This window comes from Gopherus flavomarginatus, chromosome 5 (genome assembly GCF_025201925.1).
Source record: "Gopherus flavomarginatus isolate rGopFla2 chromosome 5, rGopFla2.mat.asm, whole genome shotgun sequence".
NCBI lineage: Eukaryota > Metazoa > Chordata > Testudines > Testudinidae > Gopherus > Gopherus flavomarginatus.
This window is the reverse complement of record NC_066621.1, coordinates 153,691,982-153,829,785: the sequence shown is the minus strand read 5'-3', so window position 1 is coordinate 153,829,785 and position 137,804 is coordinate 153,691,982. Positions and strand designations below refer to the sequence as shown.

At 48.9% G+C, this 137,804-nt stretch overlaps 2 protein-coding genes across 3 annotated transcripts; one reads left to right on the top strand and one right to left on the bottom strand.

Annotated features, from left to right (window-relative positions):
* Positions 1-16,336: 16,336 nt before the first annotated feature.
* On the top strand, positions 16,337-38,282 carry RTRAF (RNA transcription, translation and transport factor). Of its 2 annotated transcripts, XM_050954740.1 has the most exons (8): positions 16,338-16,494; positions 21,591-21,715; positions 23,590-23,689; positions 24,747-24,833; positions 26,083-26,171; positions 29,264-29,332; positions 36,580-36,628; positions 37,950-38,282. In XM_050954740.1, exons 1-8 carry the CDS (start codon positions 16,434-16,436, stop codon positions 38,102-38,104), a joined length of 735 nt encoding a protein of 244 aa, XP_050810697.1. In that variant the 5' UTR covers positions 16,338-16,433; the 3' UTR covers positions 38,105-38,282. The 2 variants fall into 2 exon arrangements, with proteins under 2 accessions (XP_050810698.1, XP_050810697.1); XM_050954741.1 differs by lacking the exon at positions 24,747-24,833 and having other exon boundaries at positions 16,337-16,494.
* A 720-nt stretch (positions 38,283-39,002) lies between these two features.
* Positions 39,003-88,871, bottom strand: NID2 (nidogen 2). The gene is made up of 21 exons (XM_050954591.1): positions 88,686-88,871; positions 87,220-87,531; positions 73,172-73,404; positions 69,308-70,023; positions 66,911-67,060; positions 66,575-66,820; positions 64,974-65,174; positions 63,170-63,400; positions 57,556-57,699; positions 55,570-55,698; positions 54,038-54,181; positions 51,276-51,395; positions 48,442-48,684; positions 46,519-46,740; positions 45,869-46,038; positions 44,056-44,185; positions 43,225-43,396; positions 42,127-42,284; positions 40,312-40,435; positions 39,316-39,428; positions 39,003-39,217 (listed from the first exon to the last, which is right to left on the bottom strand). Exons 1-21 carry the CDS (start codon positions 88,869-88,871, stop codon positions 39,207-39,209), a joined length of 4,155 nt encoding a protein of 1,384 aa, XP_050810548.1. The 3' UTR covers positions 39,003-39,206.
* Between the last annotated feature and the right edge of the window lie 48,933 nt (positions 88,872-137,804).

The following is a 137,804-nucleotide window of genomic DNA, read 5'->3' as shown; positions in this document are numbered from 1 at the left end:
ACTTCTCAAAGGTTGCTGACCCCTGGTTTAGACTGAATGCTTCTATTTTATTTTTCTTTTGGTAAGTAACTCTGACATTTTGCCTATCACTTAAAATCTATCTTTTGTAGTCAATAAATGTGTTTAACTCCTTATCTTTACCAGTGAGTTTGCCTGAAGTGTTTGGTAAGGGTGTTTGCTCAGGTTTGCAAAGGCTGGTGTATATCCACATTCCATCAATGAAGCGGTGAACCAATTAATAAATTTGCATTGCTCATTTTGAGCAGTGCAAGATGGGCTATTCCTGAGGTACAAGGCTGGGAGCTGGGGGGATTAGGCTGGCGCCTTTCTCTGTGTGATTCCTGAGTGGCTCTGCGAGCATGTATGCACTCTAGCTGGGTGTGGGGCCCCACATGCGGCTGTGCTGGACCATAACAGCACCTGGAGAGGCTTGCTGCTTGTCACTAGCAAAGCATTGGGAGAGACAGCCCAGGTTGGAGAGTTAAGGGGGCACAGTGGTCTCATGGCCCCAGGTTGCACCCCGGGGATCCCATCACACTCTAAAAACTTACAGAATTCAATAGAGAAGGATACCCTTTCATTGGTGCTTTGACCATCCTATAGAATGCTATAGCAGAGATATAATTCTCTTTTAAATTCTATGCCAGTACCAAAAACCTCTAGAAAAGCTAACAGGATCAAGAAGGTTCCAGAATCCCAACTGAATTCTATAAAGATCATGACTTTTCACTGTTTTGCTGAATGCATTTATTGGAAATTACTTGGTGAACGATTTTATGAAGAACTCTTAGAAGTGACCCAGGAAGGTTTTAGGCTGCAGTGTGTAGTCAGCATTTGAAATACAAGTTGGGTTGGTTAATTTTGATTGGATATACAATATGGTTCAGTTTCCTGAATGGATGAGCTTGAAGAAGGCGCTTTCATTTTCCAAGTCTCTTGTTTACAAATTGTACTGGCACCATTCTGAGAACTACATCGCTGTCATTTGGTGCTGCTGCTAACAGAGTGGCATGGAATGCAAACAGAGCAGTAATGTTGATGGTATGATGTAAAATACACAGTAGGAGCTGTTATCTTCAGCAGTCACCAGGCAGCAAATATAGGCATTTCCAAAGCTGTATGGGCCATTTCTGAACTCCATGCCCTGGAGCTACCTTCTAAGTCAGGAGCCATACGAGCTAAACAATTTTTGTAATACAGTTTGGTGCAGAGACTTTAACTCAGCTGGAGTTACTTTAAATTCACTCTGGTGCAACAACAGACAAATAAAAAGGAAATTTTTGCTCACAGTGAAAACTTGGTTAGGAGCCACATTTTCCTTATCTGGTAGCTTAGCTTCCATGCACCTTAATCTGCCCAGCTGGAAAACTAGGACTTCCCTGAACAGTGGATGCTGAACTGGAGTTGAACTATCTTAGGAAAATAAATGTAAAGAAAAAGATGGTCAAAGCTAAAGGATAAAAGGAAAATTCTTATTTCATATCCACGAGCTTTGCGAGTTTATTATAGGAACAAGACTGCAGTCGGTGAGTGTCTTAACAGAACTGCTCAATGGCCATATTTCTCCTAAAAGATAGAGACAGTGAGAGTAGGAAGTGGATTGTCGCAATAACAGGAAAGGTATGAGAAGAAAAAGGTGTGCAAAATTATACCGTGTGTAGCCCTTTTAATGTTTATTTTTTAAATGCCAAGTAGAAATCTAACTTTCATCCTCATCCTCCCTTCTTTAATTTTGGCCATAAAACTCCTTAATTAGACAGAAAGCATTGTTTAAGTTCAGCTTTATGAATGGATGTTTGCATTTGCTCCTAAAAGCTGCTTATCGTATCTAATCAAAAGGCTATGAAAAATGTTACTATAAATGCATCACACTTTTCTTACAAATGCACTGTAAAGAATCAGGAATTATTACATTTCTCATAAGCCCTCTGCCGGCCAGTTTGGCCTTCTGCAGGCAAATTCTAACTTCATCCACCTAAAGTGGGTGGATAAGGGAAACTCAATTCTTTCTCTTGTTCCCTGGCACAACAGCCTCATTGCCCGTCTATCTCTATGGGTACGTCTACACTACAGGATAATTCCGATTTTACATAAACCGGTTTTATAAAACAGATTGTATAAAGTCGAGTGCATGCGGCCACACTAAGCACATTAATTCGGCGGTGTGCGTCCATGGTCTGAGGCTAGCGTCGCTTTCCAGAGCATTGCATTGTGGGTAGCTATTCCGTAGCTATCCCATAGTTCCCATAGTGTCCCCCGCCCCTTAGAATTCTGGGTTGAGAGCCCAGTGGCTGATGGGGCAAAAATCATTGTCTCGGGTAGTTCTGGGTAAATGTTTCAGTCATTCCTTCCTCCAGGAAAGCAACGGCAGACAATCATTTTGCGCCCTTTTCCCCTGTATTGCCCTGGCAGACGCCATAGCACGGCAACCATGGACCATTCAGCTTTTTTTTTTTTACAGTCACCGTATGTGTACTGGATGCCGTGGACAGAGGCGAGACTCCAGCGCTACACAACAGCATTCATTTGCTTTTGCATAATAGCAGAGATGGTTACCAGTTGTTCTGTACTGTCTGCTGCTAGTGTAATTTGGCAATGAGATGACAGTTATCTGTCCTTCTGTGCTGTCTGCTGCTATCATGGGTGCTCCTGGCTGAGATTGGCCAGGGGCGCAAAGGCAAAACTGAGAATGACTCCCCGAGTCAATCCCTCCTTTATGGTTTCTAAAAATAGAGTCAGTCCTGCCCAGAATATGGGGCAAGTGTACTAGAGAAGCAGTGTATCAGAGAGTACAGCTGCTCCATGTCAGATCCCACAGAAATGATGAGCTACATGCCATTCATGGGAGGTGCCCCTGCAACAACCCCACCGTTGCTTCCCTCCTCCCCCAACCTTCCTGGGCTACTGTGGGGCAGTGTCCCCCCCCCCCCATTTGTGTCATGAAGTTATAAAGAATGCAGTAATAAGAAACAGTGACTTGTTAGTGAGATAAAATGAGGGGGAGGCAGCCTCCCCATGCTATGACAGTCCAGGCAGGACATTAAGCGGTGTGGGGGAGAGGAGCCCAGCATACCACTGGTATGATAGTCCAGGCAGGACAGAATCATTTCTTTACACATGAAAGGGAGAGAGCTGATGGAGCTCAGCCCCCAGTGGCTATGATGAAGACGGTTACCAGCTGTTCTGTACCATCTACTGGGAATGACTGAGAATCATTCCAATTTTCACCCAGGCACCCCCAGCCAGCCTCACCTGAAGCCAGCCAGGAGCACTCACGGGTTGATAAGGAGGACGGATACCAGTCCTACTGCACCATCTGCCACCGGGGAAGGGAGAGGAGCAGATACTGCTCTTCACTGCTGCAGCATCTCGTCTACCTGCAGCATTCAGTAGACATAGGGTGACATTGAAAGAAGTAAAGAAACTATTTCTTTCCCTTTTCTTTCATGTGGGGGGGGGGGGGTAGTAACTTGACAAGCTATTCCCTGAACCACGCCGGACAATGTGTTTGAACCTACAGGCATTGGGAGCTCAGCCAAGAATGCAAATACTTTTCAGAGACTGCTGGGGACTGTGGGCTAGCTGGAGTCCTCAGTACCCCCTCCCTCCCTCCATGAGCATCCATTTGAGTCTCTGACTTCCCGTTACGCTTATCACGCAGCACTGTGTAGCCTGTAGATTTTTTTTTCAAACGCTTTGGCATTTCATCTTCTGTAACGGAGCTTTGATAGAACAGATTTGTCTCCCCATACAGCGATTAGATTCAGTATCTCCCGTACAGTCCATGCTGGAGCCTTTTTGGATTTGGGACTGCATTGCCACCCGTGCTGATCAGAGCTCCACGCTGGGCAAACAGGAAATGAAAATCAAAATTTTGCGGGGCTTTTCCTGTTTACCTGGCCACTGCATCCGAGTTGAGATTGCTGTCCAGAGCGGTCACAATGGTGCACTGTGGGATACCGCCCGGAGGCCAATACCGTCAATTTGCAGCCACACTAACCCTAATCCGATATGGTAATACCGATTTTAGCACTACTCCTCTCGTTGGGGAGGAGTACAGAAACCAGTTTAAAGAGCCCTTTATATCGATATAAAGAGCCTTGTAGTGTGGATGGGTACAGCGTTAAGTTGGTTTAAAGCTATTAAAATTGGTTTAAACAAGTAGTGTAGACCAGGCCTATGACTCCTACGTACACAGCCTAACTTCTGCAGTACTTACCAAGTTCTGTGGAGAATGCCATAGCCTTTGAAATATGAAAGATAACACGTTCTATTCTTATTTGAACTCAAATTCAAAAGGTGATGAAAGCCAGAGATCCATGAATGTACATATTTCTTATTTATAAGATACTTGATACTGTCTATATAACTGGAGGTTTCACAGTCTAAACAGCCAGTGACCAGACAAGGGACAACAAATAGTATGTACCAAAAGCAGATGAATGAATAGTGGTGTTAAGCATGCATCTTTTTCTCCCAGGATTTATTAAAGTATTTATAATTTGTAAATACTTTGAGAGGATAATTCGGGCATGTAGACCTCTCTGAAGAAGGTGTTTGCAAGGAGAATGTGCAGGCAGACCGGCTTGGGAAAGGGCTCAACAAAAGTCTCGCTCAACTTTTCTAGACAACTCTAGCCTTTTCGGGAGTCTGAGTTGTCTTGTGTACTCCAACTTTTACCTCATTTAAAAACGACTTGCTTACAAAATCACACACAAAAATACAGAAGTGTCACAGCACACTAGTACTGAAAAATTGTTGACTTTCTTATTTTTACCATATAATTCTTAAATCAAGCAATTGGAATATAAATACTGCACCTACATTTCAGGATATAGTTTATAGAGCGGGATAAACAAGTCATTGTCTGTAAGACATTTTAGTTTGTACTAACTTCGTTAGTGCTTTTTATGTAGCCTGTTGTAAAACAAGGCAAATATCTACATGAGTTGTTGATGTACCTCCTGGAAGACCCCTGCATACCCCAGGGGTATGTGTACCCTTGGCTGAGAACCGCTACTCTAAATCCACAGGACCTCATGGAAGAAAGCAGGGAAAAGAGAATAAGAAAGGGCACAAGAGAGGCAGTTAGACATGGAGTTTCGACAGAACAAAATGAGCACAAGCAAAACTATGAGATCAGAAATGTAGGAAGGAGCTAAGTCAAGCAGGACCTTGAAGACAGGGAGAAAGACCTTGAATGCAAGGGTTTGGGGGCGTCCGTAATGGAAGATCAAGAGAAGCTGGATATGAACCATGGAGGTGGGCAAGCTGTGTTTTGCAGCAGCATGTGGATGGATTACAGAGAGGTCGAGGCTGAGAATGAGGGTGGCCAGCAAGAAGGAGGTTATAGAGTTCAAGTGGAGAGACTACTAGGGTGGCATAGTTGGGAATGGATGGGAAGTGACCGAACTCATCTTTATGATGAGCGTGGGAAGTTCTTCGACTAATTTCCCACCTTGTCAACTGAGCGTTAGAATTTTGCCTTCCACACCTCACAGTTCCTCTGAGTCCTAAGCAACTATACGTTGTAGTTCCCCTCCTTCTCATGCTTGAGGTACTGATGCTCAACCACCATGCTGCTAACAGTGAGTATTTGGAGGCCACTCTAGAAGTGACCCAGGAAGGGTGATATAGAGCACAAGAAGGTGTTTACAAGGTTGGGTGCATTTGTCTCTGCAGCTTTTCCTTCCCTGATAGTCATTTCCTCCCTCACTAAATTTGGGGCCATGCATGTAATGCTGTCAGCAGACTTCTGGGTTGATCCATTCATGTTTTTTCTCTATATATTGTTTCTTTTTTAACACAGATAGTGTTAGTTGGTGCTCATCATGCTATAGTAGAAAGAGTGCCTGAAACATAAGACCTTGTATCAGAGGCCTGAGCTAAAGTAGTGGTCAGAGCTTTGGCGATATAAAGCAAAGTTAGGTTGTGAGCAAGAGGAAGGCCCTACTCACAATCTGGCAAGAATAGGGCTAATATTGCAGAAATACTCATTCCATCCTAAGAAGTGCTAGGCACAGAATACACCTGCAAACACATTCCAGGAGCGTGGCACCAGAACACCTCAATACCAAAGCATTCCGTATAGAGAACAGGAACACACTGACCATCTTAAAGATAAGGTCAGGATAACAGCATAATGAACACAAATGTTTTGATTAAAGCAACATGTACAAGATAATGAGTGGCATTTAGCCACATCAGAAGGACGATATGTAACTTGTTTGTAACAGGGTATAAAAACATCTCTCAGAGGGAGTGTCTTTGGCCAGCCAAGGGGGGAATAGAAAGTCCCGCCATTCACTGAGCTGCATCCATTGTCACAGGCACACATGTGCTAGTATAACTGTAGATGTTGATCCAGGGAGCTAAGACCGTGCTTTGCCGACAATAAACCTGGCCAGGTGCCTTCGTACCTTAATGGATCTTGTGGTCATTGGGCGGTTCGCTCAAGGTCTGCTGGGCCAGCTGTCTGCACAGAACTGGGACGGCACACAGGGAGAACACACACACATGCCACCAAACATCTGACACATGCACGTAAGTTCTTGTTTGGTTTTACTCTTGAGAGCTGATAAACATAAACATGAAATTCTTATTGATTTATTGTAGATGCCCGTTTAAGTATTGCTAAACTGCTCTATTTATTAGTTGTATTGTGGTGTTGCCTAGAGACTCCAGCCCCATCACGTTGGGCACTGTAGAATCACGTAACAAAAAATGGTCTTGTGACACAGGCCCAGTGGTGGTTCACTATGCTGAGTCAGCAGCTTTTGTCAGGCCAGACATACTCACTACACCTAACACACTGTTGTCATAATCTGTAACCAAAACGTGGCATGTAATGTATCATTGGAAAACTAAGAACTCACTGATCATTATTATTCTTGCATGATGTATGCATGGCAAACCCACAACGGACTCTATAGATATATGCCGGAAATAGATGATTAAATTATGTTTAAACGAGGCATGTCAGGAAGAGTTGATAATCAGGTTTTCTCCAAAGGAAAGAGGCCAACACCTGAAACCAAGTGTGGCCAAATTCAGTGGGCTGTTCCTTTGTATTGGAAATTGCAGGAAGAGATCATTTGCATTGTGAAAATCACCAGTGGGAAGAAGACAGCAAGGAACTTTATCCGGGGATACATTTCAGAAGAATACATTTCAAAGAGAAAGGGAGCGAACCCCTACATTATCCTTCACCTAAGGACACAAAGAAAAGCAGCACCTTGGACACTGTGGAGAGACTATGAGCTAGTCAGCCACTGCTGGAAAAGGAAAATTGGGGAGGAAACCACCTTGAACAAAGACAACAGCCTACGTTAGGTCATAGCCATGAGCAAGAGTAGTTCTACTTTTGTTAGTTTGTAACCCTTTCTATCTCTATCCCTTACACTTGAACTCCCTTCAAACCTGTTTTACTTTTTATCTGAACCAAGCCAATGCTTCGACTGAATTGATTTTTTAGCTCCAGTCAAGGTGACAAGTGCTCTTCTGGCCTCTTTAAAGGCACAGGGTATTTCATTACTTCTGTGAGCATCCGAGGGCTGGATGCTGCAGGGAAACAATTTTAGGGAAATTCAGGACTGGGTGGTGTTGGAGTCACTCTGAAAATAGTAACTGGACAGTGGAAGCCAGGATGTGATCTGCATGCATGTATGCCAGCTGCTGGTGTCTGGGTCGTGAGCACCTAGGGCTGCAGGGTAAGTGGAGACACAACCCCTCCCGAGTCTGTGATGAACCCCAAAACATCACAGGTCCCACCTCAACCAGTTTACAATCTAAGTACAAAATGATAGACAACAGGTGATGGGGGAGCACAAGGAAACAAACAAAACTCATATAGTTACTTGGCTTCTGCTCTGTAAAGGCAGTGGGAGACACGCACATCTTTTCTAAATGCGAGGGGGCTGGGGACTGAAGATCTGAAGGGATTATCTTTACATGACTGTTTTAATGCCGGCCATATGCACGGTATGCTTACAGAAATGAGTTTCCCTGGACATTTTAGTTATCCTACAATCATAACTACAGTTTTATCTTAAATCCAAAGTGTGAGTGTAAATATCAGACTAGGTAACTTTCTTAATATTAAATGAGTGATATTTGACTCCTACACAGCTGCTGCCTTGAATGTTAAATTACTGTCACTTAGACTTCATAGGAAGTCCATCAGTCTCTGATGGAAGCTGTCATAAACAGATAGCTAAGGGTTAATGTACTTTTACCTGTAAAGGGGTAACACCAGTAACCTGAAACACCTGACCAGAGGACCAATCAGGAAACAAGACTTTTTTCAAATCTGGGTGGAGGGAAGTTTTGGGTGTGAGTTTTTTTTTTCTTTGTCTTGTGTCTGACCCTCTCGGCTCTGAGAGTGATCTTTCTGCCTCCTGGCTTTCTAATCTTCTGTTTCCAAGTTGTAAGTACAAAGATAGGAAGACCATAGGTTTATATTGTTTTCTTTTGTATTTACATTTGTGTAGTTCCTGGAATGTTTTGAATTGTATTCTTTTTTGGATAAGGCTGTTTATTCATTTTTTTCTTTTAAGCAAATGACACTGTATTTGTCACCTTAATACAGAGAGACCATTTTTATGTCCTTTTCTTTCTTTTTTATATAAAGCTTTCTTTTTAAGACTTGTTGGAGTTTTTCTTTAGTGGGGACTCCAGGGAATTGAGTCTGCAGCTCACCAGGGAATTGGTGGGAGGAAGGAATCAGGGGGAAAATCTCTTTGTGTTAGATTTACTAACCTGACTTTGCATACCCTCTGGGTGAGGGGGGAAGTACTTGTGTTTTCCAGGACTGGAAACAGGGAGGGTGGAGTCCCTCTGTTTAGATTCACGGAGCTTGCTTCTGTATATCTCTCCAGGAACCCAGGGAGGGAACACCTGGAGGGGAGGAAGGGAAATGGTTTATTCCCCTTTGTTGTGAGACTCAAGGAATCTGAGTCTGGGGGTCCCCCAGGGAAGGTTCTGTGGAGACCACAGTGAGCTAGGCACTGTAAATCCCTGGCTGGTGGCAGCTTTACTAGGTCCAAGCTGGTAACTAAGCTTGGAGGTTTTCATGCTAACACCCATATTTTGGACGCTAAGGTCCAGATCTGGGAAAAATGTTATGACAGAAGCAGTCCTCCTAAAATGAATATTTACAATAAGGTCAAGTCTTGTCTTAAAGACAGTGGGCTAAATAAGACTTCAGTGTTGCAGTGGAATAAGCTGCAACAAACCCTGCATTGTGCCAGGTTCCATTAACTTCAGTAGCACAGAGGTGATCCCGAGGAGCCTAAAATGGGAAGTGAAATCTGACTTTATAAAATTATACGTCATCTTAAGGTGACATTGGGGTTGGTTACTCAGTTGCCATCCATGGGAAAGCTCTGCCATTGCCTTCTAGTTCACGAAATGGATTTTTCTACAACTATGTAAAAAACAGAGGCTTGGCTGTCTTTTTGTTTTAAAAGGAGTCTTAATTTTGCCTCTTTAACTTTTCATGCATATTTCATCGACTGCGTATGCATGCCTAGCAGTCTTCTGGCCTTCCACCACATTAGAAGCAAATGGACTTGGGCCAATTATGGCAGGAGAAAAAGCAGATGGGCTGGCTTGAAGCCTGTATACTCACTGACAGGGTGTGGAGAAGTTGCTGGTAGATTAAATGAAGAAGAGAGTAATAGGGTGTACACAAGATCTGTAGAGCCATTTGGTGGATGGGATGACTAGGCCCAGGCAGATGGAGAACAAGGGACTACCCAGATGGAGACAAACACACAGCAGAAAGGCAGGGTCCTGTTGACAAATCCTCAGATGACTGTGACTTTTAGTTCACTGTTTTCCTTTCTGTTTTGGAATCTAACACTGCAGAAGGAGTAGGACTCTAGTGTGGCACTAGATTGGTGGGGTGCATGTGACCATGCGGTTCTGGCGGGACCCAACTGCGAGTGCCAATTAAGGACAAATCGCTTCAAACAGGGCAGTTACAGCCCAAGGCTGGGGTTTTTCTACCTCTAAGGCAAACCAAACCAGCCAGACAGAAAGGACTTTGGTTTCACCCCACCGGCTAACCACAAGTCACATAAGCAATTCCCTTAGACATTCCAGTCTCCCAATATCACAACCAGTGCCAGTCATCCTGGGGATGAATGGTTAAGAAAACCAACACGCCAATAAAAGAAAACGGTTCTCTCGATCCCAAAGAATCAAGCCCCACACCCAGGTCAATATACACATCAGATCTTACCCACAAATCACGCTTTTGCCAATCCTTTAGAATCTAAAGGTTTATTCATAAAAGGAAAAAGGTAGAGATGAGAGCTAGAATTGGTTAAATGGAATCAATTACATACAGTAATGGCAAAGTTCTTGGTTCAGGCTTGTAGCGGTGATGGAACAAACTGCAGGTTCAAATTAAGTCTCTGGAGTACATCCCCAGCTGGGATGGGTCACCAGTCCTTTGTGTACAGCTCAGTCTGTAGCAAAGACCCTCCAGAGGTAAAAAGCAGGACTGAAGACAAGATGGAGATGAGGCATCAGCCTTTTATAGGCTTTTTCCAGGTTTAAGAACACTTCTTTGTTCTTACTGTGGAAAATTACAGCAAAATGGAGTCTGGAGTCACATGGGCAAGTTCCTGCATACTTTGCTGAGTTACAAGGCATATTTGCCTTCTCTCGATGGGTCAATTGTGTAGCTGATGGTCCTTAATGGGCCATCAAGCAGGTGAGGCAGAACTAACACCAACTTGTCTGGGATGTTTCCCAGAAACACAGCACAAATTTGAAACACAGATAGTATAGAGCCAATATTCATAACTTCAACTACAAAATGACACATACATATAGATAGCATAATCATAACCAGCAATCTCTAACCTGGTTTTAGACACCTTATATGACCCCCTTTACATAACATTTGGTGCCAGATTGTATCAATAACGTCACAGGGTAACACCCAACTGTTGGGGATCTGCAGTGGGGCAGCTGTGCCCTGGTGGGCCAGAAGGGGCTGCCACCTCGACATTTCCATCCTCTCTTTGGAGGCCCCATTTGATAACCAGCCCTTGCACTAATAGGCTTAAAAGAAATATTTTGCATCTGTCCTCTCTTCCAGTTGAAATGGTCCAAATCTAGATTGGTCAGACTCTCCCGTGACCGAATGCTAAGATTTCATGACCTTGTGTGTCCACATGGCTAAGACTTTCTCTGACACCCCATTCCAAAACAGGAGCTGGGACCAGCTGAGAGGCGGCTGGGGAGTGTTCAAGCTGTTGGTGCTGGGGGCAACATGGGGCTCCTCCTGTATCCCTCATCCACCTCTTCCCCAACCCCCTGCTCTGTGACCCTCACACATCCTCCTTCCCCTCCCTAAATCTTCCCCACAGCAGCCAGCCCCCACCCTATATCTCTTCCCTAACTCCCTCTCCTCCCCATCTGTGACTCTCACACAACCCCCCTTCTCCCTCCCCCTCTATCTGTGCCCCTCCTCCAACTCCCTCCCCTCCCCATCTGTGACTCTCACACAACCCCCCTTCTCCCTCCCCCTCTATCTGTGCCCCTCCTCCAACTCCCTCCCCTCCCCATCTGTGCCTCTCACACAACCCCCTTCTCCCTCCCCCTCTATCTGTGCCCCTTCCCCAACTCCCTCCCCCCCATCTGTGCCTCTCACACAACCCCCTTCTCCTTCCCCCTCTATCTGTGCCCCTTCCCCAACTCCCTCCCCCCCATCTGTGCCTTCACACAACCCCCTTCTCCCTCCCCCTCTATCTGTGCCCCTTCCCCAACTCCCTCCCCCCCCATCTGTGCCTCTCACACAACCCCCTTCTCCCTCCCCCTCTATCTGTGGCCCTTCTCCAACTCCCTCCCCCCCATCTGTGCCTCTCACACAACCCTCTTCTCCCTCCCCCTCTATCTGTGCCCCTCCTCCAACTTCCTCCCCTCCCCATTTCTGCCTCTCACACAACCCCCTTCTCCCTCCCCCTCTATCTGTGCCCCTTCTCCAACTCCCTCCCCTCCCCATCTGTGCCTCTCACACAACCCCCTTCCCCCTCCCCCTCTATCTGTGCCCCTTCCCCAACTCCCTCCCCCCCATCTGTGCCTCTCACACAACCCCCTTCTACCTCCCCCTCTATCTGTGCCCCTCCTCCAACTCCCTCCCCTCCCCATCTGTGCCGCTCACACAACCCCCTTCTCCCTCCCCCTCTATCTGTGGCCCTTTTCCAACTCCCTCCCCTCCCCATCTCTGCCTCTCACACAACCCTTCTCCCTCCCCCTCTATCTGTGCCCCTCCTCCAACTCCCTCCCCTCCCCATCTGTGCCTCTCACACAACCCCCTTCTCCCTCCCCCTCTATCTGTGGCCCTTTTCCAACTCCCTCCCCTCCCCATCTCTGCCTCTCACACAACCCCCTTCTCCCTCCCCCTCTATCTGTGCCCCTTCTCCAACTCCCTCCCCCCATCTGTGCCTCTCACACAACCCCCTTCTCCCTCCCCCTCTATCTGTGGCCCTTTTCCAACTCCCTCCCCTCCCCATCTCTGCCTCTCACACAACCCTTCTCCCTCCCCCTCTATCTGTGCCCCTCCTCCAACTCCCTCCCCTCCCCATCTGTGCCTCTCACACAACCCCCTTCTCTCTCCCCCTCTATCTGTGGCCCTTCTCCAACTCCCTCCCCCCATCTGTGCCTCTCACACAACCCCCTTCTCCCTCCCCCTCTATCTGTGCCCCTTCCCCAACTCCCTCCCCCCCATCTGTGCCTCTCACACAACCCCCTTCTCCCTCCCCCTCTATCTGTGCCCCTCCTCCAACTCCCTCCCCCCCATCTGTGCCTCTCACACAACCCCCTTCTCCCTCCCCCTCTATCTGTGCCCCTCCTCCAACTCCCTCCCCCCCATCTGTGCCTCTCACACAACCCCCTTCTCCCTCCCCCTCTATCTGTGCCCCTTCCCCAACTCCCTCCCCCCCATCTGTGCCTCTCACACAACCCCCTTCTCCCTCCCCCTCTATCTGTGCCCCTTCCCCAACTCCCTCCCCTCCCCATCTCTGCCTCTCACACAACCCCCTTCTCCCTCCCCCTCTATCTGTGCCCCTTCCCCAACTCCCTCCCCCCATCTGTGCCTCTCACACAACCCCCTTCTCCCTCCCCCTCTATCTGTGCCCCTTCCCCAACTCCCTCCCCCCCATCTGTGCCTTCACACAACCCCCTTCTCCCTCCCCCTCTATCTGTGCCCCTCCTCCAACTCCCTCCCCTCCCCATCTCTGCCTCTCACACAACCCCCTTCTCCCTCCCCCTCTATCTGTGCCCCTTCCCCAACTCCCTCCCCCCATCTGTGCCTCTCACACAACCCCCTTCGCCCTCCCCCTCTATCTGTGCCCCTTCCCCAACTCCCTCCCCTCCCCATCTCTGCCTCTCACACAACCCCCTTCTCCCTCCCCCTCTATCTGTGCCCCTTCCCCAACTCCCTCCCCCCATCTGTGCCTCTCACACAACCCCCTTCTCCCTCCCCCTCTATCTGTGCCCCTTCCCCAACTCCCTCCCCCCCATCTGTGCCTCTCACACAACCCCCTTCGCCCTCCCCCTCTATCTGTGCCCCTCCTCCAACTCCCTCCCCTCCCCATCTCTGCCTCTCACACAACCCCCTTCTCCCTCCCCCTCTATCTGTGCCCCTTCCCCAACTCCCTCCCCCCATCTGTGCCTCTCACACAACCCCCTTCTCCCTCCCCCTCTATCTGTGCCCCTTCCCCAACTCCCTCCCCCCCATCTGTGCCTCTCACACAACCCCCTTCTCCCTCCCCCTCTATCTGTGCCCCTTCCCCAACTCCCTCCCCCCCATCTGTGCCTCTCACACAACCCCCTTCTCCCTCCCCCTCTATCTGTGCCCCTTCCCCAACTCCCTCCCCCCCATCTGTGCCTCTCACACAACCCCCTTCTCTCTCCCCCTCTATCTGTGCCCCTTCTCCAACCCCCTCCCCTCCCCATCTCTGCCTCTCACACAACCCCCTTCTCCCTCCCCCTCTATCTGTGCCCCTTCCCCAACTCCCTCCCCCCATCTGTGCCTCTCACACAACCCCCTTCTCCCTCCCCCTCTATCTGTGCCCCTTCCCCAACTCCCTCCCCTCCCCATCTCTGCCTCTCACACAACCCCCTTCTCCCTCCCCCTCTATCTGTGCCCCTCCTCCAACTCCCTCCCCCCCATCTGTGCCTTCACACAAACCCCCTTCTCCCTCCCCCTCTATATGTGCCCCTCCTCCAACTCCCTCCCCCCCATCTGTGCCTCTCACACAACCCCCCTTCTCCCTCCCCCTCTATCTGTGCCCCTTCCCCAACTCCCTCCCCCCCATCTGTGCCTCTCACACAACCCCCTTCTCCCTCCCCCTCTATCTGTGCCCCTCCTCCAACTCCCTCCCCCCCATCTGTGCCTCTCACACAACCCCCTTCTCCCTCCCCCTCTATCTGTGCCCCTTCCCCAACCCCCTCCCCTCCCCATCTGTGCCTCTCACACAACCCCCTTCTCCCTCCCCCTCTATCTGTGCCCCTTCCCCAACTCCCTCCCCCCCATCTGTGCCTCTCACACAACCCCCTTCTCCCTCCCCCTCTATCTGTGCCCCTTCCCCAACTCCCTCCCCCCCATCTGTGCCTCTCACACAACCCCCTTCTCTCTCCCCCTCTATCTGTGCCCCTTCTCCAACCCCCTCCCCTCCCCATCTGTGCCTCTCACACAACCCCCTTCTCCCTCCCCCTCTATCTGTGCCCCTCCTCCAACTCCCTCCCCCCCATCTGTGCCTCTCACACAACCCCCTTCTCCCTCCCCCTCTATCTGTGCCCCTTCTCCAACTCCCTCCCCCCCATCTGTGCCTCTCACACAACCCCCTTCGCCCTCCCCCTCTATCTGTGCCCCTCCTCCAACTCCCTCCCCCCATCTGTGCCTCTCGCACAACCCCCTTCTCCCTCCCCCTCTATCTGTGCCCCTCCTCCAACTCCCTCCCCCCATCTGTGCCTCTCACACAACCCCCTTCTCCCTCCCCCTCTATCTGTGCCCCTTCCCCAACTCCCTCCCCCCCATCTGTGCCTCTCACACAACCCCCTTCTCCCTCCCCCTCTATCTGTGCCCCTCCTCCAACTCCCTCCCCTCCCCATCTCTGCCGCTCACACAACCCCCTTCTCCCTCCCCCTCTATCTGTGCCCCTTCCCCAACTCCCTCCCCCCCATCTGTGCCTCTCACACAACCCCCTTCTCCCTCCCCCTCTATCTGTGCCCCTCCTCCAACTCCCTCCCCTCCCCATCTCTGCCGCTCACACAACCCCCCTTCTCCCTCCCCCTCTATCTGTGCCCCTCCTCCAACTCCCTCCCCCCATCTGTGCCTCTCACACAACCCCCTTCTCCCTCCCCCTCTATCTGTGGCCCTTCTCCAACTCCCTCCCCCCCATCTGTGCCTCTCACACAACCCCCTTCTCCCTCCCCCTCTATCTGTGCCCCTCCTCCAACTCCCTCCCCTCCCCATCTGTGCCTCTCACACAACCCCCTTCTCCCTCCCCCTCTATCTGTGCCCCTCCTCCAACTCCCTCCCCCCCATCTGTGCCTCTCACACAACCCCCTTCTCCCTCCCCCTCTATCTGTGCCCCTTCCCCAACTCCCTCCCCCCCATCTGTGCCTCTCACACAACCCCCTTCTCCCTCCCCCTCTATCTGTGCCCCTCCTCCAACTCCCTCCCCTCCATCTGTGCCTTCACACAACCCCCCTTCTCCCTCCCCCTCTATCTGTGCCCCTCCTCCAACTCCCTCCCCTCCATCTGTGCCTTCACACAACCCCCCTTCTCTCTCCCCCTCTATCTGTGCCCCTTCCCCAACTCCCTCCCCCCCATCTGTGCCTCTCACACAACCCCCTTCTCCCTCCCCCTCTATCTGTGCCCCTCCTCCAACTCCCTCCCCCCCATCTGTGCCTCTCACACAACCCCCTTCTCCCTCCCCCTCTATCTGTGCCCCTTCCCCAACTCCCTCCCCCCCATCTGTGCCGCTCACACAACCCCCTTCTCCCTCCCCCTCTATCTGTGCCCCTCCTCCAACTCCCTCCCCCCCATCTGTGCCTCTCACACAACCCCCTTCTCCCTCCCCCTCTATCTGTGCCTCTCCCTAGGACCCAATTGCCCTTCTCCCTCCCTAAGCCCCGCCCACATCCCTCCGCCCCTCCTCTCCGCTGCCTGCCCGTGTCCGCCTGTGGCGCTGTCAATAAAGTTGGTTGAACGCGAGGCCTCTCTCCCGGCGGCCTCGCTGGCTTCGTCCCTCGCGCTCGCTCTGCGGGCAGCCGATTGGTCGCGGCAGCTGCCGCTCTGGGGCTTGGGCCAATGGGCGGCCTAGGTCGCCCTTTTCTCCCCGCCCTTGTCCCGCTGTCTGGCGCTGCGAGCGAGCGGCTGTTGCGCCGAAGCTGAGGCCCGCGGAAGGACCATGTTCCGCCGAAAGCTGACGGCGCTGGATTACCACAACCCGGCCGGCTTCAACTGCCGAGGTGCGGGGCCGGGCGCCGCGAGCCCCTCTCCCTGGACGGGCTCCACCTCCCCCAAGCTGCTCTAGGCCCCTTCTCGCTGTCCCCGGGCCGCCCTGAGCCGTGCGCCGGGAGAGCTGACCCGCCCCGCCCCCCCCCTGCTCGGGTAGCCCCCCCCCCGGGGTGCCCCGCCCCCCCCCTGCTCGGGTAGCCCCCCCCCCGGGGTGCCCCGCCCCCCCCCTGCTCGGGTAGCCCCCCCCCGGGGTGCCCCGCCCCCCCCCTGCTCGGGTAGCCCCCCCCCGGGGTGCCCCGCCCCCCCCCTGCTCGGGTAGCCCCCCCGCTGTGCCCCGCGCCCCCTCTGCTCTGGTAGCTCCCCCCGGGGCGCCCCGCCCCCCTCTGCCTTAGTAGCCTCCGTCGCCATCCCTAGTTCTGGCCTTAGGGCGCCCCTCCCCTGCAGCTCCTGCAGGGCTCTAGGGCTGCTCCCAAATGCTCTGCGGACCCTTCATCCCTCCCCCCTCTGCTTTTGGCCCCATGGGCCTAGCTGGTAGGCAGCTGCTCCGGCCTTTATCGCAGGCTTCACGCACACGGGGTTGTGTGGCCTGGCGTCCTCCTCTCCCCCTAGGAGCAGAAAAGCGTGCGTGTTTGGCGTGGGTGGATTCCCTAGCAAGGGCTGGGCTGGGGAAAGGCGGCCTCAGGAAAGGTTAATTACCAATGCTTTGTGCTTTCTGGCAATCAGGCGATGAAAGAAATGTTCTTGGGCAATGTACGATAAGGCTGTTTCTGGAGCAAATAGCTGTGTTTTTATTTTTTTAATTCATTCATGAAGGTTGTGAAGTTACACTGTCACTAGTTAGCACATGCCAGAATTCAAGTTTCCTGTGCAACCTTACTTCAGCTGGGTGTTGCATTGTTCTATGATGTGCAGTTACTTGATTATATTCAATTTCTCCCCCCGCCCCCCACTGCTATCTCAGTGCACAGGATCTGCTCAGTTAATGAACAGCTATGCAGTATTTTGTTATCTTTGTTTTTAAGGATGTGGCCCTAGACCTACCTTACTGCACACTATTCAAACCCTTCCCAGATCACAGAATTATTTCCTCACAAGCTTTTCCATGGTGCTCATCACAACAGTACCTGAGTGCTTCCCAAACAGTAATGAAATTATTTTCTCAAGACTTCTGTGGGCTAAGGTGATATTATTATATACCCATTTTGCAGTTATGGATCTGAGGCACAGATGTCCAGTTTCAGATGCCTAGTAACTGATTTTTCAGAGTACTTCCCATTATATATTGCTTTACGTGTTCAAACACCGCTTGGATTGACTTTGGTTGCAGCTGTGTGCTCAGCACTTCTGTAGTTCAGATCCCAGGGTCTCAAGTTGGGCACCTAAAAAAATGAACACGCAATTTAGGTGCCACCTGTGAAAAGTCTGGTTTTAAGTAACCTACTTAGCATGATCTAGGAGCTCTGTGCCAGAGATAGGGATAAAATCCAGTTCTCCAGGGCAACATTCTGCTGACTTTTTACCGTGAGACCATCCTTTCTCTTCCTGCAATCCCTGTCTTGTTCAGGACGCGCCTTCCAACTTCTACAACCAATGAGGCACAGTTGTCCTACAGACTGGTCTCATTCACTCCTACCCCTGATTCATCCCCCAGAGCAGGTCCAATCTCCACTGAATGAGGAAAATGGTATGTGATCATGTAATTACAGACTATCATAATGCATATGCACATGCAACCCTAATTCTGGCATTTCCTAACTTTTCAGTGCTTGATTTTTGCAACCTTAATGTTCTTTTACTGCAGTCTTTTGGGTGATGTGGGTAGATATATAGATAAATTAAATAGATGTGTAGTTTGCCCTGTGTGTTCAGTTTTAAGCTTCAGGTGGTTTGTTGTCTTTTTTTCCCTGGCGCCTCCTTCAGCGAGTGGAAAAGATGTTCTTGCATTTGCCAGCGTTGCTGATATAAAGTGCTTTGTGGTGCACTTTGATCACTGTTGAGACTATTTTATCGTGTCAGGCAGTTCCCTTTCATTTATGTTGGGAGCACTACCCTCCCCCCCCTTCTGCTTTCAACAGGTTTAGGGTACATTATTCCGTCAAAACATTTTTGGGGCATTGGGAACATCGATCTCCACCCCTGCTGAAAGAATGGCTCACTGCAAGGATTGAAAATTACCCTGGTCTCAAGTCCAGGAGTAGAATTTACTGCAGGATATTAAGGACCGAACCTATGCAAAATAGCACTGCTGCTTTGAGGGGCCAATGCAAGATACCATAGCTTAAAAACATCAATCAATCGTGTATAGAAAATAATGTTGTATATCACTGAAGAGCAAGTTATTTTTGTTTTCCAGACCTGGTGGCCAATGAGATTGCATTCATGTCACTTTGATAACCATCTTCCACCTCTCCCTCCATCCCCGGCCTCAATTCCAGTCTAATATAGTGATTGTTCTGTAGGACCTATTAGATTTGAAATAAGCATTTTACATTGAATGAGAGCCAGGAAACCCAGGTCTACATTCACAAAGGGGCTTAGGTGCTTAATTTCCATGTTAGGTGCCAGAATCCCCACTGGGATTCACAAACCCCCTGCTCAGCTGCTCTGAATCCTGTAGGTGCCTGAACTCACTCAATGCCTAAGCTTTTGCAATAAATGTTTTCTAGGCGCCTGTATTTCTGCCTCTGAGCATGCGTAGTGCTTCCTCACTAGAGACATCCAGATGTCTAAGCTCTAGTGTGATGTACAAACTAAGGGGAAGATAGATTTTCTTCTGCCTAACTTATTTGTGGGGCCTGATCTGGTAGGCATGTTCAAAGGCTGTTTACTGGAACAGGCCCTGCACACAAGCTCGTGTAAAATGGTTGGAGAGGAAGGAGCATCTGCCTCATGACTTTTAGTCCAGTTATTAGGGTACTTACCTGGGATATGCAAAACCCCAGGTTTGAGCCCCCACCTCCATCTGGGAGAGAAGGGATTTGAACGGGGATCTGCCACCTCTTTGAGTTTCTGAGCCATGGGCTGTTGAATATTCTGATGCGGGTCTCCCCCAGTCTCTCCTGTTGAAGCTGTTTGACCGTGGATAGATAAATAGTAATTGGAGCAGTAGGACTAGATTCTGGGGCTTCCACCTTCTGAATGAATGCTCTAACCACCAGGCTATAGAATCATTCCCATGTTTGCTCTCCCAGTCTTCTTCCTACTCTGTCTTCTTGCAAAAAATAGAATAGACCCTGAACCCCTAGAGAGGGTTTGCAGCTGACAGTCCCAGGCAGGAAGTGGAACTGGGCATGGGGGAGCACGAGGCTTAGAGACACCACTCTCTCCCCTGTATCTCCCATTGACTAGCTTAGGCTGGGAGCTGCCTTGCCTGCTGGCTTTTGTGAATTCTATTCTGAGGCACATATCTCCCTCCATTTGTTGTATAGGGGACCTGAGCACCTAACTCAGGCTTTGTGCATCCCAGTGGTTCTTAAGGCACCTAAAAGTTAGATGTGGCAAAACTGGCCACACCCAACTTCCTTTGTGAATCTAGGCCCCACGCTTCTAATATTATAAATCAGTAATCTCTAACTCCAAGTGGCCTGGAAAATATTTGTTGCTGAAATATAGTGGAATTGAATAGGGAAACAGGATGATAATGAGAAGAATTTCATTTAATATACATCACTCACCTAATCTGCTAAAATATTTTTCTGTGTTTTTGATACTTTAATACTGTGTAAATTTTAATAGTTCTTGAAGGATACTTAATATATATATATGTCTAGATAATACTCAGTCCTGCCAGGAGTGCAGGGGATTGGATGAGATGACCTCTAGAGCAGTGGCTGTCAAACTTTTGTACTGGTGACCTCTTTCACAGAGCAAGTCTCTGAGTGCGACCTCCCTCCCCTTATAAATTAAAAACACTTGTTTATGTATTTAACACCATTATAAATCCTGGAGGCAAAGCAGGGTTTGGGGTGGAGGCTGACAGCTCACGACCCCCCCATATATTAACCTGACGACTCCCTGAGGGGTCCCGACCCCGAGTTTGAGACCTCTTGCTCTAGGTGTCCCTTCCAGTCCTATGACACTATGATCTCTCTCTGCTGTGGTTCACTTTCCTATCAGAATTTGAGAAACTATTTATAACCGGTGGTCCTACTGCTATAAGCAGTTACTTTCTCCACAGCAGAAGGTTATGAAAACAGTATCAAACTGTTGCCCTTTTTAAAAGCCTTGTATTTTCTCTACTTGGATAGTTGTATTTTCTTTACTTGGATAGTTGTGTATCTTGAATGTGGAAGCAAGAGCTACTTATAAAATTGGTAGCATGGGACTCTAAAAGCCTCCCAGATCCCTGTCTGACAGGATATTTTGAAAAGTGAGAACACCCATACGCTAAGCGCTGAAATTTTGCATTCTGACTAAGAATGCTTTGGCAGATTGATAGAGATACTGCTAGGGCCATTATATGTTTTGTATTTAATGTAATTTAGCACAGTATCTTAATTATTTCACCCTAAGAAACTGCATGGATAGTTTTTAATATTTTAAGTCTGTTCTTGTAGATCCTAGATCACTAATCAGGAATAAAAAATGTTATGCTGTCTCATGAGGGAGTAGAGAGGTGTGTGCGTGTATAATATATATGAATGTTGTCTTTACAAGACAGCATTGCTGCACATTGCAAAATGTGGCGTCCTTGTTTGGTTAGCAGGTCATTAAATCTCTGTCTTGTAACCTGTGACTTGATAGACCATTGAATTGCAGTTTTTTCCTATTATTGCTCTGTTCTCCTTTCCCTTCATACTTCACTTAGTAGTAATTCTAACTAAATTTTCTAACAAAAATCTGTTTTTGTTGACTGACTAGAAGTTTTCAAGCCTATTTTTTAACATGATTAAAACATTCAAATAAATTAAGGTGTATTTTTGGAATCACTGGACCATAGTATTTGAAAAGAAAAAGAATTGATTGGGGACACAGGTATTCAAATTATCTTCATATGGTGGATCAGAATTTAAGGGCCTGCTTCTGCCCTCATTGACTTCTGTTTCTAAGAAAACATGACTTTATTCTGATTTATTATGTAGCTTATTGTTTTTATTTCTGGCTATAGATGAAACAGAATTTAGAAACTTTATTGTGTGGCTCGAAGACCAGAAGATCAGACACTACAAGATTGAAGACCGAGGAAGTCTAAGAAACATACACAATGACGAATGGCCTAAAGCCTTTGAAAAGGTAACTTTGTACCTGAAACAGTAGAGCACATTATAACCTATGTATGGTGGTAGTTTTTGGTGATAAATCATCTCTTTTTACTCAATGTATATGTTCAACAAATATATTTGAGACACAAGATGAGTGAGGGAATATTTTTATTGGACCAACTTTTTATGCTGTGAGACAAGTTTTTATGCTTGCACAAAGCTGAAGAAGGGACCAACAGAAGTTGGTCCAGTCAAAGATATTCCCTCATCCATATTGTCTAATATCCTGGGACCAAGGTGGCTCCAATAACACCGCATACAACAAATATATATGAAAGGGAGAAAATGATGAATTCTTTATTCGCTAGAGTTCTGAATATTTTACAGAATACAGGGGTAATTGAACGCTGTAATTTGTTGTGCGTAATTTTCACTTATTGCAAAAACTGATCGTGTTTAGATTTAATTGGTATCCTTACCTCTTTCCTTACTGGTTAAGGTATTTCTGCCTTTGATGCAGAAGGAAATGGACTAACTTCCCCCCCCCCACCCCCCCGCTTGAAACTACACACCAAGGTGGAAACTGACTAGGATCAGATAATCTTAGTCTTAGCAGTGTATAAATGTCTGCTATTTCTGATAGATGGTTGTCCGCTGCCTGCAGAAAGCATGGCAGATAGCCATCAATTTATGGCAGACCTGCTGTGCATGAACACTCTTGACACTCTCCACTCTGTCTGTGTGACATCTGCATTCCTTTCTGTCTAAGGGCTCCATCCTGCAAGGTGCTGAACACTCTCTGGATCTGATGCTGCAAAGCAGTTAGTCTTTCAGCACATTTATTTCAGTGGGACTGCTTGCATGCTTCAGTGTCTTGAGGGATGAGGCTGTAGTGCTGAGGACTTCGTAGGACTGAGCCCTAAAGCACTGGAAGTGTAGTTTCGTTTTTCTGGCCTGTCCTCTATTTTCCCTGCTTGTGGTGTTGGAGGAAATGGGGGGGGGGGCGACAAGGTGATGGCATAAGTATAAATTTAATTAGAATGTTTTGGAGTGTTTTAAATCTCTTGTGGCTTATATTACAAGGAAAACATCAATTATTCACTAGTTCAGAAGCAGATATGACTGCAGTAAAAGCTGTGTTATCCAGCCCTGTACCAGCCCGAAGCTCGATAAACTGGCATTTCTAATCTTCATAGAAAGTCCAGTTTATAGTCTGGTGGCGTGGGGCCGGCAGGCTCCCTACCTGGCTTCACATGGCTCCCCGGAAGCTGCTCCTAGGCAGAGGAACAGGCCATGAGGGGCTTGGAGTGCAGGATAGGGTGCAGGGCTGGGGGTTGGGGTACGGCAGAGGGCTCTGTGCGCTGCCTCCGCCTGCAGGTGCCATCCCCACAGCTTCCATTGCACATGGTGAGTGCCCTACCCGCATCCAGCACCCTGAAACCCCTCCCGCACCCAAGCTGCTGCCCCGAGCCCTCTCCTGCCCCCAAATCCCCTCCCAGAGCATGCACCCCCTTCTGCGACCCAGTCTCCAGCCCTGTGCCCCCTCCCACACTCAAACTCCCTCCCTCTTAGTTAACCAGCGTTTTTCACTTCTCGGCACCCCCCATTCCCTCAACGTGCTGGATAAAAATGCTTTTACTATACTAAGATGAGAGACATGGATGAATTGTGGCATGAGAAGCACTGAAATGCTTCAGAGGAACCACAGTGGGAATATAACATATTTCAGGATGACATCATTCATTAATACTAGCCTTCTGACAAAACTGAGCTTGATAGAAGAGGGGATTGTAGAACTATTCTGATAGATAAGCATTATTGACAATGTTGACTAATTCATGGATATGTTTCCTCCCAACCAATCATGATGATGGATGTGTTTTCCCATTTTTTTCTCCTCTGCAGTATCTGAAAGATGTTAACTGTCCCTTCAAGATACAAGAACGACAAGAAACAATTGATTGGCTTCTTGGGTTAGCTGTTAGGCTTGAGTATGGAGATAATGGTATGGCTGATTTTTAAATACCTTTACTTAAAGGTGGTAGGGAAACTGTTATGAATGATTTTGTTGTTAATATACAGGATTGTTCAACCTAAGGCAATGAGAGCACATAGAAAGTATGTTTATTAAAAACGTGCAATTTACTTCCATCATTTTTATGAATTCTTATTTTTATTTTATAACATTTGAATAAGAGTGTTCTCCTTTCCAGAGCAACTTCTCTGCACTGATTTTAAACAGTAAACTCATAATGTGTTTCCTAGTTTGACAACAGAGGAAGAATTGAAATCATACACAAGCTTGACTTCACTATGGGATCAGTGTGAGGCACAGAGGTGCAGAAAAGACATTTTGTCTCTTCAGCATATATTTGACCTTCAGCAGAAATAACAAGTCAAATATTCTTAGCAAGATATACTTAATATTTTCCCCATATGAAAGCAAGTGGTAATATTCCTATCCTGTTATCTAATAGGAATGGTGTCAGTTGTATAGTAAAGTGTCATATTCTGTCCATCTCATGTCCAAGGATCAGGGTCAACTGAAATGTGTGACTAATGTCCCTTCTAGAGTGATTACTGACTGTCCCCTCCATTAATATTGAAGGGGCTCTAGCTTAGAAATCTAGTTGACGGCCTTTTTTATAGTAGTCCTTCGTGCTACAAGAATCAGTTGAATTGTTCCTTCTTGCTTAGCTAGGATGAAGACTGCCAGTTAAGAGTCTGTCAAGCTTTTATCCCCTCCCTATGATGTAGCACATCTCTGCAGTTCTGCTTTGACTTTGAGCTAGTGCATAGGCAGTCATAACAATTCCTACCTGAGCAGGGTTTATTAGAATCTTACTCTTCTGGAGTTTCAGTAGTGGGAAACAACTGAAACACCTACAAACTGATTTGGCTGCGTCTTCCACCATGTGCTGAAAATACAGTTGGCCCAATTGCAGCTAACAACGTGCATTAGTAATGCTTTTTTCTATGCTTTGAGCTCCATTAATTTTAACTAATTAGCTCTCACCTGAATTTTACATTCATGAAGCAAAACTGTTTTTTTGTTTTGGCAGCTGATAAATATAAGGACTCCACACCTGACAGTGCTAAAATTACTGATAATGCAGCAAAAAATGCAGAGCCACTGATAAACTTGGATGGTAAGTATGCAGTAACTTTTTGATCGCTAGAAAAATACTTTTGTTGATGCATCTTACTTCAGTCTGTTCCACTTAAATGTACAGCCTCTGTCTATATTTTAAGGAAGAACCCGAAAGTCATATTTTAGCATTTTGGATACCAGAGAGATTCAGAAAATCATCTTCAGAGCTTTTGAAAAGTGTGGGTTCTGATATTCTAATGCTGTACTGAAAGTATCTATCTCAAGGCATGTTATGTCTTTTGATGTTCGTTTTGAAAGCTTTATTTCCCAAGACTCTCTGCATTTATAGTGAAGGAGAGACAAGTGCTAGTGGTTTGCTCCGTAGTAGCTGCTCCATATTAATTCCAGTCCTTTTGAATTGGGTTGATGAAGAGCTTGTTTTGGTGAGAGAATCTTTTTTCTGTACAGGAAAATACCTAGAGTTTTATTTGGGCACGAGGAGGAAGGAATGCAAGCCAGAAGAAGGGCAACGGGAAGGGGTGGGGGGGGGGGGAATATTCTGAAGAATAGTTAGTCTAGTCTAGTCGGCAGGGCCTGATGAAATGCACCCTAGGTACTTAAGGAACTAGCTGAAGCAATCTCAGAATGATTAGTGATCTCTGAGAACTCAAGGAGAATGGGTTAGGTCCCAGAGGACTGGAGAAGGGAAACAATAGTACCTATCTGTAAAAAGATGGCCTGGGTAATTATAGTGTAATTTTGATCCCTGGAAAGGTACCGGAGCAAATAAAGTAACCACCAAACACGTTCTCTACCCATCAACTCCTAGAAAAGTCAGGCTCTGGCTCAGACGTCAGTCAACAAGTATAATCCTGCTCTGCAGCCAAAAAGTGGTGTGGAGATCTTCAAAAGAGACCATACGTTAATGGATTTACATTTTTTTAAAGACTGAGACTGACCTTCTGCTTATTAAGACGTTTCCATGCATTTAACGTGCATACTAGGTTGAAAATAATGCTAATTACGCTTCATTGCCATTTTTATATAATCAGTTTTCAGAAGACAGCTGCACTTTAATTGCTCAGCCGTTCTCAGGGTTGCATGCTTTATGAAATGAAATGTAGATTAAACAAACACATTGTCAGATTGTGAATCCCTTACTCACCCTATGTAGTCTCATGGGATTACTCATGAAAGTAACTGTGAACCCCTTATTCAAATTTGTTATCAGTCGAATGCATGCAGAGCGAGAAATCTAACCTGCATTTTGGAACCAAATATGACAACAATATGTATTTATCTTGCAGTGAATAATCCTGACTTTAAGGCTGGAGTGATGGCTTTGGCTAACCTTCTTCAAATCCAGCGACATGACGACTATTTGGTAATGCTTAAGGTGAGGTTCACATCTTTAGTTTTTCATGTTTTGGGAATCTGGTCTGAGCAACTAGTATCTACCAGGAAAAAAAACCCACTCATAACAGTGTGTGAAGTCAGTAAATTTTGATTTTTGGGTGCAGATAAGTCTGCTGATACATTTTGTACTTAATTTCTGGTTGGTGTAAAAGAAAAATGATCTTCTGAATTGAAGATATGGGCATTTATATTTCAGATTTTCAGCAAATGGTGGTAGAATTCCTGAAGGTGTTAACTGAGAATTCATGTTCAGTACTTGGAATGCTTCTGAGCCGTCTAAAGCTGCTGCTTGGCATTTATTTCATGCCTTTTATTTCAGCATCTCTGAATGCTTTAAAAATGTTAATGAATGTAAACCTCACAGCACACCTGTGAGGTAAGTAATGGTGTTCCAGTTCTAGAGGTGGGAGAAACTTAAGGACAGAGGCTAGGTGATGTGTCCAGAGTCTCTCAAAAAACCTGCAGCAGAACCAGAATTAGAACCTGTATCTTTTGACTTCCAGTCCTGTACTTCTTCCACATGAGTGTCCTTCCACTTTGCCGTAACTAAAGCAGATTTAAATTTTATCCTGTAAATTAGTCAGACTTTCTAGTGGCCAGATAAAGTAAACTGGCTGGCTGATTTTCTAATTTATGCTCTTATCCCATGTACTAATTGGAACGCACAGAAGATCTGTGGTTCAGTGATGGAACTCTGTAGTCTTCTATGAATCTTGGATCAAAACTGTATTCTTGCATCATTGTACTGGATTGGAGCAAACTAACCCCTCAATCTTGATAGCAAAATGTGGAAATAAGCTTTATCTTGTTCAGCAGCCAAAAATATGTGAGGTATTTCAGACAAATAAAAGAATAAGGTCCCTGCCCTGCAGGGCCTACAACAGGGATCGGCAGCCTTTGGCACGCGGCTCGCCAGGGTAAGGACCCTGGTGGGCAGGGCCAGTTTGTTTCCTGCCATGTCCGCCGGTTTGGCCGATTGTGGCTCCCACTGGCTGCGGTTTGCTGTCCCAGGCCAATGGGAGTTGCGGGAAGCGGCGCAGGCCGAGGGATGTGCTGACATATAATTCTTCCCCAAGAAATTCAGTCACATTTAATTAATGCTTTATTTTTTTAGTGACTGTCATCAGCATTGAAGCATGTGCTCTGGAATGGTGGCCAAAGCATGAATGGACATCCTAATGTTTAGCATATCTGGCACATAAATGCCTTGCAGTGCCAGCTACAAAAGTGCCATGCAAATGCCTGTTCTCACTTTCAGGTGACACTGTAAATAAGAAGAGGGCAGTAAATGTAAACAAACTTGTTTGTCTTAGTGATTGGCTGGACAAGAAATAGGACTGAGTGGACTTGTAGGCTCTAAAGTTTTACATTGTTTTATTTTTGAGAGCAGTTTTATAACACAAAAAATTACATTTATAAGTTGCACTCACAATAAAGAGATTTCACTACAGTACTTGTATGAGGTGAATTGAAAAATATTTTTGTTTATGATTTTTACCGTGCAGATATTTGTAATTAATAATATAAAGTGAGCACTGTACACTTTGTATTCTGTTATAATTGAAATCAAGATATTTGAAAATGTACAAAATATCCAAAATATTTAACAAATTTCAGTTGGTATTCTATTGTTTAACAGTGCGATTAAAACTGCAATTAACTCAAAAAAGAAATCTTGATTTAAAATTAATCACAATTCATTGCGAGTTAACTGATTGATCGACAGCCCTCCTATATTTGTATTATGTTTTTCTATGTAAATGTATTGAAACTTCAGAATTTGAGAGAGAAGCAGTGAATAGGACCAGAAATGTGGAGAGGACGACAAAACACAACAGGCAAAGAACATCCTGAGAGAGCTCTTTTTTGCTTTTAACTGGTTAAGACTAAAACTCCATGTTGGCAGTTCTGGCTATATAAACTGCCCTAATTTTGTTCTTGTGGCTTGATATTGCTAGAATGTGTCAGTGGAATTGCTGTTTTGTACACTATTTTGTGATACATAATTTCTATATGTGAACAATGTGATAATCTAAATTAATACTTGGATATTATACAATGGCTGCTTTAGAAAAGCCTGAGAGAGAACAAGAGTTCCAGCTAAAATTTACTAAACCTTAGTAGCTAGTAAAGCAAAAATTCCTTGATGTTCTCTTTGTCCAACTGACATTTTGAGAAGTTGGCCGGGAAGAACATCTTCTTCACAGGTACCAACAGAGCTAAAATTTTTCTTTCTGGTAAGTCTCAGTATTTTGATAGTCATCGCCGCTGTAATGATTTAATGATGAGACATCCTAAACAAATTCATATTCTTAGTCAAATTAATCTCTTAATGCCAGTTCCCCTGGTTTGAAAGAAAATTCTATATTGCGTATATCAATGTTGTAATGTCACATGTCAACTTTAATCGTATGTCTGGCAACAGGAGAAATAGAAAGTGAAGTGATGCATGAAATAATTTAAGTGCTTTTGTCATCCTTGGATAACTCAGCAAGGAAATGGTGAGAGAAGCAGCTGAAATGAGCAGGCTTTTTGCTTTGTTATGGTCTAATTCTGGCTTTCCCGTATCTCTCGAATTATTTTTAGAAGCCTTCATACAGACATGTATCGGTATGAATAGTCCTGGAGTGGTGCAAGTTGCCAAGTACAGGAGCTAGTAAATTAACCAGATGGGCAGAAGGACTGTAAAATATCCAAGATCAAGGCTGTACTCCCCCCACCTCATTTTTAAATATTACAAGACCTTTTGACTTCATGTTTTGTAAACAACTCAATAGCCAAATTTACTTCAGATTCTGTGTGGGTGGATGAGGGCTCAGACCATGGCAAAGGGCTCCCAGCTGCAGAAAGCACCTTCATTGGGAAGTTTCCAGTGGTGCAAAATTTTGTGGGCCTTGCAGCTGGCACCAAAGCCTCAAAAGTAGGTACTGCTGACTTGAGAGGGGACCATGGCTAGCTCATCCTAGGGATGAGCCAGCCTCTGGTTGAGGTTAAAGCTGACTTCCTTGGAGTACGGGAGAGACATGCATCAACATGGAATTCTTACTTTGGTTTTCCAACTTTGTTTCCTAGGCAATTCGCATTTTGGTTCAAGAGCGCTTGACTCAGGATGCCATAGGAAAGGCAAATCAATCGAAGGAGGTAAGTGAGTGAATGTAACGCAAGTCCACTTGATGTAATGAGTTTTTACAGCATTCAATCAAGTACATTTAAATATAGAAATAGATGTTTTTTCTGGCTAGAATTTGTATGTGGTAGTGCTCAGGTAGGAGAGGTAGAAGAAGATTTATCCACTTCATACAGCAAACCTGAATCTGAAAGACCAAAGGAAAAGTCACCCACAATACTCAAATGCACGTGATTTTTTTCATATTACAATTATAGTTATATTTGTAAATGATAGTTATTTAAACAAGTTTACTGCTTAATGGGGTGTAACCACAATCCTCTAACATTACTGTAATGTACACAACCACAGGTTTCAGTATCATCATTTCAGTGGAATAGGAAGAGGTGTCCTGGTCTGACTCTTGTTTCCAAGTAATAGTGATGGCTAAATAAACAAACAAGTGGAAGTATTTTATTTTCTTCCCTGTAGTGTAGAATATGCTGTTTCTAGCTTGTCATGTGACTTTTGTGGGAGTTGGGGAATTTTTCCCCTACCCATTCAAAAGAGAAATGACTGAGATATATTATTCATGGAATTATACATCTGTGAAAATATGGCTACGGAGCAATTTTGAATACTGATAGGTTTGTAAGACATTCAGAATGCGTTTGTCCAAACATTGCAAAAGGAATGTTCAGAGAGAACAATTCTGGTTTATCAGAGTCCTTTCTTAAACATTCTGGCCATTCAGTCCATTACTTGCACTACAAGCTGCTGGTGTGGTGTACTGAGTTCAGATAGTAAAGGCAACTTGTACACCTTTAGGGAAAAGCATTGTTCAGAACTGTTCCTAAAGAGCAGCTATATATGCTCAAGAGTTGCAGGTCCCTTCACCCCTCATGACATCTACATCATAGCAGCACCTACTGTATGATAGATAATCAGTAGATGCCACTTCCTGTATTGGTTAATTGGTGAGTACAAATGAGTCTTGAGTTGTAACCCACGCTGACTAAGCACTGGTGCAATAAACAAAGGCCTTAGATGCACGTGTGATGGGTTCCACCCGGAACTGGGGCTGCACTGAGAGCCCTCTGACCCACCAGCCTGGGCTCCCCCTCTTACTGTGCTGCTAGGACAAGCTGTAGCCTGCTCCCAGTCCTACACTCCCACATTCATACAGACAAGGACACACACTGAGCATGCAGGCTGACTAGCCACTGCATGAACCAACAATAGAGAGACTACAGCCAAGATACCCCCAGCTTCCCAACCTAGGACCCCAGAGCTGTACTGCTCTGCCCTGGTCAAAACTCCAACCAGTGTGTATGTATTATCCAGTTCACCTCTCCCTCAATGTGGAGAGGAATATGCAACCAAGTTGTGTTAACCAAGTTGAGATTTTTCCTCAGACACTTCACTTAAAGGCATGCTGGTTTAGATCAAAACATAAAACAGGTTTATAAACTACAAAAAGATAGCTTTTAAGTGATATCAAACAGATCAAAGCAGATTACCTAGTAAATACACAACCACAAACTAAACCTAAGATGCTAGAAAGACTGGATATGAATTAGCGATTTCTCACCCTGACTGATGATACAAGCAGGCTGACAGATTCTCAAGGCACAAGCTGTACTTGCTTTACAGCTGGGCTCCCCGCCCTCATTCCAAATCCTTTTCTTTCAGAGCTTCTTTCAGCTGTTGAGTTGTGGGGGAGTGAAGAACAACAGATGACGTCACTCCCTGCCTTGTATAGCTTTTCCATATAGTGAGAACCCTTTGTTTCAAACTTGGTTCCCAGACCAGTTTGTGGAAAAAATACAGGTACCCAAAATGGAATCTAGAGTTATGTGGTCTGGTCACATGCCCTTGCGTCATAGCAGCCATTACTTACAGGGGGTCTGGAGTTCTCAGGACGGCTCAGTAGGGTGGGGGGATAAGCTTTTCCTAAGGCTTATTGTCTTTCCTAATGGCCCATTACCCTGAATAGGCCCTTCACCACCAGCTGACTAGGCTGGAAACATGTTGCCTAGTGGGTGTTACCCAGGTGTGACCACACGTGAAATACAGATATAGTCAATATTCATAACTTCAAATACAAAAACAACACGATAATCATATTTAGTAAATCGTAACTTTTCCAGTGACACCTTACATGACCCATCTTGTATGAAATGCATCATTCTTATGCCATAATCATATCCTAATAATACTACTATGACGAATATTGGGTGTAGTGTCACAATACATTAGTGGTTGAATTAGAGTTTAAAACTATTACAAGAGAATGTGAACAGCTGAGATTACTATATCAATGTCAGTTTTAGGATGTTAAGCATGTAAAATTGAAAGCTAACCCTGTGCTGCTGTTGCTTACATCCCTATAGTGTTGGAGTAGAAAAACAGAAGTTTGATATTCTCCCCCCCCCCCCCCCCCCCGACACCCACACACACACCCACCAATAACTGCTATAAGGAAACATAATCCTCTCCTTTGTTTGGGAGAGGGTAGAATTCCATTTTCTTCTCTATTTTCAGCAATCAAGGTTACCTGTTAATATTGTTTAGTTCCCAAAGGTGTCTCTAGCCCTTCATGGAAGGCATAGAACGAGCTAGTAACTAGCCCAGGATGCTTATGGACTAAATGTTAGAGTGATGCAAGTGACAGAGACAAACAGGAGGAAATCGTTTTGTGAGAGGATGAGCATTTCGGTACTCAGATACTCAGTTAATGCATGTACACAACTTGGGAAATGATGTTAGCAGAATAAATGGATTATATAATGATCCTTCCACAACACACGTTTTAGGAAGAAGAAGAAAGACCGAAGGTTGCAATTCACATTGTACTGTGCCAAATTGATCAAAATGTCTCTTAAGAAGTTGAATCATTAGGAACTTAATGGGATAGAGAGGATAACAAACTTTTCAGAGTTAGCTCAGATTGGTTGTGTCCAAAGTTGGGCAATTTGATGGCTGTTGAATAACTGCTTTCGGTGAAACTATGGTCTGATCCTGTGCCCTGGGGACAAGACTCTGCATAAAAATTGTCGTTCTGACATTCTTGGCAACCTCAACACAATGGCTAAGGATTAAATGGATGTAGAAGTGGAAGTCCTAGAGATCATTTCTCCAACTGAAGGATGAGGCATGCTGCCAGGACTGCGTGGGGAGACTTGCACAACCCACTTGTTTTTCCCGGCTCTGTGAATAAACTGAAAACTTCACTTGGTTAGGACTGTCAAAAAATAAATCTTTTAAGATCAGTAGATTTCCTTATTTAAATATGGAAAAGATTTTTCTTTTTTAACCGACACTTTATAGCTCTAGGTCAATATTTAATCAGAGTCTAGACTAGGATTCTGATTATACTGCTAGCGGAAGAGAAACTTTTATCACTGACTTTGGAGTCCGAATACTTCCCAATTCCTGTAATGTACCTCAAGTATATTTTAAATATGAAAACAAATTCCATCTATAAACATAAACTTTCAGTACAAGATAATTCGCAAACCTTTAAATACTGTCATACGAATCGATCAGTATCCGTACTGTAAAGTCTTTACAGTAGACACAAGGGAGAGGAAGTAGTTACATTAATTATTTTGGTGTCTTGCCACAAGACCACATTCTCATCCCTTCATAAATCCTCTTTATGGCACAAAGGGGATATAAAACTGCCTTAAGACAGCATCTGATTCCTGGGGGTTTTCTGACTTGGGGAGTGTGTCAGAGGTAGGAAGGGGTAGGCTAAGCCAACGTGCTGCAGTGAACCTGGCCAGCAGAGTGGCTGTTTGAGAGGGCCATTAACGGTCAGCACAAGTTAATTAGCACCCCAGGGGCTGGTTCAGGAGCACAAGTTTAAAACACACAGGCATTTTTACCACCATATTGTCTAGACCAGAGGTGGGCAAACTACAGCCTGTGGGCCACATCCGGCCTGTGGGACTGTCCTGTCCAGCCCCCAAGCTCCTGGCCTGGGAGGCTCGCCCCCAGCCTCTCCCCTGCTGTCCCCTCTCCCCTGCAGCCTCAGCTCACTTGCTCCGCCTCCAGTGCAGTGCTCTGGGCGGTGGGGCTGTGACCTTCTGGGGCAACGCAGCTGCAGAGCCCGGCCTGACCTGGTCTCTGTGCTGCGTGGTGGTGGCAGTGGCATGGCCCGGCTGCAGCCGGGCGGTGCAGCTGTAGCGCTGCTAGCCACCAGTGCTCCAGGCAGCATGGTAAGGGGCAGGGAGGTTGGATAGAGGGCAGGGGAGTTCGGGGGGGGGGGTGGGAGTGTGAATGGGGTTGGGGCAGTCAGATTACAGGTTGGAGGAGAGAGGAGATGGAGAGAACATTGCATATAAAAGACCATTTACTTTCCCCATGCTCTAGGAGCCTCTCTGTAGCTGGACTGAGGGTGTTGTGCTGGATTTAACTTAATATGCTTGGTTCAGCTATGACCTTTCAATCTTACATAAGTTGAACTGCCTTAGTAATTGGATTGTTCCCTCTTGTATTATCATTGTCCATGGACTTCTGTCTCCCAGCCAGTAAAATCTCAGCTGAAATGATTAGGCCTGGTCTGCACCTAAATCTAGCCACGTCACTCAGGGCATGAACATTTTTCATAGCCCTAGATGCGTGTAGGCCTACAGAAGTCTTCTTCCACTGATGTACCTACCACTTTTCGGCGATGTAGATTATATGCATCTAGGGAAAAACCCCTTTTTGTCAATATAGGAAGTGTCTAGACTATGGCTCTGTAGTGGCATAGCTGCAGGACTGTAGCTGCACCACTGTAGTGTAGACAATTTTACAGTGGTGCCACTGTAAGATTATCTTGGCATTTCTATTAGCAACACTGTAGAAATAGGACTTAGAAACTTGGCTACAGAAATCTACTCCCAAGCTGAAAGCTGGCAGAGCACTTAAGACATCTTTGAACAAACGGATGGATATTTTTAAGTGGATCAGTGTTGCCTGCTTAAGATGAGTTTACAACATGATTGATTTGCTTTTGGTATTTTGAAATTAAAACACTAAAATATGGCAGTTGCTCATTAGCAATGATTATTTGAGAAGGCCTAGATTTTGAGTGCTAAGTGTGCATTTGAATGGCTAGAGATGTTATCTATTGGGTAAAACCGAATTTTGGATGTTCCCAATTCTTGGACTGTGGCATGGTCAGCTTCGAAGGTAAAATGCAAGAAATTTGCATTAAAATCAGATTAACTGGGCAAGTTAAGAATTCCTGGTTAAGAATACCAACACCTCAATGCCTTGTGTAACACAGGTTTAAAGCAAGACTTTGTGATGTTTTGGGTAAATAAAATCAATTGATGGAAACTGTATCAGCCAGCAATGATTATGGTCTATAAAGAATTGCACACCTGAAAAGCTGGTCCACAGAATAAACCTTTGCTCATCAAAGATGGATGGCGTAACATATTGAACATGGAGGCAGAACGTCTGAGTGAATCGAAAAAACGCTTTCAGGAGCTTCTGAACTGCCCCATCAGAGCTGCAGTTCCAGGAGGATGCGAAGAGTCCAGTGACCACCCCTCTGTGTAATGTAGACTCTGTCACCCTCAAGGAGGTTTGAAGCTCAGCATGGAAGCTCAAGAATGGCTGTGCTGCTTGTATTTGTCATATAACTGCCGAGCTGTTCAAGCATGGCAGGGATTTCATCGTGGGAGTGGCTGGTCCATATTATTAACCAAGTCTGGAGTCATGAGAAACTACTCATGACTGGCGCCAGTCTCCTCTTTTGGAAAGGAAAAGGCGATTCTCTGGTGTGTTCCAAACATTGTGCAGTGCTTTTGGCTTTCCCTTCCAAACAAACTGTTCATGCTGATAGTTCTTGAGCGTGTTCAGCGTGCCATAAGGAATCTATGCCATTTACATCTAGTTGGGTTTATACCTGGCCAATCAATCACTGAGCAGAGTTTTATCATTAGATCAATTTATTAAAAAGGCCCAAGAGTTTCAGCAGAGGAAAGATGAAGTGCCTACAGCCTTTATAGGTTTAAAAGCTGCCTTTGACTTTGTTGATCGTTGCTCCCTTTGGCTGCTGGTGTGCCTCACAAGCTCCTCAATCGTCTCGTAGAAATACTGTGCCAAAGTGACAGCTGTGTCCGCATAGGTGCTAGGATGTCCAGCTGGTTTGAGTACAACTACGGCATCCACCAAGGGTGCATGACTGCCCCAGATCTGTTCAACACCATTATTGACTGACTAATGGAAGCCGTCATTAGCTGCATACTGAGAGTTGTACTGTCAGACTTCTGCATAGCAAGCTTGGAATATGCGGATGATGTGGCTGTATTCGCATCCTCCCAAACTAACCATATCAATGCTCTGAAAGTCTGCTTTCAACTGACTTGAAGCCCAAACTGATTAAAGTGGCTAATGGATCTCTACCTCCTCCCATCGTAATCGAGGGACAAGAAGTTGAATTCGTCAGCCTATTTGAGTATCTTGCCTCTGTGTCATCAAGAAGAGAGGTTACCTGGCTGAGACAAAACATCAAATCAGCAAGCTACTGGGTGTTATGCATGCTCTTTGGAAACCTCTGGCCACATATCAACTCTTAAGATTCCAATCTATCAAGCAGAAGGGGCTTTTGTCCTTTCCTGTGGCTCTGACACCTGAGCCACCACAGACACACATGCCCCAGCTGAATACTTTTGGACATGAAACTACTGCGATGTATTGAAGGCGTATGGTGATTTAATCACATTACGAATGAGTATGTCAGGCAACAGACCAGCCACCTGCCGATATCTTCCCAAATGACTCAGCATTGGCTCATGTGGCTTGGCCATCTGATCTGTATGCCAGAGTCCATACCAGCCTGCCGGGCGTATGCATTTAATCCAATAAAAGCTGGATGTAGAAGACCTCGTGCCTCACGCTGGAGGGCTGTTGTAGCTTCCAACCATGTCTGCCTCAGTATAGAGCAGGCCACGATGATGGCAAACCAGGCGATCCAAAGTGTGCACTCTGTGCTCCACGATCAGGCGAGATAACGAATGAATGTAGGGAATGGTGTTAAGGATGAAACTCTCTCTCCCTTTTATGTTCAGCTAGATTACACATTGCACTACACTGGGTCAAATGCTGTCCTTGTGGGGAACACGGTACTCAGGTGGGTTCAATCAGAATGATCACATTTGTGTTGTAGTTGGGCAAAATTATGGTCCGTTTTTTACTCCAAAGTTATTTAGTCAATCTGATTCTCCCTCCCCCCACTCCCCCAAGCATTTAAATGGCATTTTATTTTATTTTTTTCTTCAAGGGTTTGCCTGTTGCTTTAGAAAAGCACATTCTTGGTTTTGACACAGGAGGTAAGATTTTATTTTTTATATACTGTTTTAAACAGTGATGCTGCATTGGACTAAGTACATAGTTAATCTTTAGAAGTATATGATATGTACAATAAAAAGGCATAATTTTTCCAGAAGCCAAAAGGGATGTCTTTCTTACTTTACAGGAACTTATTTACAAAAGTTCTCTTCCATCTTCTGCTGGAGCATAAAAGTAGATGACTATATTGATGGAGTAGAACAGGGGTGGGCAAACTTTTTGGGCCGAGGGCCACATCTGGGTGGGGAAATTGCATGCAGGGCCTGGGCAGGGGGTTGGAGTGTGGGAGGGGGTATGGTGTGCAGGAATGGGCTCAGGGCAAGGGATTGGGGTGCAGGAGGGGTGCAAGGTGCAGGCAGGGGGCTTAGGACAGTGAGTTGGGGGGTGGGGTGCAGGAGGTGTTCAGGGTCTGGCCCAACGCCGCTTATTTAAAGCCACTCCAGGGTGGCAGCAGTGCTTATTGGGGCCAGGGCAGGCTCCCTGCATGCCTGCCCTGTCCCCGGCCCCGTGTTATTCCAGGAAGCGCTGTGGCCCCTAGGGGAGGGAGGGCAGAGGACTCAGCATGTGCTGCCCTTGCAATGCCTCCAGATACCTCCCCCGAAACTCCCACTGGCCACTGTTCCTGGCCAATGGGACTGTGGGGGGCAATGCGTGGAGCCTCCTGCCCCCCCAACCTGGACGCTGCAGGGATGTGGTGCTGGCCGCTTCTGAGAGTGGCATGGGACCTATAGCGCCACGAGGGACAATCCTGCGGCTGGATCCAAAGCCTTGAGGGGCTGGATCTGGCCCACAGGCCATAGTTTGCCCACCCCTGGAGTAGAAAAATATATCTCAGGATAATGTTTACATGTTGCTGCTCTGTAAAGACTGACATTTTATTGTAGGAGGGATTTATCCTTTTAACAAGACACTGTCAAAACCTTGTTTCTCCTGGCAGAGCACTTCTGTTGATTTAATGGTTGCCAAAGGGACTAGTGTTGATCTGCTGTGTTTTTGATTATTGGCCTGCAGGTGGCATGCTTCAGCCAGATGTAATAGTACAAACTGATGTGCTCTGTTTTAGTGAATAATGGTCAACTGTCTGTCTAGTCTAATCTGACTGGCACAGATATCCCTTTTCCCATTAAACTCCTACTCAAACTAATTCATTTTCAGGTCTGCTGCAGTTCCGTTGTTCACTTAGTTTGTGCTCTGAGCTTTTCATACAGCTGTGAATTGTTTTAGAAATTGTCTGTTTCCATGTTTTTAAAGGGAAGGTACTTATTAACCATTAATCCGTATCTCCTTTTGCCAATGAACTAGATGCTGTCCTTAATGAAGCTGCCCAAATTCTTCGATTGCTGCATATAGAGGAACTCAGAGAGCTGCAAACAAAAATTAATGAAGCCATTGTAGCAGTTCAGGCAATTATTGCTGATCCAAAGACAGACCACAGACTGGGGAAAGTTGGAAGATGAGCAAATTAAGACTGTAGTCTCCTGTGTACTTAGTACCGTTAGGAACTATGTACAACTCTGGCATGCAGTTTGAAATGGATAGTCCACTGCTTTGAAAGAAAGCAAAGAGGAAATGGAATTCTGACTGGTCTAGTGAATTATCACCATTTTTCTTTAAATAAAGTTGGGGAAATAGATACAAATTGTTCTGTTGAGCTATAAGTTGCTAAGTGTAGTAGTCACTTATTCCTTATCTTTTGTTTTTGTGTTTAGAAGGGTGTGTGTTGCAGAATTCTGTGTTGCTATACTCCTGCATTATGAAATCCTGGTTTTGGCACAATTACTACTACGCCAAACTCTGCTGTGCAACAAAAACATTTTAAAAACTAGGTCATATGGAAAATTCAAAACAAACACTTTATTACTGAAGTAACCTAGAAAAAGTGAGACATTTCAGTTTAACAGGTATTCACGAACATGTACTGGTCAATAATGGGTAGGTCTCTGGAGGCACTTAAGGACCATCAAGTTAGCATATTCTAATATAAATACTAAGACATGCATTGAGGCAGAGGGAAAGATATCTAGAACCGTATGTTGGAAAATCTTTAATGCATTTGCCATTTCCCATGACAGTTTGGCATAGTTTCCTAAATTCACATAAGATCAGGGCTGTAAATTAACTGACCCAGATAAGATGCTACATTAAAATCTTTCCATACACTTAACTTTTTGGCTAAAAAGAACCTATTGGTCAGATTGTCGACTTGTGTTTTAATTCCTTCCCATAAAGTAAAACAATGGATTAAGAAAGTTACACTAAGACTCTTTAAAAAATTGCTTACATAAGCAAAAATTAGAGTAATGGCATAGTATTCCCAAAGCCATTATGTTTTCTTGCAATATATCAATGTCTTTAAAAAAATACAGTAGTAAAGATTGAGGTATAACTTAAAAAATACTGGATAATCTTTTGCACTAAAATAGTCACTTTGTCTTCAGTAAATATCAATGGCCTCTTCTTTGCAGACTTTCTTCCCCTCAACTGTATGTATAACTTCCTGGGGCTGGAATTCTTCCTCCTGGTGTAAAGACTGAACTCTTTTTTACTTGAAGTAGCTGATTATTTTCTTGCTGCAGAGAGCGAGAGGAAATAGATTAAAGTTCCTGTTAATACAGTGAAATTTACATATTGACAACAGCTGGTCTATACTGAACAAGATGGTCTTTACCTCCTGGGCAGTAGGGGTAAACTGCAGTTATTCCATAGAGATGTGATCTCTGCTCTGGAAGATACTCATCAGTAAGGAAGCCATTGTCTTTATTCACAGCTATAACACCATCCCTATTAACAAAAGTGAGAAATACTTTAGTCTCCCACAGAAATAAATCCTCTTCCAGGAGTAGTTCTATGCTCATAGAATTTAAGACACAAGGTAACTGCATCAAGCTGATTCCTTGTGCTAGTTTTATTATTTTAATCAGCACAGGACAGAATCATTAAGGGAACTTTCCAAGGAGGTGGTACTGCCTCCCAAATTTCTGTGCCCTGGAACATTTGGAAAGGCTGTACAGGTTTAAATTGAAAATAATGTAACTGGATTGCATTAATGCCTGCAATGAGGTCAGGAATGTACCTTGGTGCCAGCACTGTCACTATAAGGTTTTTTTTGGAGTGGGTAGAAGAAACAGGAAGAGGGCCTTCATTATGGGGCATGTTTGGAAAAGGGAGTCAAGTTTTTATTTTTTTAAACACCAAGAGTAATAGCACTAGAGTTTTATAAAAATATAGCTATAGCACCATTCATAATTGTGAAAGCTGGGGGTAGGTTCTTAAAATAATTATACACTTTTGTACACTGCTTTTAATGCAAAGCGCATATTACATTTGGGCCTCCATTGTCAGGACTACTAAACAGAGCTGGCTTGAGGAATATAGGGTTGATTGTGTCAAATACACTACAAAGACGGTTTCTGTGAAAGTGACTAACTTGTATATTAGAGTCACTTGGGGGTTTTCAACTGAATTTTAGCTGGTTGTAGTATCAAGGAAACTTGGAAAACGAGAACTTGATATTCTTGTGAGTTAACTTTCAGTGTAAAACTGCTATGGAACAGAAAACTCCCAAACCACCCCATAACTGTCAATAATACAATAGGCTGGATTGCTGCTTAAAGATGACATGCTAGTTAGGTGACTATCTAGGGCGTACTAGTTACTAGCCTACCTTCTCCAGTCAGTGTGATAAAAGTGATTGGCGTAACTAACAATGCTGAAGGGGTAGTTGAGGTTATTCTGAATGACACGCCTTCCTGTTCCATCTGGTAACGTGCACTCCAGCTTCTTGGTACCTTTTACAAATAAAACATTTAATCAGGCAAGAAATAGTGTATTTTCCATGGAATTGTACTCAGGCTAGAAGGCCACAGCATACTGTGGCCTAATGATGATCATCAGAACAGTCGTGATCAGTAAATTTGTATCCTAGGTCCCTTCCTTCTAAAGAATGTGAAAATCCACATAACCGAGGATAACTAGAATTTTAGTTTTCTAGGGTGTTTTCTTTACCCTAGAGGGATTGAGTCTATAGTGGGAGTATAGAGACTGAAATGGAATTCCCAGTTTGAGGGCATGTATGCATCTACCTCTACTCAATCCACTACAGGGGCATAAAGGAAAGTACTTTCCATATATACTTGTTCATAAGCCAAATTTTTTTTGGTTAAAAAGTGAAGTATTAAGGGGGGCAGGGGTCAGCTTATCAATGGATCTTCACCAAAATTTGATTAAGCTCTATTCAATTGAATAATACTTTGTCATTTTGTTTACCTGGAGCGTTCACAGGCCTGGAGCCCCTCAGCTCCCAGTGGCTGCACTTAGCTGTTCCTAGCCCATGGAAGCTGCGGGACATGGGGGCCAGCATGTCCCTTGGCCCATGCCACTTCCTGCAGCTCCCATGGCCTGGGAATGGCAAACCACGGCCCCTGGGAGCTGAGGGGCTCCCTGCCTGGGAACACTCCAGGTAAATAAAATGTCCTGGCCCGCTAGCAACTTACCCTGATGGGCCGGGAGCCAAAGTTTGCCAACCCCTGTAATACAAGGTCAGCTTATGAAAGAATGATACCGTTTTTGCCACTTATACCTATCCATCTTGTAGGGGGGCGGGGGGCGGCTTATAAACAAATGAGCTAATGAATGAGTACATAAGTATGTTATTTTTGTCTATGTGCCTCTGTCAGAGGCTCAGTTCTTCAAGCTGTGTCACATATACAGTAGTTACTGAAAGACCCATGTGGATTCTAAACTCAGCCCTAAACAAATCTTAATACAAACTGCAGCTACACGTGTTCTCCTTGGTGCTGCATAGGTACAGGAAGTGTCCGTCTGTGTATAGCAGCCACTATGTTCTTGTGATGAAGTGTTAAATGCTGTGGTGTGTTAAATGCTACAATTCCATGTTACTATTCATGACAGGCAAAACAGCAGGCAAAAGAATTGCGGAGAAATCCAAACAAGGAATGCTTCTGTAGAAACTATAAACAGGCATCCCAATTTTAGAAGTTAAATTATTTCACCTTTCCTTTAAAAACAAAAAATCTATCCTAGGGAGTTAGTCACTTCTACTGCTTGGAGTTGGAAGCCTTTGTTCTGAATACTGTCCTCTGCTGGTGGCTCTAAAGCTGGTCTGCCCAACACCCACTTAACCTCTGAAGACATCCACACTTCATTCCCATACATAAACCTAACGTGTGGTAGAGGAAAATCATCCACAATGTTTTAGCTGATAGAGGCCAGCTAACACACTTAATGGAAAACAACATTACACAGCTTCACCAAGACCACCTTATTCAGTCGCATATTTTCAGAAGTCAATAACGTATTTTTTGCCTTTCAATCTAAAATTTGTCATGTTTAGACAGGCAGTGTGTGGAAAAAGTCCACTTCCTGTTCATTTTTTATAAGGGGGATGATGGGAGGTGAGGAAGTGAATGGAGAATTTTTATAGATGGGCTATGTTTCAATCTGTATTAGCTTAAGTTACCTGCGTCTGCCCAGCAAATCAGTTTGGAGAAAGGGTCAAAAGTCAAGCCATTTGGTAAGCCGATGTCTTTATTCACCAGAATCCTTCTGTTAGCCCCATCTACGGTTGAGGTTTCAATTTTAGGTGCTTCACGATTCCAGTCAGTCCAGTAAAGGTTGCTGTGGGGGAACCAATTAAACCACAGGAAGGATTCACAGTGAGTGAACCAATTTAAAAAAACAAAACCAAACAGAATTGGAAGAACAGTCAGAAAAGTCCCAGACCTCTCAGTCTGCTGTCCGGACCAGATCGTTAGTGGATGTGAAATTCCCTAAAAGGAAAGCTGACCAAGCTCCAGAATGTGTTTTTACAGCCAATCATTTGCAAGAATTAGACTGAAGCTATTCTTCTGTAATTAGGGCCAGTCCCATTAACTTTCTAGATAGCAAAGGTATGTACATGAGGTGTTGTAAGCCATCTTCATTAAAAAATGTGTTCCAAATTTGTACAAGATTCAAACCTTTCAGTGATATTTTAAATCTGAACTCTGAATATAACTGGCAAATTTAGCCAAATATTAAATTAGCAAATAGAAGAGTAAAAGTGTTTCACGCTCCGCTCTTGAGTGCTTCCTTCCTACACACTCTTAAGGAAATAACTAGCTGGAGCGTGTGCACACGAGAGAGAAATGTCTATCACACCAGACATTACCACTAGTCCTTGCTTTGCAGCCAGGTAGCATTTACTCAGATTATTTAGAGCACAAAGAGTTTTGTCTCAGGCCAGTGACTGACTGTAGGGGGCAGCATGCACCACAAGGAAAATTCAGCTCACTTATTCACCAGTGCTTTTCCAGTGGGGTAGCCAAAGTACTAGCAGGTTTGTCTAACCCTGTTGTGAGACCTGTTTACACTACAGCTTCCACTTTTGGACTGGTGCTAGTGGTGAATTATGGGTCTGACTTTTAACACTGAAAATGCAGCTCCCAGGTGCAGCATTGTAGTCAGTTGCCCTGTGGCTGAATCTCATTTCATTCCAACCCACCATATGAACATAATGACACAAAGGTCTGTAAGAATACAGCCCTTTACAAAGCATGGGTGCTGTGCTGCCATTTACCCTCTAATTGCATCCACAGCGATTGCACGAGGATTCACAAGGTCTGCATCAAACAGAACTCGCCGCTCAGAACCATCCAACCTTGCACGCTCAATTTTGTCCAGGCCGCTATCTGTCCAAAACATGGTTCTGCGGAAATAGTCAATGGTGAGTCCTTCGGGACTCATCAGGCCTGGAAGGAAGTGAAAAGAGAAACACTGTCAGTATATGTGCAAGGAAGGATTTTGTGATATTTACGTACAGTAGAACCTCAGGGTTATGACCACCTGGAGAATGGAGGTTGTTCGTAACTCTGAAATGTTTGTAACTCTGAACAAAAGGTTCTGGTTGGTCTTTCAAAAATTTACAACTGAACACTGTCTTAATACAGCTTTGAAACTACTATGCAGAAAAAATGCTGCTTTCCCCTTGATTTTTGTTAGTAGTTTACATTTAACACAGTACTGTACTGTATTTGCTCGCCCCCGTCTCTGCTGCTGGCTGATTGCATGCTTCTGCTGCCAACTGAGGTGTGTGGTTGATTGGTCAGTTTGTAACTCTGAGGTTCTACTGTAGTACTTTAAATTTTGTAAGATCATGTACTTAATCCTCCCTGTACCCCTACTGGTCCATCTAGCGCTCCTCCCCCAAATCTATCATAATTTGTGATGCCTCATTGGGAAAGCCAGGCAGATAATGGCTTGCCAAAGGTTATAAAGCACGACCACATCAAAGCTGGGATTAAAACTCAAAAATTCCTCCTTCCCAGCCCCACTGTGATTCTGCTATGTGGACACTTCAATGTCTCTATTCAAACCAGCCATAGTCAATCCAAAGGAAATGGTGATTTACCTGAGTTAATAATGGTTTCAGGTTCAGCCCCTGGTTCTAAACTTGCTCGGTTAACTGTCCGGCCAGCAACGTCTGTCCAATAGACCATTTTTTCCCGACAATCATAATCTAGTCCAACCACTATGGAACCCTGTAGAGATTTAAAATAGATATCCTTTTTTTTAACGTATTGTGGGTAGCCGTGTTAGTCTGTATCCAGAAAAGCAACAAGGAGTCTGGTGGCACCTTAAAGACTAACAGATTTATTTGAGCATAAGCTCCTGTGGGTTAAAAAAAAAAAAAACGCACTTCTTCAGATGCAGCTTATTCTCCTCTGCTGCAAAGGTCTTTACGTGGCTGCAGCTGATAGGAGGAAGAGTGGACTCAGGCAATCCTGCATGCCTGGCTCAGTGTTCTAGCCATAGTTTGAGGGTTGTCACTTTGGGTACCATTTGGTTAAAACGATCAACCTTTCTGTGTGCGGGAATAAGCTTGTGAGACATCAAAGTTCCAAACGGGTGGTTTATTTTAATTCAACCAGCTGGGCCCAAGTCTGTGCTGCTGTAAGTGGCTGCCAACTTGAGTTGCGTTTCAGCCAGCAGCGAATTTGAACCACTCCATCCATCTGACTTTTGTTTGGTATGAGATACTCAGGCTGGAAAAATGGAGAAGCACTTCCGTCTATTCTGAAGCACTGGTGTGTTACTGTCCAGATTTTGTTAGCTGCACGGCCTAGGAGTTTGTACTGAAATCTTTGGGCATTCTTATTTAAGACTGATGTCTCAGGCATATCTCCGTCTCCAGCTGGGCTTTAAAAAAACCTCTGGGATCAAGCAGAGACTTGTACAAGATTGTAGCTAAGACATGTAATGACCTTCAAGCTTTCAGGAGGGAATATTTCACAATTTAAGTATATTCCCTGCCCCTCCTCCCCCCTCAGATATAGAGTTGATGGTCATACCCCAATTCTTAGTGTCTCTCGATCTGTTTGGCCCCTTTTGAGATGTGTGAATAAGTGGCTTGTCTCTAATGGAGCGGGGGGAGTGGGGGAGGAGGAGGGAGAAAAGAAAGATACAAAAGGAGAAGGGGCTGTGGAAAGGTTCAAAGGTTCAAATACTTTCTCAACGAAGTATCTGAAGCAAAAGCTGGAATGGACGTTACCCTCTGCTCTCAATTATGCAATCTCCTACTTAGCCTGAAAACCACACCACCTTCGAGTCCGATTTTATTTTATCAGCTGGAGAAAGAGAAGAGAAACGACAAAACTGAAAATATGATCCTGATCCGCAAGCTGCGCCCAGTGGGTGAGGTGCTTTGTCCCCTTCTAGTGGGGGCTGTGTCACATCAAGGTCAATGAGTCTACTACAGCCTTGTCTACAAGGCCTGGGTCTTTCAACTCAGGAAGGAGCAGCACATACATTCAGAGCCAGAGGTTCAGTCCTAGCTCTGACAACGCAGCCGGGGCACGTTAAGACCAGTGGTGGTCTGTACAGGGAGCTGAACTGGGAAACCTCAAACTCAAGATATGCTTCCCTGGCCAGGTGGCGTGTGTAAGCCATGTCCGCCTGGTGTAGTGCTCTGTCTCCCTTTGCTGGGGGCTAGGTGCATAGCGATTGATTAGCCTGCTACAGTTTTGGCAAGAGAGCGGGATCTGGTTTTAACTGTCAGTCAATCCCCCCTCTGCCCAAGGCACTGGTGTTACATACAGATACGTTCCTTATACAGGCAGCTCATCTCCCAAGGCAAAGATTCTGTATAGACTTGTCACCACATAAGGTGCATCCTTTAAAGCCTGAGTTGCTAGACGCAATGCATTCTGGAGAAGATACTTTACATGCAGTGAGAGCAGGGTCTTTGCCATCTCTTTCTGAAGCCTGGTGCCGTTCAGAGGTAAATAGCCTATTTGCTGTCCCTGAGCATACAGCAGGAAGGTGCCCGCAGCAGGTGGAGTCACATCAGGACGCGGAGAGGGCTGGACAGTGGGAGGAGCAAGGCTGGGGAGACCTGTCAGTCAAACACAAAACTTTGTCAAAACTATGTTTGGATAAGAATTTTCCACCCAGCTCTAAGACTCCATGCGGGCAAGTGTGCACACATGCAGAGAGACAAGGTGGGTGACGTAATATCTTTTACTGGACCCACTTCTCTTGGTGAGCGAGAGACCAGCTTTCAATCTGCACCCAGTTCTTCCTCCAGTCCCACCCTTCTGAAACCTACCACACTGGAATCGGTGTGCGATGGATTACAATTCAGCTTCTTGATTTTTGATTTAGGGCCTGATCCTGCACTTGAAGCTGCACAGACATCTGGATCCCACTGCAGCATCAGGACCTTAATTAGTTATATCCCCTCTGTATAGACCCCTGGCTGTGACCCAAGCGAAGCTGCGAGCATTAGACGAGCAGCAGTGTGACCATTTTCCTCACCCTAACAAGCCTTTTGTTTCACACTCAGTTCCTCCCCAGCAAAGCACTGTGTACTCACACGGCGGGGGAACGCCAGGTTCCGATCTCGTTCCGTGAACCTCTCTGCCACTTTCATCCACGCACCAACAATAGCCACTGTTGCCATGACACTGGAGTGGGTTAAAGTTGCCCAGAGCGTCACACCGGGGTACGTACTGGTCTTCACGTGGCCTGCCACCGTAGTGCTCCAGAAGGCTTTGCCGCCAGCGTTCACACATGGTCTGCGGTCTCTGGGTGGGCTCTACAGCGAAGGGTGAGAGGTTCTGATGGGAGCCCGGCCAGAAGCTACTTACAACACACATAGGCCCTAAGCACAGGCGCCACATTGCAAGGCTCACTGGCTTTCCTGCACCAGGCTCATCAAGGATGCTAAAAAAACTTTAGCACCCAAAATAATTAAACTAGAAAGGACTATAGATCTTAATGGAAAATGCGCAGCCAGCTAACGTATGCTCAGGCTGGTTTAGAATAGCTTTCAGTGGGGTGGGGTCCCTTTAAGGATTTACCCGTTGTTCCCAGCCCAGGTCATTCTAACCAGTCCAACGCCACCCCTGGCAATCAGTATCCATTAAAAGAGATGGTGGACAGATGAGCACAGAAGCAGGGTCAATTACAGGAACAGGCTACTTGACTCTGGGCCCTAGAAACTGTCTGAGCCAATGATAAGGCCTGGAGAACGTCCGCTGTTTTATAGAGAACACAGTGGAAACTCTGGCTTAATCTTTAAATACTTTCCTAAGCAAAGGCTATAACCTTACTGCTAAAGAAGGGGGGTGGGTTCTGTTTGACCATCTCTTGGCACCACTGCGCTGAGTACAATTTGGAAATGGGGGATGCTGATCTTAGGCGGAGCCACCCCAATCGTGTGCCCAGAAGGGCAAAATGTAACCAGCCAGCGAGCATGGTGATGGGACGGGAGTGGAAGGGCGAATGGAGCAATCCCTTTCATAGCAATGTAGCTCTGACCCCAGGCGTGAGCACTGGGCATCTCACAACCTCCCTCGGAAGTGCCTTTGCCTTCAGCTCAGGATCAGGTACGAGAAAAGGCGGATTTGTGGGGCTGGGATCTCTAAGGGGAGATGAAACAGAAAAAAAGTCACATTGATTTGGAAGCTCCTCAGTGACCTTTTTCCTCCCCCAGTGCAGCAGGGGGCTGAGGCTCAGCGCCTCCAAGGGATTTAGGTGCTTAACTTCCAGAGATTTCAATGGGAGTCAGGTGTCGCAGTGCCTTCAGCCTGCTTGGACTTTGGATCCGGCCCTAAAAACATAAGAACGGCCGAACTGGGGCAGACCAAAGGTCCATCTAGCCCAGTATCTGTCTACTGACAGTGGCCAATGCCAGGTGCCCCAGAGGGAGTGAACCTAACACTTGCCCCATGTACTTTGCCTTACTCAGCAGGCAGATCAGTAACAAGCCATCAGAGGGACTTTAATACACCTGCTGCTATGGGCCTGATGCTGAGAGGTGCAGTGCACCCCAGCTCTGGTATATCATGACAACGGCCAGTAGAGGCTCCACTGTGCTAGGCGCCGTACAAATACCTAGGGAGAGACCGTCCCTGCCCCACAGAGCTTCCAATCTAAAGTGGAAAAGTGACTTATACCAGCTGGAAACAGACCCCATAGCACTTGGAGCCCAATCCAGTGCCCTGGCCCCACTGCCAGCAGGTGTGGAGGAGGGGAGAGGGAACAGGGTTCAAAGCCTCAACAGCAGCCCCTACGCAAGGGCTCATCTACCTCCCATTTCCACGCCCCATGGGGCAGGTGGAGGTGCCCAGGGCAGGGGCTATCTAGCACTCAGGAACTCGGGTGCATTTTACACTAGCTATGGCTGTGCACGAGGAAAAGCAGGTTTCATTGGTACCTGTGTTTGATCAGCGAAGGGCTGATGGCAGCCCACGGCAGTTCCCACGGCAGTCTCAGGAGGGCAGGGCTCACTCACCTGATGGCCTGCAGCGTGGCGGGGCAGTGCCCGGCGGGCGTCTGCTTCCAGCGATCTCCTGCCCGGCTCCATCCACACACCAGCAAAAGCCAGTGCTGCTGTGGCACTGCAGCGGCCTGTAGTTCCCCTCGTCGTCGCACTGGGGTCTGTGCAGCCCCAGGTGGGCAGAAACCCCTCGAAGCCCGTGGGCGGGCTGTGGATAGAGGCGCTCCTGTTCACACGGCGTCAGGCGCTGGGCGGTTTCTGCCCGCAGGCACGTGACAGTGAGCAACAGACACAGCAACGACACAGGGGTTACACCAAGGTAAAATCGAACACGCATGGACAGCCGCAGGCGGCGGGCATCCTAGGCTGAGGGAGGCCAAGTCTCCCCAAAAAACCATGGCCCCGCCAATGCCCCACCACGAGATGCTCCTCCTGCCTCCCGCTCTTCCCCTGTGGCCCCAGCCCAGGCTGCTCCTCTGCCCACCCTCCCCTCCGAAACAGGCAGGGGAGCCTGGGACTTGGGGGGGTCTGGGGCCGGTGCTTGGGCTGGCTGGCTGGGGCCGGGGCCGGCCAGCACTCCAGGCCGGCTGGTGGGACAGGACTCCCCTGGTCGCGGTAGGGGGCTTGGGTGGGGGAGGGGGTGGAAAGGGTGGGGCCTCAGGCTGAAGGGGCGGGGCCGGGGACTAGTCTCCCCACCACCCATGTGGACAGTCTTTCACTCAGGCCTTTCTCAGCTCATTCACTGCGGTGCTCCAGCCTCAGGCACCTTTGCATGGGAGGCAAATAGTATGAGCCTCTTTCTATAAGCTGGTAAACTGAGTCACAGACAGGTCAGGTGATCGGCCAAGGCCACACAGCATGTCACCGGCAGAGTCAGGAATAGACCCCATAAGTCACAACTGCTGCTCCCTTGCTCTAACCACTAGACGCCTCTCCCCTTCCCCACCTTGCAATCCAGTTCCCTTTACTTGTCCACATTTTGAAGGGGCAAATCTGGTTTTGGGTATTTGTTTTCATATTGCCCCCCATGGTGAACACTGGCCAAACCAGGCAGCTAAGCTTTGGCCATGTACATACGCCAGTGAATGGCGCTATACATTATAATCCGCTCATTAAAGTACCACACTCATTCATTGTTCTGCCCAGCACCAAAAGGGTTTGCCCCTGGGCCCTTCAGCAGGGCCTCTACCATTTGAGCCAATGGTGCACCTCTAGTAGCAGTAGTAGGCAATTATCCTCTAGTGGTGCAGTCAGTAGAAAGGGGAGCATTGTATACGTGTTGCCAGGGTGCTCAACTAAAGAGAACTGGGCTCGTGTGTTCAGTGACTTTTGTCCAGCCTGCTTGGGCAAGAGCACAGCAACTCCTCACTTAAAGTCGTCCCGGTTAACGCTGTTTCGTTGTTACGTTGCTGACCAATTAGGGAACCTGCTCGTTTCAAGTTGCACAATGCTCCCTTATAACGTTGTTTGGCAGCCGCCTGCTTTGTCCACTTTGCAGGAAGAGCAGCCCGTTGGAGCTGGCTGGTGGGGGCTCAGAACCAGGGTGGGCCAGCAGCCCCCCATCAGCTCCCCGTGTGGCAGCTGGCCAGCAGGCTATCAATTGCCAGCAGTTCAGCTGTCCCTCCCCACACTGCCATGTGCAGCTCCTGTCCGCTGCCTGGGAACTGCTCCTGGGAGCTTCCTGCTTGTGTGTGAGGGAGGGGGGAAAGAGGGGGGCTAATGTCAGGGTGTCCCCCTCCCTCCTGCTTACCCCACCTCCACAGAGCGGGGGATGACACGACAGGGCTCAGGACAGAGGGAGCTCGCTGGCAGCAGCTGCTGTCTCAGCTTGCTGATCTACTTAAAAAGGCAATGTACTTAGAGGGGGTGGGGTCAGCGTACTTAAAGGGGCAATGCACATCTCTCACACACATGGGGTGTGTCTCTGTCTCTCTCTGCCATGCTGTCTCCCCTCCCTCCATCTGTGCTGCCTTGTAGAGCGTGAGGCTACACTAACAACAATGGGTTAACCCTTGCAGGCTCAGCCGAGTGCTAGTTCATCATTTAGCAGTAAGGCATTCCCTGGGAAATATCCCACCCGCTTCCACCCTCTGACTCCACCACCTCAACCATTGCTGTGTACAGTATTAAATTGTTTGTTTAAAACTTTGTGTGTGTGTGTGTGTGTGTGTCTTTTGTCTGGTGAAAAACATTTCCCTGGAAACTAACCCCCCCCACTCCCATTTACATTAATTCTTATGGGGAAATTGGATTCGCTTAACATCGTTTCACTTAAAGTCGCATTTTTCAGCGTTACAACGTTAAGCAAGGAGTTCCTGGTCACAGAACAGGCGGCACAAGGGAAGCCAGTACAAGTCTAACAGTCACAGGCGGTGGGTATAAGAGGCCAGGGGAGGCCGGGCCTCTCCAAACAGCTGGCCTGCGGCCTTTGGAGTGTGCTGCCACCAAAAGACTGGGCAGTCTGGCCGTGGCCCCGCCCCCAATCGTCCTCTTCCCCTGAGGCTCCGCCCACATGGGGGCCTCACGAGATGGGGTGAAGAGGCACGTGCGAGCAGTGAGCAGCCAGGGAGGCCAGGAGAGGGGTCGAAGAGACATGAGTGGCAGACGGGGAGATTGGGAGTGGGTGGCCGAGCAGGGCCGGGGATGGGGCGTGGGTGGGGCTTTGGGGGGTAGAGGCTGAATGGGAGCAGGCCTCAGGGCGAGGCCACAGTCTGGGCGCACACAGCCTCCCCCCACCTTGGAGCAGTCACACTGCGCCCACGCTAGCAGTGTTTACATGATGCTCAGCAGAAGCATGGGCCAGTCCTGACGTTCATACTGCACCGGGCCTTCAGCCCGTGATCCCTTACCAGGTGTGCAGTGGAAGCCATCCCCTTGGTAGCCTGGTTTACAGCGGCATGAAAAGGAGCCGGGCGTGTTGTAGCACACGGCAGCTTGGTGACATCTGCCTTCGGCGCATTCATCCACATCTGCGGAAGGGAAAGGAAATGTTCGTTACCCAGGTGCAGCCGCCAGAGTGCTAACGTGTTTTGGGCCCCACACTACAGAAGGAATGTGCACAAATTGGAGAGAGTCCAGGGGAGGGCAACAAAAATGATCAGGGGGCTGAGGCACACGACTTATGAGGAGAGGTTGAGGGAACTCGGGTTATTTAGTCTGCAGAAGAGTGAGGGGGGATTTGATGGCAGCCTTCAACTACCTAAAGGGGGTTCCAAAGAGGATGGAGTTCGGCTATTCTTGGTGGCAGATGACAGAACAAGGAGTAATGGCCTCAAGTTGCAGTGGGGGAGGTTTAGGTTGGATATTAGGAAAAACTATTTCACTAGGAGGGTGGTGAAGCACTGGAATGGGTTACCTAGGGAGATGGTGGAATCTCCTTCCTAGAAGTTTTAGAGGTTTTTGAGGCCCAGCTTGCCAAAGCCCTGGCTGGGATGATTTAGCTGGGGTTGGTCCTGCTTTGAGCAGGGGGTTGGACTAGAGCGCTCTCGTGTTCCCAGAGGCTCACGCAGACGGTCCCGGCAGTTAGCATGCAATGACACTCATGGCCTGTTTCATGACAAGACACTTCTGGGCAGTTATGTCAGTGGGAACTGAAATACTGCTACATAATAAAGCTCCACCCTTGTGCTAACACGTATGGAAATGCAAGACTGAGCCATTTGGAACAGGGGCGGTCGCTCACCAGGGGGCTGTACAGCTCCTGGCACAGGGGGGCCCTGATCTCTGTGGAGACTGCTAGTTGTTACTGCAACAAACATAATAATAGTGGTGGCGGCTAGATCCCCACACCCAGCCTATAGTGATACATGTCTGTGTCCCCCCGCCCCAAACACACACACACTTCCGCCCCCCACCAGGAGTATCCCACAAGGCAGTAGTTTACAGCTGGTCTATACAACCCCACCCCAGCCCAGGGGCAGGCTCAGCGGTGCCGTGGCAGAGCCCAGGCTCAGTTGGTTTCCCACTCCCCCACTCGGGGGACGCAGCGAGGGTGCACTCCTGCTTATTCCCAGACTCAAGCTCCAGGTAGCCTGTGTGGGAGCGTAAGGGGGGGAGGGGGGACTGACTCCCTTGACCCCACAGAGCACAACCCGCTTTTAAGACCCTACTGAAATTGACCAATGCTGTAGCTGTTGATTGTCCCCAGCACAGAGATCAGGCCAGCTTCCCGTTCCATCGGTTTCCACAGCGTCTAGGAACCTAGCTATGGCTGAGGGCCTCCTTTTTGCTATTTGTGTTAGGGCAGTACCCCGGGATCAGGGAAGTGCAACCCACGTGTGAGCATTTGGATTCCCACACGAGGTCTTTCTGACCATCCCTTATGTCCTGACGGCAACCCAGAGTGCACCCGTCAGTGCTGCTCTCGCTGCCCCAGCAGCACCTCCAGCTGCCGCACGGCGGCGAACGTATTCGGCACCGTAAATACAGGACAGCACCTGGGGAGGGGAGGAGAAGCCCCCCCACAAAAGAACGTTCAGTGCCTCTGCCAAGAGGCTGGCTTTCCCCCTTCGGTAGGGAGCACTTTGGCTGTCCACGGCCCCGGCTGGAGGCATCACCAGAGCCTCGAGGGGTGGACTCGGTCAACAGGTTGCAAACCCTTCATGACGCAGAAACCGATCCCCTCCGATCCCCTCGACGGCTGGCTGTGGTGACGCACATCGCGGCAGCCCTTGCTGCCTCAGGCGTACCAGACTCTCAGGCCACGCTCTGCAGGGGCTCGTGGAGAGGAATGCAGGAGTTCAGACCCTGGACTAGGCATCTGTGTAAGGGAATAAAATCCCTCCTTATGCTGGCTCTCCAGCCCTCGGGCAACCAGACTAAGCACCCATTTGCTCCATCTCTGGAGCAGGGGGACGGGGGAGTGGGCGGGGCCTTGGCTCGTCCCACCCACTCACGGGCCAGCACAGCTGAATTGGCCCGGGGTAGGGGCTGCCATAATTTACTCCTGGTCCAAGCCTGCAGCCAATTGCTACCCCACCCCCATGTCTCTCCCCAGGGGGCAATGAAGAGCAGAAGAGGATTCTGGGTCTGAAGTCACAACCCAGTCCTGAGGCTAACGGAGAATCCAGTCCTGCTCCTGCTGAAGACACTGGCCCCATGCCCGCTGGCATGAATAAGCACAGGAGATGGGTCCTGGGCAAGGCGCTCTCTTGCGGGGAAAATCTAACAGGCATAAGGCTCGCAGTAACCCGGCCTCCTCCTGCCCAGGCTGTACGTTCTGTAGCCCAACAAGGGCTTGGAGCAGGGGGTTGGACTAGATGACCTCCTAAGGTCCCTAAACTTTTACGATGATTCTTCTTCCTCTCTGAGGACAAATCCCATGCCTGGGGACTTCAGGCTAACATGGGGATCATTCAGTGTAGAGACGGACTCAGAAGAGCCCCAAAGGACCCTGGCCTCTAGGGGTGTTCAAAATCTCACCCCAGAGATGCAGCTGCATCTTGCAAATGACCTTTCTCTTTGGAACAGGGTCATGCCAACATCCCCTGAACGTTGAGTCCAGATCTGGATTCTGCAGTGTGTCATCACCAACCCAAATTGGCATCAGGAAGCACCCCAGAGGGAGAGAGGAAGGTGAGGAACCCAGCCAGGCCAGTCTGAGTGTACATACCAGAGCAATTATGCCCGTTGCCTCTATAACCCGCCAGGCACACGCAGCTGAATGAGCCGCCTCCGTGATGAATGCAGCGGGCGCGGTCTGCCGAAGCACAGGTGTGGCTGCCGTCTTCGCAGGGGTTGGATGGCGGGGGGATTGCTGGAAAGGGAACGACATGACACAAGGATTGTGAGTGGCCTGGGGCTGCCTGCTCTCTCGGACACCTAGACTTTAATGCCAGAAGGGACCATCGTGATCATCTAGTCTGACCTCTGCACGTTGCAGACCATGGAACCTCACCCGCTCCTGGCCATCTAGTGTCCCATCACCAGCCATTGGAGATATTTGCTGCTGGCAGTGGCAAATCGGCTACATGCCATTGTAGGTGGGCTCACTGGAGCATTGGGCACCGCAGCGAGAGAGGTCTGGCCCTGGCCCGTCTGCCATTCAAAGGAATAGGCACAACAGTTCCCTACAAGGAAAGCGTCTTCCCTGCGGGAGCGGGTTTTACATGGTCACATAAATGACCAGCAGCCAGGCAGCCCCCTCCATTCCACCGGACCATCACACGGCAAATGGGTGAGGCCCTGGCACATCACCACCCTTTCTATGCTTCCACTCCCACAGCACAGAAGGGCACGGCAGGGCTGGGAGGGGGGTCTGGCTCGAGTGCGCTGTGCTCTGGTGATGCCCACTGGCTTTACAGCCCAGGGGAGGTGGGCATTACAAGCCACTACAGCCCTCAGGCTGCTTTAACGTGTGCTGATGGCCTGCACTGAAAGATAGTGGAAGGCCACCTTTGCCCTTTCCCGCCTCCCAGGGCCCATCTTCGCTGCAGGGTTAGCCTGGTGATTTGCACCCGGGTCCGAGCTCCAGGTCAGCCTCACCCAGGTGCGAGCAGCCAGCCCACAAAGCCCTACCTGTGTCACTGGGCCCTCACTGGTGCTGTGCTCCCCCGTGCATGTCAGTCGGGCTTCTGGGGGGCGCCTCCCGCCGCGTGCAGGGAGCTGGGCCACAGTGAGTGGCAGGAGAATGTCTCTGTCCTTCTGGGTGCGCGGGGGGCATTGTGGGACGGCGACGGAGGACTAGCAGCACTCGAGTGAGCTACCTGAGTGAAAGCCACCCCTGAGCGCTCTCGCCCCACCGAGCTCAGGGGAGAGGGTTCAGTGTGCGGGCCAACGCCTTGGCAAGCGCCCGGACTAGCGCGGCGGTGACGACCCGAGGTGTGCCGAGCGCAGCACTGGTGCAGCTCAGGAGCCAGTCCTCCACCACCCTTACGCACAGGCGGTCCCCTGGCAAGCAACGAGGCAGCTCCCGGGAGGGCAGCACCAATCAGGGTGAATACGGGTGGCACAAGTAGGCCCTCACAGAACGTGCCCCGGCCAGTGCTTGGGGCCAACTCTGGAGTAATTGCCAGGCAATGGCAAAGCTCCCTCCGACTCCAGTGGGAGCAGGATCCTGGGAGAGAAGCCGTTGGCACGTGCTGTAGCAGGCAGGGAACGTACAGAAGGGGTGGAGGGAGACTCACACATGGGCTTGACACTTACGCACGCACACGGGCCTGTCGCCTGCCAGCTGGTACCCGCTGGGGCACTCGCACCTGTAGCTGCCCGGAGAGTTGATGCACACGGAGCGGTGGCCACATCTGCTGAGGCTCTCTGCACACTCATCGACATCTGAGCAGGAAGAGAAGAACCCGATTACACAGCCGGCTGGGTAAAACATTGGCTTTCACACTTCCCGGGGGCCTCGGCGCAGGGGTCTCCATTTAAACCGGCTGATCTGGAGTGAAAATGTTTCCTTCCTAAGCACCTGTTTGGCTCTCTTTTGGCAGGAACATTTCGCCCCCGTCCACTAGAACCAGGAAAGGGCGAGAGAAACATCTGCAGATGTTTTTAAGGGGAAGCAGATCTCTGAGCCCTCCCCTTTCACGTACTAACAAACAGCAGCTCAGTCTGTGAGAAAAACTCCAGCTCGACTCAAACACACAGAGCCCGATCCTGAACTCGCTTACACCAGTGTAACCCCACTGATGTGCATGGCAGAATCCGGCTCCAAACATCCCGCTTCCCCCCAGACATGTGTATATAATTTCCTCCCTTCCAGAAAAATTCTTGGGAGACTTCCCCCTCCTCCCCTAAAAATGTTCAACATAATTAGAGCAGGATGACAGGGCTAGGCTCTGGAGCTGGGCCAAAACCCGCAACCAAGCTCCCGGAAATGTTGGATTCCCATTCAGCAGCGTAGGCCCAGCATTACTAGACTTCAGGGAAACTCTGCCATAGGCCCACAAAGGAGTCAGCGTGGTCCAGGCGATAGTCAGAGACCTATGTTCTATTGGCCTGAAGAGTCATCACAGGCAAGTCATTGGGCCTCTCTGCCTGTTTTCCCTGTTGTACAATGCTGCTGCTGACTTTCTTTCGTAAAGTGCATGGAGCTGTACAGATGAAGGATGCTACCTACTAGGTAAGCATTATTCTATTATTATGTGGCTTTTCTCAAGTTGCCGGCCCAGATCCTCCAAGGTATGTAGGCGTCGCTCTCGGTGGCCTGAGCCATTCTCAGCCCCAAGTTAGGTACCCAGGCTCTCTGTACAACGCACAGGGTGAGTGAGGCTCCTCCAACAAGGATCCTCAGAAGCCAGCAAGCTGAGGGGGGTGCTACCAAAGATAGCTAGGCGGGAAATGCCAAGGAGCAGGGCTCAGGCGCCTAGGCCGCTGGCCTGGTGTTCCAGGCTGATGGGCCAGAGATGGGCACCTCCCTCAGCTGCAAACCTGCTCCTGGAGACAGGCCCCTGAGCCAGGTCAGTTGTCGAGGCAGCCCAGGCCCTAGCAGTCTGCTTCTCACACTCTCCTGTCCACCCAACATTTCCTTGGGCGCTGGCGGTCTCTGTGCAGGTAATGTACTGCACCCCCTCGTATCAGCGGCCTGCTTCCAGCCCTCCTGCTGTGGGGTCTGACAGGTGTCGGGCCTGAGGCAGACTCAGAAAACGCCTCTGGGGTCAGGCCCTGCTGGCGTGACAGGATCCCTGCCGGCGTGATGGGATCCCCGTCTGGTTTAAGAATCCTTCGGGCCTCCAAGGCTCTGGCTTGAGCTGGGCTCAGAGCAGCTTGTTCACTGGGAGGTGGCATCAGCAGCTTTGCAAATGCCAACTGGTGGAAACTTAGGAGCCTTGGGGATTTAGGTACCTCCTGGGTTAGGCGGCAGCTGAACGGCGGCTTTGGAAATGCCAGTAGCACTTAAATGGCGGACTCAGGCACCTACAGAGGCAGAAAGGCACCTAAATACCTGTGTGGATCAGGGCCAGACCTGCTGTGTACCTCAGTTTCCTCATGATCATGATACTTACCCTGCGTTGAGCTCGTCCGATGAAAAGTGCTGGGTACACTCGCTCTAAGCGAGTATCATTATAAATCTCCCTTCAGGAAGGACGTACAGAGAAAGGCAAGATGGTGGATTGTAGATTGCCAAGCCTGACCTGCAGAATTAAGCCTGCGATCAGCGAGAAGCCGCTAGCAATGTTCTCCACTTACCCATGCAGTTTCTGCCATCTCCCTGATAGCCGACCGTGCACTCACAGGTGTAATCCAGGCCAGTGCCCGGCTGGCACCGTGCTGTCGTGTCACATGCATGGGTGCCGTCATAACAGGGGTTCACTGTGCTCAAGTCGGTGCCACCTAGATTGGCCAGAAAGCAAACGGCAAACCTGAATGAGGCACCACGGGACAGGTATGTATATTACAGGAGAAGCCAGAGAAATCAGAGTCCCGTTGTACTGGGCACTGCACAGGAACATAGCGAGAGAGCCCCTGCCCCAAAGGGAAGAATGGGAAACAGAAGTGAGGTGACTTGCCCAAGGTCACCCAGCAGGGCAGTGGCAGAGCTCGGAACAGACCCCAGCTCTCCTGACTCCTAAGTCCAGGGCCTTACCCACTAGCCCACACTGCCTTCCCAGGGCACACAGCTGTATCGCATGTGCTAAGCAATGAAGATACAGCTTGCCCCTCGACCACTGTATCACTCGCACACAGAGCACAAGGGCGAAGTTCTCTAACCCACCAGGCAAGCCTGGCCTCTGGCATTCTGCTCTCCTTACATGTGCCGGCTGCAGAGTGGGAGACCATCATCCCAGGGCACTGCGGCTCTGGAGGAGAACTGTGCCCTGGAGGTGCAGAAAGACCCAGGGAGTGAGTGAATGCACCTTGCCGGCTGGCACTTTCTAAAGCCAACCCATGTACAGCTGGTTACCCAAAACAAAGACAGAACTACAGTAACTGCTGCTGGGGATGCAGCCCCTGGCTAATTTAGGGCTGGACGCTGCTCTGTCCTGCATCCCATATAGGCACTAAGGAGGTGGGAGGCACCCCCTTAATCCACTAGACGGGCTCCCCATATATGGGCCTCTCCTGCACGCGGTGCAGCTTTGGCTCCAGCCTGCCAACACAACAGCCAACAGCTGCGCCAGGTAGCATCCCCCACGGAGCAGGAGGAAACCAGGGCGCAGAGGGTGACTCCAAAACAATCTGCCCCCAGGCTGCTCCTATGCGCTGCCCCAGGCACGGGCCCGGGCAAAGCCAGAACTGGCTCTTCAAGTGCCTCGTTTAGGAAAGTCAGGGAGAGACTGAATTCAGCTTTAGACTTTGTCTCTAGGTTAGAGAAACTACCTAAAACCTCTTAATTCACTGGCAAGATCAATTCAAAAGGTGAGGAGCCTGACCCAACACCTGGTGGAGTCCAATGGGGTCTTTCCCATAGCGTTTGCATGGCTTCAGTGGATGCTGGATTGGGCCCTGGGGTAGAAATTTCAAAAGCACTTGAGTGATTTAGGATTCTAATTCCCATTTCCAATAGCACCTAGGTGGCTTAGCAGCCTACGTCTCAGGGAAGTCATTGATTTCAATGGGAGTTAGGTGCCTGAATGCCTTTGAGGATCTGGGCCTCGGTGACGTAGGTGCTTTTGAAAATGTTTCCTGGGACCTGTTGTGAGTTTGCGATGAAATCGAGAATTGTTGGTTTAGGTATCCTAGAAACAGCACCGAAAAACTCAACGAAAAGAATTTCCGAGATGGTAAAGTTCCACCAGCTTTAAATATAGCTAGACCAGCCAGCACCAAACCCTGAAGTCTATAGTCAGTTTTTACACAAGCCAAACTCCTGTTGACCACACCGTAAGATATGAGTAAAGACTCGCCAGCTTTCAACCAAGATCATAATTCAAAGGATTTAGTCTCCTCTGTTGCTGCGTTTTCATGGGTTTTCCTAATGGAAACTGGCATTATCTACATTGGCCCATCTGAAAACCAACTGGAAGAACAGCCCAATTTATAACGTAATTGGCTAGAGCGAGCAGGTGTGATCTTCTACACATTTGAACAGGTCCCAGAATACCCCTCTGAGTAACGAATGCAAACCACAAAATCATTTCAATGGCTGGAAGCTGAAACGAGATACATTCAGATGGGAAATAAGGCGTACACTTTCCAGGGTGAGTAATTAACCAGGGGAACAATTTGCCAAGGGTCGGGGTGGATTCTCCATCGGTGACCATTTTTAAATCACGGTTGGCTGTTTCCCCAAAAGCTCTGCGGCAGGAATGATTCAGGGGCAGGTCTCCGGCCTGGGCTATACAGGAAGTTAGACTGAATGATGACAACGGTCCTGTCTGGCCTTGGACTCCATGAATCAGAGTCCGCAGGGCTGGAGTGTATTTTCACCAGAAGCCAATGCACGGGGGCTGGGAAAGAGCCATGACTTGCCCCATTCTCCATCAACTTGCACAGGATCCAGGGCCCTGCACAGGAACCAGGGCTGCTCTCCTACCAGGCTGTGATGGGTGATACAGGAAGCCCCATAGGGGAGCACTCCAGCATTTTACAGCCCCTTCCTCCCCAGGGCGCATGCTCTGGGCCGGAGACAAGCTTGCCTGGCATGCAGGAGTGGCTTTAGCCTCAGAACTCCCACTAGTGCTGATGTGACTCCGGCAGCTCCAGCCCAGGATCCTATTGCTGAGAATGCATCAGACCGGCACTGGGACGTTCCAGCCTAAGCCCCCCAGGCACACGTTGCCTGGCTTTAGGGAGGTTGCCGGGGCTTCCGCTGGCCATGGCCAGAGCACAGCCCTGCCTACAGATCGCAGCTGCTAACTCCAGCCCCAGCGCCAACCTTCCCCCAGTGCGGGACGGCGTGGATCCGGTTTTGCTTTGCCCTGCTGGCTGCGGAGTTTAGAGCTACCTATGGATGTGAATCTCCCCAAAGTTCGGGGGGGGGCTTGGACCTGGGTCTTCACGCCCAGCTCTGTGATCAGCCCAGGCTACGCAGACTTGGCCGTGATCCTGGTGTAATTCGCTTGCTACAGGCCCCTGACACAGAACCATCCCTGAGACGCAGACTCTGAATCCCGCTCACATTTAGTCCCGGTTGCGCTCTCAAAAGGCTCTTCCTCTATCCCATTACTGCACTTGGCTAGTGTCCCCCTTTGGATCCTTTATGGCCTCTATTAAATGGCTTGACTTTCTGACCCCAAGAGCTGGAACTAATTTACTTGCTTAGGGTAGGAGGCTTGGGAGGCTTTCGTTCAAGGCTTCTGCTCCTTAAGCAGAGCACATACACCCTGCACACGCCCTATCGCTTCATCCTGTAGCGGGAAGAGCTCTCCACTCCCAGGTGATTGCCCCAGGCGAGAGTCAACATGCCCTTTAAATTCCACACAACATTCCCCGGGGTCAGGAAGGGAAAAGGAGGGTCATTAGCTCTGGCTCCCAATTACTGATTCAGGAAGGACACAGCCCCTTTTACTCCATCCTCCTGGAAACAATGAGGTTCCCAGAAAGTGCAGGCAGCTGTGTTGTTCTACACGCATTCCACTTAGATAACAGCTCCCCGGGGACAAACAGGGAGATTGGGTTTCAGGCTCCACTCATAGGAAGACCCCTCTTCAGAGGGATAACCAGCTCTCTGCTCTGATGGTTGCGCAAGAGCGTCCCCAACCTAACCAACCAGACCACGTGGCCTTAATCAGCTCTCTCCTCCCCATATTTACACTAGATCCACACTTCCGACTTCTCTGTCCTTTTGCCACCGACGGTGATGTGCAACTCAACAGGTAACAATGCAGACACAGCCGGGGCCCGATCCAGAGCCCATGGAATCTTTCCACTGACGCCGGCAGGCCCCGGATGCACCCAGAACCATGCTCACTGCACGCATAGTACTACGAAATACACTTAGCACCACCTCTGATCACCCCACTCCAGGAAATAAAAGTCTGCACAAGGAATGCAGCATCTGGCTCCAAATCTGATCCTGTACAGACATAATGAGAGCTTCTCTTCTTCTAGCTTTTCTTGAGCAACTCCTGTGCCAGTAGATTAGACAGTGATTACACACCCCCACACATCCCGGTACACAGAACTCCCAGTAAAGTTTCATGTAGAATCTGCTTTGGCTGAAGAACAAAAATAATGAAGCAAGTCCACCCCACTCTGCTAACGTGCTGTCCTTATGCCGTGCAAGAAGGGACTGAGATGGGTAACACATGAATGTCCCGGTGCCTTTTTGAATGAGGAGAGACCAAGTCCCTTTGAAGCTGTGTTGCCAACCTAGCCATTTCGTTCTCTAACACGGTCTCTTAGACACCACCATAGTAGAGTTGGGTGGGAAAATACCCATATTTGCTCCTTTACTTTTCTCTTAGAGCCAAAGCCGAATCTTGTGAAAGTTCACAAAGTCAGGGGAATGTTACCACTTTCTTGACTTAAGTTTTGAAGTTGTAGGAAGCAGCAGTGGCTGCTGGGAAATGGAGTTCATTGTATTTCAAACGATGGGCGGCTGTGACATCACTGGATATGCCAGCCTGGAGACAGACCTCTGCCAAGAGAAGGCAGGGGGAGATGTGTGTGTGTGGGGGGGAGGGTACTTGCTTTCCACTTGACCCATCACTAAGTTTTTTCATGGCTGGGGACGGGGTTGCAAGTCGAAAAAACACACCAGACCCCAGAGTTCTGCCTTTCAGCACTGAGAATAAAACTCAGCACGAAGGAACACTTCGTGGTTATTCTGGGCCAGCTCTGTCCACCGCATAGATAGCTTTGTACCCTCCCTGCAACAGAGTTCACAGTGGGAAAGAGCTGCCTAAAAACCAAACCGAATGTATCTCAAAGCACGGCATATGCCAGCCAGCGAAACCCCTGTTGGTACCCCATGCACTCAGACTAACAGCTTTCACTGTGGGCCGAATCCTGAGCAGATGAGGTCCTGCAGGGATCTATCATAATGGCACGTGTTTAGCAGGACAAAAAAAATCCAATCTCTTCACAGCAGTGAGAAAATTCCACCTGGGTGAAAATGAGGCAAAGCCAGAGAGGTCAGCGGTGTTTTGCTCATGTACATGTGGCCTAAATGAGCGCCACAGACATTTCCTACAGGGGTTGGTACTGGAGTGCGTACAAGCCTGCGTGTGCTCACAGGAACTGTATCATTCCACCAGCAGTTACACCCAGGGCCAGACTACCACTTGGACCATGCGCCTGAGCAGAGGAGGAAAAATTCCCCTTGCCCTCGCGCATGGGCTACCAAGACTTTTCGTCTGGGGCCACCCGAGTCAGCCGGTCATTCAGTGAATCATAGAAGATATGGGTTGGCAGGGACCTCAGGAGGTCATCGAGTCCAACTCTCTTCTCAAAGCAGGACCAACCCCAGCTAAATCATCCCAGTCAGGGCTTTGTCAAGCCTGACCTTAAAAACCTCTAAGGAAGAAGATTCCACCACCTCCCTAGGTAACCCATTCCAGTGCTTCACCACCGTCCTGGAGCAGACGAACAGAGAGCTTTGACCCCTGCCCAGCCTAGCTGAGCCACAGCACGGGGTGGTGCAATGTACTGCCAGGAAATCACAACCCCCAGGGACCAACGGGAAGCAGCAGAGGGTTGTGACACAGTGGCACAAGGTCTCCCAGGTCTAGTCTCGGTGGTGCAGCTCACCACTCCACTCACAGCTGGGCCTGTAGTCACATTAGACTGACGCTGATCTTCCCTCTCCTTGCCGCATGCTATTTTAGGCCACACTGAAAGCAGGGGCGTTGCACCGGCAGGGAATTCGGCCCCTAGTTTCAACAGGCCGACGAGTCGAGGATGACTCGGCAGAGCTCACCTTCTCTGGAGCCAATCTGGTTGGTGATGGCGTAGCGCAGGACCCGTTCCTCGTCGTTGTACAAAGCGAAGATCCGATCCACGCTCAGCTGCTGGACGGCAGGAACGTCCCTGTGGTGGCGGGCGGGCAGGCAGTCGTAGAAGCTGATGTTCTGGTGCAGTCGGTAGGCAAAGGTCTGGTTGATACTCCCAGAGATGAGGGAATACTGGCGGTAAGCTGTGGAAGTCACGGCTGCAAAACAGCACCAGGGACCCTGGTCATACAAGCATGTGGTAGCTTGATGAATTACTATTAGCACTGCCTAGCGGCTCGTATCAGGGATCCAGGCCCTGTTGGGCTGGGCCACTTTCCAAGCATGGCATCCCTGCTTCAAAGAGTAATGCGATAACAGGTGGATGAGCCCAAGCAAAGGAGAAGGGGTGGGGGAGAGGATATATGGAGATGTACCTGTTTCCCAGAACTGGAAGGGACCCTGAAAAGTCATTGAGTCCAGCCCCCTGCCTTCACTAGCAGGACCAAGTACTGATTTTGCCCCAGATCCCTAAGTGGCCCCTCAAGGACTGAACTCACAACCCTGAGTTTAGCAGGCCAATGCTCAAACCACTGAGCTATCCCTCCCCCACCAGTGAGCTATGAAGAAAGGAGTAAATACAACTGTGTTTTCATAGACTAATTCTGTGCACTGATGACCATGATACTTTCACTGGCTGGAGATGTGAGCACTGGGCTTGGGCCAATGGCCTCTGGCTAGCCCTCAGCACTGCCATGCAGGAAACAGGGTGGCCAGGTGCCCGGTTTTTGACAGGGAAGTCCAGACGAAAAGCGGACCTGACAACGTCCGGTCATATCTACTGACTGGACAACCAAAGTCCGGTTACTGTGGGTGGAGGCGGTGCCGGGTCATCACCCACACCGGCCCCTACTCAGCTGGAGCCGCTTCCTACCTGCATCAGGTGGCTGCAGCTCCCAGCCCCAGCTCCGCAGAAGGGTCCCTCCCGAACCAGGCCAGGGTGGGGAAGCCAGGAAGAGCAGCGAGCGACAGGGGAAGGGGAAAAGAGGAGCGAATGGGGGTGCGGTCTTGAGGCAAAGAGGTGGGGCAGAGGTGGGGCCTCAGGGGGAAGAGGCAGGGCAGGAGAGATTCCAGCATGCTTGCGGGAGTGTCCGTTTTAAAATATTACGAAGTTTGGCAACCCTAGCAGGAAACTGAGTGATTTCAAGATGAAGCAAGCATGCACAGCATGGGGGGGGATATGGGCGGGAGGCCTCCTATCACTCAAGCCTGACTCCTGCAGCCACATTACAATGGCAGCCACGCCAATCTCAGACTACAAAATCCGAGTCAGGGCTCAGATCTGGATTCCAAACACCCCCATATTCTGGACTGTTCCTGGCTTTCGGCTGATCCCTTCAGCAAGGCAGAGACCATCTGCAAAATTCAGGAGAGGATTTTGATCTGGGATTTGGACTCCATCTATACAGTCCAGCCCTTTTCGGCTGGGAGGACGTTATACAAGGCACAGAGTCCTGGAAATGCACCACGTCCTTCTGCCTAGAAAAGGGCGGTGTCCCCAAAACAAACGGGGAAGCGTGAGTCCTACAAGGAAGCAGTTTCTCTGCAGATAATGGTGGAAAATTTAAAGATGGCCACTGGTTACTTGAAAAATCCCGCAGAACCCTGCGGAATTCCAGTGTGCATAACACGCTGTGGGCAAACACCCCAGCCTGGCTAATAGCAGGCTATCAACATTTGCTCTGCAAAACAAAAACACACAATGAATGAGATTCTGGGCACCTTCAATCATACCTGAGTGAGAGTAGTGGTAAAGTTCCTTGTACGGTGCAATGTGGACAGTAAATTTCTCCGGAATAAAAGGCACCTGGCCCTGAATATTTGTCTTAATGCTCAGGTAATTTTCTGGACTCAGGCCATCAGCTGTTTGAGTGATATGGACTCTCTCCTCTCCTGGGTAGAAAGTGACTTCCAAACTGTGGGTGAATTTAGCACCTACAATGAACAGGGAAGAAAACCAAACTCTGCTACAGCTGTTTTAATGGATAAACTAAATCTTTTTACCCACTTCTTAGATTATATTGAGACAGATAACACAAGCTGATCGTTAGCCCAGAGCCACACCAGAAAATACCAGTCAATAATACCAACCTTTTCTGAAGCCTTTGGATTCAAGAGGCTGGTTTAAAGATCTGCATGTGCTAATATCACACAAGGCCTACCAAGCTGAGCACCACGTCACATGCATCTACAAAGGGGAGACTAATCATCCGTGTCATTACCCAGCACGGGATAGGTCAACGCTGCTAGGCGCTTAGATTCCAAACCCGAGTTCGCACTGTGCGTTCACAAGTACTGACCGGATTTTTTGGCAATAACGTTTTGGGTGTAAAGGCTGGGCCAACGCTGGTGTAATGGGATCACACGGGGATGGAGATTCTGCACGGTGTTTTAGCTTCCAAGTCTGTGGGGCCCAAGAGCACCCGGAGACAGCACACTTATGCCCCAGTCCTCGGAGATATCGCAGCGCCTACCTCCTACTGTCTATGAGCCTTCGTCCTAAGAGGAGAAAATGCCTCTTGCTCCTGTAGGGAACCCTCTGGCCTTTCAGGAGGGCTCCAAAGACGACCAGCCAGAGGACAGCGAGTGTCACAGAAGGGGAATAAAAGGGAGGAACGAGGGTTGGGGTGCTCAAGGCTGAAGGCACCTCGTGCAAGGAAAGGAGGGGAAATTTAAGGAAGTACATAGCCATTACACAAGACAATCTGTTCATACCCCTGTCACAGGGGTAGTTTGCCCTTAAGGGCCAGAGGCCTAGCCAGGCCTGATTACACCTGGGTTGGCTCAGGTGGTCCCACTGGAAGGGCAGCAGGAAGCTGCCGTGACGGGGGTCATGAGAGTTGCTGAGACCACCAGGGGCAGGGGGCCTGGCCATGAGCTGGGGCCAGAGCCTCAGGCCAGCAGGGGAATTGTGATGGTGTCAGCTGCAGTTCTGGTTTGCCATGAGGCAAAGGAAAGAAAAGCCTGGCCAGGAGGGCCTGGGAGAGGGAAATGTAACGGGAGAGCCCTGAAGAGGGGAGAAATTGTTAGCAGGGCACCACAGAAGCACCGCTGGCCAGGAGGGGGGGCACGGCAAGCATGCAGCTGCCTGCCACGATCCCCCAGAATAACTCATTTCCTCCATCAGTAGAACCAGCCCCCTAACTTTGGAGATTCAGAAAACAAGCAGCACCTCAGATGACACTGGGTGATCATGACAATTAGCTGTTCCACCCCACCCCTCTCACTCCTCGAGAGCCTCTCAAAGTCAACAGGAGATGCTCCCCTGGGAGTCAGTGGGCCCTGGCCCACGCCCTGCTTGCACTGCATACTTAAACATGATGCTTTCCACTTACCAGTGACACTAAAGCCGTTCTCGTAGCCTGGTTTTTCCAGAGCAAAAAGCCACCCGAAGAGACCTCCGATTGGAGTCAGCGGCATGAGTGCCCGAGCTGCCGGCTGAGGTATATGGCTAATGGCAGTGTAGGCTCTCCCATCATTTCCAACTATGTATGCATGTAAGTCAACGGCACTAAAACGTACAGGCGTTTGTCCCACCAGGAGAGTCCCACTTACTTTACCGTTGAGACGGTGAGCGGCCCCTGGGAAGAGGACACAACACCTTGGATCAGTCTCAAAGAACAAGTCAATGCCAGAAGCTCTGAAGCCTGCAAACACCCACTACAATTTACCTTCTGGCAAGCAGTGTCTGCCGTTCCCATAGAACTTGGCCTGGCAGTGGCAGCAGAAGCCGGTGGCATAGTCCGTGCAGAAGGCATGCTGGGAGCACTGGCTGCGGTTCTGGTCGCAGGTTTCCTTGCTGGCAGTATTGTACGTGAATCCTAAATCCAATGCACAGGTTAGCGCGTAGTAAGGAACCAGGCCTTAGCACGTCACCAGCTGCACAGCACTCTACTAGCGAAGCTGTGCAAAGCCGAACAAAAACCTTCAGATCTTAAAGGAAACCTGACAACATCTGCCTTCGCACTGTCATTGTCTGGAGTGAGAAAACACAGCTGTCCCTTCAAGGTGGGTGAGATTCTGCGCAGACAAAGCTCTTACTGACTCCAAAGGGAGTTTAGCCTGTAGCAGGACTGCAGGCTCGGGGCCTGTGTCTTAAACACGTTTTCCACTGGTGAAAACACACTAGGTGTTCCACTGGTAAACAAGACAATAGGTGCAGACCCAGCCAGTGTGTTCCACTGTTCCCCAGTTCTACCCAGGGGCCAGGCATGTAGTAGTGGAAAAATCCATCCCAAGGAGAACTGCAGCAGTACAGGAAACCTGCAGACTCTATTCCACCAGGGGGTCTGCAGCCAGGCAGTGTCTCCCATCCACAGGGGTGAATTCCCCCTGCCACAGACTTGGGGTGAGATGGGTGACTGTGTGAATGATTAAACCCAGCACCTCCACTGGCCATTCTCAAGGGTACACATAGGGAGTTGTTCTTAATTAGCACTCTGTACTGTCGGAAAGGACAGTTGTAAAATTCACGTAGGCTGGGAGGTTCCAAGGGGCTTAGGAAGTTAGGCACACAACCCCAACTGAAGATCAAAGGGATTTTAGCACCCAACTCCTTAGCCCCAACTGAAAACTCCAGCCGGAATCCCTCCTAGATAGTGAGAGAGACAGTCACCACTGCATGGGCCCAGGGCAGACCGTGAACGCATTTCAGATGCCACCATTCACTAGAGCGAAGCAGCTTACAAAGCTGCAGCCTTCGTGGGAATTGCCGTAAATGAGCCAAAGTCCTTGAGTTCAGTGCAATCACCCCTGGAGAGAGTTTGGCCCAGTGTCCATGCGCATGCAACTACCGCCTGCCTAGGTTCTCTCGAGCATTTGCCTTGATAAGGGCCAGTTCCTAACTGCCCGTTGTTGCAATGGCTGAAAGGTTCAATATCTGGATTTTCTTGCTTTTCACTTTCCTGGGCAGCCTTTTCCTCATGCAGCTTGTATTTCTCAGCAAACAGTCGGGCTATAGTACTTTAGCCGGCAGCTGTTAAACATCATGCCTCATACTTCAGAAAGCCTGGAATCCCCAGCCCAGCTCTCTCTCTCTCTGCCCGTTAACAACAACTCCTTACTCTCGTTCCCTGTCACTCACCTCCTCATGACTCAGGAGGAGGTCTGGCAGAGCTCCCCATGGCTTGTGTCAGCTGTCGTAGGCACAGCCAAGCGCAGTGGGCCAGCCAATGCAAGCCTCTCACACAAAGACGCTACCTCCCTCTGACTTACCTTCTCCCACATTCCTGCCCACCTTCCCCAACATAGGACCAAGGGATTCAGCCCAGTTACCATGTCCTTAAAACGTCTCCAAAACTCTCTGATAATCTTGCCACCTCCACCTGGGTCCTCGTAGAGTATGAACTGAAGCAGAAGTAAGCGTGGAGTTCACTCTGTTCTGGATCACCTAATCCCCCTAAGAGTTCCCACAGCTCCCCCGCCTTTTGGGAGCCGGGGTGGCCCCTCACACGCTTGCTGCAGGAAGTTAAACAGTAAGATTTCTGAACATTACAAGCACATGTAAAATGTGTCGTCCCGGCAGTTAGTTCCCTGCGGTGGACAAATCGCTCTTGCCCAAAGCCAGTATAGGGTTATGCACTGACCCCCTCCCAAAATAACGATGCCTCTGCCACTGTATTATCTGTACTTCCCCACTCCAAACCTTAAGCTAAATCCCCCTTCCCATTAATGTAGCTGAATTCCTGCTCTAGTTAAGGGTATCAGAATCTGACCCTGTGTCACTACTTTCAGTTCACACTGCTGGGACGAAGGTCATTTATTGCTCAGTGGATACGAGATTTTAAGTTCTGTGGGACATGGCCAAGTTAAATCGCTCACTATGGCCCACACCCTCAGCTGGTGTGAATTGGCGTCACTTCCCAGACGCCAGTGGAAGTCCAGCTGGCTTCAATGCAGTTGATGCCAGTTTACACTAGTGAAGGTTCTGGCTCGATGGATCTTCATTTCACTCATTTCCTAATCAACAAACAGAACTTTCTGGTGAAGAGTGATTTAAATGCTGTTAGCTACAAAGAAACCCAACAGCTGGAAATCAATTACGGACACTTTGGGTTCATGTCACTTACCCTCCCGGTTAAAGCTGCTGTCTTCGTCCACACCAACTACCTGCCTCCCCCGATTAAAGGAAGGGGAGTTCTCTGGGTAGCCCTCATGCATGACCTCCCGCTGTGGGTAGACTGGAAAGATATCCGTCTTGGACAGTACAGTGTCACTGTCTGGGTAGGGCTGGGCATCGTCCTGCTCAGGGTTCGCTGGTGGCCCCTGAGTCGTTAGCTCCAGCAGGCTGCCCTTGGTCTCTTGTGAGGATGGGTTTCTGATTCCTGTTTTTTGGGAGGACTCCACTTCATCTTCCAATGCAGGAGGCGCCTGGGATGGCCCTTCCTTTGTCCCATGCATTTCAGGATAGGCCGGCCGACGGCTGGACACCGGATACGGCAACGTGGATTCCAGCTCCGAATCCAGCGTGGCACCGGAACGTCTTGGCTCGCTGTACAAAACATCAAGTCTCGTGTAAACATCAGGCACCAGCTCAGTCGGGTACTCAATGTCGTCTTCTTCGTTCTCGTCGTAAAAGGGCTCAGCATAGTCTATGTCCTCATCAGGATAGTCAGCGTCCAGGATGTTCTGCTCCAAGGTGGTGCTGCTGAGCGTGCTTTCCAGAGGTTGCTGGGAATGCCCCACAGAAGGCTTTTCGCCAACTCCAGCTGGCATGACATTGTCCAGCAGGGAGGTGCTGCCAATGTGGAAGGCCCATACGCCAGGAATCCCAGAGTTGCTTGTTCTAGATACAAATTACAAACAGTTACATGCAACTACTATTTACAGCTGCTTACAAGTCACAGAGCGTCCCATCCAGCAACTCCTGCTCAGACAAAATCTCTCACCGTGCTCGATGGCAGATTTGCCTGAGGACTGACTGTACAATTGGAGATACTGGTCGAAATGGTCAGAAATGGCTACTGATTTGGCGGGGGAGGGGGAGGGGTGGCAAACACCTGAAACACCTTAAAGGGGCCTGATTTTCAGAAAGTGCTTACTACTCCCTTCTGAAAAAACGGACCCCTTTAATAACAATACCTAGCCCTTACCTAGCTCTGGTCATTGGTAGATCTTCAAGTACTTTACAAAGGTGGATCAGTATCATTATCCCCATTTTACAGATGGGGAAAACAGAGACACAGAGCGGGGCAGTGACTTGCCCAAGGTCACCCCGCATACCAGTGGCCAAGCCAGGTCTCCCGAGTGCAATATTCTACCCACTACATTGCCTCCCTTACGGGGCCTCAAACTGGCCCCCCTTAAATTGGAATCACTCGTCCCATTTGAAAATTTCAGCAATGATCTTTCTGGCACAGGAGAGGGTCAATATTTTATGTCAGGAGGAAAAATCAAAGGTTATTTCTTAGAAAATCTCAATCTATATATGTTTTCACAGCTGTTTTTTAATTCAATTTGATGAGTTCTACGCAGCCTGCTATTTGAGCTGCGCCAGGCCTAAATAGGCACTAGTGCCTTGTGGGGAAAAAAAAGTTTCTTTAGAAACAGTTGTGCCTTTATGTCACATTTTCTGCATTTTTTTCTTCCCTTGTTCTTTATGTCTGAGCTCAGCTGCATGCAGGAGAACAGCTGGTACTTGAGAACAGTGATCGTGTACAGAACGGCTGCCATTTCACAAGCTCAACAGCTCCCATTGTTTGGACAAAATCCCCCCTCTGTGCAGAAGGCCAACACAAGGCCTATCTGACACTTAAGGACCATATAAGCCCAGTTTTGAAGGCTTCTCTGGTGTTCTGCCTCTCTGTACATGGGTGAGTTTCAGCCCTACTGAAGTCTTTAACGGGTTGGTGACATCACGAGCACTTCCATGGCAACTGATTCTGATGTCTCCGGCCTTTTAACTTTCTCCGAATTCACTGACTTCTAGATACCTAGGGCTAAAAGGGAGCTCCAGAGGTCATCTAGCCCACCCCGTGTGCTGACACAGAAGGAGGGACACCTCAACAAGCCCTGACAGGTATTTGTCTAACCTGTTCTTGAAAACCTCCAAGGACGGCGTTTCTACAACCTGCCTTGGTAACCTAGTCTAGTGTTTAACTAGCCTTAGAGTTAGAAAGTTTTTCCCTAATATCTAACTTTAGTCTCCCTGGCTGCAACATGAACAGATCACTTCTTGTCCTCCCCTTGGTGGACATGGAGAACAACTGATCACCTAAGTTCCCTGTAAGCTGCGCGGCCATGCAGCAGACTATTTAGCGCCACACAGGTGCTCAGGGAACCTGGCCGGACCTGCCATGGCCAGGAGAGGGGTGCCCCTTCCCCTGCCCTCAACCGGCCGTGGAGCCCCTCCCCTGGCCCCACTCAGCCTGCAGCCTGGACCTGCTGCGGCTGGGGCAGTACAGCTGGAGTGGCCCGGACCCAGCCACGGCCAGATCGGGCCCAGCCGCAGCCAGTGCAGTGCGGCGCGGGTATTGCTGCAGGGAGAGAGTGCTGGGGGCGAGGCAGAGTCCTCTATCCCTGCGGTAGCCCCAAAGCACCCTCCTGCACCCCAAACCCTTCATTCCTGGCCCCACCCCAGAGCCCACATCCCTGTGCCCCAACCCTCTGCCCCAGCCCTGAGCCCCACTCCCACACACTGAACCCCTCGTTCCCACCCTCACCACATGAATTTTGTTATGTGCACCAATATGAAGGTGTGTGTCATATTAGTGCACATAACAAAATTCATTCTGCACATGAGTGGGAAAAATTAGAGGGAACCCAGCTGATCACCCTCCTCTTTATAACCACCTTTGACACACCTGAAGACAGGGAGTGTGTCACTATAACAATAGTCTGTTCCGCAAAACCTGGACTGTGTTCTACCTCCCCAAAAGCGCCGAGGAGCATTGGCAAGAACAGATGAAATCCTGGAGCCGCTGAAGTCAATGGCAAATCTCCCACTGACTTCAGTGGAGCCAGGGCTTCACTCAAAATATGGGCTTGACCAATGTCAATACACAATCCATCCAGGCTGCTTGTTTTCATATTTCCCATGTCTTAGTGGCACCTATTATGTCCTCCAAGCCAGCCAGCTCATCAAGTGATCCATCCCGTTGCCTAGCTCCAGCTTCTGGGAAACGGAGGCTAGGCACACCATCCTGCCCAATAGCCACTGATGGACCTATCCTCCAGGAACTTACCTAATTTTTTTTTTAACCCTGTTATAGTCTTGGCATTCTCAACATCCTCTGGCAAGGAGTTCCACAGGTTGACTGTTGTTGTGTGACAAAATACTTCCTTTTGTTTGTTTTAAACCTGCTGCCTATTAATTTCATTTGGTGACCCCTTAGTTCTTGTGTTATGAGAAGGAGCAAATAACACTGATTCAGCTAGTCTGGTGGTCCCCAAACTTTTTACTTCGCAACCCCCAAAGCCCTGTCCACACCCTCCCCTTTGGGGCCGAGAGTGAGGCCATGGCTCCGGGAGGAGGGGAACACGGACAGCGGTAAGAGGGTCAGGGCTGAGGGCACAGCTGAGGCGGGAGCAACGCCTTGGCCAGGGCCAAGGCCGACATCCGGGACCCGAAGTGTGGGATTAGGAGCTGGGACCAGGGCCAGGAGCAGAGCTGGGTGACACTCCCTTCCTGCCCTGCATGAGGGCTGGCCCGGGCTCCAGCCGCACCCCGCGAATGTTCTTCCACATCCCCCCTAGGGGGACCTCTGAGCTAGTCAATACCTCATTGCAGTAACGAGAGTAAGTAAACTGCAGGAAACCATCAACCAAGGCAATGGGATTAGCACGTGTTTCTGCGTACCAGATTCCCAGGCAACCTCTGCTTTTAGCTCTGACAGATCCAGCAACCGGCATTGCAGCAGCCTGGGGTTGTATCTGATGAAAGAGTCACGTTATACAGACATGCTGTTCAATGCGCTCCCGTCCATGCTACTTACTGGTAGAGATTTTTCACAGACTGCTCGCTGCTGGTGAGTATGTAATACGGCCCTTCTCTCTTTAGGTAATCAGTTTCGCCTCTGCTGAAACCCACTCTGGCTGGCAGCTCCAGCTGGACGTTGTAAGACTCCTTGGGCCGAGTCCCAAAGAACTGAAGGCCATCATCGGGATAAAGGAAAAGGGCATAGCTGTCGGAGTCATCGTAGGCTAAGACTGCCTGGAAGGTGTTCAGCTGCAGAAGAAAGCAACATCACAAATGTACGAGAGACTTGTTAAACGGAGGAGGCTCGGATGCGAGAGTCACCGTGAGAGAAAGCCCTGGAATGAGGGACACAAACTGACCTCAGCTGCATGGGACTTTGGTTTTGATGAAATTAGTTCAAAGCAATTCAAAATAAGGGTGAATCAAGGGGGTTTGGAACTCTGGGACCAGACTGGGTAACATCTCCTGTGACGAAAACGCGAGAGGTAGGGACAACGGCTAGGATTTTGCAGGAGAGTTATACCTCTGAAATTCTCTGGAAATTGGGCATCTCATTCCCTTGGATAATCCCACTCAACATGCTTAGCCAGAAAATCTGCCAACAGCAACCCTCTCTTATCCCCTTCCCCCTGTATGTCCAGCATTAGAATTATTACAACCCTTCATGCCTCATTCATTGAAGGGAGAATTATTACAACAAGCGCCTCTGGATACTAGGAAAATAATTTAGTGTCACAATCTTGCATGTGTTGCAAAATGATCCATAAGTGTGATATGTTCTGGGTGTTTAAAAGGGGATGGGGGGAATTGTCTCCCTGTTACTCTCTCTCACACACACACCCCTAGCATTCAAGAGAAGAGAACGAGGGACCGGAATATTCACTGGAACTACAAAAAAATGTGCCATCTGGGGCTTTTACCCTGAAGAGAGACCTCCTAGCATATCACAGGAAACGCCAGGTGAAAAAATTGGGACTGGAATGTGTTGCTAGAACGGCTGTTAGCAACCTCAGCACTGTAGGGAGGAATAAATGCAGTATTCGCCTTCCACTTTTCACGGGATTTGTGTTTGACTGAATTCTAACACGGAATTCTTGCCTCAGCTCGCACAGGAAAGCAGCCAGAGATCGATAGAGGCTCAAGAAGAACCAAAACCGTTCCACATTCTGCATTCGTTATTTTGTATGGGAGAGAGTTGGCTCATTGGCTCAACGGGATGTGGTTTAAATTTGGCTTAATGAGCTTTTTGTGCAAATGGTCCCCTTCGAACAAGGAGAGAATGATGAGTTCACACCACAATGATCCCATTATGAGGCATTTCCACTGTTTGGAAATCCAGGCACAAACTTCTACAGTATTGCCCACCAGCCAGTCAGACCATGAGACTCACCATCTGTCCATAGATTAATCCTCCGTCTCCAGACATGTTACGTGTGAAACAAATTTTGCCAGCCCCAGTCTCAGTCCCTAGGGAGCAATACAACCCAATCTCTGGGCAGGACAGCAGAGGACCGAATAAGGGCAGGAGAACAGGGCTGCAGTCAGGAACAGAGATCATTCACTAGACTGTGTGGGGACTGTGGTTTCCATAGCTCTTTCTCCCATTACCCACCTGCCTTTCACGCTGATCTGATGTTCAGACATAAACAACCCTCCCAAGACTGTCAGCGTCCTTGCTGGGGTGGGGGGAAACCGCGTTACATAAACAGGGGCTGTGTAGGAATTAGTGATGACGAACACGACATCCTCGCTGACCCCCACCAAGTGGCAATGACTCCAGCTTCTGTCTGACTGAGATGGGGCAAAAGAGACACCTGAATTTGCCACTGTGAGCGCCGTGAAGTCTTTTTGAGCATCCTCCGGCTCCAGGAAGACACATTATTATTAACGTGAGGCTAGATTCTGCTCTCATTTATACCTGGAGTCTCTATCTCACGTCTCTATATAGCTATATCTCTAGTCATAGAATCATAGAAATGTAGGGCTGGAAGGGATCTCAAGAGGGGGGCCAAGCCCATGTGCTGAGAGAGTTAAATATACCCAGACCAGGGGTTCTCAAGACAAAATTTTTGGTGGTCTCAGAGTGCGGCCATCAATTCTTGCTGGTGGCCGCTCTCACACTTTTTCCCAAGATACTTAATCTGCTTTAGGAAAGACATAAATATGCACACAGACACGTCCAAATCATTGTAAATTATATATGGCTAGCTAGGAAATCTGCTGTGAAAAAAGATCCTTGTATGTTTGTTAATATCACTTTTCACAGCAGACTTACTCAGCCCTGGCAAGCCTGGGGACAAATTCAACCCTGGAGAAGGGTCAGGGGAGGCAGCGAGGGTTGGGGACGACAGGGTGAGTGGGTGGCCAGGGGAGGTAGGAGCCTGAAGCCCTGTGGCCAGATCCCAAAGCCCCATGGCTGGGGAATGGGGCTCAGGGACAGAGCCTGAAGTTCTGCGGCTGGAGCCCAGGGCCTGCTGCCACGCAGCCGGAGCCCAGGGCTGGAACCTGAACCCCCGTGGCCAGAGCCTGCCGCCTCCCCAGGGCTGAAGCCCAATGCCTTAGCTCCACCACCTCTGGGGCGGTAGGGAACTCACTGGCTGCCTACTCCTCCAGTATTGTGTCCCAGGTGTCTCCGGAAGGGGGCAGGGCCCAACCCCTGCTGACAGCCCCAGCAACAGCAACCAATGCCAAGGCAGTGCATCCAGGAGCAACAGGGAGGGGCCTCTACTTTGCCACGTCCCCCCCATCACGGTCCAGGAGATTGTGGCCACAAGAAAAGCCCTTGGTGGCTGCATGCGACCACAGTAGCCACATTTGAGAAACGTGACTTAGACCATCCCTGACAGGCGGTTGTCCCACCTGATCTTAAAATCCTCCAAGGATGGGGTTCCACAACCTCCCTAGGTGCCTGTTCCTGTGCTTAACGACCCTTAGCGTTAGAAAGCCTTTCCGAATATCTAACCTAAATCTTCCTTGCTGCAGATTAAGCCACTTCTCGTCCTGCCAGATGGACATGGAGAACAACTGATCACTGTCCTCTTTACAACAACCTTGGACATATCTGAGGACTGATGATATTTCCCCCCCTCAGCTTTCTCTTCTCTAGATAAGTATGCCCAGTTCTTTCAACCTTTCCTCAGAGGTCAGGTTCTGTAAACCTCCTCTCCTTTCTTCTGCTCTCCGCTGGACTCTCTCCAATTTGTTTGCGTCTTTCTTCAAGTGTGTTGTCCAAAACTGGACATGGAACTCCAGCGGTGGCCTCAGCAGCGCTGAGTGGAGGGCAACCATTAACTCCTGTGTCGTCCATACGATGCTATTGACTTCAGTGGAGCTACTCCAAATATACAACAGGATCAGATGAGATCAGAACCCATTCCAAAGCCCTGAGATTGTCACTTTACGATCACTTAGGCTATGTCTATGTAACCCACACACCTCCTAGGGGTGGTGCTCTGTCCCATCTTGTGGCACTCAGTCCACATAGAGCGAGATTAACGAGTCTGCTCTACAGCCTTAGATAAGACCCACGTGGCTTTTAGCTCACCCTGTAGAGGCTCATGCACCAAACTCCAAAAGTCCCAGGTTCAATCCCTCCCGCTGATGACCAGGGTCTGTCGGCGTTACATCTACACTAGCAGTGCTTTACCAGCTTACCATACTCCCAGTGTGGACGCAGCTATACTAGCAAAGCTGCAGTTTGTCTGAGTATTGTAAAACCCCTATACTGGTAAAAGTGCAAGTTTTGCAGCTTTATCTCCATTGTGCTGGCACAGCTCTGTCAGTCGGGGATCACACCTCTTTGCACCCCGACTGACATAGCTATGCCTGCAGAAGGCTGTAGTGTAGACATGGCTGGCTGTAGCCCTTGTCTACACATAGGTTTTGTACCATTATCAATGTGAATTTTTTCCCCCAATATAGTTCTACCGGTGCAACCCCACATGTGGACATAATTATATCCGTATAAAGATGCCTTGTACCAATGTCGCTTATCCCTCCTCCCAGTTACTGTATGATATCCCAGAATAAACACATTTATCCTGGCATAACTGTCCCAGCACCAGTGGCTTGGTACGATGTGTGTGTGTAGACAAGGCCCAGTGCACGGGAAAGCAAGCTGCTAATTCCTCAGAAGGTGAATCAATAAACCACATGTCTCCTTGGAGCATATGTACCTTGTAACCAACACCAGGCCAGATGGCTGGCCCATGTAAATGGCGTTGCTCCAGTGAAGCCAGTAGACCTGTGCCATTTTACACCAGCATTGTCTAAAAACTAGTTATAAGCAGGAATTTTTGGACTGACTGAGGAGCAGCTCCAGTTAGCGAAGCTCATAGGGTGTCCTAAAATTAAAAGAGGACTCCAGTCCATTGTCCTTGGGTGAAATTCACCCTGGGCAGCCACCCAGCACATCCACCTCCCTACCCACGTCTGTGAGACCCTTGTCACCAGAGCATCTGAGGGCTTCACCAACACTATTTGATTTCATCCTCAGTCCTCATCTGAGGTGCTATTAGTCCCATGGGAAACTGACACCCAGGGCGGCTTAAAGGACTTGCCCGAGGTCATACAGGAATCCTGTGACTCAGCCAGGAACTAAGCCCAGAGTGCGAGTTCAGGGCCCTATCCCCATCCTTCCTCCTCAAAATAAGTGCTGAGCAGGTCTTGGGCTGGCCCTCTGCACAGGGCTGAATTCACCACTTATGGGCCGATCAGCCACATAAGCACTGCATTGTTTCACTTGCATGGCTCCCGGATGAGACATTCATCTGCTTCAACGCTGTCCTAAACAAATCCCACTTCCCTTCCTTCCTCCCCACAGACTCCCAGCGAGATACTCCCCTGCAATGGGGCTCTTCCATCATTTTTCTCTATTTTATCTTCCTGGCTCTTAACCCCAGCTCTTCTTTTCCTGAGCACACAAGAAACTCCTCCACAACATCTGATTTTTCCTTCACAACCAGGGGACTTTTATCCTTCCCGATCCTTCTGTCTTCACATAATCTCCCAAACTCTCTCTCCCAACTGAGCACCAAGTCCTGGCTTCACATCAACACCCTTGGTTAGAAGAACATCAGGAGACTAGAGAGAAAACACATCATTGGCCACGTTCTTGACTTCGTTACATTGCTAGCTCAGTGGATCTACACTGGGAGAACTGAGGGCAGAGGCAGACCCCCTAGTACAATATCATCAGAACCCGTATAAAACTGCTGCCTCTATTACCAAAGTGTGCTGCTACCAGGTGGGCATTTCGAGAGGCCCTGAAAATTTGGGGTGAAATCCTGGCACCAGTGAAACCAACGGGAGCTTTGTCATTGACTTCAGCAAAGCCAGGACGTCACCCTTAATCAAGCGCATGTTTCCTCTGAATGTTCTGCAGAGCGTTCACTATCGGCAGGCGTTCACAGCTAGCCCCTTGCAGAGTAACTAGTCTCAACTCATCCTGAGTGAGTTACCTTACAGGACAATCAATCCACACCCCTGATCTGCTGAACAGCTCTGGACTTGCCTTTGAACTTTGCCCCTAGTTTAAAGGAATCTTTGTACTGCATTCTGAGTAATCCCCAAACACGATTATCCTGTATCTCACACCAGCCCTCTCGTGGCTAAAACCCAATTGACTGCTTTGGAGTGACTCCTTCTTTGCACCAATGGGAGGGAAGAATCCGTCCCCCAGTCTCTACTTGAAACATTTTTTTCCTGAGTTTTGGGCTCACTGATTTAATGAGGCTGAATCTGTGTGTCCATCAATTCCCCACCTGGAAAGTGCGTAATAATACTTCCTTTCTCACTGTCTTTGTCTTGTCTTTTCATACAGGCAGGGACTGTCTCCTGCTATGTGTATGTACCAGCGTTAGTATAACACCAACAGATCGCGGCTGTCGGTGGGTGGGATCGAATCTAGGATCTCTGGAGCTAAACACATGAGCTTCTACTGCAGGGGCAGGCAAACTTTTTGGCCTGAGGGCCACATCGGGTTTTCAAAATTGAACGGAGGGCTGGTTAGGGGAGGCTGTGCCTTCTCAAACAGCTAGGTGTGGCCCGGCCTCCGACCCCTAACCGACCCCCCCTGCTTCTCGCCCCCTGACAGCCCCCCCAGGACTTCTGCCCCATCCACCACCCCCTACTCCCTGTTCCCTGACCGCTCCCGGAATCCCTGCCCCTGACTGCCCCCCACCGCCCCATCCAACCCCTCCTCTCAGTCCTGATTGCCCCCTCCCGGGACTCCTGCCCCATCCACCAGCCCCCACTCTCTGTTCTCTGACCACCCCTGGACAACCTCTGCCGCCCCATCCAACCCCTCCTCTCCTTCCTTACTGCTCCTCTGGGACCTCTACCTCCATTCAACCACCTCTGTTCCCCACCCTCTGACCGCCCTGCCACCTATCCACACCCCTCTCCCCTGACTACCACCCCCAACTCCACTGCACTCTTACCACACTGCCTGGAGTGCTGCCCAGAGTATCGGGTCAGGCCGCGGCTCTGCAGCTGCCCCAGCGGTGGGGCGAGCTGAGGCTGCGGGCGAAGGGGGAACAGCAGGGGAGGGGCCGGGGCGAGCCTCCCAGGAGTTCAAGGGCCAGGCAGGAGAGTCCCGCAGGCCCTACTTTGCCCACCTCTGCTCTACTGCCTGGGCTAAAAGCCACATGGCTCTTAGACAAAACTGTAGCAGACTCATTAATCTCTAGGTGGTCCAGGTACCGCTAGAGGGGACTGTGCCCCACCAAGCAGGCATGGGTTATGTACTTCCCCTAGCCGAGCAGGAACACCCCAAGCTTCAGAGACTTCCCAGCTGATACCCCAGACGAGGCCCCGCTTGTAACACTGTCGGCAGGTGGGATCGAACCTGCAACCTCTGAAACTCCGTGCAGGAGCCTCTACTGCGTGAGCTAAAAGTCAGGGGGCTCTTCGGTGGCTGTAGCAAACTCATTAACTCTAAATGGTCTAGCTGCCATCAGGGCCAGCACAGCCCAGTAGGCGACCTAGGCGGTTGCCTAGGGCACTAACATTTGGGGGGCGGAGACCGCGGAGGCTGGATCTTCGGCCGCCCCGGTCGTCATCAGTATTTCGGGAGAGGGACATTCCGCCACCTCTGTTGGGGGTGCCATTTCGGGGGCGGGACCTTCTGCCACCTAGGGCGCCAAAAAAGCTGGCAGTGCTCCTGGCTACCACTAGAGAGGGACCGAGCACCACACCCAGCAGGCCTGGGTTACACTAGCATAAAGGAGTCCTGCTCTCAAAACGGATCCTTTAAGGGCTGCTGCAATGTAAGCACATAATTAGAATGACCTGCTAGTGTTTTATTTGGGGGAAGGAAGGAATTGAAAGTATGTTTAAAAGCCTTTCCGGAGAAATGATGGAAAATGAAATCCTATTCATGATCCGGTTCTAAGTGTGCTGATGAGGGTGAAGTCACGGAAAGATGCCCTCCCAAGTCCGTTAGCCTTTGGCTTGACCGACGCGCAGCGGCATGGACTTTTCTCATTACAGTAATTTCAACGGCCAAAAAAGGGGCCCAGCTCTATTTGCAGAGTTTCCTAGCACTTCCACAAGGCAGTCATCATCCCTCCTATATAAAGGGAGTTTGTTGTGAAGGACACACCCCCACACTCACAACCACAGGCATTTAGGACTATGCCCCAGTGACAGCAATTCAGCAACACAAACAAAGCTACACAGAAAAAGATCTCAAAAGGGGGAAAAAAAAACAAACCAAAAACACTCTACAAAGCTGGGCAATCAGAGACTGCACCAAATCCATCCCTGCTGCAACTTCACTGCAGTCAACAGAGTTTAGTCTGGGGCTTGAGTCCGCCACTAAGTCCTCATTGAGCAAACTGAGGATAATCAGACAGGATCCCTGCCAAAGTTTGCCAGAAGGTTTAGGGAAAAATCGGACAGATAAGAGGGATGGATGGAGTGTAAAAGTCAGAGGTCAAAGAGCAAGAAAGATCAGCTCAGAGCTTGTTATTAGGCTGATCTCAGCGGAGTTTGGCCATCTAACACTTGTTAAAAGAGCCATAGAGGGCAAATTCCACCTTAGTGCAGCTTCCCAGAGCTCCAGCTAAGGGTAAGTCAGATTTCAACTCGCTTCAGTGTGCGGGCTGCCAGAGACCATACCGCTCACAAACACTGTTTCTGTTTTCAGTTACTTGATCGAGATTGTGTCAGTGTATAAGAACACTGGGGAGAAATGTCTGTGAAATGCTGTCCCTAAACAAACTAAGTAGCAGCATTGTTAGCTACAGGGTATTGATCCAGCATTGCCACATCTTGTGGTTATATTGCAAGTCTCATTTGGTGTTTATTTTAAAGCCCCTGCTCTTGGAATCATGTGATTATGTGAGAATCTCAACTTGCATTTTTTTAAAAAAAAGTAAGGTTCTAACTCTCATGCATGTGGAGAAAAGCTTGAAAATGTGACCCTAAAGGTTCAAAACCTAGAAGGCAAATAGAACCCCCTTTTTCATAGAATATCAGGGTTGGAAAGGACCTCAGGAGATCAGCTAGTCCAATCCCCTGTTCAAAGCAGGGCCAATCCCCAGACAGATTTTTGTCCTAGATCCCTAAATGGTCCCTCAAAGATTGAACTCACAACCCTAGGTTTAGCATGCCAATGCTCAAACCACAGAGCTATCCCTCCCCTCCTTTTTAAAAACAGCCTCATGATTTTTAAGCCACTCATGATTTTTTTTGAGTGGGAGCAGCAGATTTTTGAACACTTGAGTTCAACAATATTGTTGCTCCTGGAGTGATCTATGCTTGGTATGTAGCAAGTAGTGGATGTTTTAATTAGGAATTGTATGATTGTTTTCCCTGAGGCATACTGCAACTTCCTCCTTCAAAAAGAACACATTTTTCTTCACTTCCATTTGGTATCGGGTTAGGAAGTCCTGAAATGCTGTCACTCCATTTCTATCACACTCCTTCCCAAAGCTGCCATAAAAACCCTCAGCATAAACCCCACCGGGGACCCACATTTCCTATACCAGTCCAACATCCTGCAACGGAGATGCACTGGCATGGCACCAAAACCAGGCCAGGCAGCTCCAGCGACAGCAGGCCTGCTAAGCAGCGGACTTTTTAAGAAGATGTGTTGTGTGGAGGACTGCACTCCTGATCTCCACTTAGCACAGTGTGGGATTTTTCTTCCAGTCAATCGGCCAACCTACAGGAGACCCGCTGGGTCCATAGAGGAAGGTGGTGGATGATACTGCTCCACCTGGGAATCAGAGATGCATTGCCGACAGGAAAGAGGCACTCTGACAGCTTGAAAAGCAACTGGACATTCAGCCAGACTGTGCCTCTGTTCATCACAAGCATGGAGAGGCAGTGCTGATAAACGACCCAATAAGAACCCTTGGGAAGAGAAAAAGAGAGTCTATTTGTAAGGTTCTTGGGGTCTTGGAGAAAAGGGGCCGGGGGCCAGTGCTTTGGAGATCTCTAAGTCCTAAAACAGGCTGTCCCACATCAATGCTTGAGCTGGAGGAGCCGCAGAAAGGCATTCGTGGGGAAGCAGCACTAGTCTATATGCTGTACGGATGAGGAGAATAAATGTCAAAGGAGACCTAGTTTTCTCAAGACACCCTTGACTGTTGCAATCTCTTAATACTACAATACAAGTTAAGTGCAGAATAGTGGAATTATCTCACCTAGGGTGACCAAATAGCAACTGTGAAAAAACAGGACAGGGGGTGGGGAGTAATATGCGCCTATATAAGGAACAGTCCCTAAAAACGAAACATCTGGTCATCCTAATCTCACCACACGGCAATGCTGGGTCACATTACCTCCACCTTAGGACCAGGCTCTTCTATTTGCCTTCTTATCATCCAAAAAACAAGGGGATGGCCAATGAAATTGAAAGGCAGCAAATTTAAAACTTGATTAAAGGAAATATTTTTCATATACAATGAGTGGTTGGTTAGCCTGCGGAACTCATTGCCACAAGGTACCAGCGAGGCCCCAAGTTTAGCAGGATTCAAGAAAAGGACAGGGCACTTGAATAGAAAACTGGATAATGGGAAGATTCAGCGTTACATTACACTAGAACCTCAAAGATACCAACGCCAGAGTTCCGGACTTATTGGTCAACCAGACACCCCCTGGAACCGGAAGTAATCAGGCAGACGCGGAGACAGACAGACAGACAGAGACAAAATGCAAATACTTTATTGCCTTTGGGCTTTAGCTTGCTCCAGACGGGGTCAGAGCTTCTGACCCTTGGGAGCACTGGGCTCAGGATTTTAGACCTGGGGGAGTGCTGAGGCTCGTGGCTTCAGCCCCGTGGGGGGCACTGGGGCTCGGGGCTTTAGCTATGAGGGGAGCACTAGTTTCAGCCCCCAGTGCTCCCCCTGTAGCCAACACCCAGGCACCCCTCCCCCCACTCAAACCAAGAGCAGAGCTGTGGGGAGTCCCAAGCCCAGGTGCCCAGCCCCACAGGGCTCCTCCCATATCTAAAGCCCAGAGCTCTGGTGCTCCCAAGGGTCAGAAGCTCTGACCCCACCCTCAGCCCTAACACACACCCCCACCCGTGGCTGCAGCCCCAACCCTCCTTCCCTCTCCACCCCTTCCAGAGGATTAAGTGCATAATGTCTTGTTCAGAGTTAAGGACATTTCAGCATTACAGACAACATCCATTCCCGAGGTGTTCGTAACTCTGAGATTCTACTGTAATATAATTTTTTTCCAAGTTGAGGGGGGATATATGCAGTGTAGATGTAGCCATGATATAACTATAATATGTATATATAAATATTATATATAATCATAGAAAAATTCATGCTTCAGGATACAAACTAGCTCCCAACTGATAGGGTTGGGAAGAAAACTCTTTACTGCAATTTATTCAATAATTGCCCATCTCTGAAGCATCTGGTACTAGTCACTGTCAGGGACAGGGATGCTGGATTAGATGGACCGACCACTAGGCTGACCTGGGATGGCAACTCCTATGTTCCTATCATGTTGCAACATAATGTTAGCATGTCATCAGCAAGCTGCATGCAGGCAGCTCAGAACAGAAAAATCAATGGTATTTTTCAATAAGTTTTTCTCTGCAACCCAAAAGAATTCCAGATTAAAAAGAAGACTACAGCCAGGCTTGCAGGGCACGTGAGAGATTGCAAATAGTGCTGTAAAAGTCAAGGGCGGGGGGGCGCACTGACAACACTAGGAACTCCCTAACCCCTCAGTAAGGAATCAGACCAGCGAACCAGCCTTCGTCATGACAGCAATTTCCGCCTTCATGGGCCAGAGCCATAAAATGACTTGGGAATCCAAGTGCTGTGAATCTGAAAGCGTTTCAGTCTATTCATGAGTGTTATCAGTTCGTGTCACTGAAAAGCATCCATCACAGCAGGAAGTTCTTGAGACCACATCTAACTGGTGCCTACTTTTCCATACACAGTATCAACCCCCGGTGGAAATTCTGAAAGCTATTCCCCACAGACATTTGTTAATGAGTAACTTGGAAAACAAACCCCAGAAAAGGAGACTAGGATCCCAAATCATTAACAAAATGTTTGGAGTGCTTAAAAAAATAATAAAAATCACAAACTCTGGCCAAACCCTACTGGAGATACTCACAAGTATCAGTCTCTCTGAGCCAGATTCTGATCTCAGTTACACCAGCGTAAATCCAGAGCAACTGCACTGAAGCTACATTTGCAGCTGAACCTTTCAGCAAAGATCAGTGGAAGATTTCTGCACCATCTCTAGCTAATACCACCACCCGGAGCATTCAAAGCACCTGGTTGGTTTTCTCTTTGTCTATATTTAAGCCCCTTTGTTTTCAGTTTAAATCGATTTTTACTGAAAATATCCCGGGTTTTACAAAAAGTATTATTCGTTTTTTTCTGATTTTCACCCTACTTTTGTACCATTCAAATATATTAAAAAAAATAGATGTATTTTCCTAATAAAACGATTTATGTCATGCAATGGATTGTAGTAGGATAATACATTAGTCTGTGTGTATATGCGAAGCTGCCTGTTGAAGCAAGGCTTTGTATTAGTCTGGAAGATACACACAATAAACAAACAGGCACACACAATAAACAAACAGGCACACACACAAGCTCTGAAGTGCGTGTGCATCTGAACACACCGATGAATATTACGCCTGCCACGTACACAATTCAAGCTGTAAGAAGATAACGGTTTAAAGATCTGACACACTAACATGGGAAGAAAACGAAAATCTGTCTCAGAATACATTTCAGAACACAAGGAAGTATTCAACATTTAAAAACAAAAAAAGGCAAAAAGGATGAAGGCAAGTCTATGTGCTGCAAATGGTGTGGCCCAGTACTAAATGTAAATATTTACAGGCTAATAGTTCTAAGTCTACAACCGTAAACTGTTTATTCGAATGAAAGGATTTATTTGGGGATGAGATGCATTGTTTTCTTAAACTCAGAGGTGACATTTTGTTTTCCGTTCTGCAGCAAGCCACACTGAATTCCATTCATCAAAGCTATTGAATATGTTTTTCCCCTGTCCTTCCATCCACCAAAATAAACCCTATTTACCCAGAAAAATTAACAGTTTTTCCCACTGATTTTCACCTGTTTTTGTTGTAGTAATAAACACCAATAAATTCCCAGGAAAATTCAATATAATAAAAACTGAAAACGAAGGGCCCTATCTGTACTGTGCTGCAAGGTTTTTGCAGCAGAGACCAAGTCTTTGTATATGTTGAGTGGATGCTGTTAGTAGTCAAATTAGGATAGCTCATGACCGTTGATTTCCACCATTGGTGTTTGCACGAGAGATTGTGAATCCCTTGTGGGCAGTGACTGCCAAGAGTAGCCCAGCGGATTTCAGCAGGGCTCCTTGGAGTAAGGGTCTCACAGTCGGTCCTTAAGGGTTTTGTGAACGGTATTCTAGCCTCACCATGCGAGATCCAAGCTATGCTGCCATCAGCTGTTCAATTGTAGACACTCTGACTATGGAGTTTGGGCTGTGACCCTAAGTGTGAGCTCTGGCTCAGCTCATGCTCCATGACGGGTTAGAGAGCATACGAGTGGAAAGTCCAGGTCTTAGAGTATATGTCTACACTGCACAGTTAACTCAGAGGCACTTTAAGTCCAGGCTAGCCAACCCAGCTGGAGGTGTGGGTTAGAGCCTGAACTCCACTTTAACTCTGGTTGAAAGCTGATGAGGATTAAATCACTCGAGTGATGCTATTCCTCCAAAGCTCTTCCTACAACTCCCCCAGAGGACAGACAAGTTTTTCAGTAATGGACATAACTTACAGGGAAAGAATCCTAGAGCATCTCAGCACAGAGAAACCTGGGATCTGCACCCAGATACACATGAGTAAGGACAGAAACACCGGGGACACAGTAATGCAGGTAGGACTTTGTGTAACCCACACACCTCCTGGGTGTGATGTTCTGTCCCATCTACTGGCACCGAGACCACTGGGAGAGAGATTAATGAGTCTGCTTTACAGCCTTAGCTAAGAGCCATGTGGCTTTTAGCTCATGCACTATTAAAATATATAGAGAGAAAGGAGATGTACCTATGTCCTAGAACAGGAAGGGACCTAGAAAGGTCATTGAGCCCAGCCCAGCCCCCTGCCTTCACTAGCAGGACCAAGTACTGATTTTTGCCCTGGATCCCTAAGTGGCCCCCTCAAGGGCTGAACTCACAACCCTGGGTTTAGTAGGCCAATGCCCAAACCACTGAGCTATCCCTCCCCCCAAGCTTCCCAAGTTCAATCCTGCCTGCCAATGACCAGGGTCTGTCAGTCTTACATTTGCAGTGGGCATGCTCACACCTGAGTGAGGCTAACCAGGGTGCTCAGACCCTGGTGCCAATCACCTGGGATAACTGTGCAGTGTAGACATAACCTTAGTCTGGAAACTTGGTACAGATGCTCAAAAAAAAAAAAAATTAAAAAAAAAGGAAAAAGAAACAGGGGCCATCAACCTGGGTAATATTTGCCTGCTGTATTTCTGGTTAGAAACCTTCTCCCAGCCACATCTCTCTCTGGAATTACACTGTTTCTTCAGATCCCAATGGGACCACAGCAGCTAACATTAACATTGGCCTTACCTTCTTGGAGGGCTCCGAGTTTCGAGAGACTTCCTCATAGGCACCCACATTCTCCCAGGTGGCAATGAAGGCATGGATGGGAGCGAAGGCAGCGGCAGCTGCACTAGGAAATCCAGCATGGATAAGGTGAGCGGCTTGGCCCAGTACCTCGGTGGACTGATCCTCCCGGTAATAGATCTTCCCCCTCCCACCGCTGGTGTCAATATCGGACAAGAAGGGGGCGATGGCTGGGAAGTCAGTGGGGAAGTCGTCGTCCACGTACTGGGTCTCTCTAGGGAAATCCTGGGTAGAGATGATCCCATTGGTCCCTACCTACAAGAGACAGCAAAGAATTCTGCTCAAAGCACCCTCCACCATTCAGTCCACCCACACAGGACTCCTGTCAACAGGCAGCAACAGCTGCAGTGCAGAAAGATCCCATTCACTGCAACACCCCTGCCCCCCTCTGCATCATCAGTTCCTCCCTCTGAGCCAAGTCCTTCCACCCACCCCATCCAGGGGCTTTCAGTCCAGCAGGGGCCCCATCACAAGGGACCTCACCTACCCAACATTACAGGGGGGGACAAAGACCTCAACTTCCTCCCTTTCCTCTCCACCCATGTGAACTCCATCCCCAGCTGCAGGCTCACTCCAGGCAACCCCCACACCACAGAACGCAGCTGGGCACAATGCTTTCCAGCACTGTTAGCTAGATAGAGGGTAGGGATAGGGATAGCTAGGTGAAAGGAAAACATGTAGGACAATGTACGGATGCACCAAGTTCTTTGCAACTTCCCAGGCCAAGGCTGGGCAAACTACGGCCCCGCATCCAGTCTGTCAGACCTTTGAATCTGGTGCTCGAGCTCCTGCTGGGGAGCGGGGTTGGGGGCTCTTGCCCCAGAGCTGCCCAGAGGATTGAGGGAGCCTGGGGCAAAGCAATTTCAGGGGCCCCTTCCATAAAAAAATTGCAATTCTAGAGAATACTATATTCCTGTGGGGCCCGGGGCAAATTGCCCCACTTGCCCCTCTGGGCGCTCCTGGCTTGCCCTGATCTGGCGCTCCAGCTGGGGAGCGAGGTCAGGAGCTTGCCCCATTTCGCATGTGCTGTGGCTCCATTCAGCTCTAGAGAAGCAGTGGCATGTTCCCTTCTCCGGCTCCTACACCTAAGGGCAGCCAGGGGGCTCCACACGCTGCCCCCGCCCCAAGTGCCGGCTCTGCAGCTCCCATTGGCTGGGAACCACTGCCAATGGGAGCTACAGGGGCAGAACCTATGGAGGGGGGGTGTAGCCTGCCATGCAATTTCCATAGCCAGATGTGGCCCTGGGACTCAAAAGTTTGCCCAGTCCCGGACCAATAACCCCGCTGCGGGCGGCCCCTGGCGCCTCCAGCCCCCAGGTGACCGTAACCTAGCCAGGGCGAGGGGTGGCCGGGAGCCCCGAGCCGTGCAGCCGCGGGTTCGAGCCCCGGGCCCGGCGCTCCGCACTCACATAGAGGTGGCTGAAGCGCGTCTCGTAGAAGAGCAGCGGCTTCCCGAGCGTCACCACGGCCGAGGTCTCGTCGTCGCCGTCCTGCAGCAGCCGATCGCCCCGGGGCGCCCCGTAGGGGAGCAGCTCCCGCCGGGGAAGCGCCGCCACCGAGCCCAGCAGCAGCAGCAGCAGCGCGGGGAGCCCCATGCTGGGCCTTGGGGGGCGGCGGCAGCGGTGGCCCGGGGCTGGCTCCCCTCCCGGGCGGCGGCAGCAGGAATCTCCAGCCCACGAGCCGCTTCCACCTCGTCCGACCTGAGCTCCCGGCGCTGCCCTGGGCCGGGGCGGGGTCTCGGCTCTGCCCCGGCGCCGCGATTGGGCGCCCCGAGCCCGGCCAGCGTCAATCACTCCCGGCCCCAGCACGCCGGAGTCGCGCCGCATCTGGTTCGTGTTAAGCCCGGCGGTGCCAGGAGCTGGAACCCGGCGCCCCGCGTGTGGGGACGCAGGGGGCCCCCGATTGCCTAGGGGCGGAGAAGCAAAAGCCGGCCCGGCTGGTGCCTTCCACCCCGGCTGATAGGGGGAAAGGTCGGGGTTAGTATAAGCCCCTCTTGGTATGGGTCTGTCAGCGATGGTCCCCCCGCTGTGGGGTGGTGGAGGGACTGACTCAGCCCCATGCTAATGGCTGCTCTGTTCACACCGCTGGCCAGCCATGCGCTATGGGGCTGGGAGTGCCAGCGTGGCCCTGGTGTGGGGAGCCCTCTGGGCCGGTGTGGCCACCCTGGGTTGATGGCCAGAGTCGTTCACTTGACTCCATCTCCCCACAAGGCAATCAGAAGCTGCACGACTTGGAGGAATGCCTGGCAGGTCTCTTGGCCAGCTGACGACAAGGAAAAACGGAAACACACACACAACTGTGGGCTGATGTGGCCGTGGAGATTTGACACTGGGGTTTTGCAAACCCCCAGCGCACAGCTGGTTGCCCTTCATTCCAGCCCATCCTAACAGGGGTGCAGGAAGCCAGGGAAACCACACCACTCACTCAAATGTTGGACGGCTGAGAGTTTCACCAGGGGTGAGACCTTCTGGGGGGGACCTCCATTTTGGGGTGCCCAAGTTGAGCCCCCATAAAGGAGCCTGATTTGCCAAAGGAGGGGTGCTTGGCACTCCCCAAGACACAGGCCCCTTTAAGGTGTCTCAACTTGGGCCCCGAAAAATGGAGGCAGCCGGTATCGCCAGCCACCTTTGATAATCTTGGCCTGATTCATTGTTGGGCATGGTGTAAACCTGGAATACGTTTGCGTACAAAGAAGATTTTTAACAGCCATGAAAGCATTCAGGAGGGCAATTATCTAGTCTAACATCCTCCGCCTTCTGAAGCTGTACACTGGGAAGAAACAGGCTGAACACCGCGCTGATTCATCACTGCCGTGTCTGGCCGTCACTCGGACTGTCCTCATTCAGCTTGTAATAAGCCGCTTTGAGTGGCCATAAAATGTACACTTTCCCACCTGCTGATTTGCAGTGGGTAAAACCCACAAATGATCAGCCCCCTTTTCATGCCATTTTACCAGCATCATTACATACAGTTTGAGAGGGAGGGGCTGGTTATTCTGGACAGTTTGTACCTAATCGCATAGTGTCTTGTATTATCCGCCACTCACAATTCCACAAAGAAGAAGATAACCAGCTGGAACCAAATGGAATGGTGGTCAGGGCCGTCTGCGACATCTTTTCTGTACAGCATTAGCCTCCTCCTACTTTCTCTCCGAGGAAGAAGTTGTTGAACAGCCTCTGTTATAACAACCTGCAGAGCAGAGCACACCTTCCGTTACACTGCTTGTGAAGCCAGAACACCCAGGTTGCCACTGGTGTCTTACAAATGCGTAGATAGCTACTTGCTTAGCAGCCTTCCCCCTACCCTGTTATCTTGGGCTGCATTGTGACTCCATAGCTACATAGCTCTGGGCATGGCCCCATTGCCATAGCCTGCAAGTGCCTAAATTCACACCTCCTCACACCTTTCCCATAGAAAGATTAAGCGACTTGCCCAAGATAAAACAGGAAGAGGATTGAACCCAGCTCCCCTGACTCCCACTCCAGTACTGTAACCTCAGGCCCTATGAGACTTAACCACAATTTGAGGACTTCAAGAGCTCAGACATAGGTTAGGGGGTTGTTTCAGGAGTGGGTGGGTGAGAGTCTGTGACCTGCATTGTGCAGGAGGTCAGACTAGATGATCATAATGGTCCCTTCTGACCTTAAAGTCTATGAGACTTAACAGCACAGCCTGCCGTAAGGGGCAGTGTGCCCCACTGGGGACTTCCAGCGTGGGAATAGGGCCGGAGTTAGGGGCAGGCAATTAGCTGGGAGGACTTGGGCAGGGCCGGGCTCGGGGTGCTGTATCGAGGTAATAAGGTATTCCAAATTTTAATAAATTGAAGGGGGAGGTGCCAAAGACGCTCCTTTCCTGGGACACTATTTGGTCTAGGACAGGCCCTGCATAGGAACATGGCTGGTGTGCCACTTTCGAGCAGGGTGCAGCGTACACCCCCGACCCCACCCCCAGTACACAGCTGGCCACGGCCCTCGCCCCCTTGGGAGCTAGCAGCACTGGAGCAGCTCATGCACTCAGAGGAACACAAGGATGGAAACTATGCCTGGAATGAAAATGGAGGTCTGGTGCGAAGGTGCCTTTCCCCTCGCCCCCCGACCTCCAAACACACACACAGTGCACCCAAGTCTTTATACTCTATGCTACTCTGGGCAGGGACCTCTGTTTGGATCTGTCTGCAAAGTGCCATCTGCACCAATGAGGCCTGAGAGTCAATAATATTTAACCCTGGACCCTGGAGGGAAAACTACAGCTAGACTCCATACCGGAGAGCGTGTGAGAGTTTGTGGGGCCGAAGCGCAGACAGGAAATCCCCACAGCCCTTGGAGAGTTGATTAGAAATTGCACCAGGGGAAGCTAAGAAAATAAACAGGAAATGCTCATTTCTCCTGGGATGGTTTGAAGACAAAAACTGATTCCAAGCAATGTTGTCATTGTGCTTCTATTTGAGGTTTGGCGTCTTACGGCGTAAGGACCATGCTGAGAACAGGCTGCTTTGGGTTACGTTTTGAGTCTACAAGGATCAGAACAGGGGCAAAGGATTCTTCCTAACTGGGGGGGGACCCCAACCCTGCCCCTCTTCCCCCTGAGACCCCACCCCCAGGCGAAGCCAGAAGCTGGAGCCGGGTTGAGGTAAGACCCTCCACCTGCCCTGAGCAGCTCCTCACAGCTGCCTGGGCTCCCTGGGCCACTTTTACTTGAGCTGGAATCCTGCTTCCAGCCTGGGCGGGGCCTCAGGGGGAGGGGGTGGGGCAGGGGGCCAGGTCCATGGCGAAAAGGCCCATCCATTTTCAAAGTGGGAGGGTCGTGGCCCCTTCCCTGCCTTCCTTCCCCCTTTCCAGCACCCCTGAATCAGAAGAGAAACAACATTGAGTTCTTAAACCTAACCTCAAAGCCTAATCATCTTCATGTGTGTGCCTTAGGGCATGCACTGGTGCCCATTCATTGTTGTTATTCATTTGTATTACTAGGGGGAGCCCTACTCATGGACCAGGACCCAGTTGTGCTAGGTGCTGTACAAATACTGAACAAAAAACAGTCTCTGTCTCCCAAGAGCTTCCAATCTAGGCATAAGACAAGAGCTGCAAAAGGATTCAGACAAAAGGGAGAGCACAAGGAACCAGCGAGATGAGAGAGGTCAGCCTGATCAGCTGCAGTCTCAGCACAGCAGCAGTCTAATAGTGGTTGCGTCGCAGCAAAGGAGCGTTTGGAGCAGGGATTTGAAGGGAAATATCGAGGTAGCTTTGTTGACATTTACGGGGAGCTCCTCCCATGCAAGACGGGCAGCAGAGGAGAAAGTGGGAAAGGGCCTGTTTGAAAATGTAACAAGTGAGCGCTGGGAGTTTTTCAGTGCCTCCTAAATTAACAGATCGGCAGCGCAAGGTTGCTAGTGTATTTCATGTAGTCTCCTCCCCTCGTCTGCTTCCCTGGTTAGAGGAAGCCCTTTCTGGGGTTGATTTATTTGAAGGGGAGAGCTGTGGTTACTGCCTTAAATGTTCTTCTGGTCTCTTGGTGGAAAAGCTTTTCTCAAAGAGGAAGGGCCTGCTGGTAAGCGGCTGGACTCTGGCACAGGGTTAGTTTCACTGGTACTATTTGTGCTCACAATGGTCTAGGTTTTGTAAGGGTGTGGGTTTAAATGCCACCACATGGTGCTCAAGACATAGAGACAGTGAACACGATCATCCTGCTTCACATCAGCAGGGATTTTTAAAAAAAAACTTTGCAGGGATGTAAACCCTCTGGCTTCAAGTCATAACCCAAGCGCTGGGAGCAGGAGGAAACAGGAGATCTCAAAGCACTCTAGAAAGGAGAGATGGGGAAACTGAGGCAAAGGGAGGTTACAGCAACCTGCCCAAGGGCACCCAGCAGGCATGGGGCAGAGAGAAGAACAGAGCCCAAATCTTATGAGTCCCAGTCCAGTGTGTTACTCGCTATGGGAGCACTATGCTCCTAAAACAGCTGGACTGAACTGATGGATGGGAAAGCAAAAATTAGTTCAATACTTCTGTGCACAGTAAAGGTGAGCTTGGTGCAGTATTAAACACAGAGGGTGAACTCCCAGCCCCACTGAGATGAGTGGGAATTTTGCCTTTAGTGGGACCAGGCTTTCCCCGCCTAAACCAGGCATTCAGCCTGGCATGATACCTGCAGCAGCTCTTATCAGTGGTTTGACAGAGTGCAGGCAACTGTTGCTCCTGTTAACACGGCAAACTTTTTACATGCACAACATTCAGCACCGACTCCCTGCTAATCTCATCAGGGAAGAAAAGGGAATGTTTCTCTGGAGCATGTCAATTCCAAGAAGGCTTAACAGATGTCCCTGTGGTGACATAACGGGACAGCTCCGCTCTCGTGCACAGCTCTAACGTCGCTGGTAAGGAGCTAGGTCAGGATCATTTTTTAAAGGGGAAAAGCATTAAGATGCTTAAGCAGCAGGAGACCACACCACATGGCAGAGGCGCTCAGGAAGGGAGAGAGGAACCATATGAGATGGATGGAGGGTATTTCCTCCCTTTCCCCTCTTCATATTACTAATCTTTTGGCTTTCGAGTGAATCTCTTGCAGCTGCTCCATCTTGGCCAAGGACCCTTTGGGAGCAATAGATGCTATCACGTCCAGGCTGGAGCAGCACAGACCCGCCACAGGAGTCCTTTGCAGCAAGTGAAGCACATGGGGGCCCGTTTCCTCACCCTTAAAGGCTAGGGGTGAAATCCTGGCTCCCCTGAACTCCATGCGAGTTTTGCCACTGAAGCCAGGATGCCAACCTAGATTTTCAAAATGGTGCCCAGCCCCCAGATATGTGTAGATGGCAATTGTGTGCACACGGACACGGATGATGTAGCTGAGCGGCTTCCCCAGTGTGTCTCTGTCTCTCTTTCACCTTGTCAGATACATAGGCCCTGATTCAGAAAAGCCTGCCAATCCGGGAGAGCAGTACACACACGCTTACGTTCCACCAGTGGTCTAGCACATTCTTAAGTGCTTTCCCCCAAAGCAGGGCCTTAGTTTGTACGATATGAGACATGGTCTTTTTTTGTTGTTGCGTGTACAAGGCCTGGCACAATGGACCCTGAGTCAGGACCCCTGGGTGGTACCACAGTATAAATGGTAAATAATGTACCACCAAGACCGGATGACAACAAGCTGAGGCAGACCCACTCTTGTTAAGGCAGAGGTCATGCTTGGAGCTGTGGGAGAAGATGGAATCATGAGCAGGGATGCTTTAATCTAGCACATTTCTAGGGAAGACGTCTGCTATTTGTTTGCCAGGTTCATGCCCAAGGGGCGGGAGGAGGGTGGGTAGATTTCTAGCGTGATGGTGTTTTTGTGATAAGAACAGCCGTATTGGGTAAGACCAAAGGTCCATCTAGCCCAGTGTCCTGTTTTCTGACAGTGGCCATTGCCAGGTGCCCCAGAGGGAGTGAACTTAACAGGCAATGATCAAGTGATCTCTCTCCTGCCATCCATCTCCATCCTCTGACAAACAGAGGCTAGGGACACCATTCCTTACCCATCCTGGCTAATAGCCATTAATGGACTTAACCTCCATGAATTTATCCAGTTCTCTTTTAAACCCTGTTATAGTCCCAGCCTTCACAACCTCCTCAGGCAAGGAGTTCCAGAAGTTAACTGTGTGCTGTATGAAGAAGAACTTCCTTTTATTTTATTTCTTTTATTTGTGCACAACAGAGCCGTTTCTTGGATAAATGCTTTGGGACAGAGCAATAATTTGCTCTGTGTTGTACAGTCCAAACCAGCTGAGACATTTGGCAGTCACAAAATAACAGAATAAGACCAACAATTCCTTTCATGATGGGTAGACCTCTAAATAGCTATCAGATGACAACAACTTTGGGTCACGACTGGTATGAGAGATCCTATGTTTAGTCCATTTGGCCTAATTCGCAGTGCTGAACTTTTCTTGTGGAGACTTTGGCTACCACTCCAAATGCAGAACACAATATCCTCCACAAAATAGGGCTGCAGCTGCTGATTTATCTTTGGTAATGATTGCAGCTGATTGCTTCTCTCTTTCTTTTTTTAAGTGAATGTTTTTGCCTTCTTTTTGTTGTGCTTTTCAGTGAGACATCGATGATCATCTACTACAAAGATACACGCTGAGCATAGACACAGGTCTGCAGGATTTATAGCTCGTGTGATTCTATATTCACAGGAGAAGTCAATTTTCTTCACTCTTGTCCAATTTGTCCTTCCTCCACATTTCCAAAAGCTGGCAGTGCCCCCTGGGTTTTGCAGTCATTATTATTGCATAGCGCCTAGGAGCCCCAGTCATGGCCAAGATCCTAGTGTGCAAGGTGCTGTACAAACACAAAGAAGTCCCTGCCCCACAGAGCTTACAGTCTAAAGTATTGGAAAAGAGACAACAAATGGATACAGACAGGTTCTCACTGCTCTATACGGCAGCACACACTAAACCCTGGGATAACAGTGTAACTGAATCATGCCATAGGCCACCCACTGATCTCAGGGACACCCACTAGGTAGGGGTTACACAGTGATCTCAACAGTCAGGATTTGGCTCAGTGTTTCTGCCCAAGGAGATAATTTACTGAGGCCTTCACAAACAGTCACTTTTCTGGGTGCCTCACTGCCCAACTCGTGACCCCGGAGCTTTGATTGTAAGAGCGACCGAGCACTTGCAGCTTCAATACCCCCATTGACTGCAATTCTATCTATCTGTAGCAGCTGAGCACCTCACAGTCTTTAATGGACTTATTCTCACAACCCCCCCTGCCCCGGGGGATGGGGAAGTGCTATCACTTGTGGAATGGAGGCCCAGAGAGAGACGCAAGTGACTTGCTCAAGGTCACACAGGAAGTCTGTGGCCAAACAGGGACCCACACAGGAACCTGGCTGGGTCTCCTAAGCCCAAGACCAGTGCCATAGTCACTGGCCCATCCTTCCATCTCTGGACTTGTGGGTGCAAAACATTTCTGACAAAGCCAGCTCCCAGGTGTCAAAAATGGAGGAGCCTGAAATGAATGACTACTGTTGAAAATGTCTTTAGCTTTGTTTGTTGGCCAACTGAACGGCAGCTGTGATTTGACCACACAGATTCCTGAAAGAAAGATACCATCTGTGTTCTATAGCCAGCTGGTAGTTTAGGTCTTTCACCTGGACAAATGAAGTGCAGCAATGGGAAATGCTTCTCTTAAACCTGTTCACTCTGCTCCTTGCTCATCATCCCTTGTCATGAGGGTCTGATTCTGCACCTTGGAGTTGTGCTAGGATGCAGTTGCAGGGTCATGTGCTGATGATTTTCTCAGTGAGATTTCCTGTTTCCCTGATACTGAAAACTCAGAGAAAGTTACTGGGAAATTCTTTGATTGGGGCTCTTTACTAGTCAAGCTGCGGATGATCATAGAATATCAGGGTTGGAAGGGACCTCAGGAGATATCTAGTCCAACCCCCTGCTCAAAGCAGGACCAATCCCCAGACAGATTTTTGCCCCAGATCCCTAAATGACCCCTCAAGGCTTGAGCTCACAACCCAGGATTTAGTAGCCCAATGCTCAAACCACTGAGCTATCCCTCCCCCCAATGTACACAGCATGTTCTCACCACATATCCCCGAGTTGTGCTAAAGGCTAACGCCGCCTCTCACCCAGCAGCAAATAAACGCTGCTCATAGTCTTCGGAAGGGAAAATAAACTTTTTCTCCATCCCACTCGTTTTCCATGTGATCGCGGCAGCTGCAGTAAGAATAGCTGATGTTCCTCCAAAAATTAGCGATTCCCCCTGCTGCTGCAACTCCCACAGGTCAGCACGAGTGGAAGTGCAGGAGCCTATTTGGAGAAATGCTAGATGCAATCTGCAGCTATTAGCCATTTTCTGTGTCTGCAACAGATGGATCTAATTATAGTCAAATGGGCACATTGGCTGGATGCTCCGATTTCTTTCCTTAATTGATCCAAGCTGCTGAACCATTAATATTAAAAGCTTGATCACAAATCAACAACATTCTCTCACACAAATCGCTACAGGCAAGGAGGAGATTGGTTCACTTTGGCCCAGATCCTCCATGGCATTTAGGCTCCTAAATTCCACTGAAATCAATAGATGTAGGAGCCTGTGAGGATCTGGGCCTTTGAACCCACTTTTGCCCCGAGCTAGGAACAGCCATAGTGAGCCAGACCATTTATCTTTCTAGCCTCTACTCTGTGACAATAGTCAGTACCAGCTGCTTCTGGGGAATGGTACTGGACTCCCCCTAGTAGACAACTCTGGATTAAACTGCTGATGGATGATGTTTTTTCCTCACCCCCACCGGTTAGTAGTTATTGCTATTGCACAAGATGTAAAGAAGAGGATTTGGTCCTTTGCATGTTTCTGTATCTCAGCACATTAGGAATGGCTCTGTTTGAGCCTTGGTAATGTGGAACATAAACTCATAGGACTGGACGGGACCTCGAGAGGTCATCTAGTCCCGTCCCCTGCACTCCTGGCAGGACTAAGTATTATCTAGACCATCCCTGATGGGTGTTTGTTTAACCTGCTCTGAAAAATCTCCAATGATGGAGATTCCACAGCCTCCCTAGGCAATCTATTCCAGTGCTTAACCACCCTGACAGTTAGGAAGTTTTTCCTAATGTCCAACCTAAACCTCCCTTGCTGCAATTTAACCCCATTGCTTCTTGTCCTATCCTCAGAAGTTAAGGAGAACAATTTTTCTCCCTCCTCCCTGTAACAACCTTTTACGTACTTGAAAACTGCTCTCATGTCCCCTCTCGGTCTTCTCTTCTCCAGACTAAGCAAACCCAGTTTTTTCAATCTTCCCTCAGGTCATTTTTTTCTAGACCTTTGTGCCCTGTCCATTTGGACTTTAACTCATTTCCATCTGAAATGTTGCACAGAACCATCTGGGTCTGCATTTACCTCCACAATGAGTCCAGGGGAAGCCTTTTCTGGGTTCCTCTGGCAGCTTGGGAGTCAGTGGAGCTATGCTGATTTTCATAAGCTGAGCAGCTCACCCTTCATCTCCAGAGCCTCATTAATATTTCCCATTTTGGGACAAGATCTCATTTAATTTGTATATCTCTTCTTTAGAGCAGGAAGTGACTTCGGCTGACTCATCTCCTTCTTGGACTTTCCCATTGCTCAGATGGGGAAGGGAAGAGGGGATCTATCCATGCTGGTGTCCGCTCTGGGTCTGAGCAACATGGAGCCCAGCTGTCGTTCCCTCAATAGTCCCTGAGATTAGCACAGTGAAAAGTTTGATTGATGACATAGATAAGAGAGGCCTCCACAGAGGGAGATGGAGCCAAATATATCCCAGCAGTTAACTCCATTGGAGGTTTTGGCTGTGGAAAGATGGCTTTACATGTGGAGAAGAAGAAATGTGGACTTGTTACTTTGAAAGGCCAGCTACTGAAGCTGATTTATTCCTGGTTTCCCCAGCCAAAACTGTAGCAAGGCTGAGAATTTCAGTCAGCCAAGGGATTTGATTTCAGAGTGGTAGCCATGTTAATCTGTACCTTGGCCTTGTTAGAGATGAGCAGGATTGCGGTTTCAAATCCCGTAGGCAGGTTTGAAAAATCTCAGCTCAACTAAAGCAAATTCTTAAAAATGTATTTAAGAGGCAAAGTTTGAAAAGAAAAAGGAATTTTATCTGTGGTATCCTTTCCTTCCTTCCTTATCAATAGCTTGACACCGCATGTCAAGAGATGACCATTAAATGATGATAATGCAACACGGCCCCAGCTTCTCAGCTGTTGTAAAGTCAACATAGCTCCATTGACTTCAGTCATGGTGTCTATCCAGCCTTCCCCCATGGGAAAGGGAGATGGCATTTGTAACTACATCTGACAGTGATTGATTTCCTTAATGATAGTCTCACTTTGGGAAAAAACCAAAAGTCCTTACTTGGTTCTAATTCATGCAAAACACTCGCTGATGTAAAGGATTTTTCCCTCAATTCAGTTATGGAGAAACACAAGACACTCTTGTTTTATATTCGCTCATATTGCATAAGTAGTTTGCATTTCCAATACAGAGCCATCGTTTCCCCATGTGCTGAAACTGTGCTTTCTTCTTACTGCCGTAGAGAAATGTTTGCAGGCGTCTTAAAGTGCTGATCTTTACAGAAGGAACCCTTTGCTGTATATTTCCCCAAACAACTCTCAGGTTTCCGCAGTGCTCATTCAGACACGGGTAGCCCGATGCCCGTCCCTGCTTCCTGGCTTTTCACTGGGTAGAAGTTCCTTCTGCTACAGGTTGTTGCTCAAAGGCAAAAATCAAACGTTTTAGGTAATTCAGCATCAGCAAAGAGGGGATTAAGTGCAGAGCAACCCAGGGCCGCCTAGAGGATTCAGGGGCCTGGGGTCTTTGGCAGCGGGGGCCCCCCGCCACCGAATTGCCACCAAAGACCCGGCACTTCTGCGGCAGGTCCCAGGGCGGAAGGACCCCCTGCCGTGGGTCTTCGGGGCACTTTGGTGGCGGGTCCTGGAACGGAAGAACCCTCCCCGCTGAATTGCCACCGAAGACCCGGAGTGGAAGAGGCTCCGGGGGCCCAGGCCCCGCAAGAGTTTTCTGGGGCCCTGAAGCAAGTGAAGGACCCTGCTCCAGGGGCCCCAAAAAACTCTTGTGGGGGCCCCTGCAGGGCCCGGGGCAAATTGCCCTTCTTGCCCCCCCCCCCCGGATGACACTGGAGCAACCATCTTTTGCTGTGAAAGCCGGTGGCCAGTGAGGGGACAGTGGTATTGATAAGTATTACATTGTTCATTGTGAGACACAGAGGTATCTCCTGGCCAGGCAACAATCTATGAATGAGGGGAGTGGCATTTTGTATCTTTTGACAGGACAATCAGAAATTCCAAACCCTGCTCAAACACATAACAGAGCTCAGAGCGAGACCCACCCATGGGCATTCGAAAAGAGAGGAATTTAAAAAAGGGGATATGTTTAGAGTGAGCATATTTCCCAAAGAGAAAATGGGACATCATGCAGGGCTGGCCCTCCCCGTCCCCACCATGGTGCTGGCCTGAGCCGCTCACCCAAGCCCCCCTCCCTATGCAGGGGGCAGGCAGGATTCAGGCGAGCAGCGACGCACATATTAAACAGGGTGACCATATTTCTGAAAGTCTGGGGCTGGCATCGCTTCTCACCCGAGCCCTGCCTGGCCCCCACCGGAGCCCTGCCTCTCCCCCTTTCCCCTGCACAGGGTTGGCATCACTGCTTCCCCACACACACGTTCTGCTGCACCCCATTTCCCCCCCCCCCCAAATGGGCATTTGTCCCGTTTGATTATGCTGACTGATCAAATTGGCAAAAGCAAACAGGACAAATGCCCATTTTTGCCAAAAGAAAGTCGGGATGGCCGGGACAGGGCTTAAGAAAGGGACTGTCCCAGACAAAATGGCCTGTATGGTCTCCCTAGATATGTTTGAAATGCAACACGGTACCTCCTCTGTGCCATCAGTCACACTGCAGATGGGCTGTACATAGTCCCCTCTTCTCCAAAGCAGGCAACAATTTGTGCTCTGAGAACGTGCTGCTGGAAACCCCTCTGTGTCGTTGGGCGTGTGGCCTCATATTTGATACAGCCCTTTTGGCCCGGCAGTGACTGAGCAGCAGCATTCTTTGGATTTTTATGCAGATGATGTTGCACATGCCAGGCGCTACAGCAGGAGCATATGAGGAAATCCCTAACGACTGCTCGGATGGAAAGTTCTTCAACCGATGCTGCAGGAAGCTGACACCAATGTGAGATTCTTTGATGCTCTGGACTGCAGGAAGCCCAACTCCCGTTACAAGATTAACACAAGAGAGACATTTGCTGGCTCCGTCCTAGTTAGGCTTTGTATACAGGTGTGGGGACCTATAAATAAGCTGGGGCAGGAACTCGTTGGCTGGAAAGGGCCAGCCTTTTCCAACAGGGAAATGATTTCCATTTTTAGCTCTTCCGCATCCTTTCTACAATAAGGGCTTCATCCAAAGCCCACTGAAAACAACGGAAAGACTCCCCCTGATTTCAACGGGCTTTACATCAGGTCTTGCTGCTGGAGGGTCAATGGGCTGGTGTAGCTCCATTGAAGTCAATGATGTGCACCAGCTGAGGAGCTGGACCGTGTGATCATTTCTGTTCCTGTTTCTCCTCTCACAACTGTGCTTTAATATGTTGGAGATGGACCCCGATACCCTTACTCCTGCTAAGTAGTGCCTTGCTCCATGAGTAGTCTCGTTGAAAGCTAAGAGGAAGGGGCTACTCAGCAATCTGGCCCTCGACAGTCTGTGAACTGGGCTCTGTTAATGCGGGGGATATGCTCGCCCTATATAAATATATCAAGGGGGTTAACGTTAGGGAGGGAGAGGAATTATTTAAGTTTAGTACTAATGTAGCCACGAGGACGAATGGGTATAAACTAGATATTAGGAAGTTTAGACTTGAAATTAGACGAAGGTTTCTGACCATTAGGGGAGTGAAGTTCTGGAATAGCCTTCCGAGGGAAGTAGTAGGGGCAAAAGACTTTCCTGGCTTTAAGACAAAGCTTGATAAGTATATGGAGGGGATGTTATGATAGGATCGTCAATTTGGGCAATTGATCTTGAATTACCACCAGACAGGTCTGCTCAATGGTCTGCGGGGAGATGTTGCATGCGATGGGTACTGAGTTGCTGCGGAGAACTCCTTCTTGGGTGCTGGCTGGTGACTCTTGCCCACATGCTCAGGGTTTAGCTGATCGCCATATTTGGGGTCGGGAAGGAATTTTCCTCCAGGGCGGATTGGCAGGTGCCCTGGAGGTTTTTCGCCTTCCCCTGCAGCGTGGGGCACGGGTCGCTTGCTGGTGGTGTCTCTGCAGCTTGAGGTCTTCAAACCATTTTTGAGGATTTCAATAACTCGGTCCTGGGATAGGGGTTGTATAAAATTGGATGGGTGGGGTTCTGTGGCCTGCCTTGTGCAGGAGGTCAGACTAGATGATCAGATTGGTCCCTTCTGACCTATGAGTCTATGAGACTATGAGACACTTCCCTAGGTCATCCGCAGAATCCTGAGCATTTAAATCAATAACCCAGAAAGACAGTAACATGAAATCTCCGTTAGTCGCAGACAGCGCCGAGCAAGGCCTGAATCCATGCTGAAGAGTAAGGTACATTGACTGCTGGAAGGCTGTGGTCTTTAATCTATTCTTAAAGATTCTCCATCTCAGAACTAAATAGCAGTGCCGCTCATAGCAGCGTTCAGACCCTTCCCCTCTGCTCATCTCACCCCCAAGGGGGGATTCCATCAGTGACTTTTCCAGATCCTAATATGGCACTGGAGCTTATCTGTACTCAATCAGCTGCTTTCTGCAACTCAGGAGAGTGGCATTAATCTAGCTTTATGCCTTTGCCTATTTACTGCAAGTGCTCCGAAGAGTTAAACATTCACCCACATAGCCCTAGTTTCCACCAAAATTTGTCATCTCTCCATTACCATCAATGTGCACTTAACAAGAGCAGGTCTCTAATTGTGAAGTGCCCAGACTGGGATGTACAAACGGGCTTGCTTACTTGAGCTAAATGGCAAGCAAAATATACCCGCTGTTATTCAGCAGCACAGTACATTAGCATCCATTTACGTGTGTTGTTTGGACGTAACCATTCAGGAGAAACCAGCAAATCTCCTGAAAACAGACAGCAAATGAGCTTTGTTGAGCTAGATCTTTACATTTAGGATTTTGGGGGGATAAGCAATGAAAATGTGTGGGTGTTTCACAGGCAGGGTGTTTTAGGCAGGCGTGAACTTATTAAAATGTACAGCAGGTTGGGAAAAATTGAAAATCTAAATTTCAATGAGAAATCCCAAAACATATTGGCAGCAATTACGCCAAAATTTCCTCCATCTTTCAACCAATGCCAGTTAGTCAAAATAGTCTAGAGGGGAAAATCCCCAAGAGTTTGGAAGGGATCCAACCCTTCATACTTGACCTCTTAAGCCAGTTTCTAATTAAACCCTTGTTTACACAAGAAAATTGCACTGGTTTAATTTAAACCAGTTTTTAAACTGGTGCAAATGGTGGGCAGTTATCTGGATTTAAGGGTGATTTATTCCTATTTAGCTTAAACAATTCCGATTTGATTTAAACTAGCCAAAAGAAACCAGTGTTAGACCTAAATAGGAGCATCCACAGGGGGCGGGGGGGACCCATTTAACTAAATCGCTAGAAATTCAACTTCCTTGTGTAGACATGGCCTAATGGGGGTTGGAACGAAACTCTCCCTGGGGTCAAGTTATCCCATAACTACCTTCTGCAGAGTTTCTTTTTCTGAAGCAGCTGGTGCTGGCCATAGCTAGGGAAAGGTACTGGACAAGACAGACCTCAGGCTACGCCTGTTGAAATGAAAGGTCTGGTTTGAACATCATGCTGCAGTAAGGATGAGATGAGCATGAAGATTTGTCAAATAACATTAAACTCCACTGTGGAGCGGTAAGAATGCAACTGTAGCCTAACTAATGATAGTCAGATACTTACCAATCATCCCCGAGAGCACAGACTGAATCGATACCTCCCTGGGGAGAGGATGAGAGGGAGAAACAAAGCAGACAGGACAGATGTTAGTCACAGCTCTCCATGCACCGCTAGAAGGGGGGCAAATGCTCCAGTAGGGGGGCTGAATCAGAACCTGACTAGGATAGAATCGTGTCCGGGGAGCCAGGGACTCTTCCCCCTCCAGCTGTGGCCTAGCTAACTGCTGTGTGCCTCACCTCTGCAGGGCGACAGTTGGCACATCCACATAGATGCAGACCCACCTCTTCACCAGTCTGCTGTTAAACCCACTAGCAGCCCTGGCACGGCTGGCACCCGCTGAATTCTAGCCCCTTTCTGAGCAGTGGAATCACAGCTCTGCTCTGCCCAGCACCTTCCCAGTGTGTGTCAGGATTTGCCTCTTTCGTGTTTAATAAAGGAGGGGTTACTGAGCTTTTACCATGCAATGGCAATAGTGCTTTGCAGAGGGGAAGATCTTCTCTGCTTCTGGCTGCTTTGCTCCCTTGTATTTTCCACATTATGTATTAGGCAGATTTTTAAAAAGAAACGGGGGGCGGAGGGGGGAGAGGAACAAAAGAGGAGGGTAGAAAACTGATAAAACTTTCAGGGCGTTTTCTATGCAGCTGGGCAGCGGTGAGAATTTGTAGTGACAATTGCGCCCTCTGTTGGGTAAAGAGGAAAAGATACGCTCCTAACTCAAACTCTTTAGCAGACCCTGCCAGAACAAGAGATGCAAAACCTGGAGGCATATCTCCACTGCTACAATGATCACCATCCCTCACTACACACCTTGATCCATGGGTCCTACATGCCTATCACAACCTGTGGTGCAGCACCTCATCCAGTGCAACGAATGCCCCAATAGCACGTAGGTGAGAGAAACCAGACAATCATGCTGCTCTCGAATGAACACACAGGAAAATGTTAAGACAAAAACACCCTCTCACCTGCGTGCGAACACCTTTCTCTAACCCATCACTCTATATCTGACCTATCAGTCCTCGTCCTCACAGGAAACCTGCACAACGCTTGCAAAAGATGAGCCTGGGAACTTAAATTCATAACTTTGCTAGACACTTAAAATCGTGGACTGAAGAGAGACACTGGATTTATGGCTCATGACAACAATCTGTAACACACTAACGAACCTACTCATTATTGGGACCCACCTTGAAATGCCTTGTGCCTGATTTTCAAAGGAGCTGAGAACCCAACACTCCAATCGAATTCAACAGGAGCAGCGGGGAGGAGAGAGGGCTCGGGACACTGGAAGAATCAGACACAGGGGTGGCGGAGGGGAATCGTGTTCTGTGAAGTTAGCTGGAGTTTTGCCATTGACTTCAATGGGGCCGGGATTTCAGCCAAGATATTGAAAAGCTGGCTGCCCCAAAACCGACACAACCCAAAATTAGTAGCTGCTTTTGAAAATGTGGAAACAAAGAGGGAAAGCCCTGTTTGCCTACCCAGAAAGTGGAGAGCACAATGCCAGGTGTGTTTACAATGATGACTAGCACAGTGAGGCCTGGTGTCTGGCTGGGGTTCCCAAGTGCTCTGCTAATATAAATAGTAAATACATAATAATACCTACCTACCTACCTCACACGGTGTCTCAGGAGGGCTTTTTATGCTGCAAACATGAAGGTCTCTATTCCCTGAGTATGGTGGCTTCGCACTGCTCCAGCCATGCTGAGCTGCCAGTTTAGTGAGAGTCCTGGCTGCCTTGCACCTCCAGAGTTGCACAAAGCAGGCAGTGCCTCCTGGTGGATCTTGCCAAGCAGTGCAAAGTGCTTAGTGTTATTAGGGTTAGAATTAATACAGGATGAATAACTGAATTCCTCTACACCCAGTGAATGCTGGCTCTCCAAAGAACATGTACAAAAGCCAGGTAGCACCCCACATATTGATAGATGCACAGTATGCTTGTAGACAAGTTTCTCATGAGCTATAGAATATCAGGGTTGGAAGGGAGGTTATCTAGTCCCACCCCCTGCTCAAAGCAGGACCAATCCCCAGATTTTTACCCCAGTTCCCCAAATGGCCCCCTCAAGGATTGAGTTCACAACCCTGGCTTTAGCAGGCCAATGCTCAAACCACTGAGCTATCCCTCCCCCCCACAATATACCTATCTCCTAGAGCTGGAAGGGACCTTGAAAGGTCATCAAGGCCAGTCCCCTGCCTTCACTAGCAGGACCAAGTACTGATTTTTTGCCCCAGATCCCTAAGTGGCCACCTCAAGGATTGAGCTCACAACCCTGGGTTTAGCAGGCCAATGGTATACTCTGCTCTTTGGCTAACTGAGACACACACACCTAGAGAAGGAGAACAGGCCAGTGGTTCTGGTGCTCACCCAGCATTCAGTTCCTTATTGTAGCTTTATAATGTTTAAGGCCAGAAGGGACCATAAATCATCTGTTTGACCTCGTGTATATCACAAGCCATTACATTTTCATCTGGGATTTCCCCAGATGATCCCAGCAGGACCCCATACCCCATGCTGCAGGGGATGATGAACCCCCCCCAAGGCCCCAGCCAATTCAACCTGGAGGAAAATTCCTTCCTGACCCCAAATCTGGCCATCAGTCGGCTAAGCATGTGAGCAAGACACACCTGGGAGGCCAGGCATCTAGAAAGAGGATTCTCTGTACCACCTCAGAGCACCAGTCCACCCCATATGTTCCCTCTCCAGCTGTGGCCAATTACCAATGCTTCAAAAAAGCCCCAAACCCAGAATACATTTAGCCAGATGTGCGGGGGGGAGGAAGGGGGCAAAATTTCCTTCCTGACCCCTACAGGTCACTCACTGGAGCCCTGAAGCATGAGCTTTAAATATAATCATTACCTTAATGCAGAGCTACAAGTGTTCTGAGTATGTTGAGGGCAATGCAGGAAATCCTGTTCTCCCAATGTCCCATAAAGATAGGGGATGAACAGGGAGACTCAGATTCATAGATTCCAAGGCCTAAAGGGACTACCCACCCGCCTGCCATATGCACAGGCTGTAGAATTTCTTCCAGAAGCTGAATTAAAGCATTATCTTTCAAAGGGGTATCTAATCGTATTATAAAGATGTCAAGAGACATGTCCACCACCTTCCCAGCAAGCTGTTCCAATGTTTAATCCCAGCCCCTCCTGCTCAGAAATTGCTTCTTATTTCAAGGCTGAATTTATCAAACTTAAATTTCCAGCTATCAGATCTTTATCCCCAGAAACCAGCTGCTGGGCCAGACACCTACACCCCCACCCTCCAGACCCCAGCTATGGGGTGCCCCATGGTCCAAGCACCTGCACCACCTCTCCTCCGTAAGCCCAGGAATCTAGAGGGAGAAACAGCCTGATGCTGGTCAGACCAGGCTTGTATGGAGTTTCCTGTGATGATTTCAGTACTGGGCTGTGGAGGGCTGACGCTGCACAAGGTTTCCATCCCCACCAGGTTGGGGGCTCCGCTCACTGTGGGGCCATGGCACACACCCTGCATCCTTCCTTCAGGGAGTGCCAGGAACCCTCCAGCTCCCCCTATCCCAACCCCTGGCAATAGCCTCTATTTGCAAGCTGGGGAACTGGGCTCTGCTGTGTCCAGCAGTCCCTAGTGGTGGCTGGCAGCTCTGCAGTGCCAATTTTGTGGGGGAAAAACTGAAATTCCGCACAGAACATTAATTCTGTGCAATTTCTGCATTGTGCAGTGGGGCAGCATTTCCCCTGGGGCACTGTGACCAAGTCACCTCTCCACCTTCTCTTCGATACACTGGATAAGCTGAGCACCATCAGTCTCACATTCTGCCACAGGTTTCTTGTGTGGTGTCACGGGGATCACTCGCCACTAGGGTGGCGCCTTCTCCTGGCAGCTCAGGTCCGACGCTCTCTTCCGCCATCTCGATCTCACCCTCTCTGGGACCCAGCTCGCTCCCGCTGACTTGCTCCTCCTGGCTTGGCCCTCCAGCTAGGTCATCACAACGGGGGTTATCACAGCCCCATTGGACACCTGTCTCAACCAGTCTTCTGCTCCGCTGTCCACTCTGTGCCACTTCCCCAGTGGCTGATAGGGGAACCTGGGCCTGCTCCAGATTCTAATCCAGGGACATTACAACCCGCAGCCAAGGTCTCACTGCCCCAAACCTCGCTGCTGTTTCCCTGGACTGTTTCCTACATTGCCTCTATCAGGTTCCTTCTCTGACACCTCTCTGGGTAGGCACTTCCCTCAGGACCTGGCTCCTAGGGCCTTTATTCTCCCCCTAGCTCCCTCCTCTCCTTCGCTAAGCCCAGAGTGTGGCTGCAGGTCTTCTGTACTACAGCCTCTGTCTCACTGCCGCTGTCCTGGCTTTGTACCAGCCCCGCCTGTTTCTTCTTCTCTGGGCTCCAACCTCAGTCAGGGGTTGCTTAGGCCACCTAATTCCCCTCAGGTGCAGCAGTAGCTGATTCCCAGTCTCATTAACCCTTTCCAGGCTAGTGCGGAGGTGAACACCCCATCACCTGTGGGCTTGGGCAAGTCACTTAGCCTCTCTGTTCCCCAGTTCCCCACGGGAGGCTCTGAGGACGAATACATTAAATTTTGCAAGGCGCTCATGTTGATGGGGCCATCAAAGTACCATAGATAGATGAGACCAGATTCGATTAGCTGTCCATTATACTGAATGAGCTAATCAGTGGATCCAGTGCTGTCCTCCTCGAGTTCCTTTGACTTCAAAAGAGTTTTGCCAGAGCACAGACTTCAGGCTATTTTCCATTACATATAACACAGTAGAAATGAATATATTTCTCTGGACTGTGGCCATAAGATAAGGAAGTTCCAGCGCTGACTCCACAGCTAGTTCTAGCAGAGGATACAGTCTGCTAACAATCTTCTTTCCCCATCTCATCACTCTGCCCTTGGCACAGTAAAATCCACTTACAATCACTGGAGCCTGATAAATGACGCAGCTGGGACATTGACTAGGATTGGCATCAGTAATGAATTAATGTACAGCTCACCTATAGGCAGCAAGCCCATTAAAACAGCCTACCTGTGTAACACCACCAGTTCCCAGTTGTGGGTGGGTGGGATTGAACTTGGGACCTTTGTGCATGAGCCTCTACTGGGTGAGCTAAAAGCCAATTGGCTGTTAGGTAAGGCTGTAGAGCAGACTCATTTTATCTCTCTCTCTAAGTGGCCTCAGTGCAACTAGATTGGACAGACCACCACCCCCAGGAGGTGTGTGGGTTACACACTTCCCCTAGTTGAGGAAGCACATCCTGGGCTTCAGAGACTTCCCAGTTAAAACCCCAGACAAGCCCCCACTTATAATGCTGACTGTCGGGGGGTGGAATTGAACCTGGGACCTCTGGAGCTTACTGCTTGAGTCTCTACTGCATGAGCTAAAAGCCATGGCCCTCTTAGCTGAGGCTGTAAAACAGACTCACTCTCTCTCCAGGGGCATTGCTAGACTTGCAGGTTAGAGCACATTAAAGCAGCCCCCAGTCGCCCTAACTCATAATCGATCCATACTAGCAAGGCACGTAGAGCGCCTGGACTCTGCAGCCGGAGCGCTTCTGGTAATCCATCTCCATGGGAAGCACAACGCTTGCTGAGCCTCGGCTGAAATGCCCCAGCGTCAGTGTGAAGGAGGTGTTGCATTACTGCACTGTGATTGGCCTCCAGAAACGTCCCATAATCCCCTTAAGTCAAGTGGCCACTCTTGTCATTGTTTTGGACTCGGCTGTAGCAATGCGGATATTTCCTTTCGAAGCTCCGTTTCTGACAGACGGCTGCTTATCTGCTCCGGGAGAAAGCGTGGAATGCTGCTGTTGAGAGTGTGCGAAGGGTGGGAAGGCCGCTGCTGTCTGAACTTACATGACATGACACACTCTCAGCGCCCCCAAAACCCACTCTCTCTCCCCCCACATACACACAACACACTCCCTGTTACGCTCCACACATCCCCCATTTGAAAAGCAAGTTGCAGCCACTTGCATGCTGGGCTAGCTATCACAATGCACTGCTCTCTGTGGCATTGCAAGAGCTGCTAATGTGGCCACGCCAGTGCACTTGAATCCGTCAGTGTGAACACACAGCCGTGCTTTCCCCACTGCACTCTACGAGGTTTGGGTTTAACTCACAGTGCTCTACATCTGCAAGCATAGCCATGCCCTCAGTGGTCTCGGTGCCACTAGATGGGACAGAGCACCACACCCAGGAGGTGTGGGGGTTACATCTGGCTTTACTGTGTCTGCAGCCTACTTGCAGACACTAGAAGGACTAGAGTTTGCATTTCCAGCTTTGTGGCTCCTGGATGATTCGTCCTTGTGCGAGGGCTGCTGGATGACGGCAGTGTCTGAATCATTACTGCTTTGAACAAGGCTTAATTTTACAGCAACTGATACACAACATCACTCCAGATCGTCAAGACAGTCCGTGTGCTCCCCTAGACTCTCCACTGATTCTCCAGACAGGCACAGTCAAAAAACACCCCCTCCTCCACCTACAGCTGGCCACCAGACTGCACTCCCCGCCGTTCGACTTGGTCACTATGATCCACAAATGTGGGATTTGGTCACTGCAATTGTCTGAACCTAGGAAGGAAATCACTGACCTTTCAAGTGCTCCAGAACAAAGTGGGGTCCTCTCTCTTCTCTGGCTCTCTGTTAAAGATCAGGGCTCATTTGAGATTTCAGCCCTGAGCTTCACCCAGCCCTCCATGGGGCTGGCCCATGTTACCCTATCTGGTGAGGGACCATGGCAGCAGAAAGAATTGCCTGCAGATATAATCGATATAGCTTTCTGGGGAGAGTGAAATAGTTAATTACCTCCCACTAAATGCTTTCTTTCATTTCCTTCTCCTCCTCCCTGAAACAGGAGGCGTGTGCGCTGTCTGTGAGCATCATCTAGGGAATTTCAGACTGAAAAGGACAAACTTCACCTGCTCATCCCAGGTACTGAGTTTCAGGACTGCTTCCGTTTAACCTGTTATGGTAGGTGTCACCCTTGGGTGCAGTTACACATATTCTTTCTTTGTGGGAGAGCAGAGTACAATCTCGGAAGAAGCACTGCATTGGTGTTAATTTTGCGATGCTATGTCTTTAAGGGGGAGGTGCTGCAAGCAGCAGGGGAGTTTGCGCTCTGCCATCATCTCTCTATCTAGAGCCAGTTTTGGAGGCAGAGATGCTCCCTGGGGACCCAGACATTGGTGTCCGGGCTGGGATCCTGTGTGCTGTTTGTGACCACCTCTGTTCCAGGACTTGTAAATAAAACAAGCTACGTTAAGAATATAGCCAGACTCCTCATCATTGATTTCACCTCCAATGAGAAGCCGACCTATGGGGCCCCAACCTCTGTTACCACACGGCACAGCGCTGACAATACGAATCAGTTATTTACATTGTCCTAGATGGTGCCCTGTTTCTACGCAGCCACAGAGGAGAAAAAGGTGCACCCTACTCCAGCTGCCACACGGCTACATAGGAAATACCCAGATCTTGGGCCAGGTCAAGGGGTTGCATACCTCATACTCCTGCCATGCAAGGAAATGGGTAAGAAGGGGGATATGAGGGGCAGGGAGTGGGGAGCAGGCAGAGCTCTACCTTCACCCCACTGGCAGTGGAGGGTTAAGGGCTTGTAAGGGCCATTGCAGCACATTCTTCCCCCCCCCCCCCCATGAAGGGGAGCTCTGAAGGGACCGTACCTCAGAGAGGGGTCTGTGCTCCTCCCCAGAAGGCAGAACTACAGGCTGTTCCATGCACAGGGCTGAGCCTAATGGCCCCATCTGGCCCTTTCGGAAAAAAAATCCAACACGCACAGGCCTGGGATCAGCTTTCCCAGGCACATCAACAGGACCGAAATGGACCGACTCTGTGATAGTCTAGCCCTGGCAGCACGGCCACCATTCCCTTCCCCACTGAAGCGGACCGGGGGCCGGATCACGCCCACCTCCCTCCCTCACCAGCCCATGTGAAGGCTGCTGCTGAGCACAGAACGTTTCTCCACAACGTTCGGGGCTAGGCAAACACACGCAGCCTCCGCCTCGGCTGGCCTGCAGGCACGACAGCAAGAGGCACCTACCGCCCGTGACACAGAGTTGGCCTGGAAAGCCTCCAAAGCAGGTGATGCCAGCATCAGAGGTAGCTGGGCCAGGCCTGCTCGGAGATGCATCGATTGAATGCCTCTCTCATAGCCACTGCTCCTGTAATGGCTCAGTCTCGCCAGAGCCTGTTGCTGCTCAGTGATTGCGCTGCCCCTGGGAGCTGAATGCCCCCAGGGGAGCTGTGGGGGGAGCACAGAGGTACCGTGTGTTATACTCAGCCACTTGCCCTGTCTGGATGCCACAAGTGCAGGGCAGCTGGGCCAGTGTCCACCTACCTACATGGGCAGCACTTTCACCACCATGTGCTGGATTGTGCTTAGTGAGAATATGGGGCCTTTACTTCCCCTCTCCTCCTTGCTTTAACCCTGCAGCACAGACCACAGCCTGGCCCCCAAGCTGAATTATGAAATCCCAGGGCTCTGTTATGATTAAAGGGTAAACGTTGTCTCTGGTGGAGCCGACGCCTCTGTCTGCAAAGAGGGGGGTCTCCGGGACCTTCTAGCAGCCTGGTACCAGCAGGTTGTAAAGCACGCGCCGGCACATCAGCACTGATTTGGCAAGAGAGCTGCAGGGAATTTAATCTACCCAGGGCGCTGAGACGGCTCGTAGAATGAATGTTTAGTTTCACAAGGATGCTGATAAAAAAAAAGACTTAAAAATGAGCTGATATGGCGGCATACCTAGAGCCTTATAAACTCCTGTGAGAAAAGCCCATTAAACAGAGAAAGTCCATGAGCAACACGCTAAAGAAACGCAGGCCTGGCTGGCCGGCTGTGATGAATATATTGCAACCCTATGAGACGTGCTGTGGCCAGGGTTGCCAACCCTCCAGGATTGTCCGGGAGTCTCCAGGAATGAAAGATTGGGCTGCATTAGTAGGATTGCCAGTAGGTCAAGGGAAGTGATTATTCCCTCTATTCAGCACTGGTGAGGCCACATCTGGAGTATTGCATCCAGTTTTGGTCCCCCTCACTACATAAAGGATGTGGACAAATTGGAGAGTGTCCAGCGGAGGGCAAGGAAAATGATTAGGGGGCTGAGGCACGTGACTTATGAGGAGAGCCTGAGGGAACTGGGATTGTTTAGTCCGCAGAAGAGAAGAATGAGGTGGAATTTGATAGCAGTCTTCAATTACCTGAAGGAGGATCCAGGGAGGATGGAGCTCGGCTGTTCTCAGTGGTGGCAGATGACAGAACAAGGAGTAATGGTCTCAAGTTGCAGTGGGGGAGGTCTAGTTTGGATATTAGGAAACACTATTTCACTAGGAGGGTGATGAAGCACTGGAATGAGTGGTTACCTAGGGAGGTGGTGGAATCTCCTTCCTTCGAGGTTTTTAAGGCCCAGCTTGACAAAGCCCTGGCTGGGATGATTTCGTTGGTGTGGGTCCTGCTTTGAGCAGAGGGCTGGACTAGATGACCTCCTGAGGTCTCTTCCAACCCTAACCTTCTATGATTTTGTCTTGTGATGAAACCTCCAGGAATACATCCAGCCAGCACTGGGCCACCCTAGCTGTGGCAGCATCTCTACTGTTCTGCCGCAGAGAAGGGTGGGAGACATTGTGTGCGATGTGCCATGGAGGCCCCTTCGTAACAGGTGAGTCAAGGCCTGGCATGATGAGGAGGATCCAAAGAGACGCAAGACATTCGGCAGCACCCTTGAATGAGGCATGAAGTGTGTGTGTCTGGGTGGGGGAATCACATCCTGACCCCAGCACCTGTTCTCACCTGCTCCCAGGGGCTAAGGAAGGGGGTGGGGAGGAGCCAGAAGTCCCCAGAAGGGGAAGTGGGGCCAGATTCCATCCCCTTGGGGCTGTCATAGGAACATGGAAACTGCCAGACCACCATCAGACCTGAGATCTGTCTAGCCCAGCGTCCTGCCTCTGAACGGGGCCAGCACCAGGGCCATTATTTGCTATAGGGTAGGGGGAAGCAGTTGCTCCCCCAACCTTGGTGTGTCCCCACCTGACTTTTCATAGCTCCTCATGTCTCCCCCAAGGCCTGCGTGTGCTGCTGGGGGGTGGGCTGGGCCGGGGCTGCTAATCGCCACATTGTCAGCAACATCCCTCTGCCCACCAGCCAGCCAGGGAGCAGCAGTGGCAGCTTGGGCTGGACCTGAGGCTGGAGTGAGCCAGTCCCACTCCCTGTCCTAGGGCCAGTCACTGGTGAGACAGCCTCCCCCCGCCCCGCTCCTTGGGATAGGACCAGCCCACCAGCTCCCTGCCCCCTGTCTAGGATGGGAGTGGCCCACTAACCCCCCACGAATAGCCACGGCCTCGATGGGGAGGCAGGAGTGGCGATGATGACACAACTTCGCCCAACCCAAAATTTTTCTGGAATGATGCCCTGGCTGGCACCAGATGCTTTAGCTCAGTGATTTTCAAACTTTTTTTTCTGGAGACCCAGTTGAAGAAAATTGTTGATGCCCACGAGCTAATGGAGCTGGGGATGAGGGTTTTGGGGTGTGGGAGGGGCTCAGGGCTGGAGTGCAAGAGGGCGTCAGGGCTCTGGACCGGGGGCACAGGCTAAGGGGTGGGGCCAGGGATGAGGGGTTTGGGGTGCAGGAAGGGGTTCCAGGTTTGGAGAGACCCAGGGCTAGGGCAGGGGGTTGAGGTGTGGGAGGGAATCAGGACTCTGGGCTGAGGATGAGGGGTTTGGGGTGCAGGAGGAGGTTCCAGGTTTGGGGGTCTCAGGGCTGGGTCAAGGAATTGGGGCACAGGGGTGGGGCATAGGCTTACCTGTGGCAGCTCCCGGTCAGCAGTGCAGTGGGGGTGCTAAGGCAGGCTTCCTGCCTGTTCTGGCACCGTGGACCGCGCTGCACCCCAGAAGTGGCCAGCAGCAGGTCCGGCTCCTAGGCGGAGGCACGCAAGTGGCTCCATGCGACTCTCGCCTGCAGGCACCTCCCCGTACCCCATTTTATTGGCCAGTTGCCAGCCAACGGGAGTGCAGAGCCAGAGCTCGAGGCGGCAGCAGCACGCGGAGCCCTGTGGCTCCCCTGCTAGAAGCCGGACCCGCCGCTGGCCACTTCCTTGGTACAGCACAGTGTCAAAAAGGTAGGCACTAGCAGCCTGCCTTAGCTGGGCAGCACTGCCGACAGGACTTTTAATGGCCCAGTCAGCAGTGCTGACCAGAGCAAGGCGACTGAGCCCCTTGCATGCTGTGACCCAGCAGCGGGTCGTGACCCACGGTTTGGGAAACACTGCGTTAGAGGAAGGCATGAGAACTAAGCCAGTTGGGAGATTTTGAAATGAAACTTTTTTTTTGGTCAGAAAATGCAGATTCATCAAAACCAAACAAGTTCATGGGAAAGGATTGGTTTCCGGGGGCAGGGGGATGTGCGCAGGGGTGGAGCACTGATGCTGTCTAAACATCCCATTCTGACATTCTCTGAATGAAGAGTTCCAGTTTGGGGATTGACACAACTCTTTGTTTTAAAATGTAAGACGAGTTTAGAATTTTAAAAACTATAAAAAATAGATACACAATAAAAGGGATTAAATCAAAAAGGAACATTAAGAAATGATCAAAACAAAACATTTCCAGTGACCTGATCTGAATTTTTTTTTCATATTTTCAGTTTGCGAATATTTTAAAGATTTCAATTTTTCATCCTGATCCGGGATGGGAAAGTTTTTAGGACAGCTTGACAATTTTCTTGGAACGTGAAAAACCGTTCCCAGCCCGTTCCCACCCCGTAAGAACTCTGCAGCAGCAGATATGGATAATCTGCCCCCTATCCTGGCCTCCTATAATCAGAGATAGAGATCGGCATGAACCCTGAAAGATGAGGTTTAATAGCTCTTTCAAAATGTTCTCGTTAATTACAATAACTGGCTATTCTTGTTATCTTGTTATTCTTGTAAATCCTTTTTAGAATCCTGTTAATGGCAAAAGGATGTCACAACGTCTATAGCTCTTTAATTCAATTCAACCGAAGGAAAAGAACCTACTCAGTAGGACAATCCATCTGCTCTTCAGCAACGGGAAATATATGGGACTGTAATGGGTGCACTCACCTCTCGTGAGCGCCCCCTGGTCGAGTGTGGGCATGCCTATAGTTTTTTCTCAATTTCCTCCAAGCACAGTGTCCCCTGTTGGCTGCTGCACTTGCCAAGCGGGTCTTTGGTGACTCAGTCCTCCGACCGAGTCACTCGGTCCGTGTGCAAAACAAACAAACCCCTTCCCAGGTACACAATCCAAAATGTCCTTCAGCTCTCCCTGGGCTCAGTCTTTAATCAGTCCAACAAGGCCCACCACGGTACCCTCACTTGGTCCGGGTAGGTTGCAAGGTTCCTAATCTGCAATTGAGCACAACCCCAAAGGCTTCTTTCCTGGGGGCTCCCTGCTTCTACTTTGTCCTCAGTTACCCCAACCTTCCTGATGAGCCTTCTGAGACTCAACTCACTGACCACAGCTCCCCACTGACTCAGGCCCAGTGCAGCACCCTTCCCTGGGGTGCCATAGTTCTAATTCCCTTCCTTACGGTGCAGCCACTTCCCCCAGTGGCTGGTGGGAGTGGAGGACTTGCTCCCATCCACTGGTCTGGATCCCAACCCAGGGACCCTAGAAGTAAAGCAGCCTCATGCTGCATCCTTTTACTAATTGCTGCTCTACATTTCCCTGGGTCACTTCCCTGTAGCCCATCTTAATTGAGTCTGGCAGCCAGCCAGAAGCTATTCTCTTGCTCACCCAGTCCCTGCCAGCAACTGATCTGTCCAGCCCTTTTAGCCCCTGGAGCCAACCAGGAGCACATCTCGCTTCCCCAGTCCCTGCCAGTAAACAAACCTCACATTGGCCCTGCAGCTCTTTTTATATGACCTGCTGAGCCCTGATTGGCTGCTCCCTGCAGAGTCTCTCATTGGCTGCTTTCCCTGCAGCCACTCTAGCCCACTTGAAGGCCCTCTCTACTGCTCCTTTCCTCGGATGGGTGTGGCAGGACCTGGAGCCCTCCAGCAGGGGGCCTCTGGGCCTAGTCCTACCCCATCACTGGGACATAAGGCTGCCTGATGAGGGCTCTGTTAAGAACCGGCAAAGATAATCTCTGCTTCCTTAGCTCAGGGCATCAGCCCTCCTATCGTTAAAGTAATTTGCCATCTCAGGGACTGTGGACTCCTCCCTTCTTTCAGCTCTGGATGGCCTGAGGATTGCAGGATGCTGAGTCCATCTCCATAACCCATGCTTGTGTCTCCTCATTGCAGCTCTTTTGCAACATATTGTAGCAGCTGGGGCTAACCTGACAGCTGCTCGGACCTCCCACTGGTGCAATATGGGGCTTCTCACCTTTTACATAGGGCAGGATGAGAGAGCGTAACATCCCTCTGCACCACACTCTGCCCTTGCTGCCAGTTCCCTTCCAATTGAAATTCAGGGTGTGGGTCATCATTTCCTGCTATCTCTGAGGCCAGCCCCTCGATAGCTCTAGTGCAAGCCAGAAACAAGGTTGTCTAAACAACACGCCCTGACCCTGGAATTTGCCCTGCCAGAAATACATTGTCCAAACTGTAGGATAACTCTTCATTTTGTCTTTCTGGTAGCATCAGTCACTGGATTCCCCAGGTATTTAGAGCCGGAGCTTCACATAAGCAATGGTGCAGGCAAAGATCTGGGCACAAATGCATGCCTATTTGTGTATGTAATTGTGATTGCCTGTGCAAATTTGGTATTTACATGTTTCAAATGGCCGATTCAGTATTCAGTTATATGAATAAGAAGTGTCGCTGCTGATCAAGGAGCAGAAAGCTCCTTGTTCTAATAAAATCACAGTCAATCTCCAACCATAGCTGTAACAGTCCAGCTAAGTTTTTGGTCCTAGTATTTTCTGCTGTGAGATCCACAAGGGTTTGCAGCATAATTCAGAGGGGTAGCCATGTTAGTCTGTATCAGCAAAGACAATGAGGAGTCCTTGTGGCACCTTAGAGACTAACACATTTATTTGGGCATAAGCTTTCATGGGCTAGAACCCACTTCATCAGATGCATGGAGTGAAAAATACAGTAGGCAGGTATATATATTACAGCACATGAAAAGATGGGAGGTACCAGTCCTCCCTTACAGACAGTCCCCCAATCTAAGGCAAACTCACCAGCAACTACACACCACACAACAAAAACACTAACCCGGGAGCCTATCCCTGCAACAAACCCCATTGCCAACTCTGTCTGCACATCTATTCGAGGGACACCATCAAAGGACCTAACCACATCAGGAGCTCGTTCACCTGCATACCTACCAATGTGATATATGCCATCATGTGCCAGCAATGCCCCTCTGCCATGTACATGGGCCAAACCGGACAGTCTCTACGCAAAAGAATAAAGGGACACAAATCAAACATCAAGAATTGTAACATTCAAAAACCAGTAGGAGACCACTTCAATTCCCTGGACACTCAATAACAGACTTAAAAGTGGCCATTCTTCAACAAACAAACTTGAAACTGATTTCAACGAGAAACTGCAGAACAGGAATTAATTTGCCAACTTGACACCATCAAATTAGGCCTGAATAAAGACTGGGAGTGTCTAGGTCACTACAAAAAGTAATTTCCCCTCTTTTGATACTCACCCCTTCTTGTTAGCTCTTGGGAACGGGCCACATCCACCCTAACTGAATTGGCCTTGTTAGCACTGACCCCCACTTGGTAAGACAACTCCTATCTTTTCATGTACTGCTATAGATCTCTTCCTACTGGATTTTCCACTCCATGCATCTGATGAAGTGGGTTTTAGCCCACGAAAGCTTATGCCCAAATAAATGTGTTAGTTTCTAAGGTGCCACAAGGACTCCTCGTTGTTTTTGCAGCACAATTGTTACCCAGTAGATGGCGTAGCATCTCTGTGAATGTTCAACAGCCCTGGATTCTTGTAATAACATTTCACTGACTTTCACTTGCTAGAAGCATATCTATTAGCACTCAAGTGTCATGAAGGAGCCAGGGCGCAGTGTTTTCAAAAGGGTAATGTATACATGAGAGCAAAATATTTGAGAATTTGATGCTTTCAACGAGTGGTTCTCAGGCTGTTCCCCATGATCCGGTCCTTTTTAGGTCATTAAGACACTCAGCTGCCTCGGCCCCAACCTCCCAGTCCTGCCTCTGCACCGTGCCTTGCCCACCCTGGGCTAGGCTGAGAGTTTCCCCTCCACTGCTTAGGTCCAGGAGGAGCTCCGGAGAGGAATTGTGACTCACAGAGAGGCCTGAGTCATTGTTCCTGCTAAGCTCCTGTGCTGCACGGGGCTGCGGGGAACTGCGTGCTGTCAGCTCAATACCAGCGCGGGTCCAGCAGCTCCCCGTACTCCCTACCCCATGCCCCAAACTCGCTAGTGGGTGAAGTCTGTGGGGTAGGGGGAAGCACTGGGCATGCAGGCCCTGTTGTCTCCCTATGTCTGGACCCAAGATCCAGGGAGGTCTCTGCAGCTCCTGTAACCTGCACCCTCTGTGCAGTGCCCAGTCTCTCCCCTGACAAAGTCCTAGCAGGGGAGAAGGAAGAAGCCAGGATGCTGCCTGTGATGGCTTGGGTGGGGCAGCTTGGTTCTATCCCTGTTATTTTTAAATCTGGGCTGGGTATTTCCTGCGCAGGTGGGTGACAGCATGAGTAAGCAAGACTGCCGGGTCCACTTATGCACAGAGCCACCTTACATCAGCTCGGCTAAAGAACATGCTGCGCTGGGCTGAGGACGCTCCACTTCTGGTCTCCCTCCAATTTCCTCAGCCCTCACTTTCCAGGACCCCAAGCAGTTTGATTCTGTCCTTTCCTCTGTCTGGCAACAATAGCGCCATCCACCAGAGCTACTCAACGTGACACAAGGCCACAGGGCACGTCTACACTGCACTGTCTGTGGGATCCAGGCTTGTAGACTCCGTTTCCAAGCCCATGCTGCACTCTGAGCCTGGGCTTACAATTACTGGACCCAGTCCCCCAGCCGTGCTAACATGTCCATACTGCACTACACAGACTTTCTGATTCAGAGCTGTGGCTTGAGCTGTGTCCACACAGCAAAGCGACAGGGTTTGGACCCAAGTCACAGCGGAATCCAGGCTCTGATCCACCCCCATTGCAGGGCTGTAGGACCCGGGTCCTGAGTTTTTGCTGACCTGAGTCAGTCTGATTTGTACGTGGACAGAACGTTGGCTTGGGCTCAAACCTGAGTCTTTTCCCGGTCTTAATATGCAGTGTAGACACCCAAGAAAACTCATGCGCCACTGAAAGGCCCCCGCAGGAGTGCGCACAGCAGTGCCAACTCTCTATCCAGCGATGTTCGGTGCTTATATGGCCCCCTCACTGTGGATCAGAGCGCCTCCCAGTCTGAGATGCAGCTCTCTTCACATCACCTCTGTGAGGCAGGGAAGTGCCATTATCCCAATTGAAATCATGGAAGTTAGAAGCCTAAATATCTTTGAGGATATGGGCCTAACTGCCTTAGGAGCCTCCCATTTCACGGCACTTAGAGCCTTTCCAGGAGACATAGGCCCGTAAGTGCCAAAGTCACTTTGGAAAATGGGACTTAGGAGCCTAAGTCATTTACATCTACATTGGGGAAATAAACTCAGGCAGCAAGTAAACAGCCAGGTACATATTCCAGCTTGGACCCGGGCTTGGCTCTGAAACCCACTCCCCACCTGGCTATTATTAGTGCCAAGGCACAAGCCCAGGTCTGCAGACCCAAGCTGCTGCAGGGGCAGGCCTCACTGTGGACTATCCTTAGGCCCTTCTGAAAACATTGCCCAGAGAGTCTATTTGTTCCCCGGGGATGCCGCTGGACGCTGGGAGTCTTTTGAAAAACTGGCCTTAAACCTTTATTTGGATTCTTAAATACAAAAGAGAGATAGGAAAAGGAGCCGCTGCCTAAAGTCTGCTGAACAGAATGGCAATTTATTCAGGAGGGAATCCCAGTGAACTGCTCCCCCAGGATGTGGCTCTAGACATCCTTACTGACTTATGGGTGTTAGATAATTGTCTCTCAGGCTGTTTTTCATCTAGCGTAGTCCACACTGCGTTTCGTTATGTCCTAAAAGAAGCACAACAGCCTACACAGCACAGAACGGGGAAAGAGGCCATTTTTGCAGCAGTGTTCTTTGCGTGCAGAAGTGGTTGCCTTGTCTCTAAAAAGACATATTGGCATTGGAAAAGGTTCAGAAAAGAGCAACAAAATGATCAGGGGTATGGAACTGCTGCCATATGAGGAGAGATTAATAAGACTGGGACTTTTCAAGTTGGAACAGAGATGATTAAGGGGAGATATGATAGAGGTCTACAAAATCATGACTGGTGAGGAGAAAGTAAATAAGGAAGTGTTATTTACTCCCTCTTACAACACAAGAACTAAGGGCCACCCAATGAAATTAATAGACTGCAGGTTTAAAACAAACAAAGGAAGTATTTTTTCACACAACGCACAGTCAACCTGTGGAACTCCTTGCCAGAAGATGTTGTGAAGGCCAAGATTATAACAGCGTTCAAAAAAGAACTAGATAAATTCATGGAGGATAGGTCCATCAATGGCTATTAGCCAGGATGGGCAGGGATGATGTCTCTAGTTTCTGTTTGCCAGAAGCTGGGAATGAGCGACAAGGGATGGATCACTTGATGATTCCCTGTTCTGTTCATTCCCTCTGGGGCACCGGGCATTGGCAACTGCCAGTAGACAGGATACGGGGCTCGATGGATCTTTGGCCTGACCCAGTATGGCAGTTCTCATGTAGTTCTCATTGACACATCCAGGCACTAGATTGGGTCTGCAGTCGGACACCTCTGTGACAGCAATTGCACTGGAAATCACTCCATATGCAGAACTGTTTCTGGAGTTATTTGCACCCCATAAAAGTACAGGTGCAAAAAGAAGTGAGGTAGAAAAGCCAGCTCTTTAACTACTTCATAGAACAAGATTTTCATAAAAACTCAGCAGCTGCAGTCAACCCTGATCTTCAAACGTGCCCAGCAAACGGGGTGCATGATAGATTCTGTTTTGAAAATCTGGCCCACGCTTTGCCTGAGAGTTACTAGAAATCTGACCAATTTGCTATGGGCCCAGGTTTCTTTGCCACTACCCCGGCTTATCTGTAAACAGTCACCCCAGATAACAGCGCTATCAGCAAATCAGCTCCTCCATTCTCTGCCTCTCCTGCACTGAGGGATCTGATGTAAAAACCCAGCTGGCGTCAGAGAGGAACGTTTGACAACCACTGCGTGCGGACATGCTGCTTCTTCTACAGCAGCCATCCTCTGCATGTACCTTCTATCCTGTGTAGTTAACACGGAGACAGACCCTTTAAACAGATGGCCCCTTGACTCCTGCACTGAGTCTCTACGCTGAAATCCACAGCACTCTGCCAGAAGGAGGGACCGTGTGTGCATGTTTGTGGGATTGGTCCAGGGAGACTTCCAGGAAATAACTTCTCTTCTTTCAGATAACTCTGCTCGTTCCACCAGCTCCCCCAAATACATCATATCAGCATCCTCACAATTTCCACAATAACCAACTACAATGCCACCAACGCCCATGGGACGAGCCAGCCTATGCTCCACACAGAACCTCAGTGGGGAGGGAGAAGGCAAAAGGTCATTCCCCCCCTTTTTGTGGCTGCCTGATTTGGGGGCCTGACAGGGGCTGGCTTGGTCTCCGACATAAGCTAGAGCAGCCCCAGACCAGATGGACCTGCTTTATGGGTATTTCATGCAAAGATGCTATTGCAGAACAGAGAATCAGACCTGATGGTTTCAAGCAGGGAATAAGAAGCAGGAATGGGTAAATTCCTACCGAGCTAGTCTCCACTCAGCCTACGCATGCAGCAGTAAGAGGAGCTATGCAGGTGCCTAACTCTCATTGGGGTCAATAGGAGTTAGGTGCCTGAATGCATTTGCAGATCTGGACCTATCTTCCTACATCAAATAGCAGCAGATCTAGGTTTCTACAATGGTCGGTGCACGACTGGCCGCACTTGGCTTGGCAAGTAAACTAAACGTGTGCGGCTGTCTCAGGGGACAGGCTCCTCTTGACGGAATGCCCTGAGTTCTGAGGTGCACACTCACCAGCTTTACAGACCATGTCTGCACTATCCAAGGATTCACACAGCACCTCTCAAATCCCCTGCATGTTCTGGCCCCTGGAAAACCTGATGGCTTCTTTGGGGGCAGCTCCTCTGCAGTTGCTCCAAAGACCTGGTCTGGAATATGGACAGGATCTTCCCAGGGCACTGCAGGGGGAAACACATTTTCTTTAAGGGCCCAATCCAAGGAAAAGGGCGCCTGGCTGGAATGATCTCTTTCCTTCATTCCTTTGGCTAGTTGCTGAGTTATTTAGCTCCAATTTGTTTCTCCTTTAAAACAATTACCATGCACTCACCCCTCGGTCCAGTTGAGCACATGTCAGCAAGATGGAGCACAGGGTGGCCAGACCGAGGTCGTGCGTGCGCTGGCAGTGGTAATTGAGGAAGGTTACTGAGGTCTCTGCTTGCACAATGCTATTTTAGATCTGTGGAAGAAGCTTGTTGTCTTCAGCTGTTTATTACAGATCTCCACCCTGCCTTGTTTTGCCTTTCCTGCCAATCAGCTGCCTTGCTTCCTTTTCTGTACTCTGAACATAATCATGCCAGAAAGCTCAGTCACTCTTGCTTCAGAGGCCACATGGCCATGGGGCCAGACCCTACTTCCACTGAACTCCGTGTGGGGATTTTCAGGAAGCTTCCAGAGAAGCAAGAAGTCAGCGTCTGCCCAGCTTGCTAAGGGCTAACGGCCTCCCCACAGGCTCTTTCAGGCAGTTTTCATGTCCAAACTTAAGTCCCATCAACACAAACAGTTCTTCAGCTCACCCTGGGCTACAGCTCCCAGGAGCTTTCCCCCCTGTAGTGCTCAGGCTCCTTCTGCCTCCCCTCTCATGTCCTAGCTCTCCAAGGCCGCAGGAGCCTCAGCTCCCTTCTCTCTGCCCCTTATCTGCCTGGGTCTCAGCTTGACTCACCAAGGCTCCCTCCCCCTCGCAGCCCAAGTGCCCTCTTTCAAAGCGCAGCTGGGGTCAGCTGGCCAGTCACAGGTGCTCTGACCCTGCTTGCCCTTGAAGGACCAGTGTCACGGCCTACAACTAAGTACACATGCAAGCATGTGCCTGGCTGGTTTGTGCAGGAACATTCACAGCAGTGGAAGGAGAGTTTCCCATCTCCGTAACGCTGAAGCAGATAGTTAACAATAACATTGTCATTATTTTCGTCAGCATCCCCAGTTACCATGGTGAGACAGTTCCGAAGAAGGCAATGCACTAGCAGTGCTTTGGGAAATACCCCTGAGTCTTTCCATTCCTGGAAAGAGGCTTTTCCGCGCCTTGAGTTCAGTGGGAATTGCAATCACTTCTAAATAAAAGACAAATGATTTAAAGATTCCATACACAAAAGATTACCTGTGATAAGGCTTACACACATATTACTCAGCTGTTACAACATTTGTCTAATTGGACAAGACCATTAGCAGTTTGCAGTCTTTATCCACTTACATTCAAGTTTTGTTCCCAAGCAATTTGGTGACATCATGATCAACTTTTCCTGGGACTTAGAACTTTCCAGAGAGCAGTTTTGTCTGGTCAGTTACTAACACAACAGAGACAGATGGACACAGAATTCTGCAGTATTCCACAAGACAGGCAGAATTAGAATAACCTGTTAAAAATAGCAAAGAGTACTGTGGCACCTTATAGACTAACAGACGTATTGGAGCATGAGCTTTCGTGGGTGAATACCCACTTCATCGGATGCATGTAGTGGAAATTTCCAGAGGCAGGTATATATATGCAAGCAAGAATCAGGCTGGAGATAATGAGGTTAGTTCAATCAGGGAGGATGAGGCCCTCTTCTAGCAGTTGAGGTGTGAACACCAAGGGAGGAGAAACTGTTTTTGTAGTTGGCAAGCCATTCACAGTCTTTGTTTAATCCTGAGCTGATGTGTCAAATTTGCAGATGAACTGAAGCTCAGCTGTTTCTCTTTGAAGTCTGATCCTGAAGTTTTTTTTGCTCCAGGATGGCTACCTTTAAATCTGCTGTTGTGCGTCCAGGGAGATTGAAGTGTTCTCCTACAGGTTTTTGTATATTGCTATTCCTAATATCTGATTTGTGTCCATTTATCCTTTTACATAGGGACTGTCCAGTTTGGCCGATGTACATAGCAGAGGGGCTGTAAAAGCAGCAAAGAGTCCTGTGGCACCTTATAGACTAACAGACATTTTGGAGCATGAGCATGAGATGCATCTGACGAAGTGGGTATTCACCCATGAAAGCCCATGCTCCAAAACGTCTGTTAGTCTATAAGGTGCCACAGGACTCTTTGCTGCTTTTACAGATCCAGACTAACACGGCTACCCCTCTGACACATAGCAGAGGGGCATTGCTGGCATATGATGGCATATATTACATTGGTGGATGTGCAAGTGAATGAACCGGTGGTGGTGTGACTGATCTGGTTAGGTCCTGTGATCAGGGCCAGCGCTTCCATTTAGGCAACCTAGGTGGTTGCCTAGGGTGCCAGGATTTGGGAGGGCGGCAGACTGCTCCGGTGGACCTCCTGCAGGCGTTCCTGTGAACGGTCTGCTGGTCCCGCGGCTCCGGTGGAGCATCCACAGGCATGCCTGTGGCAGGTCCACCGAAGCCACGGGACCAGCAGACCATCCGCAGGAAAGCCTGCAGGAGGTCCACCGGAGCCGCGGGACTGGCGAGTAGGCCCTGCGCCTAGGGCGCCAAAAACCCTGGTGCCGGTCCTGCCTCTGATGGTGTTGCAGGTGTAGATATATGGGCAGAGTTGGCATCGAAGTTTGTTGCATGGATTGGTTCCTGAGTTAGAGTTACTATGGTGCAGTGTGCAGTTACTGGTGAGAATATGCTTCAGATCGGTGGGTTGTCTGTGAGCGAGGACTGGCCTGCCACCTAAGGTCTGTGAAAGTGTGGGATCTTTGTCCAGGATGGGTTGTAGATCCGTGATGATGCGTTGGAGGGGTTTTAGCTGGGGACTATATGTGATAGCCAGTGGAGTTCCATTGGTGCATGTGATGAAATGGGTTTTCACCCACAAAAGCTCATGTTCCAATACATCTGTTAGTCTATAAGGCACCACAGGACTCTTTGCTGCTTTTACAGATCCAGACTAACACGGCGACCCCTCTGATACCGTTGAAAATACAGTCACATCCCACTTTCTGGGTCCATCCACCAAGATGTTATGGAATGCCAGCAGGATCCATGCTCTCTGCTGAGATTCCACTGGAACACAGAGCAAGGGTTTAAATCTGTAGAATATTTTGAATGGATTTTAAAATGTTTCAAGTAAATATGATTGCCACTGATTTCTGCAAGCAACATTCATACCACTGCCAGGCAGGGAGGGAATTGGTATAAATCGGTGGAACAATCCTGCTTGGAATTATTTTCCCAGAAGAATAAAGTTTCTGGCAGTGGTTCCTAAACGACAGTCCACAGAGGACTTCCATTGAGCTGGGTGGTCACGTGGTGCTGGCATCTCCTCCTTTCCAGGTGCTGTCCTGCACTGAGAGACAACTAAAACTACATTCCGAATAGCCATTTGCCCCGTCACAAGCTGCTGTATTGCCACAAGGATTCACAGAGAGATTGTCTCGTGGAGGCGGCCATCCAGTCCCTCCCATAGGTCTGTTACTGCCTTGAAATTAGACCAGACACAGATTTTGGCTAATGCATTTTTACCAAATGGCTCACGAGGCCATTCCTTTCTGCTATTTAAAAAGAGTGGCTGGCAAAATATAATCAAATCATCACCGATCCATTTCATGCATGCTACGTTATTATTTCATTATTTTTTATTTTAAATTATACAAAATACAAACACAAAATCCTGCTGCTACATGAGGAGGCCGTGAGCCCCTAGCAAGCTGAGGAGACGTTGCCTGCTTGCTTCTCCGGACACTTCCTGTAAATCCCCACACGGAGTTCAACATACATCAAATTCCATAAACCCATCACCTATGGGAGGCAATGGATGGCTACCTCCGCAAGACAGTCTCTCTATGAAAATGTGGTCCATGCTATGAAAAAGTTTGGGAGCCCCTGGTTTATGGAATTTGATGCATGATTCCTTCCTGATGCAAGCAAAAACAGAAACAGCTGGGTTAAGGGTGTCAGTGTCCTATCTGAATATAAATAAGCACTGTCGTGCTAGTGCAGAGTTCAGCAAGGATTTTCCCACCTGGATCAGTGTCCTAAAGAGGACTATACAGCAGATGCCATCTTTACTATACTTCCCCTTCCCAGTGGTTTAGATCTTGCAGTGCATTAGGAACAATTCCGCCCGATTCCCATTTCTCAATACATACATTTCTAAATACATTGGATGAGATTCTCAGCTGGTGTGAATTGGCATCGTTCCATTGAAGTCAATGGAGCTACAGTCATGTATAACAGCTGAGGGTCTGGCCTGTTATTCCTTTGGGAACCATCTGAAGTGCCAGGATTTCACAAAAAGTGCAGGGGATGTGCCACGTGGCCCTAGAAGGCTCACTTTACTTTCTCTGGTCATTGCATCAGGATGTCCAAAATTTGCCACGGGTTTCCAGTCTTTGTGCAATTAGGGAAATGTTTCAGTATTTCCAGCTATCCCTTGCCCAGTGTTTTCCTATGCATAGTCCTCAGGGGACCTAGTTGGGCAGATTCACTCTGCTGCTTTTCTGCTTTTAGCACATGGCATTTGGGATATGAAGAAGTGGAGTTGGGACAAACTGTATTCGCTACCAAAGGTAAGTAATACTGTCTGTGGTAAAGTGTGACACTGGAACATGTCGATGGCACACAGACACTATGCACGTTAAGGTCATTTGCCAACCCCTTTGGTCAAAGCCTAAACCAAGAGATTGGCTCCAGGCTTGACTAGTTTGGGGATATTGCTTTGCCCAGCTCTCACATACTGTGGTGTATCATGAACATTTTCTTTGCAGGGTAGCTGGCTCAGGGCAAGTTGTTTTGGAATTATACAGCTGGAGATAATTACAAGGACTTTTTTTTATGGTCATCTGATTACTCAGAAAAGGCTTAAATTAGAACTGTAAACTCGTTCATGCAGTTAGAATCCAATAGTGCCATCTCGCCATTCACATACCTCCGGCTGACTTACACCTGAAGAAGAGATGTGGGCCCATAGGCGCCAACTCTGGGGGTGTTCCGGGGCTGGAGCATCCACAGGGAAAAATGAGTGGGTGCTCCTTTCACCCCCTGCCCCATCTCCTCCTTCTCCTCCCCTGAGGGCGCCGCATCCCTTCTCCTCTGCCTACCTTCTAGCGCTTCCCACCCAGAAACACGGGAACGTGGCGTGCTCAGGGGAGGAGGCAGGGCCAGGGTGGGGATTTGGGTAAGGAGTCAGAATATTGGCAGGGAGGGGGTGGAGTTGGGTTGGGGACTTTGGGGAATGGAGTGGAATGGGAGCAGGGCAGGATTGGGAAGGGGCAGGGTCTCATGGAAGGGGTGGAGTGGGGGCAGGACTGGGGGCAGAGTGGGGGTCGAGCACCCACAGGAAAGAGGGGAAGTCGGCACCTATGCATGAGCCTTTTAAGTGGTTGAAGGTACTAGGATTAGAACTCAAGAAGCCGAGAGTGTTTTAAGTCCTGACTCTCCGACTGGTTTCACTTTAATGAAACACAGTAAAACCATAACTTCTGTGGTAGCCACAGGTGCTCAGCACTTCTGAAGACCAGACCAGTTAGTTGGGTGCCCACATATGGATTTACATGCTAACTTTAGATGCTCACATTGGAAAACATTGGCCTTAATTAGGCATCATTTCAGGGAACCACCCCTCTTCAGGAAATCACTTGAGCACTGACCTCACTTAAGCATCTGCTTGCAGCCCAGTGATATCAATGGGCCTCAGGTAGGTGCTTAAGTAAGAATGTCCGTAAGTGCTTCCTGAATCATGAGCTTGGGGCAGAAGGACTGGGGGAAAGGAGAGCACATCAGAAACATATTTTTGTAAGGTGTCGATTCCAGGGGTGGGGTGCACAATTAAAAGAAAAAAAGGAATTGCAATTATTGTTTCTCCAAAAGCCTCTACAGGTGACAATTGTACAAGAGGAGACAAAGTGTTTGGTCCAATGATATTATCTCCCCACTCAGCTGAGAACAGGACAAATGACTGCTAGGCAAGAAACTGCGCAGCCAATGAGGCTGGGAAGCAGCGTGGAGGCCAAAGGGTCTTGAAAGATCCACAGGAGACAAGGCTTAAGGAGCCAAATCTTGCCCCACTGGGGTGGGGAGCAGGAGAGGCAACCCCACCTCTCAAACCTCCGCTCTCAAACCCTGGACCGCATTACAGGAGCAGCCATGCTCCAACCCTCCACCTGGCAGCCTGTTGGCAATAGCTGACCTGGGACCCAAGAAGCCCAGCCCCAGTGTGAGGCTCCGCCTTCAGGTCTGATTGGCAGAGTCCCAAAACAGCTGATTAGCCCGCTGGCCCTACTTAACCCAGCAGCAGGAACAGGAAGGTGTTTGACCAACTGGGTTCTGCCCTGAGTGCCTTGTGCTTCCTACCTCAGCTTGAGTTCCTGGCATCTGACTCGTGGTTCTGATCTCCCAGTATCCCGACTCCTGTCTTGTGCCTATGTATCCCAACTCTGGCTTGGACTGCTAGGTCTGGCCCATGACCGTGCTGTGACAACTAGATTCTTAGCTTTAAGCACCTAATTGAGTCCCACTGACATCACCAGCGTGATTCAGCTCCAACTCAAGGAGAAGGTGTTTAACTCTCTAGGGGGAATTTTCCAATGCAGGGGAGGATCCAGCCCTATATTCATTCACTTTCTATATTGCCCTGTCACAGCTCAGGCATCCATCGCTCTAACCGGCTTAGAGTTGTTCTCTGCTTGTGCCCTGTGTAGTTCCAAGAGGTGTTACTCTCACACTGTAGGGCACCCTGCCTTTACCTGTCTGTAGGCTCAGGGCATAACCCAGTTCATTTAGGCACCTGTCCTTTCCCAGTTCCTAGGGCTGGACATAACCTGGTTAATATAAGTACCAACCCTTACATAGTTCCTAGGGCTCTGGGTGTAATTGACTGTGGATTTACGGGGGCTTTTATTAGTGAAAGAGCCTTACATGGTAATATCCTTCACCTCTATTTATTAACAGTCACCAAAACAGAATACACACATTAAGCAATGCGCACCACTCCCAATAAGGCAGTCGAACTTTTCTTGGTGGCCAGTCAAAATTAGATTGTCCGGCGCGCCAGCTTCCTGCACAGTGTGGCTGGCAGGGGATTGAGGTCTGGCAGCTCTGATCTTGAGCTGTGTCCTGGAGTTAGGTCCCAAAGAACTGCCTTTTGGACCCCAGTTTATATAGTTAAAACTTGGGTCCTACTTCCCTAGACCTTAAGCAATAATGTCTAAAGTCCTACAAAACAGGATTTTTCACCAACCCAAGCCCATTACAAAACAATTCTTTAACCAATCAGACCCCACCACCTTAGCTGATTTAAATCTTGCAACATGAGTTATCCAACAGACAGACACAAACAACGAATCAGACAGAGACCATCCAGATAAACAATAGAGAAGCAGGGACCATAACAGGGCCAGCTCCAGGCACCAGCGGAGGCAGCACATGCCTGGGGAGGCATTTCGGCCATTCTTGGGGCGGCACAGTCCGAGTGGCTTTTTATTTATTTTTTGCTTGAGGCAGCAAAAATGGTAGAGCCGGCCCTGGACCATAAAGGCAAAACAATAAAGAAGTATAGATTTACCAATCACAACCATTGGGAAGGGATTCCTTGCCAGACAGAATGCTATCAAACAAAGTTAAGAACATGAGAATGGCCATACTGGGTCAGACCAAAGGTCCATCTTACCCAGAATCCTGCCTTCCAACAGTGTCCAATGCCAGGTGCCCCAGAGGGAATGAACAGAACAGGGAATCATCAAGTGATCCATCCCTTGTCACCCGTTCCCAACTTCTGGCAAACAGAAGCTAGTGACACCATTCCTGCCCATCCTGGCTAATAGCCATTGATAGACCTATCCTCCATGAATTTATCTAGTTCTTTTCTGAACCCTGTTATAGTCTTGGCCTTCACAACATCCTCTGGCAAGGAGTTCCACAGATTGACTGTGCATTGTGTGAATACTTCCTTTTGTTTGTTTTAAACCTGTTGCCTATTAATTTCATTGGGTGGCCCCTAGTTCTTGTGTTATGAGAAGGAGTAAATAACACTTCCTTATTTACTTTCTCCTCACCAGTCATGATTTTATAGACCTCCATCATATCCCCTCTTAGTCGTCTCTTTTCCAAGCTGAAAAGTCCCAATCTTATTAATCTTTCCTCATATGGCAGCCGTTCCATACCCCTGATCATTTCTGTTGTCTGTAAACATCTTAAGATCTGTTTCTTGATCTGGTGATGGTGGGTACTCTTAGGACAGGATTGCCTTCTTAGCAGCCCAATATTACACTGTTTTGATGCAATTTAGCTGGCATGTGAGGATGTGACTTTCTGCTTCTTAGCTCATGGCTGCTGCTGCCATACTGTGGCTGCTGCTGCTTACTGCAGAAAAAGTTCTCAGACCTTACAGTGGGTCTGCGTCTGAAACACAGTTCTTCTGGGAGAGACCCCAAGGGTGGTTTGACCCCACCATCAGCCACTGGCTGCACCATAAAGGTGTGACTAAGGTGTGGGTAATTTTCAGCACATGGTTCTGAACAGTGGCAAACCAGTGAGCTCTTCAAAGACACTGAAGGGAACAGTTAAAGTGGAGCAAGGAACAGTGTCTTTTTCCTACCTTCTCGCTACCAAGCACTGGCTTTTCCGGACACCTACTCCAGAAGCGAATACTTTTTGTTTAAACCATGCAGTAGGGTCTTTTTATTTATTTTGTATGTTTCTGGAAACAAATGCAAAGTGATCAGGCGAAAGTTACGAATGACTCAAGAGAGCGGTCACTTGCAAAGTGCTGCCTGAGCAAAGTTTGCCTGAAGTGCTAAGAGAATCACCCGGCTTGTCTTTGGCATTCAGATGCCTTTCCTATTCCTAAGCATATGAAATAATGTCTGCATGTTGACTCATGAATGGCGCAACCCTGCTCCCACTGAAGTCAGCTGCTTTCCTGCTCTGATGCAGAATGTTTTCATGGTAGCACAGGTTGCATGAAAGTCATTTACCATCACCAGAGACCTACCACCATGTGTTGGCTGCTGTTTGCTGTTGGACCACCCACTGCCCTGCCCCACACACCTGTGTCAGGGATGGAAGATGCTACTTCTTCCCATTAGCAGCCCACCTTCTACCCGAAGGTTTCTAACCAGGCTTTAAATTTTCCAAACTGAGGTCGCAAGCCACAGCTGTAGAATTATGCCAGTGAGAACTGCCTGGAGTGCAGTATGTTCTGATCCCATCCAGTCACCAACGCCAGCCGCTTCCCAGCACCAGCCCACCCCGACGTGCCACCTGCAGCGTACAGCTAGCTCCACATCAACCAGCATTTGCTTTACGTCACTTTCTCTTACATTACGGGAATTCCCCACTGTCATTCGAGGGCAGTTTTCCAGCTTCTTTGTGCTGTCTGTGCAATGCAAAGCAGCCAGGATACAGTCCAAGGAACTGGCCCTGAGTTTGTTAAGGCTCATATTGTTTGTTTTTTCTCTTTCCTTTTGAGTTACGGTGTTTCTATTCTTTCTTAAAGCTATTGTAGAAGATGTAAATGGCAAGTGAACTGAATGGCAGCATTTTATCTGATATACTTCTTGTGTAACCCTGTATTGTTTAAAAGAGGACCCTAGAAGAGATCCCCACCCCTCATTTCTCTTAAGAATCTAGCACAATGCCCTCAAAGAACTCATTAACAGGTGCAGGCCGGGGGTGGGAATTGGAGCCCTGCAGACTTTATGCTAGAAGACAATAATGAAGGAGATAGGTCTGTCACCACCATCACCCTCCCTTTTTAGCCACAGCAATGTCGGAGTCTGTTCCAACTTAATATATTAGGGGGTCCAATGAGGGTGCATTGGTGCTAGGGGCTGTAGGAAAGATGATCTTGCCCACAGAAAGCCAACCGTGTAAATATAGGAGAAAATGTGAGCTACCAATACATTGTTCCTTGTCTGGTCTATTCCCTCATCTTCCAATACAATCATTTGTAAGGCTTGAACTGCAGATGAAGTTGCCTTTCAGTCACATGAACTGATCCGACCTCTTTAAAAGCAAACGTTAAATATCTGGCGAAGTGTGATAAGTTACAGGCTCTAATCCTGTAATTGACAAGGTGCAGACAGACAGCAACTGTAACCGCATTGCAAACATTTTGATTAAGAACGAGGCAAGTCTTCACGGACAAGATGAGGTTAGTGACAACGATATTAAATCACGGAATGTCTGGATACTGGGGCTCTGCGCATTGTGATGGCCCAGATCTCTGTGACAATTCTCTGATTGTGTGAAATAATTTTAGGGAAGAGTATTTGAGACTCTTTGAGGATGATTAAAGCTTCCCATATTCCATTTATATTTTCTGCCTCTTTGTACTGAACAGTGATAATTCCTTATCCTTCGATGACTGGCAAATACAAGATCATGTCTGAAGAAAGGAGAAATATGGGAAATTGATGAAATTTCAGTAACAAAACTTTATATTTTTTCCTGTCAGAGCTACAGCTTCACAGATGGACAGAAGGAATTGCTGATCCTAACTCAGATTTCTGAATCAGTCTGTAAAATACATGATAACGCCTAGGAGCCCCAGTCAGGGGCCAATGCCCCCTTGGGTGAGGTATTCTACAAACACCAAACAAAAAGACTGTCATTGCCCCAAAGCGCTTACCGTCTAAGTATAAGGCAAGAGATGGCTACAGATAGGAGAGTACAAGAAAACAATGAGACAACAACGCTGTCTCCTCCTGCTGCAAAGTTTAGACTGACCGTAGATGGGAACCTTGTCTTTGTTAGGGTGATTAGTTGTGTTCCTGTAGTGCCCCAGCCACCCTTGTGCTCGGCGCTGTACGTACACATGGGCAGAGATCATTTCTGTCCAAAGATCTTAGTCTAAATATACAAGATAGTTGAACAGGAAGGGGAACAGAGGCAAAATTACCCATCCATGGTTGCATGGCCGCTCGCTAGTAGAGGCAGGAATAGAACCCAGGTGCCCAGGCCGGTGACCTAACCACTAGGCCATGCTGTTTCTCTTAATTTTAACTAAGGAACCATTTTTCTTAGGTCACATCTAAATAATGTGAGTGAAGGGCAGCCAGAACAGGGTGGGTCTAGTGAGCTCAGAGGACAAGCTGGTGGCCATCAGTCATTTCTGACTCAAAGATTTTGACAGAGAGTGGCATTTCACAGTAACGAGCGCCCCCTAGACCCACCGCCTACACAAATGTATTTTTTTACTACATTTAGGAATGCTTGATAGCTGTATATTTTTCTAATATAGGATCCCAAGGGACTTGAGGACTCACATGTGACAGATTGTGAGCTTTTTCCCAGCAGAAGTATTGATTCCTACTGAATGTTGTCCTTACTATTTGCCATTCATCAACGAGGTCCCAATCCTGCAAGCTCTTCCATGTGGACAGACCCCCAACAACCGTGCAACGCCTCATCGAAATCAATAGGAGTAAAGCAGCACGCAGGATCGAGGACTAACATTTTACTGGTGACTGTGACAGAAATTATAAATAAAAGTCCAGGTGTTATTGATCGGTAACAGTGACGCACGTAGGGCCCCAGTCATCCACTCCTTCTGTGCCCAAAATTCCCACTGAAGACAAAGGGAACATTAGACTCAGCAGGAATGCAGGAGCAGGCTCCTGCTGAGAAGAAATATCGCCTGTCTCCCAAAATATTTAGATGATATATATTTCTGGACTACTTTTCCATTACCGTAAACGTTCAACGTGAAGCTGCTTGCGTCTCCAAAGTAATTTGGAACACTCAGTATCATAACACAGACAGAAAGTGTACTTCGGAGGACCTGTGGTTCTTGATTAATGGATAACACAATACCTTAAAAAAGACCATCTGCTCATTTAGGGCTGCATAATGAGAAGTAAAGTGGCTAATTAAATCAATCCATTTTTATTTTGGTTTAAATGCTGGGTCACCTTAAATTGTTAATATTCTTTTAATCTTCGTTTATTTTTAGAGACAGCACAAAATACACATCTATTTAACAAGGAGGAGTAATAAAAAGCAACAACTTTGTTCTCTTGTGCCTCTCCCAGCCTTTAGAACAGAACTGAGTGCTTCCAAGAACATTTGTTCTGCCTGGTATGTTCTGCAGGGGCTTGATCCTCTGCTCTGTGAAGTAAATGCCAAAACTCCCACTGGCTTTTGTTAGCACGGGATCAGAGTCCATCGGTGTTGGCTCTAATACACCTATATAACAGGCTGGGGGCAGAGGAAGAACGAGGGATTAAAGGGTGTGCCAGAAGGCAAATAGTGGTCCCTCAACCATTTATTTACAGCTAGGGCCCTACCAAATTCACAGCAGGTCTCCCACTGTGAAATCTGGTCTTTTGTGTGCTTTTACCCTATAAATATATGGAGATGTACCTATGTCCTAGAACTGGAAGGAACTCTAAAAGGTCATTGCGTACGGTCCACCTGCCTTCACTAGCAGGACCAAGTACTGATTTTTGCCCCAGATCCCTAAGTGGCCCCCTCAAGGATTGACCTCACAACTCTGGGTTTAGGAGGCCAACACTCAAACCACTGAGGTATCCCTTCCCCCTTATACTATTCAGATTTCATGGGGGAGACCAGCATTTCTCAAATTGGGAGCCCTGACCCAAAGGGGAGTTGCAAGGGGGTCATACGGTTATTTGGGGGGGGGTGTAATGGTATTGCCACCCTTACTTCTGCGCAGCCTGCAGAGCTGGGCAACTGGAGAGCAGCAGCTGTTGACCAGGTGCCCAGTTGTGAAGGCAGCACCCTGCCAGCAGCAGCGTAGAAGTAAGGGTGGTAATACCACACCAGGCCATCCACCTTTCCGCACTGCTGCCTTCAGGGCTGGGTGCAGGACAGAGGCAGCTGCCGACTGAGGACCCTGCTCTGCAGGAAGCAGCACAGATGTAAAGGTAGCAAGTATTGCAAACCCCCCTACAATACCCTTGTAATCCCCCTCCCAACTCCTTTTCGGATCAGGACCCCGACAATTACAACACCGGTGAAATTTCAGATTTAAATAGCTGAAATCGTGACATTTCTGATTTTTAAAATCCTATGGCCGTGAAATTGACCAAAATGGACCGTGAATTTGGTGGGCCCTATTTATAGTGCACTCACCACTGTAGGATCGGGCCACTCTGAACACAGATTCATAGATTTTAGGTCCCCAGATGGGACCACTAGATCATCCAGTTTGACCATCTGTACAATGCAAGCCAGAAAACGTCATCCAATCACCCACGTATTGAACTCAATAACTTGGTTTGACTAATGCATATCTTCCAGTCTTAGGTCTGGTCTACACCTAACATTTAGCTAAGCTGTTCACGGGTATGAAAAATCCATACCTCTGAGTGCCACAGCTCTGTCAGCCTCTCCCCAGAGAAGACACATCTAGGATGCATTTGCACCAACCCCTCAGACAGAGACATGAACCTACAAGATCTCTATCAAGCATTCTTAAAACTACAATATCCACCTGCTGAAGTAAAAAAACAGATTGACAGAACCAGAAGAGTACCCAGAAGTCACCTACTACACGACAGACCCAACAAAGAAAATAACAGAACTCCATTAGCCGTCACCTTCAGCTCCCAACTAAAACCTCTCCAGAGCATCATCAAAGATCTACAACCTATCCTGAAAGATGATCCCTCACTCTCACAGATCTTGAGAGACAGACCTGTCTTCACTTACAGACAGCCCCCTAATCTGAAGCAAATACTCACCAGCAACCACACGCCACAGAACAAAAACACTAACCCAGGAATCTGTCCTTGCAACAAAGCCCGATGCCAACTCTGTTCACATATCTATTCAAGTGACATCATCATAGGACCTAATCACATCAGCCCTATCATCAGGGGCTCGTTCACCTGCACATCTACCAACGTGATATACACCATCATATGCTGGCACTGTACCTCTGCCATGTACCTTGGTCAAATCGGACAGTCTCTACGCAAAAGAATAAATGGACACAAATCTGACATCAGGAATCGTAACATTCAAAAACCAGTAGGAGAACACTGCAACCTCTCTGGCCACTTGGTAACAGATTTAAAGGCAGCAATTTTGCAACAGAAAAGCTTCAGAAACAGACTCCAAAGAGAAACTGCTGAACTTGAATTAATATGCAAACTAGATACCGTCAATTTAGGCTTGAATAGAGAATGGGAATGGCTGAGCCATTACACACATTGAATCTATTTCCTCATGTTAAGTATCCTCACACCGTCTTGTGAAACTGTCTGAAATGGGCCTTCTTGATTATCACTATCTCTGCTGCTGACAATAGCTCATCTTAATTAATTAGCCTCTTAGAGTTAGTAGGGCAACTCCCACCTTTTCATATTCTCTATATGTACATATATCTCCTCGCTATATGTTCCATTCTATGCATTCAATGAAATGGGCTGTAGTCCACACAAGCTTATGCTCAAATAAATGTGTTAGTCTCTAAGGTGCCACAAGTCCTCCTGTTCTTTTTCCAGATACAGACTAACATGGCTGCTACTCTGAAATCTATCACTCTAGCTACCATGATTCAGGGAGGCAGCATTCCTATCAGGAAAACCTCTACCATCAGTGTAGGCTGCATCTACCCTACAGCATTATGCCAGCAGGAGTTTGCACTCATGCGGCAATACCAGTGGTGAGGCACCCAGGGTCTGGAACAAACAGGTTCTCAGTTTCCCCCTCTGTCTCCCCAGGGTTATTCAGATCTTCATAACAGTTTGAGTTTGAGCCAATGAAAAAGAGAAACAACATAATGTTTTTGTCTCTCTCGCCCATGCTTCTTCAATGGCCAATCAGGCCCTGCAGAGGCTGGGGCAGATTCTCAGCTGGAGTCAGTT

What these genes read in the sequence shown, in the direction of transcription:
- NID2 (XM_050954591.1), bottom strand. Translation starts at nt 88,871, where the DNA reads ATGGGGCTCCCCGCGCTGCTGCTGCTGCTGCTGGGCTCGGTGGCGGCG. An exon ending in GAACGGCTTTAGTGTCACTG is followed by an intron (nt 65,175 to 66,574) that starts GTAAGTGGAAAG and finishes TGTTCATTGTAG; the next exon opens with GTGCTAAATTCACCCACAGT. An exon ending in GATTTGCTGGGCAGACGCAG is followed by an intron (nt 40,436 to 42,126) that starts GTAACTTAAGCT and finishes TATTTGTAAAAG; the next exon opens with GTACCAAGAAGCTGGAGTGC.
- RTRAF (XM_050954740.1), top strand. Translation starts at nt 16,434, where the DNA reads ATGTTCCGCCGAAAGCTGACGGCGCTGGATTACCACAACCCGGCCGGC. An exon ending in GCCACTGATAAACTTGGATG is followed by an intron (nt 24,834 to 26,082) that starts GTAAGTATGCAG and finishes TTTATCTTGCAG; the next exon opens with TGAATAATCCTGACTTTAAG. An exon ending in TCTTGGTTTTGACACAGGAG is followed by an intron (nt 36,629 to 37,949) that starts GTAAGATTTTAT and finishes CCAATGAACTAG; the next exon opens with ATGCTGTCCTTAATGAAGCT.